Source organism: Saccopteryx bilineata, chromosome 1 (genome assembly GCF_036850765.1).
Source record: "Saccopteryx bilineata isolate mSacBil1 chromosome 1, mSacBil1_pri_phased_curated, whole genome shotgun sequence".
Taxonomy (NCBI): Eukaryota; Metazoa; Chordata; class Mammalia; order Chiroptera; family Emballonuridae; genus Saccopteryx; species Saccopteryx bilineata.
In genome coordinates this window covers 161,526,420-161,670,598 of record NC_089490.1, presented here as the reverse complement: position 1 = coordinate 161,670,598, position 144,179 = coordinate 161,526,420, and the positions used below count along the sequence as shown (strand labels likewise).

The 144,179-nt window shown below is 42.9% G+C and overlaps 1 protein-coding gene and 1 pseudogene across 3 annotated transcripts; one reads left to right on the top strand and one right to left on the bottom strand.

Annotated features, from left to right (window-relative positions):
- Positions 1-44,075: 44,075 nt before the first annotated feature.
- On the top strand, positions 44,076-132,005 carry PINX1 (PIN2 (TERF1) interacting telomerase inhibitor 1). 3 transcript variants are annotated; one of them, XM_066278811.1, is made up of 7 exons: positions 44,076-44,208; positions 53,917-54,026; positions 56,354-56,446; positions 58,757-58,835; positions 64,991-65,086; positions 71,836-71,912; positions 131,305-132,005. In XM_066278811.1, exons 1-7 carry the CDS (start codon positions 44,190-44,192, stop codon positions 131,776-131,778), a joined length of 948 nt encoding a protein of 315 aa, XP_066134908.1. In that variant the 5' UTR covers positions 44,076-44,189; the 3' UTR covers positions 131,779-132,005. The 3 variants fall into 3 exon arrangements, with proteins under 3 accessions (XP_066134908.1, XP_066134930.1, XP_066134919.1); XM_066278822.1 differs by lacking the exon at positions 44,076-44,208 and adding an exon at positions 51,841-51,928; XM_066278833.1 differs by lacking the exon at positions 64,991-65,086.
- On the bottom strand, positions 85,857-88,999 carry LOC136320229 (26S proteasome regulatory subunit 8-like; annotated as a pseudogene).
- Positions 132,006-144,179: the final 12,174 nt, after the last annotated feature.

The following is a 144,179-nucleotide window of genomic DNA, read 5'->3' as shown; positions in this document are numbered from 1 at the left end:
AGGGTTGTTGTGAGGGTGAGGTGGTGAATGCCTGGAAAAGCACTTTGAGGCTAAAAGTATTATGCTTATAGAATTTGCTTCCTATTTAAAATCCTTTTAAATATTAGCTGAGCACCTGCCGTGTGCAAGGCACCACGCCAGGTGCTGTGGAGAAAGGGAACAGCGATCTGATTTCTCTTCTCTTTTTTGATTAGTGGATATTTTTAAATGACTATAAGAGGACAGAATAACAGTTATCTTAATATGGGGTCAAGAGAGATGTCCTCAGTCTTTCTGCCCCGGAAAGATGTTCTCTGTCTTCCTTCCCAAATATGCGGGCAAGAAGGAACGACTTGCAATGCTTTGGCTTCCATCAGCGAATGTTATCCTGAGAAACAAACAATATCGGTTGCTCTTTCTCCTTTGAGGGAAAATGAAGGCAGATAGAAGTGAGAATGTTCTGTGACCAGCAGATGATGCTTCTATTATTTCTGTCATTCCTCCTGGGCTCAGTTCTGTTTGCCACAGCCTTCATCTTCTCTCTCCAGACCCAGAACGGTTTACGTACGCTGTGCTTGAATAGCAAGGGTACTTTTTGGTTGGTTTGTGTCCTTGGAGAGTCTGGTTCAGTGTTGTTTGCTGGAAAGTCTTGGCTTCCAAAGACAAGAGTCTTTACTAGAAAACAAATCGGAACATGTGACTTTTTTTTTTCATGGTGGTGGTGGTGGTGGTGGAGTTTTCAATTTCTTAGCTGCCTCACTTAAAACGAAGCCTTTTAAAATTTTTTTCTGTGCAAAGTTCTTGCCTTCCCAAACACACTCAAGGAATCAAGTCTGAATTCTAAAAGATTCTAAAAAATATAGCACATCTCAAATTATTGGTTCAATTGTTGTGCCCAAGGTTCGCTAGTTTCTACAAAGAGCCAAACCACCTACTGAGCTAAGCAGGGTAGGATCCCAGCCTCAAATCAGAGCTTCCTGGAAGCAGCCCAGAGCCTTGTGGCTTTAGCAATGCTTGTTCAGGATGAGGAGGGCTGTCTCTTTGAACCCTCGGAAATCTTTGGGCCCCAGAAAGCCATCCACAGAGCTCAGCAGGGGCTTCCTCTGAGTTTTAGAACCAGAGTGAAACCACTGGTTATTTTGAAAAACATAGGATGCCAGCCTTTAGGGAAAGAAGAGAATGACTCTTTTTTTCCTTTCAGAGGGAAGAAGGGACAGAGAGAAAGGGAAGCTTGGTTGGTGTGAAAATGACTCTTGTTGCTGAGAAAAGATGCGGGACTCCGTAGTCCCCTGTGGCCTCCTCCACGTTAGACTTGGAGGCCCCATGTGAGTTTCTTCAGGATTCCAAGGTAGTCTGTATGGAGGTTTCTGTCCTTTCCCTGGAACCCAGGCCCTGGGGCAGGGATGCCTTCAGCTGTGGTGCTGCCTGGCCCTAGGTCATGCTGTGCTTCCTGGCCACTTCGCTGCCCTTCCCTAGCCTGCGCTCATGTCAGCTCCCAGCCTGGGTGTTGATTCCAGACCTTCCTCCACAGGCCAGTCCTTATAGGCACAGTGCTTCCCATCGGGGTGGGGGTGGGGGTGTCAAACTCCACCCTCTTCGCCTTTTCATTTGCCTTGACACCGCTATGGCCGCATGCTTCCACCAAATATATACATCCTAACCAGACAGAAACTGTCACCTCAGTTTCCTCAGGCTCTCCGCAGGTGCAGCCGCTGTCAAGGGCAGGCGCTCCATTTCTTCCTTTATTAAAGACATATGCCTTTAAAAGGTGTGACACTGGGTCCTGCGGGAGACCTATGGGGGTGAAGGGCAGGAGAGAGGAGCAGATTGTGTTGAGTTAAGCAGTTAGGGACACTCACTGATGACTTAGGAGACCAACATGGGCCTCCAAGGGAAAACACCAAGTTTTCACAGCCCCTGGGCTGTGTAGGGCATTATGTCATCAACATACAGAATGTCCCCGCACAATGCGATGGCTCACAGCACAGTGGCATCCCCTCCAACCTTGCCATGGAGGCTAACCTAGGGCACCTCCCCATTACGGAGGGCTCTGTTTTAATTTGTTTGAAATTATAGCGGTTATGAAATAGGAGAGAACAGTGAAAACCACATAAGCTGTGAGGTGATCTGAGATTTTGGAAGTATCAGGAATTGTGTAGCACTAGGGAGCCCGACTGAAGTACATGACCACATAACTGCATTCTGAGAGTATTTACCACATCTAGATACATAAATGTGCCAATCTTGGGCATATACATGTGTGTGTATATAAAAAGTATATTATATACACACACATGTATATGTATAAATACACACATGTGTATATATATGTATGTGTCTTCTTAAAGGGCTTAAAAAGTTGATGGAACAGAGAATTCTGATGTTTAGGGCTCTTGCCGGACTTGAAATAACCCCAGTCTAGCTGGGCAACTCTTTCTCCCAGGCCTGGACCATGAGCAATCCCCTGGGCTGGGATCTGCCTTCCCCTCCTCTCTCTGGGATGGGGAGCCAGTGAGGATTGTGCTGAGATTTTGAGACTCTCAAGTTGCTCCCAGTTTTGCCAGCAGGTTCACAGAGCAACCTGGAGCTTTCTAAATGGCTCTCCACTTTCTGGAATACAAGTGACATGGTCTTACTGGAGCAGGAAGAGAAGGATGCACACAAAAGGAAGGCGAGAAGTGGCTTTGGCTGCCGGGATCAGTGACCAGGGACTCCTGAGCCTGATGGGGCTGGCCCTGCATCATTGTATCTGCGACGCTGGCAGGCTGGCCCCGCGAACGGGAATGTGACCCCTGCTGGTGACTCTACCAGATAGGAGACATTTCAGAGCAATCGCTTTGTAGGAAGCAGAACCAGTTTTAGAGCCGTGCGGCATACCTCCCTGTTGCAGTGACAGCCATGACAAGTCTGTCAGACAGACCTAAGAAACAAGTGCACGCTCAAATTCCCTCCCAGCGGGGGCAGCATGCACATGACCCAGTGAGCCATGCTATTTGGTTATCTGGAAAAGTCCTTCCACAGAAGAGAAAAGAGTGTTTGGGGTTAGCTGGAGGAAAAAGGTGCCAATACAACTCAGTGCTTTGAGCCACAAGCATTCTTTCTTAACCTGCATTCCATCATGAGGCTCCTTGTTTGATTGGAAGGGCAAGGGAAGCCACCTGCAGTGATGTCAGCCCCATCCTAAAATGTTTGAGATCTAGACAGGTGCTGGCGAGGTAGCCACTGTGTTAGGTGGGAGAAATCCAGAGGGTTTAGACAAAGCCCCTAGAAGCCTTTACAAACCCCATTCCACAGGAGCCACCTTTGGGGTCCCCTTTCCTAGCCTGTCTGTGTCTCTGACCCCCAGTGGTGTGTGTGGCACAGGGCCGGTTGCTGCCCACTGTCATGCCAGGAGCACGCGAGATACTGACCTCCTCCCCTATGTTTATGTCACCTTGTCCCCAGTGCCAATCCCCAGTTTATAACAGTTCCATTCTCTTCTTCCCTGCATGGCCTCCTGTGACAAGACATGTTCTCACGATATCTGTTTTCCTATGGGCATTACAGAAAACACTTCCTGGGCGCGAGGAGAGGAGTTTGGAGGTAGGACGTGGGAAGACAAGAGCACAGTCCTGGAGGAGGATAAAGGAGCGCCCCTGCCTTCCTACGGGGCTTTTTTCTTGTACTTTTAAAAACAATTCCAAATTTGTAACAAAAGAAAATATACAAGCAGGAAAGGAAGGAAGGAAGGAAGGAAAGAAAGAAAAAAAGAAAGAAAGAAAGAAAGAAAGAAAGAAAGAAAGAAAGAGAAAGGAGTGAGGTAGGGAGAGAGGGAAGAGGGGGCAAAGAGAGAGAAAAATGAAAGAAAGAGAGAGGAGAGAACCCTCTGGGGTTGCACTGTTCTCTCTCGGTGTCTGTGAGTGTTAAGCTGTGGTTTGCTGTTCAAAGCGGCAGACTTTTCTCCTGCAGCTGGGCAGGGCCCCACAGCATTTCCTGACCTGTCTGCCCCAGAAGCGGACAGGCCACAGAACCATGCCTGGCCCCACTGATTCTACCCTGCAGGGATGTCTGGGGCCCTCCCATGTGCTTACCTGGCCACTGGCTCTCCCAACCTGTCTGCCTGGTGAGGGGAGGCCTGCGGGGGTCAGAAGCCTGGAATCCAGTCTCTCGTCTCAAAATGATGGTGATTTTTTTTAAAGATGTTTTCTTACATTTGTTTAGTTTTTCTGGGATACTTTTTCTACCAGTCATCCTTCTTCCCATTTTAACCCGATAAAACGGATGACACTGCTAACTGACTTGTTATAGAGCAAAACTATTTGAAATTCTCAGGTAATTCAGTCTGGTGTGCATAAAATTTGTAATTTCCCTAAAGGGCTAACAAAATATTCTTATTGCTTCTATCTACTCTGAGCGTTGGCTGTGTCTGACAAACTGGTTAGTATGTAAATTTTAGGGTTAAAGGAAGCAGTCATAAACACCACTAGTTTTGAGATTACAGCTATTCTCCCCCCCCCCCCACACACACACACTGAACAAATGATCAGGCATGTATCCGTGAAAGGAAAGTTCTAGAACTTGGCGATTCCAAGTTGATGGGGTGTGCCCTAATATCTATCTGTTCATTTCAATGAGATGAGGAGTTTTGTAGGAGTTTTAGTCACCCACATGAGATTCACCCTGGTATCCAGCTGGGAATCTTTTCTTCCCTTTTCCTCTGTGTATCTGGTCATCACCATCAGTCCTTCTGTTCTGAGCAATGGCTGTGTGGGTAGAATATGGTTTCCAAAGCGTGCTGGTGTTAAAAAGAATTTACAGTGAACTATAGGCTAAGCATTCCTGACCGTGTAAGTTCATGGCCACTTGCTGTTGACCAAGTTCTCGACCTAAGGGAATATAACTAAGCCTATTTCTAACCCCCTCTCTGGAGCAGGTCTATGGGAAGTGGCTCAGCCAAAGAAGGTGGTAGGAAGGCTAGAAGGGACCCTTGCTCTTTGTCATACCTGACCTGCACAGGTACTGCTTATGTGTACAGGTAAGGAGAGCCCTTATGTGTTAGGCTGAGGACATTAACGACATAATTAAGGAACCTCTTTGAATGGAAAATGTTCTTATTCTTAAAACAGAGTTGCATTTAACTGAATACTTATTATATGCAGAACACCATCCTTGCCACAGGTGATGCAGTAAGGGAGGAAAGATAGCAAATGAAACTTTGGAAGGTAGAAAGGCTAAGAACGATACTGCCCCCCCCCCACCCCATCATAACAGGGTAGTATAAAGACTCCCAGTAGGAAATAAGTAAATCTGAGCTCTGGCCCATACTGTGTGACCTTGGATCAATTATTTACCCTCTATAGTTATCAATCTCTTTGTTTCCAAAATGTTCCTTTCATGCTAACACAATCTGGCCACCTTCATTCTAACAGCCTGGCCCCGGTGAGGCCAACAAAATCTTCAAGAACTCCAGTGGAACGCAGTCCATGATAAATGCCTGGAGGCACAAAGCCAGTGCTGCAGGAGTCCAGCAGAGGGAGCTCTTGACTCTGACAATAAGGGAACACCTTCCTGGAAGGCAGCCTCTGAGCTGAGCCTGTCAACGTTCCCCTACACCCGTGCTGCAAACCAACCAATGCTCCTAGTTGCCACAGAGTGCACCTTTCCCTCAGTCTCATATATGGAGCAGTAATAACGACAGATTTGGGTTTCCCTTCTCTCTGCCATTTCCCTTGGCCAGCAGCAGCAGGAGGAGCGGGAGAGGAAGGCTGGGGGAACCAGCTCTCCCTGTCCGCGCAGCCCAGAACTGCACTTTCTCATCTGGACCCCACCCACTGTAGTTGCGGGGACTGCAGCCAGGATACCTGTGACCTTAGGTCAAAAGAGAGGCAGGGGCTTAGAGGCCAGCAATACATTTCCTGTCCAGAGGAAGTTCTAGGAAGTCCTGGAAGGAACAAACGCGCAGAAACCATTCTCCTAAAACTGTGGGCAGACAGAGATTCCCAAACACCTGGGTCTGTCATGACAGCAAGCATATGGGCGGCAAATAACATTAAAGGAGACCTGGGGAAAGTGACAGAGATAGGCTGCGTATCTGTGAGGCTTTTCTCTGTCCCACGAGGGTGCCCGGGAAGGCCCTTTGCAAATGAAGGGCTCCTCTGAGATGTCTTCTGTTTTCTCCTGTTGTCCATTTCCCAGAGCACGTCTGGGTACATAAGTCAGATTGTTGGAAAGAGTTAGGAATAATTTATTTTTTCTCACACTGAAATGGGAGTATAATTTTTGGTATCGATAAGCATCAGGATTTGAGAATCAACTTAAGCTGGAAAAAAAACCTCAAGTCAAAGAATCAGAAAAAAAAGAGGTAATTCAGTTTTAAAAAGTGTGCCACAGAGACTGCTGGTTCAGAGCCCCACCCCGTGACCAGCTCCTGTGTTCGGGGCATTGACCGGAGCTGGGAAAGAGAGGTCCCTGCAGTGATCCGCTTTGATTCTGGTCTCAGACCTCCCCATCCTAACACCATGGGTTTAGACAGTACTGGGAGCCTGACAGTCACACCAGCATGGCAGGTTGACTTCTCTTCTTCCAGTGAGACCAGGAGCAAGGGCGAGGGAAGGGAGAAGTCTGCTGGGAGAACTCTGCCCCTCTCACCCCACGTTCAGACCGTTCTACAGCCAATACAGGCTCCTCGTTCCCATGTGGAGTGTGCCCCCACCCCCACCCGGAACAGGGAACGTAGGAAGGGCTATTTCAAGGCCGGCAAGTAACTAGTCAAATCGTAAATGCCATTTAACATCCACTGTGCATGCAGTCCTCATCGCTCCCCTGTCCTCTCCTTGTTTGTCAGTGGCACTCGTAATTCTTGGTGCTCTGAATGGCCAGTGACTTCCAGTTTTCTTGGCCAGACTATAAGAATGGAGTAATGTTGGTTCTCAGCCAACACTCATGGTTCTCAGCTATGTGGACAGATGTGGACATCTCTCTGTCCTCATTAATCTAGACCGGTGCTATTTGTGGCTAATGGTGCCTACAGATGTCATTCCCACATTTTCTCTCTTCTTTTCCTAATGCATTGCCTCCAAGGACTCCCACGAGAATAACAGACTTCCACGCAGAACTTGCCTTAGCACAAGACTTTTGTTCATAGTCTCACTTTTTTTTTTAAAAGGAAGGCTTGGTTTCCAAAGTCCGAGTCCCCTCCGCTTTTTATTCTTTTTAACAATGGAAACGTGTTCCTTTCCCAATAGCCAAAAGGAAATGGCAGTAACGAGAACCACTTCAGCCTCTTTCTTCCCTATCTCTTTGTTGAGTGGACATGGACAGATGTACACGGGTTGGGATCATTTTTGAGTCAGTTGCTCCCAGGTCCCTTGCTAAAGACAAAAGGCTTTTCCAGTCACCACCACCACCACCACCACCACCACCACGGTGAGGTCAGGGCGGCGGCAACACACAATTTAACTTCTCAAAACCTTGTGGTGCCTTTTCTTGTGGTGCTTCTCTCGTGTTACCCCAGTCAAGGTGGCCACTTGCAGCAAACAGCAACGCCAGTACTTTTCCTGGGTGTCGTGTGCCAGTGCAGTCGAAGACTTTAACATCAACATATATACATAGATATAGAGGTAGAGATATCGCTATAGTTATATAATTATATAATTGAGGTTCTGATGCAGCTTGAAGTGGGAGTTGAGCATTCCTCTGTGAACACAGATACTACTCACCTGGAGCTAGCCATGCTGGGGAGAGTTCTGACTTCTGGGAAGGGCGCCAACCCGTGAGACGGTCACCCCTGTGATAAGTTTTCTTTTCTGTGAAAGTTGCTGTCTCCATGGAATGTTGGATAAGGGAGCAAAAAGAGCAGCTTCTTTTGAACTTCCTTTGGTGCTGATATATATATTTTTTAATTGTTTGTTTGTTTTGCTTTCTCATCAGTAGCCAATAAACTGCTTTTCTAAAATCTCAAGTTGCCCGCCCACGGTGACAAGGGACAGTTTGGGACTAAGAGGCTAGAAGCTGGGCCTCCCTGACTCCGTCTCTTAACCCAGACTGTTTCCTCTGTGACCTGCCTTTGTCTCCTGACTCAGTTTCTCCATCTGAAATGGACGTCCTAATGTTTCCTTACCTCATGGGGCAGGTAACTCAGAAGGACTCATTGGCGGCACTGAAACACTAAAATCATTATTAATTTGGAGACAGCAACTTGATGTGTCTTGAAGATTTTGTTGGTATGTTGCTAAGGTTTTAATCTTGGGGTTCGGTTGTGTTTCCCTCTGCTCCCCACCCCCACCATGCCATGTGCCCTCCCTCCGGCAATACCTTTGAAAATTGTGGAACAGACTGAGAAGTCACCTGAGGCGTTGGATAGTGCTAATTTCTCCCAAGGGAACAACATCACTAATACTGTATAAGGTGCTAGAATCAAACCTCATTTTATAAACTTTGGTTCTTAGAGAAAAACAAAACATGCAGAATTATTTCTGTGAAGCCTTACTCTAGATTGTTATAGCCAATTGTTTATCCAAAAAAAAAAAGAGAGAGAATAGAAAATAAAGTAAGATGCCGTGATTCTGTATAAATGTAACTAAAAGACCTTTGCTATTTCCTATATTAATGTAAACTATCATATATATATTTCTACATATATATATGTGCTCGAGGCAGATGGAAAGAATGAAAAAAATGTGGAGAATGTTCATCTTTATTTTCATTTTCAGTTGGTTCACAACTTTTAGAATGTGAGCATGAGAGGGCGACGGTGGATGGGATGAGGGATGCCCAGTATGATATAGGAAATTATTCATATTTCTGTTCTGTTCTATGTTATTCAGTGGAGCTGGCTGAATGAGAGGAAAGGGAAATAAATTAAAATACAGATGCGCTATCTCAGTGTTCTGAGCATCGATGTTACAGTTGGTGTTGTTTCCTCAGTCAGAGGTTTCCCAACAGCACCTTAAGGCGTGTCTGCTGCCTAAGGTGTTAACAAATACTGTTTACCTCAAGAAAGCTAAAAAAAAAAAAAAAGCAGTTATTTTTCCCCATCTCTTCAAAACTGGTGAACCCCTAACCAAAATGTGAGGTGTGTCCACAGAAGTTTAATAAGAAAACAGAACCATTTCTGGTGCTTTCCTTGGTGCCCCCCTTCTCACCTGCCCCCCTTTCATTGCTAAAGAAGGAAATAATCTGAAATGCGAGTTTTGTTTGACAAGAGATGGGGTTAGGCTGTAGCAAATGTGTATTGGTGCATCCCAAACTTTGCCCGAAACAAGTGGTGAGGGGTCATTTTAAAGTACGGCTGTGTCATTCGGGTGTTTAGTGCTAGCGTGTTTGTGTGTGTGGACTGTATATATACGCTTCAGTGTCTGAGATGTTTGATGGACAGAGAAAAAGACCATAAACGGAAATGAACAGAAAATAATATATATATATATCAAATGCTATTTTATCAGATGACGCACTTGTTCACCTTGATGAGAAGCCACTGTTTCACAACTATGCAATCTTCCAGTTTCTCTCCCCTCCCTCCTTCACCTCCGATCTCCATCTCCCTCACAGATTTTCCTTTGTACAAGAATCACAATACCCAACCCCTGGTTCAAGGTGAGCATGCTACAGTGATTCTTTTCCTAAATTTAAGAGCTCCCGAGAAAAGCTTTTCCTTTTCTTTCTTTTAATGAAATCGATTCAATGTAACCCTGTTGGGTTCTGTTAAGTGAACTGATGTGTACTTTTTCATTTCGGTTACATGTTTACAACTTGTTTTCATCTTTTGGATTCAAACTATTATGTTGTTTATAAAGTTTACCTTTATAGGATATGTTTTGAGGATGTGTTGACTTAAGGCAAGAATAACAACAAAAAAATTTGGCTTAAGTGGAACAATGAGCATGTGACCTCTGGGGTTGGGGGTTGGGACGAAAGGTGGACCTGTTACTAAATTAGCAGATACACCTTGGTCCTGGGTAAAGACCCTGGCGGGGACCTGGCATACTCTGCGAAGGATTTGACCCAGGTGTTTATTTCCTTATTTGTGGTCAGCTATATGGAGTAACCTGTCCCCAGAGGGTGAACTAATATTTTCTACCTTAGCTTTATGCCAAGTGCATCCTTCCCACCTATTCTACCTGCTCTGCCCAGTGCCAAATCCTACTTCCTTGCCTTTGCACAATTTCTGCTAATACGCCTCCTCCTCTGCCAGTCACCGATAGCAACTCGCATGAGTGGGGTTGCTGCATCTGCTTTTACTTTGAAAGTTAGATACAAAGAGAACCTTTAGGAGCCTGACATCAAAAGCGCTCAGGAAGTCAGCCCTCCGGTTGCACTCCATTTAGAGGTATTTGAAATACATTCTTGGCTCTAGAGCAGAACAACTGGATTCTAGTGCGTTTATAACGACCCTGGAGCCAATTTGGCCGAGCTCGGCTTCACAAGGTTTTAAAAAGTAGCTGCTGGGAAGAAGAGAGATCGTGGGGTTAGACAAAGCACAAATTAGGCGCGGGAAGCCCTGCGCTCAAAAGGCAGCTTCTCGACTTCTCCGGTTGTCTGCACAAGTCTGAGTTTTGCACACAGAGTACAAATCTTGCACAAGATGGCCGAGCCATCCAAGACAGATTTTAAAAGAAATTCAGACACTGCCGAACTGCTCCAGCACAATATGCTTCCACTCCATGGCTGGTGGGAGTTTAGACGGAATCCCTTTGGGATGAAAAAGGAAGTAGTCCTTTGACCAGAATGCACTTTCTCTGTGGGTCCCATTCCTGCCTCCCCCATCCTGCACATACTCTTAGCTACTCAGGGGATCTTAATAAAGTGCTGTTCATTTGCTTTTTGTTCTATTCCATAGGTCACACCTGCTAAGACCCATCCTAGGGTCTTATCAGTCATTATTTCTTTGTCCTTTTGTAAAAGGTGTCCTCTTGCCCTTTGAGGTAGTACTTTGGAGAATTTAGGCCTCCTGGGATCTAGTCATGCCAACACAAACCCAAGAGTCCTTGCTAGAAGTCAGCTCATCTTTATAGCTCAGAAAAGACAAGGGAATCAGTTCTAAGACACCATGAGACTCCTGGCCCTACATGAAAAGTGGCTGGGAAGCTAGAGGTGTCCTCTCAGAGGTTGCCAAGGTCTGGCCCCATGACTGTACTCTTCTCTGGCCTGCTCATCAGTGCTCTGGACCTTAGACAGGCTTGGGGACCAGGGGCTCCAGGTCTCCCATGAGGTTCAGAGTTTTGGGCAAAGTGAAGAAGAGCCAATGGACAGGGCTGAATCAGTGTCCAACACTAATTTTGGGGCAGTGACACCTGCCTCTCTGGGAAGAGATATGCCCGCTTCTGGTGGCTGTGGCATTATTGAGTTCCACCACAAATCTAGACCCAGGGAAGGTACCTGTCCTGGGCCCTGACAGTCATCGGCAGCAGAAACAGAGACTTTGCCAGGGAAAGTCTTCACTACCAGAGTGCAAAAGTCTTGCTGCAGTGGCTCTGTTAGGGGGCTTCTTGCCATCAACTGGCACCTGAGATCCAGTAGGGCCTGTAGGTGTAGAGCTATGAATACCAGGTCCAGAAAGTCAAGCACAATCCAGAGCCCCACCAGGCTGACTGCTTCTGAGGAAGGAGTCCCAGCAGAGGCGTTGTGTTTCCTTCCATGGGTAGAACGGATGATTCCTTTAGAGGAAAGAAGTATTTAGGATTACCAGAGTTTCAGGAATGTCAGGTGTCAGAGTAAGTCCAGCGTGACCTAGGCAGGTAACACCAGCCATGATGAAGCAGAACCCTTTTGAGAGGACAGGAGAACTCAAATTCAGCTGACATCAATTGAGTGTCAATGATTGCTAAGGTTCTGTCCCAGCTGCCTTCATACAAATGATCTCATCTAAATTTTTAAAATAAAATCTTACAAGATGGGAAATCTGACCCTATTTTACAAGTCAGGAAACTGAGGCTCAGGGGGCCTCTGTGATTGCACAAGGTCCTGTGGTCAGTCAGGCACAGCTGGGGGCCAGACCTGGATGTTTGGTCCCACTCTTCACGTGCAGGCTTTCTCCACAGCCCCTCCCAACATCTCACAAAGACCAGGTGGTTCAGAGTGCCTAGGAGGGACTGCTTAGACTACATAAAGCCTGGCATATATGTGTCCCTGCAGATGGCCATGGAAACTAAGAGAAGAGTGGGTGATTGTAGGGGATTAAACATTTATAAAATAAGGTGTCCCCATGGAAAAGGATGCCTGTTTTCCACAGGTCACTTGGATCATGACCTCTTCGGTGTGAGTTCTTGGGGCACTCTGTGGAAACTTCCCATAAGTACTCTGAGATGTCTGTTTTGGTTGTCTTGAGAATTCTGTGTCTCCTTACTGTGAGCTTTTTTTTTTTATTGTTGTTGTGTGTGATCTTGAAAGGTGAGGTGACTTTAGATAAGTGGATATTTTCTCTAAGGATCCATTGAAAGAGTTGAAAGTTGGAGTTAGGTCAAATTCAGAAATTTATGCTTCACAGGGTAAATTTTGAATAGGACTTTGAAGATATTGGCTATGGCATGGTAGAGAGAAGGAGTAATTCCAGGTGGGGCATGGCAAGAAATCCCCCGTGTTGGGCCTGTCCCCACATTTCTGGGCCAGTCGCTTGCCTTTTGTGAGCCTCAGTTTCCCCATCTATTAAAACAGAGGTGTGAGCCTGGTAACTTCTGTGACTGACCCCAACCAGAAGGGTAATAAAATTGCCAGACAGGAAAATGCATTTGACAACTGAACTGATGAATTTGGATTTGTGATGATAAACCTTTGTGAGCCACTGAAAAGTTCCTAAGCCAGGGAATTTTTGGCCAGCATCAAAGTATTGGGCTCAAGACTGTGATATACATTGTTATATGAACTGGTTACAGTGGAGGGCAAAGGAACAATATAAATGAGAGGAGAAGAGCACAGAGTGGAAAGGGGAAAGGGCAGTTTAGAGAGAGGTGGGAGAGGAGCGTGGTGAACCCTGCATAGTCTTTCTCCACAGTCAGCCTCATACGTGACACATTTAAAGCAGTTAAACCAGCTTACTGCCTACCGGGCAGCCTCTGGTTGAGCAGACGCGCATGCGCACACTCACGCACTCCTAAACCTGCCGCAGTTCCCGTAGTTATCCACAGAGAAAAGGCCCTTAGTCCTTGAGTAGAGCTGGGGATTCCTCAGAGCACAAGGCACGATGGAAAGTCAGGATTTGAAGGAGATTCCGACACCACCTGAGTTCTTTTCATTCTCACAGAAACAGACAAAAAGATATCAAACTTATGCTCAAAGCCCCCCAAGGACAAAAACACCTGGCCCACAGTCACTATTTAATGCTTTGTAATCAGAGAGTCCTCCCAAATAATTATTCGATACCACCTGTTGCAGTCCAGACTGATTCCTTTTGCTTTGGGACTCCGAGGGCACAGAGATCTAGTGTCTGGATTAGTTGAGCTTTGGGACACTTGGAAGTGACTTTGGCCTTGCCTTGTCCAGGAACTCTTGTAAGGCAAGAGTGAGAATCACTTGAGAGTGATGGTCTCAAGCTCACCTTGTCTTTGCCTCCTGAAATCCTGTGCTCAAGACAGATCACCACCTTGCCCCTGGCCTTTTGGCAGCCAGGCTGGAGGCAGCTTCCCAGCTCTATGACCTCAGCTTTTACACATGTGCAGATGAGTTGGTTTTAGGTTCTTTCCCGCGGGGCCCTGCTTCTGTGTATTCCCTCATGGTCCATGCCCATAATTCAAATGGGAATCTTCACTGGAGGCACGTCTAGGAAGGCAGGAGGGGGCCCCTGAGGACCCTTCTGAGGAGGTGGGATGATATAGGGCCTTAAAGTGCTTACTACACTGTGGACACCTCCCCTTCTTCCACACTCACGTCGCATTTTCTAAAAAACGAAATTCACCCTCAGTGATAGCCTCCATGTGCCGGGTGCTCTGCTGGGCCTCAGGGAGACAAAGAGGAAAGGTGGTCTCTCGGGGCATTCACAACCTGCAGGGGAGGCCACGCACGCACAGCGCAGCCGGCAGTCTGGCTTCTGGGGAACAGAGCTTGGCCCTGCCCTACGCAGGCCCGCCCCTGTCGCCTTCTGGCCTGAGGATGACCTGGCCTGCGGCTGACCCCAGCTCTTTCCCAGGAGAGCAAATCCTACCAAAAGCAGGACCACGTCCAGAGTAAAAATAACTACTCAACAATCTTAGGGAGCTTGATTCAGTTCCACTTTTAGCTCCATCAATGTCTCTGAGCCTTGTTTCCTCCATGTTCTCTCTAGGGTCTCCAGGGTCTTCTAGTCACAGGTGACAAACCCAAGTTACTCCTTGGCTTTCTCACTGGAGCCCCTTAGGTCACCAGGGGCCATCTGCACTTGCTGGAGTTGACCTTTCTTTGGTTGGTCATTTTGTGTCTTTGTTCTCCCAGCTGCTGCCTTCACCAGCCAAGATGCTGTGCCAGTCCCTTCTCATCTCATTCTCCTTTCATTCAGGACATCAGACTGGGGGCGGTGGGGGTTGGTCTCTGTGGCAGCTACCATCGCCTGACACTGCATTTTACAGTGAAAGTGCATTTATAGTTAACAATGGCGCTGAAGATTGCCTCCTCGATGGCCTTGTCAGCTCTCCATTGGAAAGGCTATAAGTGGGAATGACTAGGAAAAAGGGACAATCCCAGTGTCCCAAGCCAGTAGGTGCCAGAGACTTAACAGCTTAATTGATTTCCAGCCATTTCCAGGCATGTTTCGAGGACCCCAACGGCTAGTGGTCCCTATCACAGTGGCTGCAGAGGTGAGGGTTACTACTCTAGGGAAAGTGAAGGAACCTTGCCCCTTTACTGTCTACATCTGGCCATGGACCTCCTAAGGCTGCCCAACCCCACCAGCAGGAATTCACAGACAAACCCTATGGGACAGGTTACTCCTAATTAGACAGGTAAAGATTACATTCCCTCCCACCCACCCCCAGGTACAAAAGCAAAAAAACAAAAACTTTATTTCACCAGGGTTTGCAATTGAACACATCTGATTCCCTGACTTTTCAAAGAAAACAATTTTTTTTTCTTTTTTCATTTTGAAGCAGGTATTTCTTAATGGGGCTTATTTTTGGATTTGAGATCACTGGGCTTCTTCTTGCCCCGTGAATCAATGCTTGCTGCTGTGTTGAAAATGCATCCATTGGTGACCACAGTATTAAGCCAAATTTAAAATCTTTAGACTCCTTCATCTGTAAGTGTTCTGTATCTACCTCATTATGGTTTTTTTGGTTTCCTGTGCTTTCGTGTTGTGTACAATGTCAGAGGTGAAATGTAGATAAAAAAATATATATATATAAAATATATATTTTTGCTTTGCAATAAAGTTCAAAGCTATAACACAGAATATTCATGAAATGTCATAGCCTTTTATTGTGCTCTACCTTCTTAGTTGTGAATTGTCCTGGGGAGCCTTTTTGCCTGTTCACTGGAGTCGATATTATTATGTTTGTCATTTGATGAATGATTCTAATTATTTTAACTGTACTTTTTTCAACACATTGAACAAGACACTAGGATTCTTGAACAACTCTTGGTTCCAAAGGTGCTTTATTTCTGTGGACTCAAGTGATCAGATGTAAAGGGAAGTGTCTCCACAGACTGGAATCTCCCAGATAAAATGATTGATCTCAATGCCTTTGGGCTTTGGGTTTAGTACAAAAGGTTTGTGCGTAGGGGGAAAAAGGAAACATTGGTTTGGCTTTGACTCTGGTGAAAGCTTTTGCTATTAATTTCTGTCCAGCTTTCATTCTTTTTTCAATTTCAACTTATTGGCATGGAATATGGTACTCACTGACTCCCTAGCCTTCTCGTCTGATTTGGGCTACTTTCAACTTCTCGACTTTGCCGTTTTTCTCTGGGTTGATTTTATGTGTTGTGCTATTTGGTGGTGAACTACCCTGTGCCCAGCTCCCACATCTTCTCTAAACCTTCTGGAACTCTCTATCATACCAATGTGTTAAGAGGGATGGTGATTTGGAAATATTTGTAGTCTACAAGACAGCAATGCCATAAAGACTGAAGTTTTATTTTTGTTGTTGTTGTTTTGTTTTTTCTGGAAGAACTCTGACCAATTACAGTACGGGTGAAGGGAATCTTGATTGGAAATTACAAGGTGGACTGTTGGCAATTCATTCCTTTTCTCTATGTGTTTAAACAGAATTACTTTCCTTTACCTAAGCACACCTTGGCTGTGACTTCTAGATACTTTGTATAACTCAACAACCCTTATTTTGCTGTGTCTTTTGCCAAAATATGTAAGACATTTCTCAAACTCATTAAATATGTTTTAAATGAGATGTAAAAAGGTCTGTAAGTTAAAGATCCTTAAAAATGGTACTTCAGAGCAACACTGTATGTGTGTGACTGCTTCCTAGCTCCAGAGAGCAAGGGGGAAGTCGTGATCAAAAGGGGAGAGAGTCATGTCTCTAAATGGCTAGTTTTCCCTTAAAATAACAACCATGACTACAAAAAAAAGTGCTTAAGATTCAATTTCATAATATGTCCGTTTCTTTTTTTCTTCTGATGATCATAAAGAATGGCTAGTGTGTATTAATAACAGATGTTTTAACTTATATTTGAGAAGTTTGCTTTGCTCTTTAACGATGCTGAACCGGCATTTACAACTACTCTGGCTAGGTTATACTCTGCCTGTTCTCAGCTGTTTGTCTCTTTGTATGGTGTAATGGTCTGTCTGTGAATGGAAATGAAGATAAGATATGTACCGAAGATGGAACACACTGGTGTTGATTTGAAGGTGGGGGAAATCTAATGATAAACGTATATTTATCTAGAGAGACCATCTAAGTAGTGAGTGGGAATATATGATCAAGTCACACAGGCACAATGACAACTTGCTTCCAAAATTGGTTTTGGATGCTGAGGAGTTTGCCACCTCACTGAGCTTCCCCAGACCCCAAGATTTCTTTTGAAATAATTGTATGTTTAAGAAATATTTCACTTTGTTTTTTAGGTACTAGAAAGCACAATTCTTATTCCCCGTTCTTTGATGACATAACTGTTGTAGACTCAGAAGAGCTTGTTTTTAGATGGATTTTTGTGGGGGGTTTTCTTGCACCATCACCTTCCAGCCCACCCAGAGCCAAGAGAAATTAGCTAAGAGCCATCATCACTCTTGTATCTTTGCTTCATCTTTCCATTCATCTCAGGCCCCCGATTTTCCCACAGGGGAGGCTTTGTTTACTGAAGACCCTTCTGAAGTTTAAATACCAGGCTCTCTATGCAGGTTCTGGGCCATTTCCACACTCGGCACTGCCCTTCCTGGATGGGCACACCCATTGTACCCCCAAATCACCACAGCATAGACAACTAGGACATTTCAGGGTAAACAGAAGGAACTTCTTGCTTCATCCTGGGTAGAGGTAGAGATATTTTAGGTGTGTGTTGGTAACCCCAAGCACTAGCTTTAATCTGTTTGTTATACTGGAAGGATCCAAATGGACCAATCTCTAAAGGCAACCCTAGTATAAGGCATGACACAACTTCGGACCCAGACCAGCCAGATTTGTCCATGTAGTGACCTACTGCTGACTCGTGTGCAAAGCCCTTGGTTGTGAGGGAATTGTGACATGTCAGAGCAAGCATGGGAACAGGGGAAAGGGTGCTGAGCTTCATCTCATTGTGAAAAGGTTCTATTTTTCTATCTTCTTCCTCTTCTGTCCAGAGATCATGTCTACTCAGGGCTGGTCTTTGGGCTTGTCCATTGTTGGGTTGTTGTGAGAAGCTTTTGCACTGCTGTGAGGAAGCTGTGGGATTTCTGCGTACCAGTCTGGACATTTCTGTGCCTCATTTGAAGGGTGAAGGCACTGTCCTGGGATGTGATCATTCTAGACAGAGGTGCTTGCAGTTCTGTTCATTGTTAATTGCTTTTGAACTTCTAGGGGAATCTTTAACTTGGAATCTATTTCTGACTCCCTAGCTGCCTTCTGGGTGCCCTGCTTCAAGACAAGAACAACTTTTATGCCTGAGGAACTTTGAAATTAGAGGCAGGAGATATATTTCAATAGGATGTGACAAATGATACAAGAATTTCTCTCACCCTGAATTCGAGCTGTGGTACAGCCGTTTTAGAGACTTTTGACCTTGGACCGCTCAGGTCAGGTCTGCCATGCACTGAACCTCCTTGCAAGAACAAAGTGGCAGGTAATGAATTATTTTTACCCTGAAGATTTCCCGTAAGAACAGTATTCCCACTTCAAATCCAGTCAGTCACTTGGCTATCAAATATTTATTGAACACTTAGTACGTTGAGTGCAGGGCTAGAACTGTAGGGGCTCTAAAGATGATATAAACCTCAAGGAATTCAATATGAGAGGTGAGAAATGTACATAAGGAACTACAACACAGTGAAAAATAGAGCCCTGAGAGAGGTGCCAGGTGCTCTGGGTATCCAGAACAGGAAGCAGTACTTTTAAGTGGAGGTATAAAGGAAGACTCTAAAAAGACTGGCATTCAAGTTGGGTTTTGAAGGGTCCATAGGGCTCATGAAAATGGGTGAATTGGGTTAGCCATGCCTACAGTCGTGTTACATCTTCATTCACTTGAGATGTTAACTGCTTCCTGTTGAGGAAGCAAGACAGTTTCCAGCAACACATACTTAAACCATTCTGTGTCTTTTCCTGTTTGTTAACATTCACCCCACCTTGTTGAAAGAAGAGTCTTTCCAGCTACAACCTGTTCCTCTTTGCCTGGTAAAGTGATCCAGAGAATGGCTCCCTCTTGTGGATAACCACTCTCCCTTTTGGAAGGCTCCGCAGACTCCCAGAGCTGGGCTTGTGGGCACTCCTGTGTTCATGCGCATGCCTCGGCTCAAACTTTAGTTCCCCCACTCCCATTCCCCCCGGCCCTCCCCGCAGAGTGGAAGCCAGGAGGAAGGGGGCCTTAAAGTAGTGGTGATTTGCATGTTCCCATCTGTGAAAGTCAGTCAGAGGATTGGAAGGTGTCAATTGACCGTTTCAAGTTTGATTTTGGGGACCACTGAATTTTCAAGACCAAAGGGGAGGAAGGCTTGAATAATGAAAGGAATTTTTCTTAAAGCCCAAAACTACCTATGAGGCACAAAGGAGCCCATTCTCTGTCTCTTAATAAAGTCTTAGCTCAACCCTGGTCAGACTAGCCGTCATATTTGAGAGCCCTGCAGCCTCCCAGAGCAAGTCAAGCCCCGCTGACCTGGGTCAGCTCTGGGTGCTCACTGTAGAGACCTAGAAGCCGGTCACCGTGGGCACCATCTGCTCACGGGCACTGTCTCGGGGACTTGGGGAAAGTCCTGGTTTCCCCTGTAATCAGTGCAGTGGTCCCGGGCCTTCCCAGAGACTGCAGAAAGAGTATATAGATAAGGAGGCCAAAAACTTTTTATTCTGACCCTTTCCCCAATAGTACTCCCCAATTCCCTCAGCCCTTCACACACATTGTTGCCAACTCTGTTTAACTCGGTTTCACGCAAGGCATAAAGAAGCTGGGCAAGCCTGAGAACTTACCCACAGATGGGTCTATTCCTCGAATTTGTATTTCCCATTTGAAGTGTGGGCTGGCCTTGCCTGAACTGAGGTGGCGCAGTGGATAAAATGTTGACCTGGAATGCTGAGGTTGCCGGTTTGAAACCCCAGGCTTGCCTGGTCAAGGCACATATGGGAGTTGATGCTTCCTGCTCCTCCCCCCCCCTTCTCTTTCTCTTTCTTACTCTTACTCTCCCCTCTCTAAAATGGATAAATAATAAAAAAAAATAAGTAAATAAATAAAGTACAGCCTAGTCTTTGATATGTAGATTCATATTTTCAGCATATCTAAGTGGAAATGCAGGGAGTGGAAGTTCTGAGCATTAAAACCTATTAAGGCCCTGGCCGGTTGGCTCAGCGGTAGAGCGTCGGCCTAGCGTGCGGAGGACCCGAGTTCGATTCCCGGCCAGGGCACACAGGAGAAAGCGCCCATTTGCTTCTCCACCCCCTCCGCCGCGCCTTCCTCTCTGTCTCTCTCTTCCCCTCCCGCAGCCAAGGCTCCACTGGAGCAAAGATGGCCCGGGCGCTGGGGATGGCTCTGTGGCCTCTGCCTCAGGCGCTAGAGTGGCTCTGGTCGCAACATGGCGATGCCCAGGATGGGCAGAGCATCGCCCCCTGATGGGCAAAGCGTCGCCCCATGGTGGGCGTGCCGGGTGGATCCCGGTCGGGCGCATGCGGGAGTCTGTCTGACTGTCTTTCCCTGTTTCCAGCTTCAGAAAAAAAAAAGAAACAAAAAACAAAAAATAACCTATTAATACAGCAAATAGGCTTGGCCTCCCAGTTACTGCAGTCTGTTTTATTATAGTCGTTACCTCTGACCTCTATAAACTGAGTCTATTGTTGCCAATTTATGCCATGGGATCTTTCTGGAATGGGAGGAGGGGTGGTGACCACCTGCCTCCCTGATGCCAGCCAGCTAACCATTATCTGCCAGCATCCATTCAGAAACCTAGGCTTCTGTTTTGCATAGGTCATTTTTAACTCCAAGCTTCAAGTTATTAAATTTTGAGTATTCCCTTTACCTCCCGCCAGCTGTGGCTCTACTGAGCCTGACTCCCTTGGACCCCAGGCTGAGGGTGACACCCCAACACTCACTAACACCCTCATACCTCATACTCTTGTCTGCTCAAGGATGTGTTGCCCAAATCATCATTCACCTCAGATTTCACTCACAATTTCTCAGCACTTGCTTCATACTGGGCACTTTGCTCAGTGCTTTCCTGTACATTTTCTTACCTAGATTATCTAACTTATTCTTTATAGTGACCTTATTTTCAATGGGAATTTAACATAGAGCTTTATTTCCCAGAAGAAGAAAATGAGACTTGAGGGGTTGAATGGTGTGCCCAACTTCCCTTGATTGATGGAAGACAAAACTGTGATGTGGGCCCAGGTGTCTTGACTGAAAAGTCCCCTGCTTTTGCCATAACACCTGACCAGGCATCCTCCCCTCGCTTAAATCGGTGAGGGTGTTTTACTCTTCTTTTCTTCCTGCTGCCTAACTGAGCGTTCACTCGGAATATTTATCTAGCCCTGCAGTAGTCCACATGGCTTGACCTGGGTATAAACTGCTCCCGTTGAGACGGCCTAAGAGAAGGAACCCTGAGGCCTCAGCTTGAGTCTGACAAATGGAAAAGAAACCCTTTTCCTGATTTCCACTGAAAAAATAAGCCTAAATTATATCCCATGAGAACTTAATTGTAAAGTCAATTAGTGTTTCCCCGAGTTCTCCCAGGAGGCCCTTTGGGCAGGATCCACACATGTGGAATCAGGGCAGTGATTGATACCATTTTTCTTTTTAAGCCCAAGGTGCTAAAAAAGAACCAAACAGCAAAGCTCTGCATCTAACAAGAGTTGCTGACTCCACATGGACTGACTTGAAGACCTGGGCGCATCCTAGCTCTAACTTTGCCCCAGGAAGTTAGTAAAGAGCTTGCTGGACCTCATGCCAGCTGTCCAAACCGAGGTAACCTCTCCCGATTGTAAAGGAGCTCTCCCCCTTGAGAAGTCCTGACCAGTCTATTCATTCTGTTCATTAATTTAATCTTCTTACTTACTCATCATTCACCCAGAAGACCTCCCAGGCATTGGCCTGGAGCCTGTCCTCAGGCAATTTACAGTCTGGTAGGTGAGCTAAAATCTGTACATTGAGGTCTGAAAGGTAAGACTGACAATGATGAGTTCAGATACAGGTCTTTGAGCACAAAGTAGGAGCAGGAGATGACACAGGGTGTTGTGAGCTCTCTGTCTTCACCTGTCTTTCTAAAAGACTGCTGAACATTCTTCATGGATGGTATACCCTTAGTTTAGGACCTTAATGCAATGTGTCACCTACAAGAGTGGCCCCTCTTTTTCCTAAAAGCAACCCCTGCATCTATATATTATCTCCCTTGACAACCATTTTTAGCAGATGCTTCTTGCAGGAGCAGCAAGAGCCCTTCTCAGAAACAATGGTCTCTTAGAAAAAATGGCTTAACCAAAAGAAGGGGCAGAGAGGAAGGAGAGTAATGAGAAGACTCCTCTTTCCTGTAGATAGATTGCTCTAGAAGGAAAGCATGGTGGCTTTGATCTGGAGACTTAAAGTAATACAGGTCAGGAATTTAGGAATGGACTCTATCTTAGTTCAGGCTTCTATAACAAAATACCATAGACTGGATGACTTAAATAGCAAAAATTTATTCCTCACAATTCTGAAGACTGGGAAGTCCAAGTTCAAGGTGCCACCAGATTTGGTATTTGTGAGAGGTCTCTTCCTGGTTTGCAGATGGCTGCCTTCGTGCTATATCCTTGCATGGTGAAAAGAGAGAGCTCTGGTTTCTTCTTCTCATAAGGACACTAATCCTATCATGAGGACCACATCCTCATGACCTTATCTGAACTCAGTTATCTCCCCTGGGCCACACCTCCAAATATAATCACATTGGGGATTGAGGCTTCAACTTATGGATTTGAGGGAATATAAAATGGCAGACCCCTTTACTGCCTTGCCTCCAGGAGACATGAAAGACATGGAATTCAACATCCTTACAACCTTTTTAGCTATTGTTTTTAGCAATCATATCTTTATGTCCACAGAACACATGCCTCCTTCCTAAGCTTATGGGCTTACAACATTTAGGTTAAGCAATAAGCTTTGAACATGTACATCAGTTACAGAAAGTAAGAGATGAAGATATTCTCTCTTTTTTGTTTTTTTGTTTTTGTTTTTTTTAAATAAATAAATTTTTATTTTAATGGGGTGACATCAATAAATCAGGGTACATATATTCAAAGAAAACATGTCCAGGTTATCTTGTCATTCAATTATGTTGCATACCCATCACCCAAAGTCAGATTGTCCTCCATCACCTTCTATCTAGTTTTCTTTGTGCCCCTCCCCCTCCCTCCTCCTCTCCCTCCTTCCCTTCCCCCGCCCCCTGTAACCACCACACTCTTGTCCATGTCTCTTAGTCTCGTTTTTATGTCCCACCAATGTATGGAATCCTGCAGTTCTTGTTTTTTTCTGATTTGCTTATTTCACTCTGTATAATGTTATCAAGATCCCACCATTTTGTTGTAAGTGATCTGATGTCATCATTTCTTATGGCTTGAATAGTATACCATGGTGTATATGTGCCACATCTTCTTTATCCAGTCCTCTATTTTTTGAGGATATTCTCTTAGGAACAGCCAGGAGAGAAACAGGGCACGGTAGTATGACATGAGGTCAGCACAAGCCTTGTCTCAGTCAACAAAGCTTCAATGATTCCCTAAGAAATGATCATTCCTGCACTACTCCCTACAGAACACTTTCACGATGCTCCTGTAGGCCAACAATGAAATTTTAATTCCCTTTAAGAATAATTCTTTCTTTGGCACTATTTTGTTCTTGTGGTGAATGCTGAGGTATGTCTCGAGGTGCACTGTCAAAAGAGTTGAGGAAGTCAAGACATCACGTCCATTGCTTACATCGCTTAACACAGCGGTTCTCAACCTGTGGGTCGCGACCCCGGCGGGGGTCGAATGACCAAAACACAGGGGTCGCCTAGGCTTAACAGGTGCCCATTTTCAAAATCCTACATATTAATCTGCAAGTAAGTCCATTTTAAAGCTACATATTATATCAATAAGTAGTAGTAGTTGTTGTTTTTTTTTAATTCTCACTGTTTAACAGTGATGAGAAACAGTGGTGTTTCTAACCTTTCAGAAATAGTTACTGGTAATTCCTCAGTCTCCTAGTTCAGTTCAGCAAAGTAGACCACCAAAAGTTCACCAGTCATGTATCCATCACTTTTCTCTAGGGACAGCTGGGTGAGAAAAGGTTTAGGGAGCTGTGATATTAAATCGCAGGGCCACAGAGCCATGGAGAGCTGTCCTCCAGCCCCACCTCCCCTCCAGGCAGGGACACGTCCCCCTGAAATCCAGGTGCAGCAGCAGGAACACCAGATTTATCACCAACCTATACACCAGCTCAAGCCCAGTTAACTCTTCTGTAACGTGAAGATGATACTCCCTGAAACCGCTTTCCATCCTAGAATTCTGCCATCAATACTCCCACGCACCCAACAAAATGCCTGTGAGGTTCTGAATTGTCTTTAGATGGTGCACTTTTTCTAAGAAAAAACTCCACCTAATCTCCTCTCCTTTTAACCCGTCCTAATGGTTATGAGCATAAGAACCCAGGAAGAGCTCCCTTACATTAAAGGTGAACATCTCCTAAATTTCTTGCTTTAAATGAAAAAATAAGGCCAACTTTTCAACCTCCTAAGCATACTCAAAATACATATCTTGAAGGTAAGATATGTATAATTTTTTTGTTTTTGGTTCCTCTGATCCCGTTTTGGTTGTCGATGTCACAAAGTTTATGTGTATTGGGGTAAAGACCAGAGTACCTGCTCATCATGGGGTAAGAATCAACCATATTCAATGTAAGAGATTTTTGACAAAAAATAAAAAAGGCAAGCAAAACTATTCTTTTGGTGCTCCAATTAGAGCAGGCATATAGTCACCTACCTTTGAGTCACAAGGAAGGTGTGGTCCTTTCCACAGAGGTGAATGCATTTGTCTATCAGCATCTCCTGAATGTCTGTGCTTTCACAGCTAATGTCTTATTTGATTTTCTCAACAACCTTGAGTAAAGTAGCATTGCAGACAACATACAAATGAGGAAACTAAGGCTTAGAGAGGTTAGCCTGCCTGAGATCACACAGTTCCACAGAAGTAAGGGTCTAACCTGAGAATCTGGTGCCCTAGCCAGTGATATTCCATCCCCACTCTCCTGGGCAGTCTACTTCCCACCAATGTCCCTGGATGGACAGTGTCCATTCTCCGCAACACCATTCCTGGGAATGAATCCCTTTCAGACAGAAACAGTTTTACAATTCACGGTAAACAGCACTAAATAGACCCAGGGAACAAAAGTGCGGCAGCACAGCCCAGTTTTGGGGCATTCTCACCAGAGTTTACATTGGCCTGTGGACAGCAATAAGACCTTAGCACAGAGGATGCTTGGAGCATTTCTTTAGCCTTCAAGACACTTCACATGTCAGCTCATTCCTAACTTCATTCTGTCCTTTCGCTCATGTGACTACATTTGTGATCACAAATCCTTAAATGTTATTTCAGCCATCAAGCTCCAGACCAGAAACACTTCCTCTGTAGAGATCAGATCTAGCCGGGCAGAGCTTTGGGGCTTTAGCTCAGCAAGAACATAGACGTTTGCCAAGGCCACTCAGGCAAAGCCACTTGCACCTTTTAAAAATCCTCCATTCGAGGGAAGGCCCAGTGCAAGTGGTCTCTGTGAACCTCAGCTGGTTCAGAACTAACTAACCACGTAGTGGCAGCAGAAGCAATAATGCGAGGGCTTGTCTGGTGCCCCCCACCCCCGCCACCTCTGTACTCTAGGACTCTATCTTGAGCTGGCTTTTGAGTCAGAGCTGAGTGAGGCACAGACTTTTTCACAGCAACCACTTTGCTACATAATAGGTCAGGGATGGATACTGAATTGTAGAAAACCTAGGTAGGAAATGAGATTGAGTCAGGATCTCTTACAGCCAAAGGAATGTGGAACTGTGAGCTCTTTATGCAAAAAGACACACACACACACACACACACACACACGTCCTGGCGTGCTGCCGCTGGACATGGCAGTCCGCTTCTACCCATCTGAGCAGGAACCCGAGCCATGTGCAAGCACCAAGGCCGCATGGTCTGCGCAGCTTTATTTTCTTCTTGAGGAGTGCAGCAAAATTTGTAGAGGAAGTCCACATTTCCTCCAATGGCCAAATTGTAAGCAAATAATTGAGTGCCTCCTAGGCTCACAGCACGGGACTCTATTACAAAGGTAGGGAAACTTTCTAACATGGCGGAGGACTTTGTGTTTCTGCCCTTTCCGAGGTGTAGGTGTGAATAAAGGGTTTGGTCACCTACGCGGGTCTCTCATGCAGGGCTGGTGCATCCAAGCACATGGCCACATCACAGTGGAATGGGACAGGGTGCAACCTACACTTCCGTAAGGCTGGCCAATTCCAGCCCCTAGATAACAACCTGACTGTCTCAAATAGTCCCCTTTCAATCTCAGCAAACCTGGGAAGAGTTTTCCCCATACCATTAGGAGGAACTTTGATTAAATAAAGAAGCAATCTAGTGGGTCAAAGAGTGGTTTTCGTGGGTTTGGATACCAGAAGGAGTCTAGAGAGGGGTTGTGTGAGGATGAGGGGCTCTTTGTGGTGGCCACAGGCTTCTGACCTGACGTCAAGGATGCCAACCCCCCTCCCCCCACCAACCTGCCTACCTCCCCCTTCACCCGCGCCCCATACAGGGAGAGAAGGACGACTTGAGGCTTTTCAGTGCATCTTGCCCACCTCCTAATCCATCCCACACTGGTTGGCTTTGAAGATGATCTCTCAGTCACTCTTGCTTTGTCCTCATGTCCCACAACATGAATGGGAAGACTGTCACCTGGTCACTGTTTAGCCACATTGCTCTCTTTCAGCCACTTGCTCTGTGGGGAATGATGGCTCTTTTTCTCAGATGTAATTTGGGGTTCTTGACTGTGTTCTCGCATCCTTCCCAGAACCTGAGGCTCTGAGAGACACAAGGCCTTGGCAAGGGCCATCCTTTTGCCAAAGGTGGACTCGGCAGTCCTTGCCCACTGCAGGCCTCCAGGCCTGGTTTAACAGTCCCGTTTTCCTCTCCTGGGAGTGATCTCTTGATTGCACAAGGGGCTACGACCTTCATCATGGCTTCCTTTGATCCCATGAGGCGGTGCTGCTCCCGTTCCCGACTGCCTGGGACGGGAGAGCCAAGCACAAAGCAGCATTGCCCAGAGGGGCTCGCGCTGAAGCACTCCTTTTTATTTTTAAGAACAATGGGGAAGCTCAGTGATTTGGTAACACCCTTCAGATATTCCACCCTGGACCCCAGATTTCCAGTCCTTTTCTTTTTGGAATTTTAATACCATCCAATTTTTATTATTATTATTATTATTTTAATGGAGGAACAACCTCATGCTAATGAGTTGTACAAATGTCACCATTCTTTTGGTACTATCTGAAGGGATAAAGACCGTATTGAACTGTGTTTATGTTCAGATGTCCATTTCCTGTGCTCGGTTGATTTCAGACTGGTGCATTCTCACTTATCAGGGACCTCTGATTCTCACAGAGTAAAATCAGCTACTTACTCTAGTTACTGTAAGCAGATACATAACTTTTACTGTAATTTGAAAAAACCTTGCACTGTAATGGTTAAAAAAAAAAAAGCAAATCTTATTGAAACTGATTTTGTATTTTTGATTACATTTGAATTTTCACATTTTTGTATCTAACCATGACCATGGTAGTGCTTCCATAGCTTGTGTTCAAGGTCTTGTTTCTTTCCAGGTTGAATTCTTAGGGTTGTGTTGATGCCAAATGTCTAAGGGGCAGGACTGGGCACGGCTAGCAGAGCCTGTCATGGGGTTGTTTCCTCCCTCCCCCAGATCACTGGCTGGCAACGGGAAAACCTGCCTAGACCAGAGCAAGCCGACGCCACGTTTCCTTGTGTGAATTCCCACAGACAGCTCACATCTCCAACTAATCTGAGGCCAGCAGTTTTGGCCAAACCTTTGCCAAGGACTCTCAACACTGAGCTGCCCCCACTCCCTGCACTACTCAGCTTCCTGGGTAAGGGAGGACATTTTTGAAAACAAAACTTGTGAAATTAATTTGTGATTATGATTTTTTTTTCTTCCTGCTGGAAATGTGCTGGGAACCAGACAGCATGATGTTACCGCTCTTTCTGCTTTTCCAAACCAATACACCTGTTGTGCTCTTTGGTTTCTTAGTGAAGAAAATTCTAGACACAGACCTAACTATGAACTCTTTGCCTCCTGTATTTCTGGTTAGCAGTTCTCCCTATGTATTCCTAACTTGTTGAAGTGTTTTCCTTCTTAGCATTGCTTCTCATATATATATTTTTTTACTGAACAACAACAACAAACCCACGAAGGAACAAATAATATCTCCTCTTTTTCTCTCTTTCTCTCTTTGATGTGTAATGTTGTGTTGTCCAGATTCTGTATAAAAATATGTATATGATGTATCTGATATTTGGCAGCCACTGGCTGTTATTTTAACCAATATAATTAACAAAAATGCATAATGTTGGTGTTTGATTTTTTTAACAAAACAAAACAAACAACCTAGTTAAGACGTTTGTGTATTTTTGCATGGTTAAAATGTACGTAGTGCATTGAGAAACTTCGTGGAGGTACTCAGTGAAAAGGCCAATTTCCTTTTTGATTCTAATGGTGATTGGTTGTTGACCAGACTATTCCCTATTATGTCTGTCTTTAAGTTAGCATAATTCTATTTATAACTTGTTTTACTAATCAAGGTTCAGCATAGTGTATCTATCTATCTCTATTGTATTTACTGTTCCTTAAAACCAGGTTGTGGAAGTTCACTTCGTCTGGCACAGATGTCTCCATTGCCAATTTCCGTTGAGTCATGTCCCTTTGATTTGCTATATGTCCAGATCTGAAGCACCCCCCCCCCCCCCGCTGCCGACAAAGGCTATCATCTCAGCTTCCAGAGGTCCCTCCCTTTGAGCAGCACTGTGGTTCTCCCCCCTGAGGAACATTATTTTTTCAAACATAGTTATATAAAGGAGGAGAGAAGGACAGAAAGTTAAGCAGGAATCTAAGAATTATTTATATTTTATACATAATAGTACATATATTATATTATATATAGATAGACAGGCAGACAGAGTTTAAATGTGAATGAAGCAGAAAGGCAATGGAAGATATTGAAGGACTCTGAGAGAGAGAGATCCTGAGTTTCCCTCCACGGGGTGTCATTAGATCAATAGGAGAGCTACAGAAAACATCATTTGTCCTTCCCTGGGCTTCAGGTTCACCATATGGAAGATGAGGAAGTAAACTGTTGTTTTGGGGCAACTACACTTTCTTGTCTTCAGTGCACTTAGAGCAAGAGTGGGTCTTTAACTACCTAAGAGATTCCATTGCTGTAGTTTGGGGACCGTGCCAGCAGCATGCTCCCTCCTCTCAGGACATCTGAGCTTGCTCAGGGGAAAGACATATCTGAAAAGGCATGAGCTATTCTGGTGAGTGATTACCCTGTTGTCCAAAGTATTTTCTTTGGCTCGGTAGCTTCTGCACAGCTGCAGAGGAGGTGGGCTTGGTAGGCTTTATCTCTGGCAAATGGAATTGAGCTTCTGTCCACTAGAGTCAGAATCTGTGGGCTTGGACACATGGGTTGTCCATGTTATATTTTCCCACTGAAAACTCTGATAGGTGCCCCCCAACTCCCTTGCTGGGAACCAACACATACAGTCAGTATTAGAAGCACCTGGATTCCCAGTATTTGTGGTTTTGCAGACACTAGTCTTTGGGCAGAAAAGTGCACCCGTTTCCAAATAAGACTTTGCTTCCTCCTCCAATCTGGAGACACAGGCAGTCCTTCAGGATCTTCAGGCTTCTTGGTTCTGCAGTGAAAGGCCATTCCTGACAGCCAACCAGGTGGAAACAAGGACTGACTTTCTTACTCTTCTAAGGGAAGACCCTAGGGCTCAAGCACTTCACAAGCATCTTGTCACACACACTTCATCTTACTGGGAGGTATGTGACCATCAGCATCTATTTCACTATTGACCATTACTAGTGGACATCTTTCAGAATATATTGAAATTTTCATTCGGTTGAATAGCACTTGCTACTTTTCCTCAGAGTAAAGGTTGACTGCAAAGGGGTAGGATTCCAGAGACATGGCAGGTACTGCTCCTCTCCTTCCTGGCTCTTCCAGTGCCAGAATTTATCAGATGAAGCAGCATGAACATGACCTTGTTGGGGGATGAGCCTCACCCACCCCTTTCCCACAATGACATTAGACAGGATTCCCAAGGAACTTGTTAGAAAATTTACTCACCATCCCCAGAAGCAAGATTTATTCCCTTTGGATGAAAGATCAGTAGAGACCATGGTCCTAGAATTCAACCCCTACTTCATGTCTATTCCAGACTGATAATCACTTCTGTAGAACCACAGATTATGAATGTCAGAGAGGATCTTAGGCTCATGTGGCCCAATTTCCTTTCTTTACAGATGAGGAAACCGAAGCCCAAAGAGGAATGAAGTCCTATTCCCAAAGAAACACAGCTAGTAATGAGCAGAGCCACATCACAATGCTGTTCCATCTGTCTCTAGACTTTGGACCAAGCTGCTCAGACTCCCTTTTTTAATTTGTGAAATTCAAATATTTCCCAGACTATCATGTTTTACATAAGTTTCTGGGAAAGAGAAGAGTTTATTTTCTAATCCAATGTCTGTGAGCAATGTCAGCACATACACATACACACCCCCCTCTCCAAACCCAGCTCTCTTTAAACCAAGTTAAGAGTATTAAGATTTTGAATAAAAAATTAGCTGATGATGTCTTATTTACCAATATCTTTTAGAAACAAGGGAGAACAATTAGAATCAAAAGCAGCAAAATCTAAATCTATCACCTGCCCTTAGGAAGTCTCTTGCTAAGTGATCTGAGTGGGCTGCCCATCCACCCAGCTACCCCATCTCTCAGTCCCCGTTCCGGGTTTCTTGGAGTCCTCCTTCCCCGAGGCACCTGGTCTTACCAGAACAGCATTCACGGTTCCTTTTTCACTATCTGTTTTAAGAAGCCTACAACTTTTTAATCAAAGCAAGTCTTCATAATTTTTACCATTAATTCCTCTTTCTTCTCCTCCCTTTTTTAAATGCATCTCCCTTTTTCTGCTAACATTTATTTCAACTGAGCCACCAGAGCCCAAGGTGCATTTTTCTCACACAAAATGGTGGACCGGGGAACTTCCTTGGGTGTCATTCTTCTAAATATGGGCAGGTTTCCTGACCTCACCTCCTTACAGGAACTTACAAGCACCTGGCTTAGCTGGTCTATATTTCTTTGGAAAAATGCTTTGAGGTTTGTCTCATAAGCTTATAAGGATGTATCTGAATTTTTTATGTTAATTTTCAAAATCAAGTCTGCAATTTGCTAGCAACGCCCCTTGATTCCCTCTTAGTGTCCTCACTGAGAAGGACCCAGTGATTCCTGCCTCTCTTTCCTTCAACCTCTAGTTCTTCAGTGTCTTTTTCTTATTAAAGAGAAATGTCCTGGATTCCAGTTAGATTACAATACTGTTTCTTTAAAGAGATCAAGTAACCTGAGTTAAAGATTTTTAAAGGGCTCCATTCCCTTAAATGACTACAACTCCAGCCCTTTTCACCCATACACCTGTCAGAAATGTGATTCCTCCCTGCACTAATCCATCCTTCAGGCTCTGGAGAAAACTGAACACGGCCAGGGGCCCAAGAAGGACACTGAATGCCTTTCCTGGTGGTGGTTTCCCTGAAGAAGCCCATACAGTGACTGCTTCATTCCATTTAAACTTCAGGGTGGTGGTGGTGGTGGTGGGGTCTCCCTTTGAAATGTTGAGGTTGAAGAGTGCCCTGGAAGAAAGTGCCCCCTGGTGGCTTTATGAGTGCTTGTTGCTATCATATTCTTAAGTCTCATTGGCAAAATTGAGCTCACGGCCAGTCTTATTTCATCCATACACTCACATGATGGTCGTATGTGCTTCATCATGGATTTATCATTGTACTCCTTGAATTCCTGGGTGAAATGGCGCCCACTTTTCTTAGGGCCAAAATAAGATGGCTGTTACTAGAGAAAGGTTAGGCAGGGCACTGGTCCCCAGGCGGCTGGCCATTACAACTGGTGTTTCTGCTTCAGCTCATACTGACCCCATGACTGTTCCCACTTGAGGTGGTCTTGAGTAATTAGAGCACAATCATTGCATCCTTAGACCCCAGGCAGCTCAAGGAGAGTTCTTGCATTAGACTGCAAGCTAGTCTACAGGGTGGAGGGGATGTCTGTCTTGTTCATGGAGCTTATATGTGGTTCATTTGCTGGAGTAAGTAGTTTTACCTTTTAGCAACTGTCTCAGAGCCAGTATTTTGATTCCAGGGCCTTTGCAGTCATATCACCCAGGATCTTGCCAGAAGTCTACCCGGTATAGCCGGCAACTCTCAAGGTTTATCCTTCCCACAGCATGCTAAGATCTGTCTCCTTTACTCCAGAACAAGGAGACAGGAGAAGGTCATTTCAGCTGTTCTGCTCAGTTGTCTGTATTTCCTGTGAGTAGATTCAAGTTGAAGGAGTTTATTTCACTCCCTTAAGTACCCATCTAGGGGCTCACAAGCCTCGCATGGACCTCACATTCCCATGGACTTTGCAGCTGTCATTCCATCTGATGTAAGGGGAACATTGCTGGACCCTGAAAGGCTAGTCCTGTCTCTAGCTGAGCATAGGTCTCATGGGGACATGTGAGCATGAGGCCTGGCTTTCCAGGACATGTGGTGTTCAAGGTCACTGAGACGGGCCAGGCTGTCTGTAGCAAAGGACTTGCCCTCACTCTGCACAACCTTGGTGCTTCCACTTTTCACTTGACAGCTGGGTGCCCACACCCTGCCCTCCTGGGAGGACCTCAGGATAGAGAGTCTGAAGAGTAGAAACTTCGGTCAAGCTGCCCCCACGTCCGGGACGAGCCTTCTTTTCCACGGAGCCTTCCAAAGGGCAAGCCCTCTACTACTGCATTCGGTAAACTTAGAGCTTCCAGAGGGAGGCCTCCTGCACTGGGGGTGGGGTGGGGGAGGTAGCTGAGGAGAAAGGGACTCCTTCTCACCTTTTGTTTACCTTCAATCTGGCTGAATTTAGCTGCCCTTAACTTCTAGTTTGCTAAAGTCCCTATTGCCTTAACAACCACCTAACAAGCAGTCAGAACCAGAAGAGAAAGCCCCTTCGGTGGCGCTCATTGTGAAGCCCTATACCAGTCCCAGTCTCCCCAATGCTGCTGTGCCTGAAAAGGGCCCCAGCCCTGTCTCCAAAGCGCTGGATTAGCCTCTCGCTGAAACAGAGACGTTCCCGGGCTGAGGACAAACCCAGAACTGCTCAGGTGGAGAGATCCCCACACCCCATTGGCACTCCCAGCAACCTTTTCGGTCCCCCAGACTTGCTCTGCTTCAGATCTGGACTCCTCCCGCTCCCTCCCTTCCACCTCTAGTTCCGGAGACGCTCCTCACCCCTTCACCCCCTGGCGCCGTCCCTGCGGACCATCTCGACTTTGCGACTTTTCGTTCTTCTGAGCATTCTGCCCACCTTCCACCGCAGCGTCTTTCTTCAGCCTCTCCACCAAGCTCTTTAAAACGAAAGGCAGTTGCTGTCTTCCCATGGACAATAATGAATGTATCTACTGTAAGCGCAGACCGTGTAGAGAAGTGGCTGGGTTAATCACAAAGAGGGTTTTTGTAAAGCCTGTTTATTTTTTTAAGTCGGTTTTGAGCATTTCTAGTTTACCACCCTTCACATGGTTTTGGGGAACCCAAATCATATCAAGGTCTCATGCCAAAACAAGCCAAAAGTTCTTTTCTTTACCTTTTTCCTCCATGCACCATGATTTAAACAATTGTTTCAGTGTCATTTTAAATGTTTTCTTGTGACATGTACTGATGATAAAAGTCATCTTGACAAAAAAAAATTTATACATGAATCAGAAAGTATTTATTTCAATTTTGTACCTTTCCATTTTAATACATTATAATGTATTGACTCAACTGAGATAATATAAACAGTTCATTTTAATAACATGTGTGTGTGTGCCTTTTCCTTTAATGTGGTGGGGGAGGGGCAGGTAACCCTGGAGTGGAAAATTCTGGGTGCTTCTTGGCATCAATGTGAGCATGGCCAAAGGCCTTTCAGAGGCAGCTGGTGAGCCCCGGAGAGGAAGCGATGGTACAGGGTTGATGAGGAGGTAAGTAGGCGGGCCCTCCAGGCATCAGCGGCCTCCTGATGGACTGGCACTGTAGGCAGGAAGAGCCATGCAGAGGAGGCTGCATACTCATAAAGCAGAAATGCAGACTGGCAGTCTGGTTGGGAGAGGGGCCAGGTAGAGGAGAACCCAAAGCAGAGAAGGTGAGAAACTAGAGAGAAAACTCAGTGTTACAAATGAGAAAGGGGGGAAGGAGAAACAGAATAGTCCTGGGGTGTATTTTCTAGATACCATACTTTCTTCCCCAATACCTTCAGCTAAAAATTCTGCATTTAAATTCCTGGGACAACTTGCCTTCACCGGAAGCCCACTGACAACCAGCACAGCTGTTTTTGCTGTTGTTGCTCTCTTAGGATAACATTTTATTGCTCCACCAGGATGAACACAAAGTGAAATCCAGCCCTACTCATGCAGGCTCTTTACTGGAGGGTGGGCAGGAAGGTAGGCAGGGTGGGCACAGGTGGGAGCAAGAGTAGGGGGCACCAGGAGAAGGAGCTGGAGGGTGTCACATGCAGCTGCATCGAAGGCTTTTCCTCAAAACTTTCCAGGCATGTTTGGCACACCTGGTGGTGATTCCAGAAGCCTCACAACATTCATCTCTGTTCATCTCTGCATGTTTGGGTATGATCCAATTTTACAAACTTGTTATCTGGAAGGAGAGAGAAGAACACTACTGGAAAGGAATCCATGAGCCCTTTCTTCCCAGCAGAAATTTGGCCCAAGGTGGTACTCCTCTGTGGGGAGAGAGAGATGGAGATTGTAAAGGATGGGGCTATAGCTAAGATGCTGGCAGGAGAGATGGCACAGTCTCAACAATCAGCTGTTTGATCACTCGCCTTCAACTTCTCCATTCCCCCCTCTTTTCTCCTCCCAACTTTTAAACACATAGTTTTCTACTCTGCCCTTCTCAGACACTTCCCCTCTGGCCGAGGCCCCTGCACCGCAGGCTTGTCCAAGGCAGGAAGGAGACCCCATCAAGGATGGCATCTCTGGATGGTGAGTCAAGGGGCCTTTTATCACTCCCATCCTCTCTTCAGTCTCCTTTTCTGAGGACATCTGTGTGCCCTGGACCAGAGACTAATTCATGGAGTTGTTCAACTCCCTCTCCAAGACTTTAGAAACAAATCAGTAGCCAATTACATAAAATCAATGGTTCTTGAGCCCCATGAAGGGGCAAATTTGGAGATTCATCTGCGAGGAAGGACAAAGGAAAACCCCCTTCCACCCACACCTTTCCAAATGTCTTTTCCAAAATGTCTATAAATTGGTGGATAATCCTTAGCTGGCAGAAGGGTCAGCTGTTTAAAGAGAGTTTGGGTTCTGAGGAAAGGATGTGGAGGGCTCTTTAATGTCTTAAACGACAGTCCTTCCTACATTGCGTTTATCTGCTTTGCTAAATGGTTCCCTCAAAGGCAATGAAACCACATAGAAGACACTTATATGAGGAATTTGCTCTTGGGGAATATGAGTCCAGCATTTCAGGTTCTTTCGACGTGGGTTTGTGTTTGGGGGTTTGTGATTCTGGGCCTTCTTTTCTCTAACTCACAGAGAAGTTCAGTCTGCTCTGGTCCAGTTCCCTGGCAGTTGGAGTTAGGTGAGGAGCATTTTAAAAGGAGAATGAAAAAATGGGGGGGGGGTGTGAGTGGAGGCTTAGTAGAGTCAGGAAAGTAAAAAGTTACAAAAAGCATGAACAATGGGACACCTATGTCGGCTAGCATGTCTCTCCCTTGTACCATGGGGATTTCTCCCTCAACCCTCTTCCCTACCATCCAGTCCTCTTCCCTGCATTATCTGAGTGTAAAAATATGCCCAGCTCACCATTAGATTTTTTAATGTATATTATCTCAATTAATAATCCTTCAGCCAACCCTAAAGTAAATACTATTATCCCATTTTAGAGATGAGAAAATTGACTCAGCAAAGTTAAATAACTGATGATTTAGAAACACCAAGCCCACCAATGCCACTCAACGTAGGCTTCCTGACACCTAGCAGCAGTTCCTACCCACCTGCCAGACACCTACCTTAGCCCTAATTCTTTAAAAAGCTGGAGACAGCCTGACCAGGCGGTGGCGCAGTAGATAGAGCATCGGACTGGGATGCGGAGGACCCAGGTTCAAGACCCCAAGGTTGCCAGCTTGAGCGCGGGCTCATCTGGTTTGAGCAAAAGCTCACCAGCTTGAGCCCAAGGTCACTGGCTTGAGCAAGGGGTTATTTGGTCTGCTGAAGGCCCACGGTCAAGGCACATATGAGAAAGCAGTCAATGAACAACTAAGGTGTTGCTACGAAAAACTGATGATTGATGCTTCTCATCTCTCTCTGTCCCTGTCTATCTGTCCCTATCTATCCCTCTCTCTGACTCTGTCTCTGAAAAAATAAAAATAAAAAATAGAAAGCTGGAGACAGTGCTTGGAATTATGTCAATGGCAATTCTCATCCAAATGGAAAATTCTCGCATGCCCTCTTGTTTCGAAACTCAGCATTCCCCTGTGCTTTATTGTATAGAGAAGGATCCTGTAAGGAAAGTTGAAGATGAAAAATATGTGGGTCATTGCCAACAGTGTTCTGTCATATGACTTGGTTAAAAACACTCATCATAGTATTGTGTCTACAAATATTTCTTCATCATTTATGATTCACTTACAAGCGTGTTGTCCCGTCTGGCAAGGTATTATTACCTTCTTCATTTTACAGATATGGGAACCTGCCCATAAAAGTGGCAGAACCATGCCTCATTTCTAGGACTGTTGGTCCCCAAACCTGTGCCCTGCCCACCATACCCCACATCATGATACCACCTAATAACACAAATGTTCAATCCTAACAATGCCCCCCTATCCTCCACCAACGAATGAAATAGGGACTCATTGACTGTAACAGGGGTCTAAATGGAACCCTGTTGTTGGTTCTAGTTAATGATGGATTTTCCAGGACTAGGAATAGGAAACCAGGAAGAAGGGCTCCTGGGTCAGAAAGAGCAATGAAGCATTATTAATGGTGAGGTTAACAGCCATCACAGATGGGGAAGAAGCGGTGGGCCAGGTCTAGAAGTTCAGGAGGAAAGTCCTCTTGGGAGATACCTAACAGGAAGGGTGGCTGAGATCATGAGAAAACCAAACAAGAAGCTTAGGTGATGGCTGGAGTCAGACATCTGGAAGGGGAAGAAATGATAGCAAAGGGGGAGAAGATAAAATGTAGAGAAAGCAGAACGTGACAACGAGAGCACTTAGTGACAGAGAGTGAGTGCAGTAAGAGCTGGAGAAGGCTTTAGAGTATGGAAGAAGATTAATGAAGACCTTTGGAAGGTACCCATAACATAGCATCCTCATCATGTGAAGACTATAGATGTGCTCAGGCTTACCCAGACCTGGGTGCAAATGAGAATCAGGTTTTATAAACCTTGTCCCCCATTTGGAGCCAAATCTTGGAGTCAGTAGACATCTGCTTTATTGCTGGCTTTGGCTTCCCCATCATGAATGTGACTTCAAAGAATCATTAGTTCCATGAAAGAAAGGAAGTGGCCCCAGCAAGATCCTGATATCAATGAATGAAGTGTTTTTCCTCTCTGCACTTCACTGTTCCCTGGGTATGTGGGGTTTACCCCTATGCGCAGTGTCTGGTAAACTGATTGGAGCCCATGCCTTAGGCTCATAGCCTAAGTCAGGCTTCTTCTCTGACTTAATTCTAATGCCTTCCCTAGCTGGCTGAAGATCTACAAGGTTGCCATCCACATGCATGCAGAGAGGGAGAGAGAGAAAGCAAGGTAGGCAAGTCCACTCCAAAGAGACCCTGGCTCAGCCATTCCTTCAGCTGCCAGAGAGAAAGCCACATTCAAGTGCATGACATACGACTTTCACTACACACAGTGACCTTGACCACTAGAAAATGTGGTCCAATGGGTATCTTGAAACCTGGACCCGTCAGTTCAGTAGACCTTTAATTGTTTGGTGGAACAATAAACTGGAGAGCTGGCTACACCATATATCTTCTTGACCCCCCCCAGTCCCCCAACAAGCTGCTAACATATGTAAGATGGTGCTTTCTGTGGCTTTGTGATTTGTATGGCTGAACTTTCTATAGATAGAGCTAACTTTTAAAAAATGGTTAAGTATGAACAAAAGCCCTGAACAGACATTTCTCTTAAGAGAATACTGTAACCCTTACTTATCTGAGGCAGATGAGAGGAACATGTTCTAAGCCTCCCCCCCAGGGGGTGCCTGTAAAAGAGGATAGTACTGAACCCTATAGGCACTATATCTTTTCCTATACATACATATCTATGATAACTTATAAATGATAATTTTGGAATTTCATGGTTAGAAGATCTGGTCTTACCATAGATCCTAGCAACCTCATCATATGATTCTTTCTCTTGACTTAAGTCAAAAACCTTCAACTTTTCTCTCTTTAAGCACTGTATGGCTTCCTTGGCACATCCAAATTGCTAGTGTCATACTCTTGCACGTTGGGACCATTACTAAGTAAAACAAGGGTAATGTGAACACCAGCACTGCGATACTGCCACAGTTGATCTGATAACCCTAGTGGCTACTAAGTGACTAACAGACAGGAAGCATACAAGCATGGAGACAATGGACAAAGGGACAATTCACATCCTGGGTGTAACAGAGCAGGACAATGTGAGAGTTCATCATGCTACTCAGAATGGCATGCAATTTAAAACTTATACATTTTTTCCTGGAATTTTCTGTTTAATATTTTCAGACCATGGTTGACCATGGATACCTGAAACCAGAAAAGTAAAACCACAGCTAAGAAGGGACTATTGTACACAGATGGCAAATAAACCCATGCAAAGATGTTCAACATCATTGGCCATCAGGGAAATGCAAATTAAATCACATATCACTATACAACTGAAAAATGGTACACCACCAAACGCTAGAGAGGATGCAGAGACACCAGATAACTCCTACGTTGTGGAAAGAAACTGAACAGGCACAGCCAGCCTAGAAAACATTTCTTTAATTTCTTACAGATCTAAACATGCAGTTACCTAATGACTCAGCCATTGTACTCTTGGGCATTTATCCCAAGGACATGGATATTGATGGTAACTCAAAAACCTATGCAAGAATGTGTCAAAATAGTTAAAAAAAAAAACCGGAACATCCCAGATATCCTTCAATAGGTGAAGGGTTAAACAGTGATACATCTATACTTAGGAATAGTACTCAGCAGTGAAAAAGGTACCCAACTATCGATATGTGCAATAAATTGGATGAGTCTATAAAAACCAAGGCCCTAGATGGCTGGCCTGCCTGCAGATATTGCAGTTATCATTTTATTTTATTTTATTTACAGAGACAGGAGTCAGAGAGAGGGATAGATAGGGACAGATAGACAGGAACGGAGAGAGATGAGAAGCATCAATCATCAGTTTTTCGTAGCAACACCTTAGTTGTTCATTGATTGCTTTCTCATATGTGCCTTGACCGCGGGCCTTTAACAGACCGAGTCATCCCTTGCTCGAGCCAGCGACCTTGGTCTCAAGCTGGTGAGCCTTGCTCAAACCAGATGAGCCCGCACTCAAGCTGGCGACCTCAGGGTCTCGAACCTGGGTCCTCCGCATCCCAGTCCGACGCTCTGTCCACTGCACCACTGCCTGGTCAGGCTGTCATTTTATTTTTATTTTGTATTTAAAAAGGAATGCAGCTGTCATTTTAATCAGAAGGGAATTTCCAAGCCATATTATTAAATTCTTCAGAGCTCCCCTCTTAGCTACCTAAAAATTTACATAGAACTTTGTCACATAGGCCAGTGCCAGGCAGGGCTTGTCAGAGCTAGAAAGGTGCTTGTGGTGCCAGAGAGCCTGGGGCAGGAGAGGTAATCAAGAAATCGGGGGACCAGAAAACCAAAGAAAGTGAAACAAGATCAAGAAGTGGGAGCTTGCGGGCCAAAAATCCCTAAAAGACATAAATTCAGATATAGGAGCTAGAAAGTCAGAGCGAATCAGCACTGAGGGGAGTGGGCCATAACGTGGGCTCATACCCAAGCAGAGCCACCACGAACGGGCAGTGTATTCAGGAGCAAGGGCACCTATGTGGGGCCCTCGCCACAGGCAGCTGCTTCCCCATTCAGATGTCTCTGCCTCAAGAGACACCAAGATCACTCCTGGCCAGATAGAGATGCTGGCCGTGGTGCACTTAAAAAACAAAACTGTGTGCATTCAAATACAATAGCCATTTTTAAGTTCCTTCTCCATGCCAGGCACTGTGCTAAAATATTTTAGGACTTTACTTAGAACATTCATTAATTGGTTCCATTTAACCAGCATCACAACCCTTTGAGGCGGGTTCCATTGCTATCCTTACCAGACAGATGTGGAAAGTGAGGCAGAGAATGTTCAGTAACCTGCCCGAGGTCAACAACTGTAAGTGACAGAAGAAGATGAAGGAGGGACATGAAGAGCATGAATGGGGCAGATTCAGCCCCAAGACTGCCCAGAATTCCCAGGACAAACAGGAGTGGCTAGTCACAGAGTTACAGCCTTTGTTGCTATTATACTATGTGTCCCTGTGTGTCTACTTAATCCTCACAGCAACCCCATGGGAGAGCAGGAGGGATCAGAGAGGGTGTAGCTTGCAGGTGTCTGCGCCAGAGTTGAACCCTCTAATTTTGAATCTCACTCTATTAATTACTGCCCCAGGGAAAATCACACAGGGAGGAGAGACTACCTCAACAGAGCTCCACAGACTGTGGGCTGCTTACCTAGAGAACAGCAGAGGCAGGAAAGAAGATTCTAGAAGGGGTTAGGGAGAACCAGCAGTGAAGCTTAGGAAGCCTCCATAGGTGATTGCAGAATGTCCACTTATAACCGCCAAAGTGGAGTCCCCGCCTGACATGATGGTCTCCTACTCTCCGGGCAGGGGCCCCCAGCAAGCAGCTCAGGTCCGGCACCCTCTCAAGCAGGTGATGAGGCAGCCGCCACCCACCCTCCTTTCATCACTCCAACCCCTACCTTTTTTGTTCTTTCCCTCTGCAGGCACCTCCCTGTCCCCATCCCTCTCTATCTTCCCCTCTACCACCTGCCACCCCGAAAACCTAGAAGATAGAAGAGATTAAAGTGTCACCAGCTTGCTGAAAAACTAGAGCAGTCTAATAATCTAAGACAAGAAAGAAAACAGTGATAAGGCAGTGAAAAATTCAGATTTTCCCTTTAGGCATAGCATTATATGAATTTGACCTCTAGACATGGTTCCCCATTGCTGAGCTTTACACATTTTGTGAAAGCTAACATTTGAAACCATAACATTTTCATAGGTAGTATAAACAGAGGCGAACTCTTGGGCCAGGCCTGCTGCAGGGAAGCCAGAAGGCATTTCTGGACGGGGTCAATAGAGAGCCTCCCTTCACACTGCTCTTGGCTAGATTTTTCCTATCTGAGCTTCTATAACATGAAAAGAGAGAACAAGAAAAACGATTACAGGTGGCCCGGAAGATGAGAGGAGTTGGTGTTAACCAGGCATGTCAACTTGAAAACAAAAAGTATCACTGATGCGTTCTCCTGACTCAGAGATGTAAGCGACAGAAACCGGGTCAAGTTTAAAGCAGATTGCAGAGGAAACAACTCAGTAAAATCGGACACTTTCCCCCCAGGGAATGGGTAAATGATTTTCAGCAGGACATCTTATCAAGCATCCATTTTTAGTGTATTGAATCTCAGAGCGGGCAGGTGCTTCTCGGCTTGAGTTCCTCATGGGACCAGACAAAGGCTTCCATGGGGAATGCAGGAGAAATTGTCCAGGGTGTGAGGGGTCTTCTGTTTTTTGAGTAGTAGCAACTAGATTGGCACATTTGGGGAGTTTATGATAGACACAGGTTCCTGGAGAACTGACAAAAGCAGACTCCATGGGGGTCATGTCGGTTCTCCTAGGGCCGTGATGGCAAACCTTTTTATAAAAACCGCCCACTTTTGCAGTGCTGGTCAACCTGGTCCCTCCCGCCTACTAGTGGGTGTTCCAGCTTCCATGGTTGGCTCAGCGGTAGTGCGTCAGCCTGGCATGTGAAGTCCTGGGTTTGATTCCCAGCCAGGGCACAGGGGAGAAGTGCCCATCTGCTTCTCCACCCTTCCCCCTCTCCCTCCTCTCTGTCTCTCTCTTCCCCTTCCGCAGCCAAGGCTCCACTGGAGCAAAGTTGGCCTGGGCGCTGAGGATGTCTCCATGGCCTCCACCTCAGGCACCACAATGGCTCCGGTTGCAACGGAGCAATACCCCAGATGGGCAGAGCATTGCCCTCTGGTGGGCATGCCGGATGGATCCTGGTCGGGTACATGTGGGAGTGTGTCTCTCTGCTTCTCTGCTTACTTCAGAAATATACAAAACAAAACAAACAAACAAAAAAGCCTGCATCATCCAAGGATGTAATATAGAACACCTGGCACAGCTTGAATGTTACCAGGAGTGTAAAGAAGCAGAAACATATGAACCATAATCAAGAGAAAAAAATTTAAAGCATTAGGAAGATAAAAAAAACAACCATAACCTTACCAACCAGAAATGACCTTAGTGATTCAGGTATTACCTTTTAGACTTTTACTCAATACATTTTTAAAAAATTACATGAACTATGGATGATCAAACATAGGTAAAACTCGGTATTCTTATTTTCTGTCTTTACAATCTTAAGCACTTTCCCGTGTGTTTATTCCATGTTTTTGGTTATAAGAACCAACATTCACTTAAGTTACCTCAAATAGTAGGCGGTGTATTATAAAGAGACCACCAGGTACAAGGAAATAGGAATCTCAGCTAAGGTGAAAGGGGAGACAAATAATTGGACCTTGCAGGAAGAAAAGGGTTGAGACTGCTGTCAGGATCCATTCCTTGCCATTCATTGTCACACTCAATGTCTTAGTTTAGTTCTGACCATCTATCTCCTGGACCATGGCAAGAGTGTTATAAACTTCTGCCTCAATCTTTCTGACCCTCCTAGAGACAAAATTAACTTCCTGAAATCATATACCAACATACATGGTACTTGAAAACATGTTGACTTCCTGGTCAATTCACAATTGTCCACTCTCTGCAACTACCTTTTATTTCCTCTGGTCTAATCAAACAGATCAGCTAATTATCCTACAGCTAGGGTGATTCTGCCTTCTTAATTTTGTGCAAGTCCAACTCCCTATGCTAATTCTGTTCCTTCTGTCACAATTTACCTGCTACCTGCTTTGGCTGTGAAAACTCCATTGATTTTGTGTCTCCTCAACCCCTTCAGTTCCTGGGTATTTAATGATAGCAGCAACTATTCTTTTGTGTTTCTTTTCTCTGATTTTTATGAAACCAGAGAAGTTTACCTGTTTTGTCTAGACTCCTAGTTAAAGGGCAAGTTTATCCAGAATAGGAGTCTAGTCCTTTACATCGCCCCTCTTGGCACCTGGCTACTTTCTGTGTTACGACAGGGAAGGTTTCTATCTGTATTGTCTGTCACCCAAAGTTCACTGGAGAGTCAGCTGTCCAAAAACATGTCCGTGTCTGAGATTCTCATTATCAGCATCTCATTAGAACGTCTCTGAAGACAGAGACACTTTAGTTAAAATTCACGAACATCTATGGAGGTCATTTCATACTCGGATAACTTTGCTACATGCTGGTATGGATACAGAGAGGAATGTGATGAAAGTAAAATTCCTGAATGCACAATAAATGGAGAAAAACAACTTTGTCTTGTTGAAGGCATCATGCTATTTAAAGAGAACCAACATTTCCCCCAGATTTGGTTATCTGCTTAACTTGGGATTCTCTCTCAGCGAGTAGAGAGGCAGGACACTAAGAGATGGGACACCAGGGCGCAGTCTTTCCCTCAGGAGAGCTTCTCAAACTCCATCTCCACACCGTTCTGAATAATGCTGCGGGTTCTAAGGACTGCTGTTTACGTATTTCTTTTCCGCATTACCCTGAGCTACTTGAGGGCAGAGTTCATTTCTTATTTCCAGAAGGCATCATGCTTGACATTTAGTACTTAATGATGAGAATCCTTGCTCTGCGGCAAACATTCTTACAAAGGCTTTACGTGTATCCACTCATTTAGTACAGGAACTTCCTCAAGCGAAGAAATCGCCACACCTCTCTCTACCTCCATTAGATCCGCAGACCTCTCACCTCTTCCTATCCAGCGTTCGAGCTCTCCCACCTGCCAGGTGTCCCCTGCGCAGCCCCGCCCCGCCCCTCATTGCTGCGCTGTGGAAACCGGTCGCGCCTCACTGACGTCACCAGCGCGCGCCCTCCCCGCTGCACTTCTGCCGGCGTGCGAGTCAGGCGGTTCCAACGCCTCTGTTGGCGGACAGCGTCCCGGTGGCTTCAGTTGCTCCCGTCCGGAGGCCCGCGGCGTCACAGGCTCTGCGACATGTCGATGCTGGCTGAGCGTGAGTGTTGGGCGCAGAGGCCTGGCCAGGGCGCGAGGGTGAAGATTCCGGGTGACGCGCCGGACAGGCCACCAGTCGCAAAGGGCGGTTCGCTGGCGCTCAGTGAGCTGGGGGATGCCACGAGCCCGGGCGCTGGGAAGCCCGGTTCGGTTCGCTCTGCCAGCTGCAGAGATTCCCCAGCCCATCCTTCCCCCAAAGTTAGCTACCGGTCTGCTAGTGAAAGAGGCTGCGAGTGGCACGTTTAGAGCAGGGTTTAAATGAGAATCCGGGCACCGGTCGTGGGAACCCGAACTGGTTCTTTAAACTTCCCTGGGCCTCAGCTTCCTCAGATTAGAAAGGAGTTTAGGCATTGAAATCCCATTCTCGAAGGTGTATTGAACCCAGAAATAGAAAAGCAAAGGTATTAGAAGCGTCAAAGATAGTAAGTAGCCCTTTTTTAGAGGGTGCAGGGCTAAGAAAGACGGTGGCGGTTTTGACCTTGTTGGAATTAGCACTCTTCTATGACACGAATGTTAACCGAGATGCCTCATCCTACCTCAGTTTGCCTTTGTCATTTACCGTCACTTTGTGAAGTTCATCAATTCCCTTGCTGGAGCGGCTGTGTCACTTCTGAATGGTACCTGTAGCTAAGGTTGCCTGCCACCAGAGGGCAGTCGTTCTTCGGTCATAACTTTGGAAGTCTGTAGGGAACCAGGAACAGAAACAGCTTACTTAGTAGACCAATAGCAACTACCCCGGGATTTTGTGAAATAAATGCTGTCAGCATCCTCTTATCTAAGGGGATGGAGGAATGTGAGCACAAAACGAAACGGGTTGGGCTCCATTCCAGTTTACGGGAGCAGACATTAAGGTTCAGAGGAAAATAATTCACCCCAAGGCATTGAGCTAGAAACTGACAAAATTGATCTAGTTACCTCTATATCTTTACATTCTTGCTACCAGGTTCAGCAGTTTTCTACTGTTTTTATATAGAAACTCATAGAAAGGAATATGTTTTAGATGGTGACCTTAGAGCCTAGATATCTGCAGTTTTTTTGGTTTTAATATTCTTTGATTTGTGCTTAATTCAGTGGGTATTAGAGAACATTGGCCCTGGCTCTATTTATTTATGTTTCTATCTGGGATTAGTTTCTGTAGGCCTTTTAAAAACTTCATTTAGTATCTTCACTAGGTTGGTTTAAAAAAATCAATGAGATGGTGAATGAAAATAGTTCAGAGTATGAAGTGGTTTACACGTGTAAAGTCTACTAGTAGACGTTAGTAATTCAAATTGCATGATTTCAAGGGAATATTTTCAGTTCTCTCAGCACCGTGATTCTAAATTTTCAAATCTTTGTCATGATAATATATAATATTTTGTGTAGTCTTTTTAAACATTTTGCTAAATTAATATTCATGACATTCCTTGTGATTAGATATTTTGAACTGCTGTTCTTATTTTACAGATGAGAATATGGAAGCATAAAGAAGTTCTTTTTTATTTTATTTTTAAATTTTTAATGAAGTTATTGTGGTGACATTGGTTAATAGAATTATACAGGTTTCAAGTGTACTATTCTATAATACATCATTTATGTAGTGCATTGTGTGCTCACCCACCAGAGTCAGGTCTCCTTCCATTGGCATTTACCCCCCTTTACCCTCTTCTACCTCCCCCTGCCCCCTTTCTCTCTGATAACCACCATACTGTTGTCTGTTTATGAGTTTTTTGTTACCGTTGTTTGCTAATCCATTCTCTTTTTAACCCAGCCACCCAGACACCCCCCACTGTCAGTCTGTTCTCTGTATCTATGAGTCTGTTTCTGTTTTGTTTTTGTTGTTGTTAGTTTATATTGTTCATTCAATTCCACGTCTAAGGGAAAACATATGGTACTTGTCTTTCTATGACTGGCTTATTTCACTTAGCATAATGCTTTCTGGGTCCACCTATGTTGTTGCAAAAGGTAATATTTTTTTTTCTTATTTATGGTTGAGTATATTTCATTGTGTAACTATACTACAGCTTTTTTATCAACTCATCTACTGATGGGCGCTTGGGCTGCTTCCAAATCGTAGCTATTGTAAATAACACTGCAGTGAACAGAGGGGTGCATATATTTTTTCAAATTAATGTTTCATGTTTCTTCAGATATATCCTAGAAGTGGGATTGCTGGATCATAAAGCAGTTCTATTTTAGTTTTTTGAGGACACTCCATACTATTTTCCACAGTGTCTGTACTACTATGCATTCCCACCAACAGTGCGTGAGGGGTCCCTTTTCTTCACACCCTCGCCAACACTTGTTTGCTGATTTATTGTTGACAGCCATTCTTACAGGTATCATGTGATACCTCATTTTGGTTTTAATTTGCATTTCCCCGATAATTGGTGATATTGAGCATCTTTTCATATTGCCCATCCATATATCTTCTTTGGAGAAGTGTCTATTCAGGTCTATTGACCATTTTTAAAATTAGACTTTGTTTTTTTGATATTGAGTTTTATAAGTTCTTTATATATTTTTGGATATTAACCTCTTATCAGATATATCTGTAAATATGTTCTCCCATTCAGTGAGTTGTCCTTTCATTTTGTTGCTGGTTTTCTTTGCTGTGCAAAAAACTTTTTGGTTTGATGTAGTCCCATTTCTCTATTTTTTTTCTTTTGTTTCCCTTGCCCAAGAAGATATATCAGAAAAAAATATTGCTATGAGAAATGTCTTATATTTTACTGCCTATATTGTCTTCTAGGATTCTGAGTCTTACATTTAAGTCTTCAATCCATTTTGAGTTTGTTCTTGTGTATGATGTTAAAAGGTGGTCTAGTTAATTTTTTAGCATGTCTCTGTCCAATTTTCAACACCATTAATTGAATAGACTGTCCTTACCCCATTGTATATTCTTGACTCCTTTGTCAAAACCATAAAGGTGTGGGTTTATTTCTGAGCTCTGTATTCTGTTCCTCATTTTATTAAAATTCTTTTTTCTTCTTGCTGCTCTGACTGGGTGTTTTCTGCTACCTTGTCTTCTACCTTGCTGATTCGATCCTCTGCCTTATCCAATCTACTCTTTATTCCTTGTATTGTATTCTTCATTCCTGACTGGTTTTTTTTTTCATGGTTTCTATATGTTTTTTTACATGCTGTTGAAGTTCTCACTATGTTCCTTAAGCATCCTTGTAACCATTTTCTTGAACTCTGTATCTGGTAAACTGCTTGCCTCTATTTCATTTAGTTCTTTTTCTGTAAATTCCTCCTGTTCTTTCATTTGTGGCATGTTTATTTGTCTCCCCATTTTGGCTGCCTTGTTGTGTTTGTTTCTATGTGTTAGGTAAATCTGCTGTGTCTCCCAGTCTTGGTAGGATGGCCTTATGTGGTAGGTGTTCTGTGTAACCCGGTGGCGTAGTCTCCTTGATCACTTGAGTTAGGTGTTCCAGGAGTGTCCTTTATGTGGGTTATGTGAGCCCTCCTGTTGTAATGGAGTCCTGATTGCTATTGGCCTGTTCTTGAGTGGGTTCAACTCTCAGACAGGTTGACTGTGTGGATTGATCCCGAGCACAGTGTACAAGCTGCTGTGCAGGTGCTGACCACAGGAGGCAGAATTTGCCTCTGGTCTGGTGCCTGCTAAGATCTCCCTTTGGATATGCCTCTTGGGAAGCTAACTGAATCCTGCTTAATGTTGTCTGAAGCTGGCCACTGGGTGTGTTGTTTCTCGGGCCTCTTGGGAAGGACTCTGATGCTGGCCAGTGTCAGATGCTGCCTATGACTGGCACTGAGCTACCTGTTTGGTGCTACAAAGAGATCCTCAGTTTGTGGCCGCCTCATCTGGGCCTTGGTATGTGTAGGAAGCATAAAGCTGCACACCAGGGCCTTCTTCCACCAGCACTGAGCCTGGGGGCAGGTCAGCAAAAGGCCCAAGGCACCCTGAGATCTGCTTCTGCCAGCTGCCTGCTGGACTCATTCACTGGAAGAACGTCTGCTGGTCCTTGAGTTGCATGAGGTAGTTTCTTAGTGAGTCACCAGGTAGGGGCCAGTGGTGTTCACCAGATTGATACAGGTTCAAACTCAGTGCCAGTGCTGGGTCTGAGGCCACTCAGCCAAATTCCCAGGATATACCAAGTCTAGCTGCTCCCCCACCCCCCAGGTGCCTTCAGACCTTTGTGGTGGAGTGTGGTCTCAGGGAATTGTCAGGGCAAGACCAGCAGAATTTATCAGGCCCTAGCAGACCAAGATTTGGCTGTGTGAAGGGAAGGCTCTGTACCAGTTGGACATATGAGGGAATAATGGCCCCTGTCCTGGAGTCATACAACTCAGTCTGTCCCAGATCCTACTAGGAGTCTAAGCTCAGCAGAGGAGGCCGCTGGGAGTCAGGAGGATGGGGCTAGTGGATCTCCCGTGAGAGGGAGGCACAGGTCAGGCTAGGGGGAAGGTGAGGGCCATACAACTCAGTCTGTCTCAGATTCTTCCTGGACCTCCTCAGCATGGGAGAGGAACACCAGGAGTCAGGAGGGTGGGGTTAGTGGATGTCTGGTGATGGGGAAGTGGAGGTAACCTCCCTCCCCCAAGCCACACAACTCAATCACTGATACACTCTGAGTTTGTTCAGACCTCTACACCCTGGCCCAGGCAGCTGACTTCTCTGCAGGGTGAGTCCAGGGGGTGTAGGGGTGAAGCTATTGCATTCCCCCAGGCTGATGCCATAAGGAAGAGAATGCTCCACCCAAGAAAGATGGTGTCTGCTCTGTGGGAGAGGGGCTTAGCACAGGCATTCGGGCTCCTGTTACTTTAGTTTTCTCCCGAGAGGCATAAACCTCTGTCTCTCTGCACATGACTCTGGTCTGCTCTGCCCTCTCTCCACAAGAGCTCAGGGTGAGTAGCTTTGAATGAGATTTTGTGTGTCAGCCCTTTAAGAGGGGGTGCCCAGTAGACTCCCACCTCTCCCTTGTGGACAGAAACCCTGCTGCTTTTCACAGCCTAATGTTATGTGGGCACCTCTTCCTGGCTCAGGTGCTCTGGGTTGGGGAGCTCAGCTTGTGGTTGATACCCCACACTCCTCAGGGGGAACCTTTGCAGCTGAGATGTCCCTCTGGAGTATCACCAACCTCTTGTGGGAGCGGGGACGGCTCTTTTCACATCTTCGCCCTTACCAGTCTTAATGTGGCTTCTAGAAATCCTTGGTTATAAGACTTCTGTTCAGTTAGTCTTCAGTTGGTTATTCAGGTTGATTGCTCTGTATTTTAGTTGTAATTCCACTGGCCCTGGGAGGAGATGAGTGTAGCTTCTACCTACTCTGCTACCATCTTGGATCTTCCAAAAAGCACTAGTTCCATAATTTCACCACCTAGCAATTAATTTCCCTGCTAGTTTATAATATTGGGATCATTCTGTAGGTACAGTTTTGTATCCTACTTTTATTTTTCTACCTAACATTAGATACTGAACATTTTCACTGCTGGAAATGGACTATATTTTGTTTTCTTTTACCTTCACCACAGTCGCTTATCTCAAAATCTTACAGTAATTTTCTTTATGTTTCTCAAAAATACACTTTATCCTGTGTTTTTCTATCAAATGTTATAGGTTAAAAAAAATGTTATAGGTAAGAAAATCTGCCTATGGAAGCCTCCTCTTCTGTAAGATAATTTCATTTATCACTCTCACTTCCTAGTCTTTACATAATTTGGAGTTTTAGACTTTTATCAAGGTATGACTTTTTTTCATTCTTCAAGACCAGTTTTTGACACTTGAAATCATTACATTTTATAATTAAAATAATTAATAATTAAATTACAACACTGTAGTTAATGGATTTTATAGCTCATTGCATTAAAATTTTATACTGTAGTTTCCTCAGTCTTGAATATATCTTGAATAATATTTTAATAAGAATACATGGGTGGTATATTTTGTGCTCTTGAATATCTGAAAGTGTCTTTGGAGAAAAAAGACAAAACTTCTGTTCTTGGCCCTTGAAACTCAAGACACTATCAGAGGAAGCTGAACCCTGCGCTAGCCATGTGGTAATAAGTATGGAGTGACTGAAAGGTGAAGTCCCTTGCAGCTGTCTTATGAAGGCTGTTTATTGGAGCTACCCTGAAAGTATTCTGATGGAACTATTTACAGTTAGGTTTCCAAATAAGAGGAGTCCCCACCAGAGGATGGTTAAACACATTATCCTGGATAGAAATCCTGCAGATTCAGGGTACTGTATGTACCCTGAGGCTCAGCACTGCCGCTCACACTACTGTTGTTCTACATAGAGTTGGGTGTCCTTATGACTGTCCCCAGATTCAGTGATTTGCCAACACTCAGGATTTAGTATCTACTTGTACTCACAGCTAAGATTTATTACAGCTAAAGATACAGAGCAAAGTCAGCAAAAGGAGAAGACACATGGGGCAAAGTTCAGGGGAAACCAAGCACAAGCTTCTAGAGTCCTCTCTCAGTGGAGGCCTAGGTGACACATTTAATTCCCCCAGTATAAGTTGTGACAACACTTGTCAAATGCTACCTACCAGGGAGGCTTGGTAGAGACTCAGTGCCCAGGGTTTTTACTGGGGGCACATTGGCAGCCTCTGCCAGGCATGTACCAGAATTCCAGACTCCCTGAAGGAAACCAGGTATTCAGCATAAACAATATTGTTTGTATAAACTGTTAGGTGTAGTAAGCCACCCTATCATTTCTGACAATGGTAGGAAGCCTCCTGAAACCCCAGTTCCCAGCCAAGGGTCAGCCTTGTAAGCAAGACTTTGGAAGGGTAGCCAGCAGTCAGCCTGCTAGGTTAACTCTTTTCTGCACACAGGTATTAGCAAAGCTGCCATCTAAGCACAGAACAGGCTGTGGAATAAGAATAACATAGCACGTGTCAAAGTGGATCCAATCTGAACAGACCAGAAATGGTCTCTTCCTTGCCAGGGTTTCCCAAACCTGGAACTTCTGTAGCACTAGACCTAAAATGTTCCAAGGAAGTAGAGCTCTGGTCAGATAAGTTTGAGAAACGTGGCATGCTTGCTCTGCCCTCCTCTAAGGCAGTGGTCCCCAACCCCTGGGCCATGGACCGGTACCAGTCCACGGGCCATTTGGTACCGGTCCGCAGAGAAAGAATGAATAACTTACATTATTTCCATTTTATTTATATTTAAGTCTGAATGATGTTTTATTTTTTAAAAAGTGACCAGATTCCCTCTGTTACATCTGTCTAAGACTTACTCTTGACGTTTGTCTCGGTCACGTGATACATTTATCCATTCCACCCTAAAGGCTGGTCCGTGAAAATATTTTCTGACATTAAACCGGTCCATGGCCCAAAAAAGGTTGGGGACCACTGCTCTAAAGGGATCTACACATTCGCATATTGAAAGTTGGAGAAAGTCTCTAGTATGCAACACTATTAACCTTTGTTTAACCCAACAAAGGTTGCTCTTCTTAAATTTAGTGGGACGCTCTGCCGTTATCATCCTCATTTGGGGAACACTGCCCTATCCCATTGGTTGAGGATATCTGCCATTTCCCCAGGGAAGAGGAACTGACTTCCGCTAGCCATCCAGCTAGTGAGCATTCTAGTCTGCTCTAAATGTATATGTGACATAAACTGTATGCTGTTCTTACTGTAGAATGTGGGCTCAGTCATTCTCAAAACTGTCTCCTTCACAGAAACCCTAGTCAGAGACCCTTGCCAAGCACCATGTGTAGAGATGTGAACTTTTACAGAGAGAATACTGGCAAACAAGGCTCATCTCTGGTATGTTGGTCATACCAACATGCTACACATGTTGGTCATGTGTAGCATTTTTGGGTCACGCTTTCCTGGAAAACACTATAAATTTTTGCCCAATTTGTTTTGCTTTCTAAGTAGCCTTTCTCTGCATGCTTATAAAAGGTTTACTTGTTTTTTGCTAGGCTATGTGGAGCTACAGGTCTCTGTATTGATTTTACATACATTGTAGTGAGCCTCTCTGGATGGAGGTTATATTATTATTATTATTATTAAATTATGTTATGAGACTGCCAAGGCATGAGGTTGCTGTTGGTAGTGGGATACTGGGCTTCAGTTGGTATAGTAGGTGAATGATGTTGACCCTTGACCTCTAAATTTCTCACTTGGCCACAATTTACTTTTGGATTTCATATTCTCTCTCTTTCTCTCTCTCTCTCTCTCTCTCTCTCTCTCTCTCTCTCTCTCTCTTTTAATAGGAATTATTTCCCACAATTTTCTCTCTCTTTTTAAAAAAGTTTATTTATTATTATTTAGAGAGAGGGAGAAAGATCATAGTTGGCTCACTTTAGTTGTTCATTGGTTGCTTGTCATGTGTACCTTGACTGAGCAAGCCCGTGGATTCAAATCAGCAACTCAACGTTCAAGGTTGATGCTCTATCCACTGCGCCACCACAGGTCAGGCTGGATTTCATTTTCTTGTTCTGTGAACTTTTGAAGTTCTGTTTCTCTGCCACAATTTCCCTTAAAACTACAATCATAAATTCGAGTTCCTAATGTCAGTTATTTATATGCATTTTAAAAAAGTACTTTGAAGATACTCAGAGCAGTCCCTTAATTCAGTTATCTTCTTTCCCCTTTTTTGTGTCTCCATCCTTCCTTCCCTCCTTCCTTCTTTTTTCTTATTCATGTGTACATTCATTCACATGTTTATTGGGTGCTTGCTCTGGGCAGTGTTTTTTTACTTCTTGCAATGAATCATAAGAAAGAATAAGACACAAATGTGAGCCATAGGAGAGTATGGCCTGGTAGGAAACATAAGAGATGGCATAAATAACCATAATACAGAAAACTGTTAATTAAATGCCAAGAAAGAAGCAGATAATTTATTCTGGAAATTTATAGGAGTCACACGACTTGGTAGAAGGACATTTCAGTGAGAAGGGAAGGTATTACTAGTTTCTGTAGTTCACGTGTGTGCAGGGCACAGTTGATTGCCCAGGAGCATAATGACTGTTGTAGATTGTGGACTGAAAATATAAGCTTTGACATCAGGACCTTCATTTGTATCAAGACTGTTTTTTGCTTGGGGACATTTGGCATGTTTCTGTCTCTAGGCCCAAATTTTCCCATCTGAAAAGTGGAGATAAAAATGTCTGCCTTCACTGGGTTACTGTGAAAATTGAATCAATGATGTGTGAGTAGCATTTGGTGTATGTTGTATGGCAACAAAAGCTATACTGGCTGCCGCTACTGCTATACTGCTGCTGCTACTGCTGCTGCTGGTTTTGGCAGGTGCTTTAATGAGTTGCTACCTTTTGCCTGACTTGTGGTGGCGCAGTGGATAAAGCGTCAACCTGGAACTCTGAGAATGCTGGTTTGAAATCCTGGGCTTGCCCAGTCAAGGCACATACGGGAAGCAACTACTACGAGTTGATGCTTCCCACTTCTCCTCCCTCTTTCTTTCTCTTTCTAAAAAAATAAATGAATAAGTTGCTACCTTTAGCTGACTGTGGGAGTTCCAACTGATGGTATATCTAGGTATTTCAATATTTCACCTTTGGAGGGAGTATTTTTATTTTTGTCTTATAAAGTAAGTTTGTATGTTGAGAATGTGTCATTATTGGGGAAATGAGGGGAAATGACCCAATTGAATGCTGAATCTGATACCTGTATCTAACAAAACATAATGTATGTCAAATTTTATGCAAGTGTGTATTAGATGTGTATGTATTTGTTTGCTGTATTCCAGGTTTGAAAGATAAGTTGCTAAGGAGATACTTTGTCATTTGCAGGTCGTCGGAAGCAGAAGTGGGCTCTGGATCCAAGAAATACTGCGTGGAGCAATGATGACTCCAAGTTTGGCCAGAGGATGCTGGAGAAGATGGGCTGGTCTAAAGGAAAGGTATTTCGGGAAAGAGCAAAAGAAATCGGAGCCATGCAAAGAGATTACAAGTCAGGAGAATGCACCTTTCTTAAGGAGACTGAGAAAAATTTATATTTTAGATCAATTAGTAATTTTGGAGTAATAACTAAACTGTAATGGTTTTGTGATGAAAAAGTTAGAATTGAACATAGATGTCAGCTTTCTTTATCATTGAAACTGCATGATTAACATTTTCATAGACAGTGCCTTTTAATTTCTTGGAATCATATTTAACCATTAGAGTTTTCTGTTGCTAAGAGTAATATTTTACTCCCCTTTCTAGTTAGACTCAAATGTTCTACTTTTCTTCACACTCCAGTTATTCCTGACTCAAATTGGACTTCTGATATCTCTACACTTAAATGGTTTTTATCAAGGTCTTTAACGGTCTTGTCAAATCCAGTGGACCCTTTTTTGTCCTTATGTTACTTAATCCCCACCAGCACTGGACATAATTGACTACTTCTGTCTTGAAATGCTTCTGTCTTCACTTCCATAATACTGCTTTCCCTCGATTTTTCCTTCTACCTCACCAGCTACTCCCAGTTTCTGTGCTTTGCTTGAAGTGACTCCTTTATGCCGTAGCGTGCTTTGAGATACCTAAATTCTGAGATTATCTAATTCTCTTACTTTTCTGTATCTGGTCCAGGTCTGTCCTCTGAGCTCCATATTTATAAATCAATCAGCCTACTTGACATTTCCACTTGAGTAAGCATCATTTTTGTTATAAAATTCTAGATCCCCCAGATCTTTTTCTTCTCAAGTTGTCCCATTTATGCAAATGGAACCCTGTCTACCCACTTACTCAGGACAGAAACCTGGAAGTCTCACGTCCTGCGTCCACAGTCAGTATCCCTCTCTCTCCAGGGCCTCCTCGTCCTGGCCCAGCACCGCCGTCGCCTGCTCTGATCACGGTGGCCTCTCGTGCTTCCTGCCTCTTTTCTTTCCCTTCTCTGGGCCTTTGCTGTGCAGCAGCCAGAATGAGCTTCAAAAATACAGAAATTAGATCATGTCATACCTTTGCTTAAAAGTTCACTGGTTTCTCCCTGTATTTAAAAAATTAAGGACACACATGGGAAGCAACCAATGAATGCACAGTTAAGTAGAACAACAGATGAATGCTTCACTTCTCCCTACCCCTTCCCTCTTCCTTTCTCTGTCTCTCTAAAAATCAATAAATAAAAATAGTTAAGCCCTGGCTAGATTGCTCACTTGGTTTGAGCGTCGTCCAGAAGTGCAGGGATTGCTGGTTTGATACCCGGTCAGGGCACATACAAGAACAGCTTGTGTTCCTGTCTTTCTGTCCCTGCCTATAAATAATTAAATAAGTAAATAAGTAAATAAATATGATACAAATTTCTACCATAATTCTCAAGGTCCTTTGAGGTCAAGCTCCTTTATATCATCATATTTCCCTTTAATTCCCTCTGCTGAAGCCACCCTGGTGGGTGGGTACCTTTTAGGTTCTATGGTACACCAAGCTCTCTGGGACACCTTACAAATGAGCATTAATTGATAAAGGGGACTTGGAATCCCTTTCTCCCCCTTTCTCATTGTTTTGTAAAATTATTTAATGGACAGAGCCATATACGTGTAAGACCTTCGATGGGCTCCTGATAGTTTTGTGAGAGAAGTCTGATTCAGAACATTAGAAAAAGGCATGTTCTCCACAGTGTTTATGTGGGCCTTAAATTAAATCTCAGGTTGAGTATTCATTATTGTAAATGCATTTTTCGTATTACAGACATATCTTCTAAGAATCCATTAGGCTATACAGTTGTCCCTCGCCATATCACGGTTCACTTTTTGCGGTCTCACTGTATCGCGGATTTTTAAATTGTATGTATCTAATTTTGTATCGCGGATTTTTTGCTATACCACAGGATTTTGCAATATATAGGTATTTTTATATATTTATTATTTTAATTATTTTAGCGGTAAAATAAGCATAGGAAGTGTTTATTGGAGTGTGGGAAAGGTTAATAACAGTGTGAGAAAGGCTAAAAACAGTGTGGAAAAGGTTTATAAGAGTGTGGGGAGGGTTTATAAAGCCTTAAAATATATATAAATAGTAAAATAAATACAAGGTCACTACTTTGCGGATTTTCGCCTATTGTGGAGGGGGTCTGGAATCTACCCCCCACGATATAGACGAGGGACTACTATATTCTCTTTGATGGCACAGGTAGTGCCTTGCTCCTATATGTTTAGTCACTAATTGAATGTTAATGAGGGAAGATAGAGATAGATGAGCCCCCTTTATGCCAGACAAAAACACTAACTCTCTTTGTGTTTAATCTCCACAGGGTTTAGGGGCTCAAGAACAAGGAGCCACAGAGCACATTAAAGTTCAAGTTAAAAATAACCACCTGGGACTTGGAGCGACGATCAATAATGAAGTGAGCAACAGTTGACTCTGCTGGCAGTTTTCCTTGCATAATTGAGTTTTTTGTAAATATATAAATTATAAGCCAATTGAATTGATCAAATTGATCAGGTTTTAACTCTTCCAAGAGTATGTCCTCCGTGCTTTGGTTAAGAAGCCCAGAGCTACGCTGGCTCTCCATCATGTGTCACTCCCTCACTTGGGCTTACTCTCCTCATGGGGTTCTTTACTAGCTTATGTGTGAGAGATGCAAACTAGTTTTATTGCTAAACTTTGCAAAAAGTGGTCTTTTTATAGAAATACCCATTTTAGGACAGACAAGGATTTTTATCTTTACCTGTGTTCTAATATTAGCTTATATTATTAAAGGTTGCTGACATTTAGTTTCAGAAGGAAATGAAAAGACTCTTCTGCAAGAAAGTGGTGTTCTTTTTCTATACCATTGTCTTTTTCTGATGGTTGGTGTACAGCGGTTACATTTATTCACATTTCCTCTTAAACCTTGACACTTTGAAAATATAACCCTGTAATTAAAAATCAATGGCCTATTATGCTTTTCATTTTCAGCATTATTATTTCAGTATCTAAGCTGAAAGCTTTGTTATTAAATTTTTACAACCAACAGAATCTGGTAGGAAGTCTGGAGAGTGACTTTAGGTCAGCGGTTCTCAACCTGTGGGTCGCGACCCCGGTGGGGGTTGACCGACCAAAACACAGGGGTCGCCTAAAGCCATCGGAAAATACATATTTTATTTAGGCGACCCCTGTGTTTTGGTCGTTTGATCCCCACCGGGGTCGCGACCCACAGGTTGAGAACCGCTGCTTTAGGTAATCAGAATTACTTTTTTTATTCTTTAAACATTTTCTTAAGATCTCTTTTTTAGTTTACTGATTTTTAGAGAGATGAGAGAGAGTGTGAGAAAGAGAGGAGAAGCAGGAAGCATCAACTTGTAGTAGTTGTTTCCCGTATGTGCCTTGACCAGGCAAGCCCAAGGTTTTGAACTGGTGACCTCAGTGTTCCAGGTTGACGTTTTATCCAGTGCGCCACCACAGGCCAGGCCAGAATTACTTTGATTAGCTCAGCAGCACTGAGTAGTGGACTAGATCAGCTAAAGTTTTCTGGGCTAACAACTCAACTTTTAAATCACTGAATGAATTTATACAAAGCTGGTTTGTTTTTTTTTGTTTTGTTTTTTTTGTTTGTTTTTTTCTGAAGCTAGAAACGGGGAGAGACAGTCAGACAGACTCCCGCATGCGCCCGACCGGGATCCACCCGGCACGCCTACCAGGGGCGAGACTCTGCCCCTCCGGGGCATTGCTCTGCCGCGAGGAGAGCCACTCCAGCACCTGGGGCAGAGGCCAAGGAGCCATCCCCAGTGCCCGGGCCATCCCTGCTCCAATGGAGCCTCAGCTGAGGGAGGGGAAGAGAGAGACAGAGAGGAAGGAGGGGGTGGGGGAGGAGAAGCAAATGGGCGCCTCTCCCATGTGCCCCGGCCGGGAATCGAACCCGGGTCCCCCACACGCTAGGCCGACGCTGTACCGCTGAGCCAACCGGCCAGGGCCACAAAGCTGGTTTTGAACCTAGTTGTTGAGAGATAGATATATGGATGAACTTAATTTTTTAGAAGTATTGCCCATTAAACCTGCTTAATATGCCTTAACCTTAAGCAGTTTTGAAATAGTGGTGTATGAGACAGATCCCTCCACTGATACCTTACTTCCCACTGGTCTAGGTGGTTTTGGAGATATTCATTCTCTCTTAAAACCAAATTCTCTTTGTTATAACAACCTTACTACCTTATCACCTTACAAATGGGTGCTGATTGATTCAGGGCACCTGGAGTCCTTCTTTCTCCCTTCCCCAGGCTCATTTTGTAAAACTGGGGAACATGCCAGCAAATAAAATTGGGCAAACTATTTGAAGCTCTAATGAACAAACAGAGTCCCAAGTCAACTCGTCACTGCTTTCTTCCTTTGACTTCTGTAATTTTCCCTTAGAAAAAAGTTATTTTCCTTTATTTTACTATTTTGCACACAGGTTGCCTGTTGATTATTTGACTAGAAATTCATTATTGATAAGTTATGCATGTTTGAAGTCAGGACTGACACCTCCAAGAAGTCCATTTTTAATACTAAAATAAATAAATTGCCTTTCAAATTTATAAAGTAATATTTTGATGAAACATTTAAAATTGCATGTTACCTGCCAGATTTTCTTGATTCAAAGATATATCTTATGTCAACCACTGTAGGTAAACTACAGTCTTACCTCTAATTGATGTGTGTGTGTGTGTGTGTGTGTGTGTGTGTGTGTGTGTTTCAGGACAACTGGATTGCTCATCAGGATGATTTCAACCATCTGCTGGCTGAACTGAACACTTGCCATGGACCAGAAACAACAGGTAGGGGAAATCTTTGCTTTTTTATCCATTAGATTTATAGAAGACATAATCTTTAAATTTAAAATATTTTAACTAACTATTTTTACTGTAAGCATTGCATATCTGGAAGTTAATTATTGAAGCTATTAGAAATAGTCTTTCCTGTGTATATTTTAATAGTGCTTTCATTGCATGAACCTTTTTTTGTGTATGAAAAAAGCAAACAGTTTTTTCTGATTAAATCCATTCAATTTACAACCTCAAATAGTAAAATAATCTTTCCAAGTATCCTTGAGTGTGTCTAAAAACATTTTTAAAATGCAAAGCAAGAAATGTTACTTGGGACCATAAATTAACAGCCAGCAAAGGTTTAATAGAAAAGCCCTTTTTTGTGTTGATTCTACTTCATGAAATTGTTCTACCTTTTAATATATGTAAGAGATTCAGATTTCTGGGGTTTAGTAAAATTTGTTGCAAGGGGCTCAGTACTAGACATTGTATTCCCAAGTTGTAGGAACTAGAAATGAAACAATTGAACTTTGGGCTTTCCATATTAAATTAACAGAAAGCTAGTACTCTTGGGGAAAGGGCATGGATGGGCCAAACTGTGGGCCTTTGGTGTGATTTTAGAGTTTAAGGGAAGTTTTTTTTCACATGGCTATTTGGGAGGCAAGGACCTAACTTTAATTTATTTTGCTAGGTAATCATTGAAGAAACCTACATTATCCTGCAAACATTGTTTTTAATTGTGGTCAAATATGCATGTGAAATTTACCATTATAACCATTTGAAGTGTGCAGTTCATTGACATTACATTCACACTGTTGTGCCAGTATTCTCACTGTCCATCCAAAGAAAAAAACATAAGTTCCCTCCTTCTCTCTCTCTTTCTCTCTCTCCCTCTCCATTCCTCTATAAAATGAATAAATAAAATCTAAAAGAAAAGAAATTGGGCCTGACCTGTGGTGGCGCAGTGGATAAAGTGTCAACCTGGAATGCTGAGGTCGCCTTTTTGAAACCCCAGGCTTGCCTGGTCAAGACACATATGGAGTTGATGCTTCCTGCTCCTCCCCCTTCTTTCTCTCCCTCCTCTCCTCTCTAAAATGAATAAATAAAATATAAAAAAAACAGCAACAAAGAAAAAACCAAGGAAAATGTTTTGGAAAATACTGACTGGACTAGTATTAGGAAATGTAGGATCTATGCAGTAGTAAAATTCAAGGACATTATTCCTTACGAATTATAAAATAGAAATATAGGTTTCTATTTCCATTCTATCTGGCTTCTTTTCCTCAGCACGCTTTTGAGATTTATTCCTGATGTATTACTGGAGTGCAATAGTGAAATGTTTAAAGTGACCTGGGGCAGTGGTCCTCAACCCCCGGGCCGCGGACCAGTACCCGTCCGTGGGCGATTTGGTACCGGTCTGCAGAGAAAGAATAAATAACTTACATTATTTCTGTTTTATTTATATTTAAGTCTGAACAATGTTTTATTTTTCAAAAATGACCAGATTCCCTCTGTTACATCCATCTAACACTCACTCTTGACGCTTGTCTCGTAAGTTCGACAATTATATTTAAAAATACCACAGTTTTTATGCCAGTTGCATAATTTTATTTTGTGCATTTATCCGTCCCACCCTAAAGGCCGGTCCGTGAAAATATTTTCTGACATTAAACCGGTCCGTGGCCCAAAAAAGGTTGGGGACCACTGACCTAGGGAACTCTTTTTATCAGGAATATAGTTAAGTGCACGCATGACAGATTTCAAGCAGTGGTACCTTGTGCTTAGGCAGCCTCATCCACAGGTTCATCTGTGATCTGTGCAGGCTGAGGTAACTTAAGCATTGGAAGTTGGAGTTACCCATCTAAATTCTACCTGATGACCACTAGAGGGTGCTGGTAGCCCCGCAGTTACTGGCCAGCTTCCTATTTAGCTTAGTACATTACCAAGTAGGCCTTGCTGTCTGCCAGTCCCAGTACTGAAAAGCCTTTAGAACAGGGGTCCCCAAACTTTTTACACAGGGGGCCAGTTCACTGTCCCTCAGACCGTTGGAGGGCCGGACTATAAAAAAAACTATGAACAAATCCCTATGCACACTGCACACATCTTATTTTAAAGTAAAAAAACAAAACGGGAACAAATACAATATTTAAAATAAAGAACAAGTAAATTTAAATCAACAAACCGACCAGTATTTCAATGGGAACTATGCTTCTCTCACTGACCACCAATGAAAGAGGTGCCCCTTCCGGAAGTGCGGTGGGGGCTGGATAAATGGCCTCAGGGGGCCGCATGCGGCCCGCGGGCCGTAGTTTGGGGACCCCTGCTTTAGAATATTCCTTCAAGGGAAACCTGTCCAAGGAATGGACCTGGAGAGCTATAGATGATGTTCCTTCCATGTCATCTTTGGTAAATACACTATCTTTATCCAAATGAATTTTAGGACATAATAAAGCAGAAATTACTATAAAAAAGCTGAAAAGCAGATGACGCATTATAACCCATTAACATATTTTTCTGCTATAATAATATTTTTACTTCCTTAAGATTACTTACAAAATTCACACAATTTCCCTTTTAATTAAACAGGGAGTCCATGCTGTCCTCTTCATAGAATCTTATGGTGGCACAGTGGATAAAGCATTGACCCAGAATGCTGGGTTCCCCAGTTTGAAACCTGAGGTCTGTCTCCTGGCTTGACTCCTTAGTTGCCAATTTGATCCCTGGTCAAGGCACATATGAGAAGCAATCAATGTACAACTAAGTGGAGCAATGAATTGATGCTTCTCTCTCTCCCTCCATCATTCTTTCTCTCTCTCGTCCTCTCTCGACCCTTCTTCTCTGTCTCTCTCTAAAAAATAAAATGATCTTAATTACTCTCTACCAGACTCATTTTAAGTATTTTTGGGAATAAACTGGCAAGCTGATGTGGTTTAGGACAGGGGTCTTCAATTTTTTTTTATCACAGACCCTTTAGAGGAATTTTGAAAAGCTGTATATTCTATCTTACATTTTTAGATCAACATCTATAATGTCTTTAATCATAGCTTTAAATAGTTGCAAAGTACTATAATTTCTGGCCTATTGGGAAAATTGTCATTTTAAAATAAAACCATTACATTTTAGTTCTAAATAAATTCAGTAGATAAATACCAGAGCAATTTGATTGTCTGGTAGATGACACATTGTCATCTACTTAGAAACATACAAACAAATCCTTTAGTAATTAGAAATATTATAGTTTATTGTTCTTTTTCCTCTGAAGTAGTATTTTGATTACATATACCCCCTAGTATTTTATGTTTATGCTTACACTTTTAAAAATTCATCACCCTGTCATATTTCTCTGCCACAAAATAAGTACATATACACTTTTGGTTTATTTCTAGTAACATCAAGACTTTAAGTATAAATATTTTTCCTTTGGATTAAGTTGCTATTTTAATTAGTAGATTACAATTACTAAAACCAGGAAATATATTTTAAATTTTGGTAAATAGTTATTGGAATAGTAAAATCTTTTTGGAAGTGTACTGATGATCTCTCGATGAGATAGATTGGTATGAGGAGGGGCTGCTTTCGATGCGGCTTTAAAAGATGCTTCCCTGACACCAGTATTTTGGTTTGTTCCTGTTTATCTCTGGTAAGGGGACAGTGATTCTTTCTTTTGTAAAATGAGTGGAGAAGTGGAGAAGGAGAACCAGACTGATGCATCCACTCAGCATCAGAGCAGTTTTGAGGAAAGAGTGCATATGGATAAGTAAATAAAAACATTCCCCTAAGGTCTGTTTTGCTCAGATGTGCTCAGGGAAGTCTCTATGCTGGGAAAATGCAGAAGATAGATCCCAGCTGATTCGTACGTCCTCCAAAGTGAGAGAGCAGCTCTGTTAGGGATACAGTGTGGTGGTTAACAACGTATACTCCCACTCAAATCTGCCTAGGTTTGAGTCTCATCATAGCCCCTTCCTAGTTGTCCCTTATTTAACCCATCTGTGCTTCAGTGTCCTTAATCACAGCAGCTACCTCATGCGGTGGTTGTGAAATGAAGTACAAAACTGCATGGAAAGCTCTCAGTCTAGTGCCTAGTACTTCATAAATCTTCAACTGAAAGATTTACTTTAAGCCAATAGCTTGCTAGGTGATTTGTGAGACTGTTGTGTGCATATGAAGTGCTTGGCCATAAAACGAGGAGAAAAAATTACTGGTGGGAAGTCTTTTAAGAAAATCAAAGCTAATTCTTGGAAAGTGACTGCAGAAGAGTGTTTCAGGTTGTTGATATAAGTAACCCATGTGAGGCGTTATCTGAAAGCTTGACACACATCTGCCTTCACACTGTTAGAGCCTCACTCTGTATTTTACACTTTGCTTTTGAAGTTTCCTAGTCCTGGAAGGGTTATGTTAACTAGCAAATTGTTCTATGGATGTGAGTTTCTTTTGCTCCAGTATTAAGGCAAAAATTTCCTTTTTTCCCCCATGTCTAACTTCATGTCTTTATTTCCTTTGGATCTAACTATAGGAAAATTCGGTCTCTTTTCTACCTAAGATGTTCTGTTTCTGTTCCTCTGCCCCCTGAACTTGACAGCTAGAGGAAGGCGAGGGAATATGCACAAGCAGCTTGTTACTACCCTATAATTGACTCTCACCCCAGATCTATTTGCTCTGTCAACCAAGGGACTACATTCTGGCTCACATTTTTCTGTTTGTCAAAGAAATAACCACATGAGTGTTCCTCGGGGATTTCTTTTTGGTGTTGTTTTGCCCGTACAGGTGAGCCTGCAGCAGAGCTGGCGTCGGAGGCAGCAGCTCAGGGCCCACTCTGCTCCTGCTCGCTCTGCCTGGTGCTCAGCTCGGATCTGTGGCTCGAGCATCACTAACCTGTCTTACCTCTATTCACCTTTTAAAAGAACTCTGTATTTTGAAATAATTACAGACTTATAGGAAGTTGCAAAAATAGTGCTACAAAGAACCCTGAATGCCATTCGCCCAGTTTCCCCCAATGGTAACATCTGATACAGCTGTATTATAATATCAAAACCAGGAAATTGCCACTGGTGTTGACTGTTAACTGGACCAACAGACCATACTCACTTTTCACCATCTTTTAGCTTCATCCATGTGTGTGTGGTAGATGTGTTTCTATGCAATTTTATCACATATATAGATTCATTTACCCACTGACACAATCAGAATCAGCACAGAAGAGCTGCCTCATGCTGCCTCTTTGTAATCACCCCCCCCCTTCCACCTCTCTAACCTCCAACACCCTGCTTTCTTCTCTGTGTACTGGAAGCCATTCATTAGCTCCCCCTCTGCAGTTCTGTCATTTCAAGAATGTTATATAAATTGGATCATATAGTATGCAGATTGACCTTTTTCATCAAACATATAGGCCTTGAGAGCCATCCACAACGTTGTATGTATCAGTAGTGTATTGTTCTTTATTGTAGACAAGTATTCCAAATTAAGGATGTACCAGAATTTGCTCATCCATTCACCCATTGAAGGAATTTGGGGTTATTTCTAATATTTTACTAATTACAAATAAAATATTACTATGTACATTGGTATGTTGGTTTTGGGTAAAAACAAGTTTTCATTTCTCTTTCTTGAAGATTATATAAGTTTCTAGAAAATAGCCTTGCCTGACTCATAGTACACCATTTAAAAAGAATATTTCTGCCCTGGCTGGTTGGCTCAGTGGTAGACATATAGGCCCAGCATGTGAGTGTCCCAGGTTCAATTCCTGGTCAGGGCATACAGGAGAAGTAACCATCTGTTTTTCCACCTCTCCTCTTTTCCCTTCTCTCTTATCTCTCTCTTCTCACCCTGCAGCCATGGCTCATTTGGAGCAAATTGGCCCCAGGCACTGAGAATGGCTCTGTGGCCTCCCCTCAGGTGCTAAAATAGCTCGGTTGCTGAGCACCATAGAACAAACCCAGATGGGCAGAACATCACTCCATAGGGGGCTTACTGGGTGGATCCCAGTTGGGGTGCATGCATGAGTCTATCTCTGTCTCCCCACTTAAAAAATATTTCTTATTACTTGGTTAGAGTTCAATAATAAATGATAGAGTTCCCAAAGATTTTATTTAAATAAGACCATGTCACTGTAAGAGAATAAATGAGAATGGATTACAGAGAGTTTATTGTAATGCTTTTTTTTTTTAAAGACTCCTCCTCAGACAACAAGGAAAAGAAGTCTTTTAGCCTTGAAGAAAAGTCCAAAATCTCCAAAAACCGTGTTCATTATAAGAAATTCACAAAAGGTAAAATCAGGCATTTCTTTATTTGTTTTTGATACCTGTGTTCACACTGGGTTTCCTAAAGCAATGTCAGCTCTTTGCCAGTATTGCTCCTTGTTTACGTTCAGTGGGACTTGCGGCGGCCACCGGCCTAGCTGGGTCTGTGCTCAGGTATCAGTGTCTGTTGTGGGGCTGTCGTGAAAGTGCAGGTTCAGGAGCGTCGGCCCTGAAGTGTGGCAAAGCTGAAAGCAGATGTCAACCTGCTATTCACAGCAGAAAAGGAGCTTTAATGGCTAGATCAGGAAATAATTCTAATTAATTGCTCAACATTTTTAGTTATATTTTTTTGTTTCTCAGAGCTTAATGTTGGTGTTGAATAGCTCCTAAAAATTTTCAGTTTAGAGAATTATGCTCTGTATTGAGATTGGCAGGATGAGAAATATCACTCCCCAGTTGATTCTTATATTATTGCACACCATTTCTTTATTTCATGTAGCATTAAATTAGGCATTCCATGGTCATTGAGAAGATAGGGTTAGAAAACTTATGTTTGAGAACGGGGTGGTAAATTCTCTTCTTTCTCCATCACCATCTCACCATGCCCTTCCCAATACCTGTAGTCAATTGTTAGTGCAGTTGTCTTCTTTAACCACCAAGTGGCGGTCTTGTAATGGCAAGAAACAGTTTAACTTGGACTTCAACTTCCCAAATGTTTTGCTATAGAATAAATGGTATTATGCATGAAGTGCATTTTTCAGGCACAGAAGCCTATTTATTGCATAATATACTTGAAGTATAAATATCATAATAATTTAGACTGTGATATCCCATTGGATGGTTCTTCTATGAGAGGCTGGATATACAGGCCCATCTCTTTGCTTTAGTCTTGTTGGCATAACTGAGAATTCCCTAACTCTAGAACCCGCCTGAATAGCGGTGGGAGCTGACCTTTCCACCAGTTGAAACTGTTAATGGTGGCTCTAGTGGGGGCACAGGAGCCCAGGAGGTAGGAATGAGTTTGGTTTCTGTGAGAGCCCGTGGCGGAGCTGAGTGGAGCGGGAAGCTGCAGGGCTGTTGGGATGTGTGTGAGGAAAGGCTGGGCCCCGCCTGGCCCAGCAGTGTGGTTCGTCCGGCTCTTCCTGCCGTCCCTCTCTCTCTGGGCCACAGCCTTCTCTGTTGTTATTCTGTGTGGCTTCCAGTCAGGGTTGCTTTCCACTCCGCACTGCGGCAGAGCAGAAGGCAGTCCCTGTGAGCCCTTTGTTCCTTCCAAGGAGAGGCTGAAGGGTCGCCTCAGACCCAGCCTAAAGTTCCTAGAAGTTCTCATTAGGCCTTCTAGAAAAAAAGAGATAGCAGAAGGGTACAGAGCACATTAATGACATTAAGAGTAGCCCGTGACTTTTGGGGAGGTATGGCATTCTTTTAAACTTCCACCTTTGCAAATAAAACCTTCTAATTTTCTTTTACTACCCGACTACATGCATGAGTTCACCTGAAGCATTTGCTGAAGCCAGGCTAACCCTCTTTAATCTGCTTTAATCTTGTGGGTGCCGGGAGTATCTACTTTCTATTCCTAGTTAAGCCACTCCCTTGCCGGGGGACCCTGCCAGCCTGCTTGGTGTTGCACCTTCATTTTTTCTCTTTTAAAATGAGGTGTGCAGAGGAGATTGAGTGGGAACACAGAGGAAATGCAGATGGTGAATAAGTAGAAAAGATGAGAGAAGAAGGCAGAAATCCAAGTGGTGAAAAAAATATTATTTACCGTCCATCTTAACACTCCACAGGGAAAGATTATTTTAAAGTTCTTTAATTGACTAAGAGAATTTTTTTTCTTGTAGAACCACTATTGTTGCTGGATTTGAATGATAAACTATTAAGTTTCCTCGAAGATAGACCGTCTTAGGTCGCTAGAAACCGGGGTGCTGGCCATCGCTCCCTGACTTAGGCAAATCAATTCACCACTTCCCTTCTTTCAAACTCAATTTTCTCTTTAATAAAGCAAGGAAAGATTTTTAAGATATTATTGGGTTCTAAAATAGGTTCTGTTGCATGACTTATCAGAAATGACCCCATTATATGGTACTTTTGATTGTCCAGCATTATGGATAATAAGGATTTTTAGCCTGTGAGTATGCTCATAATGAAAGTAACTAATCCACTTACTGGATAATGATTCATACTGTAACTTCATCTGTGGTCCAGAAAATTAAAACACGGGAAGATGGCATTTTATATAGCTTAGTGTGAAGAGTGAAGATAAAAATTTTATTTCAGTGAGATTACAGTAGCAAATAGCCTTGTAAAACTTGCTACTGCCTAAATATTGGCTATCATTTTAGTTCTGATATACAATTACTTCTTTCTCTAGTCCCAAATTTATAATTTTAATTTAAGATAATTTATTAGATAATTTAAAGAATCAGTTTCATCCATGTTTGTAAGCCTGCCTTCAACGTGATTTCTTTTACTTCGAAAATTCTTTGGCGGTGCCATATCTTCAGAGAGGAAACAACAGGGAGAATATCAATTTCTACAAAACCGTGTTCTAAATGCAGAGAGTAGCTGCTGAGAGCCTTGCTTTTTCCCTATCGTTATGCAATGGGTGGATAAAAAGTTGCTTAAATTATAGTTGTGCAACTTCATCATGGTCATTTACCCAGACTTCTTATCCCTGTGCAGTTTGCAGAATTTTGCTTCCTAAACAAGGAAACTGCTTGCACAACGTGTGTCCTGGTGGTTGGCTGAGCAGTCTGGGGACACAGACAGCGGTGTGTCTAGCACGGTCACCTGCTCCCTGCCGTTGGGCTCTGCTAATAACAGGTGTTTCGTTTCCTCTTCTGATTCTTTTGACATTTAAATATAAAGTCGCACCATTGCAGGCTTTAAAAAAGTTCCGGCTACCTTATTATTTCACTCTGATGTTTTCCTGCTCCCTGGTTTCTGTGACAGTACCTTTGCGGTGGAATTGCCATAGTTTTCTGTCCGAGGCTCATCTGTCCCACGTGTTTTCAGTTTTTTAAAAATCAAAATATAACATTGTTTGTTTTATCTGTCTTGATTGGGAATGCAAATGATTTTCTAAGCAAGTGACACTCCGTACAGAGCTGTAACTTTTTATTATAATAAACTTAGTTCTCAAACCTGCATTGCTTTGCCCTTGCCCCTTTCCTGAGCCTCAGTAGTGATACAATACTGTAATATAATTTTCTCCGTAGAACTTGCTGAGTGCTACGTGATTTTTGCCCTTAAACTAAAAGGTCTCTGATTCTTAAGTTCCTATGTTTTTTCATAGTTTCCTTTGCTTCGCACATGGACTTGGTGTACATGTGTCCGCCTCTCGCAGTAACATTCCTCCCTTTCAATTTCCTACTCTGCTAGGCTGGAAATCTTGGTACTCATGCTTGTTAGAAAAACAGCTAAAATGATTCTTAAAGTACTTTTTTATCTGCTCATCCTTTCATGGATCTTTGTTACATCATCTTGATTACTGGAAGCATTTTCTCCTGGTTCTTAAAATGTTATGGCCAATCAAAGATTAATAGATACATGAACCAAATCCAAACAGATAACTTATTTCCTAGTCTATTGAGTTTTTTTTTATTGCATTTTCTCTAAAATCTCAGTTTATGAGCATATTTGCTGTGATTTGACTGTCATTCACAACTGAGACCAATAAACTTTTCTTTCTTTATTTTTTCTTCTTTCCAAGTGAGAGGAGGGGAGATAGAGAGACAGACTCCTGCATGTGCCCCAACTAGGCTCTACCTAGCAACCCCTGTCTGGGGCTGATGCCCTGTCCATTTGGGACCATGCTCACAACTGAGCAATTTTTTTTTTTTAATTCAGTGAAAGGAGGGAAGGCAGAGACAGACCCTCACATGTGCCCTGATTGGGATCCACCTGGCAAGGCCACTTGGGAGTGATGCTCTGCCCATTTGGGGCATTGCTCTGTTGCTCAGCCACTGAGCTCTTCTTAGCACCTGAGGCCATAGAGCCATCCTTACCACCCAGGGCCAACTCGCTTCAGTTGAGTCATGGATGCAGGAGAAGAGAGCAAGAAAGAGAAAAGTGAGATGGGAGAAGAGTGGAGAAGCAGATAGTTGCTTCTCCTGTGAGCCCTGACTGGGAATCAATTCCGGGACTTGCACACACTGGGCAAACACTCTACCACTCAACCAGCCAGGGCCCAGTAAGCTTTTTAACTCTTTTTTTAATAAATATATTTTATTTAAAAGTGGCCATAATTTTATAACATTTATAAACAATTCAACCAGGACTGTTAACATATCTATTTCAATATTGCTTCCATCTTCCATTTTTATCTACCTTCAAGTTTTTTTCCATTGGTCTCTGACTCTTAATTCTTCTGTGTGTTTTGTTTTCCAGATCAAATCCAGAGCAAGAACTGTAACATCCTGGTTTCTACAATTACTTAAGGGATAAAAATTTCTAATACAAGAACCCACCACCAAAACTGTAGAGAGATTTGCACCTTCATTGGTATAGCTTACTATCTCTACCAGCCTGGCAGTTTCCCCTTTGATTGGTTCATTTGCTTTTGATCTTTGTGTGGTCAAATTTTAACATCCTGTTTTAAAATTGCAATCTTGAATTCACCCTCTTTTATTCAATGCCTCTATCATTCCCTTTAGTTGAATTGCTATAAAAGAGATTTTTATTTGCATTTCTTTTAGAGTTATCTATTCCATTTTAGAAGATAGTTAGGATGCCTAACTGGTGATGGCACAGTGATTAGAGCATCGACCTGGGATGCTGAGATCCCAGGTTCGAAACTCTAAGGTAGCCAGCTTTAGTATGGGCTCAATCAGCTTGAGTGCAGGCTCACCAGCTTGAGTGTGGGGTCACTGGCTTGCATGATCCCAAGGTCGCTGCTTGAGCAAGGGGTCACTGGCTCCGCTGGAGCCTGCCAGTCAAGGCACGTATGAGAAGCAATCAGTGAACAACTAAGGTACCACGACTACAAGTTGATGCTTCTCATCTCTCTCCCTTCCTGTCTTGTCTTGTCTGTCTGTTTCTCTCATTTGATTAAAAAAGAAGAAGAAGATAGTTTAGGATAGAAGAGCAGCACGTATTTTTAACTAAGTACAACTCCTTTTTCTGAAATAGAAATGGCCACCCTGAAAGTGCTCTGTGGCACAAAATGGTTATACTGATCACAGAAAGGAATAGAGCTAGACCTCCTGAGGGTGTATCCACTTCTCTCCACCACAACCAATTTTATTCCCCACTTTTCAGGTGTATTTTCTGAATTCCTGTCTAGAACATGCTTCATTTTGTTCTTAGGTCAGTTTCCTTGAGGGTGTTTTGTGTGGATTCTACTTAATGATCACTGAGAACCAGGAAGCCTTCCTTCTAGCTCAGGAAGAAAGCAGAGAGCAGCATGGAAGCACAGGGGAGCGTGTCCTTCCTGCTGGGAACAGGTCGTGCTGACTGGGCTGTTGAAACTGCTGCCTATGAAACTGGTTTTGACACCTGGCTTTGCATTAAGTCGAAGGGTGTTTAGTTTCTTAATTTCATGGAGTCACTGAGCAATATCGTATTTGAATGCCCCAGTGATCGTCAGTGAACTAGAACCTTCTGGGTCATGACTGACTTTGCCAAGTGAGTTTTGCTACAGGAAAACAAGAAGTGAGTCTGTGACAGTAGAACTCAGGCTGCAACTCAAAACCAAACTTCCTGTGTCCAGCCCAGAGCCTACTCCCCAAGACTCAGGACTGTACACGCAGTAGTTACATTTTACAAGTTGACAAATGAGAGATTTGGTTGAGTGCTCACAGAATATTTTTGGTAGAAGTGGAAATTCCAAAGAAGTGAATTTTAAATTACTTGGTTTATGGGTTTGAAATTAAGTTTAAAGAGTTGAGTGTTTTTAATAAGAATCATGGGCTTTTAGTCCACTGCTTTTGTGAGAAGCCATTTAATTTCCTGCTCTTATCATGTATCCTGTTATTTAAAGCTGATATAGTAAACTCTTTCACCCTAATCCAGTACTTAGTTGCATTTATTCTTTTAAAATTTTCATTTATTCAATTAACTGTTGATCTCATTCATGTGCCTACGTGAGGTTTTGAGACTTGTTTGGAGGTTCTAGCAGGGGAGCGCAGCTACTCGTATACCCTTGACCGAAGAACGGTCCTCTCCTCTAGCGGGGAAGGTCGTCCTCTTCGACCGAGCGCGCAGCTTCGGGAGGGACGCACATGGAGCGGTGAGGGAGGAAGGGGACAGCCGCCTAGCCAGCCAGATCAGCCGAATCAACCCTGGCGATCAATGGGGTGACAGATGTCGCAGCCAGATCGCCCTCACATCCTAGGTTTTGAATTTAAATATTTAGCAGCATTTTCTCCTTGCATTTCATAATCCTAAGTAAGTAGCTCATGTCTCCTTGGAGTAAATGAGACCTGTTTTATAAACGGGGAGCTCGGAGACACAGACGGCACGCCACGAAAGCACGCCGGCCTGGAGCTGGCGTTAGGATTTAGTGTCCTCTCAGTCTACGTGCTCTTGGTTGTTTCCAACTGAGAGAATGTCAGTGGTTCTGGTTCTCAAACACGTAACTGATTTTTAGTAATTTTAAAATTTCATTTTTGTTAATTAATTAAAGAATTTTCATCTGTGCAGGTGAGACAGAAAGTCAGTAGTTTACAAAACTGTTGTGTTTTCAGAACTCATTTGCTTTCAGGAGTGTCGTAGCTTTTATTTGTGCTCTGTGCTTTAGAAAGGTTGGTGTTACTAAAGGCATCGTGTTGCTTTTCTAGGGAAGGATCTATCCTCTCGGAGCACAACAGATCTTGACTGCATCTTTGGGAAAAGACAGAGTAAGAAGACTCCTGAGGTAATAAGTCACATAGAACTGATATGTTCTGTTTCCAGAGTTTGATTTTCAACTGCATATAGAACTGTTTATTATGAACAGTAAGTACTTTTCAGACAAAGTTACAAAAAAAAAAATCCCACAGAACTCTTAGAGGCATCTTACAAAAGCTAAGTGTGATTCTTTGCTCCTACGGCATTGAATGTGGCATGGGGTGGGAGAATGTCACGTGTCCTCTAGCTCCGGTCTATTCCATTCTTAAAACATTGTGAAATAGTGTTGGATCAGCACCAAGAGTCTGGAAGGGATTAGATGTAGCATTTCTTCCATTGCATTGAACTGTTTGTTTCAGAACTATAAGGTAAGAATAGGATGACCAAACTACACCCTAAATGAGATGAATCCATAATTATTAATCCCAATTGTTAAGCTGGGCTGTGCAATATAGCCCTGCATTTTCTGGGCCAGTTCCAGCTGTGAGAGACATCCTGAGTGTGGTTTGGATGCCAGTATTAGAATTTTTTAAATATGGATTTTTAGAGATAATGGGATCAAAATATTTAAAATTGATATTGTGGTGTCTATAAAAATCTGGGATATATGATTGCTACAGCCATTAGTCAGCTACTCTGGTAAATCATATTTGTGTTCCTGTGCTGGTTCCTAGCCAAGGCCCTTGTGACTGTAGAACAAAACAAGACTAGTTTCGTTTATTTCTCATATTTCTCCAGAGTGACAAACTTCCTGAATGATAGCTGTTTGTTACCTGACTCTATTTTCAAAGACTTTGAAATGACCAGTTGTTAGAAATTGTTTGTCAATTTCCTTTGCACGTTGGGAATAAATTTTAGCACTTTTCTGGCTCTGAACCTGAGCAGTGAGGACGGAGGAAGCAGGCCCAGAAAGAAAGCCGAGGCCCCAAGCTTGCCGGGTGGTGCCTCGGGTCTGCCAAGCCATGGCAGAGGCAGGTGGCTCCTTAGGGAGGAGGCAGTCTGCTGTCAGTTCGTTACTGGATGCTTCATTCTGAAGAGGCCATTGGAAGAGGTGAGGTCATCAGACAGCCCTGCTCTGGTCACACCTCTGCCCCTTGGTGTTGTGTGCCCTGCAGTAAGCCTCTGCCTGTTCACTAAGGACTTTGCGTTTGCCTCACCTCAGTCTGCCTCTCGGGCCCCTCCTCAGTAATGTCAGGGTCCCCAGGCAGCCGTCACCTCTCTGCCCGGACAGCCCCTCCTCTGGCCACATCCTACACCTCTGCTTCAGCCCCATCTCCCCCCCGAGCCCGACTGCCCGCTCTCTCGCCAGCACTGCTACCGCACTGGCTTGTCCGACCCTGGCATGCCTGGAGTCCTGGACCCTCCCTTTCCTCCCTGCTGCCAGCCCCAGCCACGCCCGCCCTCCTCTTCCCCAGCACTCTGAAATGAAACTGCTGTTAAATCAAGGAAGGAGATATTTATGGGCTTTTGGTAGAGCTTTAAAAGAATTTCTGTGGTAAGTACAAGAAAGTTTTTGTGACAGGAGATGGAGGGTTCTGACCCTCAGCAGACACCTGCCTGAGGATCTACCTGAGGGCTTCCTGCTGCCAACTCCGCGAGGCTCTCAGCTCTGTGTGGTGTGACTTGACTCTGCTGTAGTCATCTGTGAGCAGGTCACAGTGAGCCTGTGTTTGTGGAGCTGCAGGAACGGTTGCCCACCCCTCGCCCAGGGAAAACCTGTTTCTGTGCAGTTGGTGTGGTGAAGACGCACCCTGATGTAATAACACTGTTTGTGCAAGATGTCCATCCAGGTGCATCTCAGACTCTCATCCTAGTTTCGTGGTTTCTTCTGATGCGGCGTCGGGAACCTGACTGTCTGGCGGGGGCGGGGGGCGGGGTGTTGGGCCACGGTGCAGCTCTTGATCAGGAACAGTGGTTCTCGGGGACACTTGCACTCGAATCGCTTAAGCAGCTTTTAATAAAATGCTAATGCCAGGGTACCACCCCAACTAGTCAAATCTAATCTTGGGTTAGGATCCATGCATAAGTATTAAAAAAAGAAGAAGAATTTTTAATTAGAAAGGAAAAAGCCTACCCAGATGATTGAGGTGATGATTCTAACGTGTGACAGGGAGTAAGGGTCAAGAAGCACTGGTAGAAGCCCTGATACAAAACTGCACAGGGTGGGGCCCAGCAGTTTTACTGTTGTTCACATGGGAAATAGTACAATAATTAATAAGTAATAATACAAGACTTAACTGTTTTGCATCCTCATAGCTGTAAACCTACTTTTGCCCCACCCTGTACTTGTAGAGCTTCTGACATCAGGGACACAAATACGGCCCAGAACAGGGTTTCTTTCATCTTAATATGGACACTGATCATCTGGGGGTTTGGTTACATGCAGACTGTGGTTCAGGAAGGTGGGGTGGGGCCCTGGCTCCTGCTTCCGGGGCTCCCCGGTGATGATGGTGGCGGTGGCATTGCATGGGACTGTTGCCGGACTTGACATTTGGCACACTCCTGCATGTGTATGTAGACAGAGTGTATTAAAATCTAATGACATTCTCAGCTACCAAATAAAATGTCTTCCTGCAAAGCAGAATCACTTTTACATTTAAATTTTACATACACAAGGATTTTCAAGATAGAGTTTGCTTTTACTGAGGCACACCTGAATAAACTGTTGCTAGGAAACCTTACCTGTTAGTTACAACAGCCCTTAGAGCCAAGGGCAGGAAGCCTTTGATCAGATTTGTTGGAAAATATAACCTCTTCTGGCTCCTGTTCACAGTTGGAAAGAATATTGCTTTGTTTATACTCCCTTGACCCCCATAGCAACATTGGCCTGCATTTATGTTTGGCATTGCCAAGGCCGAGGTGCTGTGAAGGTCAAATACCTGAGGAGTCTCAGAACCCGTGGCAGCATTGACTGTAAAGGCAGGGAGGCCTGTCGGGCTGCTCTGGGGAAGGTGGTGGTTTTGGTGGTGTTGTTGCGTGGAGATTTAAAGAACATTGGACATTGATCATGTCTGACTTCATGGGCAACATCCTATCTCTCTCAACAACCCAAGCTCACTAATTTCTACAACCTCTGACTGTTATAATAATTGAAATTACAGCTTTATTAATCATCCTTATGCTAGACACCTATGATTGTATCTCATTTAATCCTTACTCTAATCCTATGAAGTAGGCATTATTAGCATTTTTTTAGCAGTGAGGATCGGTGACTCAGAGATACTTTCTGCAGAGCTCACAGTGGCCTGCGCGGGATTGCAGTCCAGGACCCTGTGGCTCCGAAGTCTGTGTCCCTCCCCTCCACCACAGTACTGCCAGTGTCACTCAACTTTTTTTTATTTGCATTAAAAATCTACGTTTAAATGATTTTAGTTATGTTTCAGAAGTTTTCTTTTAGATTTTGTCAAAGACATAAGTAGTTAATACCTTACCATAACTTTGTGGGAAAACAGTTTGCTGTTACTTTGTTGAAAATAATTATTTGACTTTTAAAACTTCTTTGCCTTCAGTGAGAGGTGGACTGTTACGGTTTAGAAGTATATTAGGAATGGCTAGGCCAGCTTTGGGAACAATTTACTTTGTCATTGGTGCTGTAGGCTGAAACCACAAAGAGCTAGCTGGAGTTTCTGGAATAAAGATACTGTGTTACTTTTGCATTTTCTGGCCTCAAATGAAATGAATGATCTGAATATATTTTTATTCAAAAAACATCAGTAGCCCTTGATTAATAACAGTCATAAGTTTTTTGTTTTTGTTTTTTTAATTTTTAGTTTTGAAATAAATATAGAGGCACAGGAAGTTGCAAAGAAAGTTGAGAGGTTCAGAGGGGTTCCATGTGCCCTTCACCCAGTTACCAGTGGTTCTGTCTTACATGACTACAGTGCAGGTGACATCCAGGACACTCCTGCTGGTACAGTCTGTGTGTGCAGTTCTGTGCCACTTTGCCACACGTGTGGCTCCTGTGCCCACTATCTCGGTTAAAATGCAGACTATTCTGCCACCACAGAGATCTCCTCCATGCCACCCCCACTTACAGCCACATCCCGCCACTGCCATCTCTAGCCCCAGCAAGCACCGCTGCCAACAAAATTGTCTACTTTGAAATAGAATATATGTGAACAATCTGATCTCTCTCAGTTTGATGCTAAGTCTGCTCATACCAGTAATCATCAATGCACAGGTATTAAGGGCCGATTATAGTTTCCATGACCTACCTTTCACTCTTATTCTTGCTAGATTTTATGTCTTCTGTCTTACAGGACTTTAGAGAAAGACTTGTAGAAATCAGATTGTTTGATGTCTTTAAAAAAGTCCAAAGCTATCGATTAAGTCATTAACTTTAATAATTTTGGAAATGTATCAAACTGTAAAGTGATATATAAATACAAACCGGTATCATTGTTATGTGACAGTTCTGTCATCCATAACGTGTCAGTATGGGGAGATCGCTGAGCAGAATCTCTGGGCACACTCACTATAGTGAGGTTTGTCAGCTCTTTTAAATTGCACGTAATTTTTGTGTGGGGCATGTGTGCATTTAGGTATATAAAGCTCAGTGCATTGATCAGATTTGCAATAGAGTTCTTGATCTAAAAAGGAGCTTTAAAATCCAGGACTATGCATAAAAATCTCTTCCTAGTAAAAAAAAAAATCACTTCAAATGAAAATTTTCTTTGTGAAGGCAATGGGAGTGAGCTTGTATTTTGCAGTGGAATAAACTATACCAAGCCAAGAATCTGATTTCTTAATTTTCCATATAATATCTAGAAATGAAAAGAAAATAACATCAGAACAATCCAAGCTAAACCAAGTTGTGTAGGATGCATTTATGAAATTTAAATTATGCTTTCTTTCCTTCTCTGACTTTTATACATCTAATGGAGAAAACCATTGCTATATTTTTGCATGTGAACTTTCTCATCTGCCACATGCACTAGACAGCTACTAAAGAGAGAGGACTTGTGCTCACTTCTGGGTCCCAGGCAAGTGATATAAATTCAGTGTCTGGTTCATCATAGGGATTCAGTAAATTGAAATCTCATTGTTCTTCACTTTTTTAAAAAAAATGGACTTGTTAATTATGGTCTGTATAGTTTCAAAGGTGATACTTGAAATATTTTTTGACATGTTTTGATCAATAAATATCTCTTCTCTGAAAGTAGAAACAATCATCAATTATTTCCAATCCCATGCTAAACATAACCCATTGTGTTCATAGTAGATTTTTGAGAGATTATTGAATGAATATGTGCTATGCCATTTTATGTTTTTAAAAAATCCCATTTGCCAGAAATGAGCTTTCTGACATTGCATTTCCCTCTGGAATAGTTTTCCATAGGCTTAACCATGTCTTGCTGCTACAGAAGTCACAGGTGTCCTGTCTCTTCTGGAACTGTGCTCCATATTATTGGCTCTTGGTGTTCCCTTAAGCCACAGAGCTGCCTGGGGCACTGCTTCCCTCGCGGAATCTGGCTGTTCAGAACCACTTGCTTAAACAACAAAAGATCATAACAGACTACTAATTACTCGGAAAACTTTTTTTTTTAATTTATTTTTATTTTATTTATTCATTTTTAGAAAGGAGAGAGAGACAGAGAGGAGAGAGAGAGACAGAGAGAGGGAGAAGAGGGGAGGAGCTGGAAGCATCAACTCCCATACGTGCCTTGACCAGGCAAGCCCAGCGTTTCGAACCGGCGACCTCAGCATTTCCAGGTCGACGCTATATCCACTGCACCACCACAGGTCAGGCACTCGGAAAACTTTTAATAAACTCTTCAGTATGAGAATGGCTGGTTATATATCTCTGTGCATTTTTAATTTTCAAGTCCTTTTCCCCACCATCTTTGTGCTATATTAATTAGAAGACAATAACTCTGGGTAGGAATACACCTAAATCAGAGATGTATGCACTTTCTGCAGAGACAAAGAAATGATCGAATATATTGACTTGAAATTACTAGGGCCCCTTGAGACCTGCAGCAAGTACTTGTGCTAACCGTGCCTGCCAGAAGTTGTAGATACGAGTGCACGTGTGGTGTGTGTGTGTGTGTGTGTGTGTGTGTGTGTGTGTGGCTTTTCTCACGTGGTTTGCAGGTTGCAGTGGGAAATATTGAAAAACAAATTCCATTAGTTCCTATCTGGTTGAACTTCCTGATGTTCCTTTTTTTCCTTCTCATTTTTTCCCTTCCCCGCTTTACCCATTTCCTTTCTCTATCCAGCTTGTTTCCTGATTCATCCTTATCCCTAAAGAAAATACTCCTGAACCATATCAAGGAATTAGAATGTATTACCAACATTTCTACTTTGTGTCTCCAAACATGTTTCTGGCACAGTCTCCTGGCAAAATAGTTGTCAATTTCTTTACCTGATCAAATTAGAAACCTTATATTTCTTAAACTCTCCCAGGAAACCCAGTTAATGATCACTTTCCTTGAGTTCTTGTGCTGGCTTTTCTTTTTTGGAACCAAAGAATGACTTCTTTATGGTTTGTGTCCGTTTCTCATCAATTATCATGAATTCCCTTTCTTTTCCATTTCTTTTTTTTTTTTACAAGGACAGAGAGAGAGTCAGAGAAGGATAGATAGGGACAGACAGACAGGAATGTAGAGTGATAAGAAGCATCAATCATCAGTTTTCGTTGCGACACCTTAGTTGTTCATTGATTGCTTTCTCATATGTGCCTTGACTGCAGGCCTTCAGCAGACCGAGTAACCCCTTGCTGGAGCCAGTGACCTTGGGTCCAAGCTGGTGAGCTTTGCTCAAACCAGATGAGCCCGTGCTCAATCTGGCAACCTCAGGGTCTCGAACCTGGGTGTTCCGCATCCCAGTCCGACGCTCTATCTACTGCGCCACTGCCTAGTCAGGTTTTTCCATTTCTTGCTGATCATCAGATTCGAAAACTAATTTTTAAGCAGATCCTTCTTTTTTTGGTTGGTTGAATTCACGGGGTATTTTGGGCCTTTTTTTTTTCTAGTTCTACAAACTGCCGAAGCAGACCATAGGGAAGATCACTGGGGAGAGAAGACATCTTTTCATTTTTACTTGAAATGGCTTTGAATCAAATGCTGTTATTTCTCCTTGCTTCTGAATTTTCATGTTAATGACATACTTATGAATTACGTTGAGTTTTGTAAATGGTTTACGGGATGTAGACTCTTAAATTTGAACCTCTGTTCCTACAATTTCTGTCATTCTGCCTTCCCCTCCTCACCCCAGATCTGGACATCAGGATTCAAACGGGAGACAGATTTCTCAGTAATCTTCTAGTGAAGAAACTTTTAGTTACAGATAAATTTAAACTAAGTTTACAACCAAGCCAAATAATACATTTCATACCTAAAGTTTATTTTTTATCAGCAATGATGACTTCTGTAATTCTTGTCATCATTATAGAATCAAGATTCAAAATAATCTCTCTAAGCTGGGACATTTAGCCAAAACTAAATAGATGAAATTTTATGATGATATGTAAAGTCTCATTTAATCCTATAAAGATCTAATTTGGCAGCAGCTAGATGAGAATTAAATTGGAGGCAAGGACATGTAACCTGGCCACAAATTCAGCCTATTCCTGAATATGCAGAATGCCAACTATCCTGAATGCAGGCTCGGGCTGCTTTAGAAGGCTTGTGCCTGTGTGCTGAAAGCAGCAGGCTCTTGTTTCTACACTGGTAACCATATTCATGACTAGGTACCATATTATAAAAGAGTGCATTCAGAGACTGATGATATCAGGGACACAGGTAATGGGAAAGAATGGTATGCATAGAGACTAGGAGACAGGCAGTTAGGAAATTGTGCCTGGACTACAGAGAGATCCTGGTTCTGAGTGTTGGATGCTTTCAGTGGTCCCCTAGAGAAGGAACAGGTTTGTTTGGTATGCTTTATAAAGAAAAACAGGTAATGGGTGAAATTCATAGAAAGATTGCTACTCAGAGAAAGAAAGCAGCATAGGTTGGTAAAGCTGGCCAGCTATAGGATGTACCTCGCAGTGAGTTTCCTGAAGGAATTCTTGTAAGAGGTAGGAGTCTGGAGTAAATGCATGGAAGTCCTTCTGAGTGTAAGGTTCCTTGACTCTGGAGTAAAGAGAACACATGAAATACTCACATTCAAAATGCTACCTGACTTGAAGTTTTACTTTATCTACTTCTGTTCTTTACTCAGGAAATGAATGAAAAATCTTTGCTGTATTCAAATAAGAAATCAAATAATCCTGAGGTAAAATAGCGATCTAAGACATAAAACGTTATTAGAAATGTTAAGTATCAAAATGAAATGAGCTATCTTGGATGTTATTTTATCTGTAAATTCAATGTTCTTAGCTATAAAATTAGAGTATTGAATTATAGGTTCTAGTAGTAGATTCTGTTTTCCAAAGATGGCCTCAGTGATATCTCCCTTTTCAGATAATCTTCTAGGTTGACCCTTGCCATTTCATCAGGAGCCCAGTCCTTTCCCCGCCATCTGGGCAATCTTGACTTGCTTGTAGCCAGTAGAATCTAGTGTGGGGTGACTCCAGGGGCCTTGATAGCGAAAATACTTGCTCCAGAAGTCTTCAGCCTTTCTGTACATGGTCCAGCTGTAAGAAAGCCCAGAGTAGTTCTGTGGAGAGACCATGACTCGGATACTACATGCCCCAAGACTATGTGAAGAGAGAGAGCTTCTGACCAGCCCCTGCTTTGCCAGCTCTAACCACTTCTTGACCACAGGCACATTAGAGAGACCCTGAGTTGGAACTGCCCAGCCAAACTCTGAATTGCTGGCCCACAGAAATAGTGAGTAATAACAAAATGATAAAGTTTTAAGCTGCTACCTTCTTGGGTGGTTTCTCACGTAAATAGATCATTGCAATGTCTCTCTAGGATCCATCACTCTGTGGTTCTCTAATTATACCTTGATGGTGAATGTGGTAGAACCATTTTAACCAGTAGAATGAAGAAATGACATAATCTAATGAGGTGTTCTTCTCTGGTTTCTTGTATGGGGAGGCTCATTCAGTGGAATATAGTACCGAGAACAGGCACTTCAGAGTTTGATGAGCCTGTATTTGAGGACATGAGTAGTTTGAAGATTATGTGATTTGAGGCAAGTTATTTGGCCTCTATTAACTTCAGCATCTTCATTCATAAAATGGGGATGATAAAATATCTACGATTAAGGAATAAGCCATGTAAATCTCGTAGCAAAGTCCCTAGCATGTAATAACTGCCCAGTGCATCTTAGTTGCTGCTAAGATCACTATCATAGTTATTAATATACTCAAACTTAAGATAGCGAATGATTTCTGCCACTGAAACATAATTTTGAAATGAGAAAAGTTTAATCCATGGGTGCATAGTCACATGCCGAACAATATGCATTATAAACGTACCGACTTGCTCATTGACATTAGGTTCTCTCTTTTCTCAGTCTTCTAGCAAAGAAGACTGTATTGCACTATAGCAATTATGGAGGGCTTCTTTGCATATCAGTGTTGTTTTACTTCATATTTAAGATAAGTTTATTAAATAAAGGTAATGGGATCCCAAAGACAGAAAGACCTTTAGGGTCTTGCCCCTAGTGTGTGCCCCCTACTAGACAGAGCAGGACTATTTCTGTCGCCATTCTGGAAACTAATCTAATTTAAATATCAATACGAAGGGAACAACAGAATTTAATGTGAGCTTCAGAGATTAAAGAATGTTCCCATTTAAAGAGGAAGTAGACAGTACAAATTATCTAGAAAGATCATACAACTTTTAACTTTTGGGGACATTTACCAGTAGAATCAAATGTCATGTGAGAGAATGGAGGGACAGTCTTGCAGGGGTCATGAGGAAACCATTATCCCACCCCTCCTTTCACTGTAATCCACCTGAACAACATAACAACCTTGGAGATAGTAAATCTAAGGCAACATTATGATTAGTTTACCAAAAATACTAAGTTTGATCCAGGATGATTCTTTGTACCTAGTACAGTCTTCACCTCTGTTAATACCTCTGAAGCCAGAGTCAAAAGATACTGTCTTATAGGTTACATTCTGTTGTTTTCTTCTCTTCCACAATAATGTGGTTTGTTGGAACTTAATAATGGAAAAGCAGGGGAAACTTCAAAGGTAGTAGAACTCGAACCATTCTGTATTTGTCGATTACCTAGTGCAGGGGTCCCCAAACTACGGCCAGCGGGCCGCATGCGGCCCCCTGAGGCCGTTTATCCAGCTCCTGCCACACTTACAGAAGGGACACCTCCTTCATTGGTGGTCAGTGAGAGGAGCACAGGATGCAGATGCAAAGTGTGGTGTCACTCACGTACAGTACTACTTCCTGTGACGGGGGATGCACGTGTCATGGCTCCGGAAGCGCATCATATCACTTGTTACGGCTAGCAGTGACAAATACGGAACCGGACATTGACCAGCTCATTAGCCAAAAGCAGGCCCATAGCTCCCATTGAAATACTGGTCAGTTTGTTGATTTAAATTTACTTGTTCTTTATTTTAAATATTGTATTTGTTCCCGTTTTGTTTTTTTTACTTTAAAATAAGATATGTGCAGTGTGCATAGGGATTTGTTCATAGTTTTTTTTTTTATAGTCTGGCCCTCCAACGGTCTGAGGGACAATGAACTGGCCCCCTGTGTAAAACGTTTGGGACCCCTGACTTAGTGTGACCGAGTTATTATACTAATTGCTGAGACTATAAAGACAATAGTACATGGCCCCCTTCATGGAATCCGTGGTCCTCTGCTAGACAGATAGAAGTATAAGCGTATTGAACATACTCTAATAAATTCTCTGAGAGCCTACAGTGTATTTTTCCTACAGTGACTTGAGTGATCTTTTGCAAATGTAATTGAGATCATGTCACAACTTTGTTCAAAACCCTCCCAAGTTTCCCTGTCATACTCAGAGTAAATGGCCTAAAGTCCTACATGATCCTCTCCTGAATCCCCCTGCATGCGCACGCACGCACACACACACACACAAACATACGCGCGCATTTGTGTACACACACACACAGTTATTGTGCTTACTCATTTTCTGTTTTTATCTTGGCTGCTCTGCTCCGGTCCCACTGGCTCCCTTGCTGCTCCTCCTGTACTTGGTAGTTCCTCTGTGAGGAACAGCTTGCCCTGCCTCCTTCACATTTCTCCTCTCAGTCTCCCTTGATTTACCCTGTTTATAATTGAAAGTGCAAGTAACAACAACCAAACCCCTGACACTCCTGTACCCTCTTCTGTGCTTTATTTTTCTCCATAGCAGTTATGGGTATGTGATGTACTGAGAAGTTGGCTTATTTACTCTCTTCTGCAGAAAGGGAACCATGTATGGGCAGGACTTTTTTACTCTTTTAGCATCTAGAACCATGCCTGCCATTGAGTTCTCAGTGAAGTCTTTGTTGAATTAAATTTATTTATTTATTTATTTATTTATATTTTTCTGAAGTTGGAAACAGGGAGATAGACTCCCGCATGTGCCCGCCCGACCAGGATCTACCCGGCATGCCCACCAGGGGGCGATGCTCTGCCAACCAGGGGGTGTTGCTCTGTTGCTACCAGAGCCACTCTAGCACCTGAGGCAGAGGCCATGGAGCCATCCTCAGCGCCCAGGCCAACTTTGCTCCAATGGAGCCTTGGCTGCGAAAGGGGAAGAGAGAGACAGAGAAGAAGGAGAGGGGGAGGGATGGAGAAGCAGATGGGCGCTTCTCCTGTGTGCCCTGGCTGGGAATCAAACCCGAGACTCCCGCATGCCAGGCTGACGCTCTACCACTGAGCCAACCGGCCAGGGCCCTAAATTTATTTGTTAAAGAATGCTTTAAACAACGGAACACAGACCATGGAGCCAGGGATTCTTACTGAGGATGTGAGGAAAAGGTACAGAGAGGAATCATCAACTGATCTAGGCCCAAAAGCAGACTGATTCTGGGTGAATCAGTCATAGAAAAGATGTAACATGAACAACAGCTTATCCTGGGTCTCAAATTCAAATGCCAGTGGGGTCCAGGTATGTGACTGTAAATGTGTAAGTAGTCTGATTTAAGACCACAGGGAATCAGGGAAACTGATATTCTGTCTGAAAGTACCCAAGATTCTGAATAATAACAATGATGATAGTGTCGATGATGATTGTGGTGGTGGTGGTGGTGGTAAATCCTTTTCAGAACAAATGAAATGTGTTTGTGATATCACCTGTCACAGACTGCTAGTTTGTAATCTTTGGCTTATTTGGAGGTGAGAGAGCTAGGTAGTTTTATGTGTGTAAGTGTAGAATTGCACAGCAAAGACTAGCTTCTCAGAGCCATCTTGTTGAGTGTGCGAGGCAGCATACTAAACGTATTTGAGATATGTTTTTTATCTCTGGATATGCAAATGTTCATACCTGTCCTCTATAGGAACTCATATTCCTCTGAGCTTTGGACTTCTACCTTTTCCTGCTTTGGTAGCTGTCAAATGCATTGGGGCAGCTAAGAAGCTCAGGAGAACTTGTGCCATTTAGGCAGCTGCCTGACTGGTGTGAGATCAGTGTGTAAACAGTGCCTGAGATCAGGTTATTGGCTGGCCCCTTCTAATTCAGGATGCAGGGGAAATCATTCCAAGTGAGTAAGAAGCATTACAGAGCTGGGTTTTCTATTGAGCACAGCTTTTGAGAAAAGGAAGAAGAGCTGGATATTGACTTTTTGGTGCCTGTCCTATCAGTGGTCTGTTAATCAACAGAGGATAAATTATTGCTCTTTGGAAACAGGAAAGGATCCCCTTGGCTTGAAGGCATTTCTGCCTTTCTTTTCTTTGTTTTTTCTTTTTATTGGTAGAGGATCTTTCCTCCAGCCATTTGCTCCTTGGGGGTTTTGTTAAGGACTGAAGGAAAACTGAAGGGAGCTCTTTTGATTTATCTTCTATCCTTTCCTTTTGGTCACTCCACGGGGCTAAAATAGCCGAGTTGGCTTTAATATGTCGCCATTAGAGACCAAACATTAGCTGGAATAAACCATCATGCCTCACAATGAAAAATGTCCCCTGATTGGCTAATTAATCAGTCAAAGGGGAATGACATGGCTCTCTGCTTGAGGGACTCTGCTAGAGAGAAACAGGCTGTTGATAAATGGTTTTCCAACAAATTCATATATCAAGGAAACTTAGTCATTTTTTAACTATAGTTTGTGTGACTGCAATTTTTTTTCCAACTTTTTCTTTTCTGCTGCTCTTGCTGTTTAGGCTGCATTTTTGTTGATAGAAAAATATAGGATTTTAGATATGAGGAAATTAATGCTTTCTATTTATTCATGTCTGTTAGTTTGATTGATTTTGATTGTCTAGGTTTATCGATAGCTGGATTCAAGTAGCTATTTCTAAAATAACTTATGAAATTATTAAATTTTCCTGGCTTCCTTTAAAGTTAAGATCTCCAGATTCTGGTACATACTGCCTGAGTTTGAATCCTGGCCCCATTAGTTTCTAGTAGTAAGATACTGGGCAAATTACATAATCTCTCTGTGCATTAATTTTCTTGTCTTTAAAAGGGGGATAATAATAGTGTCACCTAATACAATGGTTTTGAAAATTAAATGATATCTATAAAACATTTGAAACAGTCTTTAGCACATATGATATAATTACTTTTTAAACATTCATTATTACTTTTTTTATAAGATTTTATTTATTGATTTAGAGCAGCGGTTCCGACCCCTGTGTTTTGATCGTTTGACCCCCGCTGGGGTCGCGACCCACAGGTTGAGAACCGCTGATTTAGAGAGAGGAGACAGAGGTGGAGGGGGAGTGGGAAGCATCAACTTATGATAATTGCTTCTCATATGTGCCTTGACCAGGAAGCCCAGGGTTTTGAAACGGTGACCTCAGAATTTCAGGTCGATGCTTTATCCACTGCACCACCACAGGTCAGGCTCATTATTATTTTTAAATCAAAGTAATAAATGCACATAGTTTTTAAAAAATTGAGCTGCAGTGAACAGCATGAAAAATGGCTTTTTTTTTTTTTTTTTGGTCCCGAAGAGCTTTATTTGAGGAATCTACACAAGGAACATCTACTTCACTTCCATAGCTTCTTGATGGACATATTTTTCTCACTATCCTTCTGCATGACCTTGGCTACTGCCATCTCAAAGTCCTCCTGGGTGACATGGACTCGCCGTTCCCGCAGGGCATACATGCCAGCTTCAGTGCACACACCCTTCACTTCAGCCCCTGATGCTCCTGGCATGAGCTCAGCAGTTTTTCTCAGATTGATTCCCTGGGTCAGGTTCATTTTTCAAGAATGGATCTTCAGAATGTCCAGCCGAGCCTCCTCATTAGGGGGCGAGAATTCAATTTTTCTGTCAATGTGCCCTGGGCGAAGCAAAGCTGAGTCCAGGATATCAATCCTATTAGTAGCCATGATAACCTTGATATTCTTGGTAGCCTCGAAGCCATCCAGCTGGTTAAGCAGCTCCAGCATGGTGCGTTGCACTTCACTGTCCCCTCCAGAACCCCCCTCCAGCCGTGAGGAGCCAATGGAGTCGATCTCATCCATGAAGATGATAGACGGAGCATGCTCTCGTGCCGTGACAAACAGTTCCCGCACCATTCTTGCCCCTTCCCCAATGAATTTCTGTACCAATTCAGAGCCAGAGACACGAATAAAGGTACAGTCTGTGTGATGAGCCATAGCCCGGGCCAACAGTGTCTTCCCAGTGCCTGGGGGTCCGTACAGCAGCACTCCCTTAGGCTGTGCAATGCCTAGTGCTTCAAAGAGCTCAGGATGCTTAACAGGCAGCTCAATGACTTCTTTGATCTCCTTGATTTGCTTGTCCAATCCACCAATCATCTTTTTTTTTTTTTTTTTTTAATATTAATATTTTTTTATTAAATTTAATGCAGTGACATTGATAAATCAGGGTACATATGTTAAGAGAAAATATCTCTAGATTATTTTGCCATTTGATTGTGCTGTATACCCCTCCCGCAAAGTTAAATTGTCTTCTGTCACCTTCTATCTGGTTTTCTTTGTGCCCCTCCCCTCCCCTAACCCCTCTCTCCTTCTTCACCCCCTCCCCCCTCCCCCAACCCCCCCCGCCCCTGTTGCCATCACATTCTTGTTCATGTCTCTGAGTCTCATTTTTATGTCCCTTCTATGTATGGATTCATCTCAGTTTTTTTTCTGATTTACTTATTTCACTCCGTATAATGTTATCAAGGTCCATCCATGTTATTGTAAATGATCCGATGTCATCATTTCTTATGGCTGAATAGTATTCCATAGTATATATGTACCAAAGTTTTTTAATCCACTCGTCCTCTGACGGACACTTGGGCTGTTTCCAGATCTTCGCTATTGTGAACAATGCTGCCACAAACATGCGGGTGCATTTCTCCTTTTCGAGCCGTTCTATGGTGTCCTTGGGGTATATTCCTAAAAGTGGGATAGCTGGGTCAAAAGGCGGTTCGATTTTCAGATTTTTGAGGAATCTCCATACTGTTTTCCACAGTGGCTGCACCAGTCTGCATTCCCACCAGCAGTGCAGGAGGGTCCCCTTTTCTCCACATCCTCGCCAGCACTTATTCTGTGTTGTTTTGTTGATAAGCGCCATTCTGACTGGTGTAAGGTGATATCTCATTGTGGTTTTAATTTGCATTTCTCTAATGATTAGTGATGTTGAGCATTTTTTCATATGCCTATTGGCCATCTGTATGTCCTCTTTGGAGAAGTGTCTATTCATCTCTTTTGCCCATTTTTGGATTGGGTTGTTTGTCTTCCTGGTGTTGAGTTTTACAAGTTCTTTATAAATTTTGGTTATTAACCCCTTATCAGACGTATTGTCAAATATGTTCTCCCATTGTGTAGTTTGTCTTTTTATTCTGTTCTTGTTGTCTTTAGCTGTGCAAAAGCTTTTTAGTTTGATATAGTCCCATTTGTTTATCCTGTCTTTTATTTCACTTCCCCGTGGAGATAAATCAGCAAATATATTGCTCCGAGAGATGTCGGAGAGCTTACTGCCTATGTTTTCTTCTAAGATGCTTATGGTTTCACGGCCTACATTCAAGTCTTTTATCCATTTTGAGTTTATTTTTGTGAGTGGTGTAAGCTGGTGATCTAGTTTCATTTTTTTGCAGGTAGCTATCCAATTTTCCCAACACCATTTGTTAAAGAGGCTGTCTTTACTCCATTGTATTTCCTTACCTCCTTTGTCAAATATCAGTTGTCCATAGAACTGTGGGTTTATTTCTGGGTTCTCTGTTCTATTCCATTGATCTATATGCCTGTTCTTATGCCAGTACCAGGCTGTTTTGAGTACAATGGCCTTGTAGTATAACTTGATATCAGGAAGTGTGATACCTCCCACTTTATTCTTCTTTTTTAAGATTGCTGAGGCTATTCGTGTCCTTTTTTGGTTCCATATAAATTTTTGGAATATGTGTTCTATATCTTTGAAGTATGTCATTGGTATTTTAATTGGTATTGCATTGAATTTATAAATTGCTTTGGGTAATATAGACATTTTAATGATGTTTATTCTTCCTAACCATGAGCACGGTATATGCTTCCACTTGTTAGTATCTTCCTTGATTTCTTTTATCAATGTTTTGTAATTTTCCGAGTACAAGTCTTTAGTCTCCTTGGTTAAGTTTACTCCTAGGTACTTTATTTTTTTGGTTGTAATTGTGAAGGGGTCCACCAATCATCTTGTAAGTTGAATCTGGAACCTTCTCCACCATCATCAGTGATACCAGTGGGTCTACTTTGTTGGGCAAGATCTTGTGCAGAGTGTAGCTGTCATTTCATAGAGCCATCCGGCAGTTGGGTGTCACATCACTGATGTCAATATTCTTGTCCACATCTACAACAAATTTGCCCTCAGGATGTACCTTAACCAACACTTTCTTATCCATGGCCCGGACTACTTCCCCTACATAGGAGCCTTGTTCCTGCAGCAGCTGTAGCTCCTCCTGCAATAGGCGAACTTTTGCATTAAGCTCATTCCTCTATGCCTGCAGCCTCCGGAGATTTTGGCTCTTATCATTCACAATCAGCTTCACTCTTGGACAGATAATATTGGTGGAGTCCACTGCCTGCCTTCCCCTCTTCCAGCTCCATCTGCTCTGGTCTGTCAACCGCCATCTTCCCTCTATCGCAGAGACCGCCGGCATCCGACAAAAATGGCATTCTTTAACCATACCCCTCACCTCTTCACCTCCCAGACCTGCACCTTATAGCACTTCTAGTTCTTTTTCAATTATGTGATATTTATCTTTCTTTTTTCTTTTTTTTTTATTAAATTTATTGGGATGACATTGGTTAATAAGATAATATAGGCCCTGGCTGGTTGGCTCGGTGGTAGAGCATTGGCCCGGAGTGTGGAAGTCCCAGGTTCGATTCCTGGTCAGGGCACACAGGAGAAGTGACCATCTGCTTCTCTACCACTCCCCCTCTTCTTTCTTTCTCTCCCTCTCTTCTCCCACAGCCATAGTTCATTCAAGCAAGTTGACTCCAGGTACTGAGGATGGTACCATGGCCTTGCCTCAGGCACTAAAATAGCTCAGTTGTTGAGCAATAGGGCAATGGCCCCAAATGGCTAGACCATTGCCCCCATAGGGGGGATTGCTGGGTGGGTCCTGGCCGGGGTATGTGCAGGAGTCTGTCTCTCTGCCTCCCTGCCTCTCAATAATAATAATAATAATAAAGATAATATAGGTTTCAAGCGTACATTTCTATATGCAATATACAATTCCTTTGTATATTGCATTTTGTACCAACACCCAAAGTCGCATTATCTTCTGCCACCATATATTTGACCCCCTTTGACCTTTACTATCCCCCAACCCCTAGCCCTCTGGTAACCACCATATTGTTGTCTGTGTTTTGAATTTTTATTTTCTTATGTATTCATTTGATGCTTTCAGTTTTGTATCCCACATGAGTGAAGTCATATGGTTCTTAATTTTTTCTGTCTGACTTATTTTGCCATCTTATATTGACTTTGTTGATGTGTTCATTTTTAACATTGTACACTTCTATTTTAGTAGATTTGGTTTTGGGCCTTTTACCACTCAAAATACTGATGTATAGTATTATAATTATTAGTTAATGTGGTGTTTATATTTTTTTACTGTAAATACTGTTCCCTGTTAAGCCAAGTATGTAGTATACTATAATTGCATTTCCTTTTATTAGTTTGTGTTGTCTTCTGGTGGGAAACAAAAGGCCTATCCACATAATTTTCCTCACACTCTCTACTCACCTCAGTGTAAGACTTTCTGCAGTGTCAGATACATTAGATACTCTGCCACATCAGTCTTTCCCGAGGAGACTGCCCCCTAGGATGCCCTTCTTCCCACTCACTTTGGACTGGCAGTGTGGTTTGCTGCCGTCTTAGATATTTTCCTCCCCCTTGCTCCTGTCATTGCCTGTGTCCTAAATACTGAGCCACCTCACTTATCTTCAACTGCTTTCTGAAAAGGGGTACAGGTCTGAAAATCTAATGTAATGGCAGATTGTGTGGGTATGGAATTCTGGATTGGAAATTATTTTCTTTCAGAATTTTGAAGGTATTACTCTAATGTCTTCTGATAGCAATAGTTGTTATCCTTATTTTGATCCTTTACCCAACTGTTTTCTTTGTCTTTAAGAGTTTTTAGGATCTTTTTATCTTTGGATTTCTAAAATCTTGTGGAAATATGAGTTGGTTGAGTTTTTATTCACCAGATACTCGACAGGCCTTTCAATGTGAAGATTCATGTTTTTCATCAGTCTGGAAAATTGCCTTTTATTCATTGTTTGATAATTTTTCCCTTTTGTTTTCTCTGGAAGCCATTAGTTACATAGTGGACTTCTTGAATTGTTCCTCAGATTTTAAAATGTTTTATTTTCCTGTATCTTTATTCTGCTTGGGGGAGATTTCCTTGAGTTTATCTTCTAAACTTTCTATTAAAATTTTTAAAAGATTATTAATTATTTTAGAGAGAGAGGAAGAAAGAAAGAGAGAGAGAAAGACAGAAACATTGAGCTATTCCTGTATGTGCCCTGCCCAGGGATTGAACCCGCAACCTTTGCAAATTGGAACAATGCTCTACCAGCCGAACTATCTGGACAGGCTCTATTAAAATTTAAAATTTTGCTCTCATGTTTTTAATTTACAAGAGCTATTTCTCATCATGTAATTGTTCCTTTATATTTCCTTATTTCAAAAAAATAGCATCATGTTTTGTGTTGTGAATATGTTTTGTTATCTCTGAATGTATTATGAAATTTATAGGTTGTTTTCTTTTTCCTCTGAGCTCCTATTTCTTTTGGATGTAAGAGTCAATCAGTGAACCCCTGATTGAGCTCTGTTTGCATAGGTAGCATTGCTCCTCTGTGAGTTTTGCTGTAGCATGTTTATGGTGAGTAGGCCTCTTCTGGGGGAACCCCCAGATGTCAAATTTTTCAGGTCTTTTCTTCAGTGGGGTTCATTTTTGCCAGAACGGCACTCTTGCTTGGGGAGCATGACCTAGTTGCTGGTCAGGGAGGGGCAGGTGGTCATTACGTACAAACTTTGGCCTGATCTGGCCTCCCCCTTCTCGGGCCTGTCTCACCCTGCCCTCCCCACTCAGGTCTGACCCAGCAGAGCCTCCAAGTTCAGTCTTTCCAGAGATTAAACCTTTTGTCTTCTCACACATTTTTATTTTAGATGAGACACTAAGATGAAATCCTTTTACATCAAAAGAAAAATGTGTTTAAAAATTTGACAACCCTTTTACTCATCCATTGATTTCACAATGTAAACTATTTTATTTCAGAAGTCTTAAGGGTCAGGGGAGCTTTTGCTTTCAAATCCTGGCCCTAGCAGTATTCTCATTTTAAAACAAAACACAAACAAAAACTTACCCTATTTGCTACTCAGATTTACTTCCTTATAAGGTGTACTTATATGTGTAAGTAGATTGCAGAAATAGGATTTCCCTGGAAACCATCTAAATGCTAAATGATCCTGGTGGGCCTCCCCTTCTACACATGCATGTTTCCTCTTTCCCCTTCTCATCCTCATGACTGTTTCCTACTCACATAGAGTAGGCGCCTGAATGAGACCGAAAGCCTCTACTTTGAAGTGGAGGCAGTTGTGTACGATTGTTATCCTTCCTTTCCCTTAGCTCTAATGGTCACTCTTCGTGTGAATTATGTCCAAATAATTTACTAAGTGCCTCAGTTGTCTAAAATATGATGGAAATATGCAGTTCTTAATTTACGCTATATAAATGTGTAAGTAGATTGCAGAAAATTCCCTGAGTCTCCCGAATTACCTTATTATTGTTCTTACCCCATAAGGAAGCCCTTGGGTGTGATTCCTATAGCCAGCAAGCTGCAGTATTGTGGGTTTTCTCCAGGCACACTGGAGAAAATATTACCAATATCCTGATCATTACTACTCCCAATTGTTATTACCTCTGAATTACTCTCCTAACTAGTCTTCCTGACTCCAGTTTTTCCCTTTTTTAGAGTACATTCTCTGTCTTGCCCCTGGCTCCCATTTACTCTCCCAAAGAAAGAATGCAGGTGAGACAGGCCTTACTGATGCAGGTTTGCCTTTCTTAGACATTATAATTGCACTGTTGGAAAAGATCAGTGGAAACTAGTTACGACGTTGAAGGGGAAAGAATAATTTACTGAGTGACAGGAGTATCTCCATTTCAGTCTTAGGTGTTGGTAACTACCCTTTTGACCTTGAGCCAAGCTAAAACCTCTGGTCCTGAGTTTCAGATTGAAGCACTGGTGAGGTCACTTTCTTTTCTTTCTTTTTCTTTTTTTTTTTTTTAGATTTTTATTTATTCATTTTGAGAGAGAGAGAGAGAGAGAGAAAGAGGGGAGGAACAGAAAGCATCAACTTCCATATGTACCTTGACTAGGCAAGCCCAGGGTTTTGAACTGGTGACCTCAGCGTTTCAGGTTGACACTTTATCCACTGTGCCACTACAGGTCAGGGGCCATTTTCTGTGAGAATGATAATGAGTAAATTAAATATATACCAAGAGTAGTAGGGAAAAAAGAGTAAAAACCCTAAACCAGTGGTCCCCAAACTTTTTACACAGGGGGCCAGTTCACGGTCCCTCAGACCATTGGAGGGCCAGACTATAAAAAAAACTATGAACAAATCCCTATGCACACTGCACATACCTTATTTTGAAGTAAAAAAACAAAACGGGAACAAATACAATATTTAAAATAAAGAACAAGTAAATTTAAATTAACAAACTGACCAGTATTTCAATGAGAACTGTGCTCCTCTCACTGACCACCAGTGAAAGAGGTGCCCCCTTCCGGAAGTGCGGCGGGGGCCGGATAAATGGCTTCACGGGGCCTTATGTGGCCCACAGGCCGTAGTTTGGGGACCTCTGCCCTAAACAATCTTTTCCTCATTGTATATCTCACTTACCCAGTATAGTTGGATAATGAATTTGAGTATGATCTTTAATTTTTCTTTCCTTTGACCATTATATCCAGTGAGACCATCTCCAACTCCTATTGATTTTATATTTTTAATATCTATAGCATTCATCCTGCTTTTCCATTATTACCAATATCCTGATCATTACTACTCCCAATTGTTATTACCCCTGATTACTCTCCTAACTGGTCTCCCTAATTCCAGTTTTTCCCTTTTTTAGAGCACCCTATTATTATGTACTTTCTCAAACCTCTTTGTAGTATTCTGTCTTCCTTCGGCAGTCCCCTACATCTAACAAATGCACATCCTTAGCCCAGCATCCTAGACTCTCACCACCTTGCCCTGATCGCCATCTCAAATGCTCATGCCCACTGATCCATAATACAGATCTCCACCAGGACTGTCTCACCCACTTCAGACATCCTTTGTCTTCTCACATTTTTGTTTCCCCACAACATTGCCTCCACTTTTACTGCCCTCACCTTATCCACTCTGGCCATCTGAGTCCTTCCAGTGCAGCTCAAGTCCTGCCTCCTGCCATTGAAGAAGGAAGAGAAGGAATGCACAGTTGTTTAATCGAACAGCGTTACTAATTAAAGCCCTGGCTCGTTCGTGTATTCAGCATATTTTAGTAAATGCCTCTGTGCCAGGCACTGTTCTAGGCACCAGTGATGTAGCAGCGAACAGAACAGACAAGAATCTCTGCCCACGTGGGGCCTGCATTGCAGAAGCATCTTCATGAAAGTTCCCCACTGCAGTCTTTCCCTTCACCAAACTCCACATTTGTTTGAATTTGCTGTCACTGTGTGCTGTCTTTGCTTGTTACCTCTTTCATTATCCTTTTAGTAGTGTATGTCTTACTACTCTACCTATAAGACAGAGGCCATGACTTTGTGTCCCTTTATGGGCCCCTCTTGGCTCAGTATCTTTTGTAGTTGCTTACTAGGAAACTATTGAATAGATAACTGTGAGTTACTTGGTAGAATTAAATAGATAGTTAGATTGAATTTTTTAATGCTCATGGGAATCATGTATATTGTTTCAATTGCAGGTTAATATTCCTGTTTTTTCATTGATAACTATACATAAAAATTCTTAAGTTTCTGATTACTATTAGTAGTCATATACATTATCCATTTTTTAAAAAGTTATTTAAAATTATTTCCATAGTAATCAATGGAAATCTATTTCAACAAGAAAAAGTTGATTTTCACTGTTAATAAAAACCTGCAATCTCACAAACCAGACTTAGTAATGCTAAAAGTAGAACCATCTGACCTTAGGTACACCTGACACGTGCAATGTGAACCTATGAAGTATTTTTACTGTAAAAAGCTGAACCTAAATCTGATCAAGTCTCTCAAAGTAACTTCCATTTACAGAAAACTCAGGTAGATAGATACAAGTTTAATGACCTCATAGAGAAACAAGTAGAAATCCAAATGTGGAAAATTGTTTTAAGACAACAGACCCCATTTCTGTAACAAGTCAGTGGCATGAAAAAAAGGGGGTGCGATAGTGGGGGTGGAGAATTTTTAGGGGTGGGACTCTGTAGATAGAAAGACCTTAAGAGATGTAAGTAACTAGATGTAATAAGTAGGCCTAATTGAGGACCTGGTTTGAACCATAAGAAGACATACATGAGATAGTTAAAGAATCTGATTATGGATTATGCATATCAAGAAATTATTGTCAGTTTTGTTAGGTGTGCTAATGACATTGTGATTGGGTAAAAAATTTTCCTGATTTTTAAGAGATCTATACTTAAGGAAGTAGGAGTAAAATGATTTGAGGATTTGCTTTAAAATACATTCACATAGAACAAAGGAATGATGCAATGTGTTAATTATTGATAGGAATGTTGGGGGTTCAGTAATTTTTGTAAATATTTGAAAGTTTTCATAATACAAAATATGTTCAAGAGTTTACTAATTATAATATTCTCTAATTAATTATCTCTGCTCAAAGAATGGTTTAATTATTTTTTGTGGTAGGTTCAAAATGTTATGGTCATGCTTCAAGTGCAAAGTTGTTAGTTCCAGTTAATTTTTGCCCTAATCCATCCTAGTTCACTCCTTCCTTAGATTCTGTCAATAAGATTTCCTATAATTCGATTAGTATTACTAGAAATCAGGGATGGAACCCAGGGGAGAGAGAGAATAAAGGTGGACAGAAGATAATTGCTACAAGAGAATAGGTATATTGATTCTTTTACAAATGTAAGTTCCCTGTTCTTTGAGCACCCCCTCCCCCATACCTAATGGTCTACACATTCGTTACTTGTGGTTCTTCATCCCAACTGCGTGGAGAGAGACCAGGTACAGAAACAACAGAGCTTGATTCTTCCTGGCTCCACTACCCTCTGTCTACTCCTGACTGTGTGGGAAACCCAGGTCTGAGAGTAGCAAGCAGGAAGGAGGATTTAGGAATGTAGATAACTAATAGGTTTTGTCGTCATTTGGGTTCTGGCAAAGAGACTGCAGTCCCAGAGTGGCAGCAGGTTCCAAAAGTGGTTATTTTATCATGGGATGAAGGAATGGATTGCAGAGCTCTCTCAGGTCTGGTGTATCCACATTTGATTGGGATCCAGGAGTGAAAGTTGTGTGAGTGAAGTTCATCCTTGTATGTGGAGTGGGAGTTCTGAGGGAATTGTCTTTAGTGTCTGAGTATCTCCCTGTGTGTACGTCACAGAGGTTTGTCTCCCCAGCCAGTGTGACCCAGGTATTGTCAATTCCACAAGCTTCTTCCTTTTCAGTTCTGTATGTTCAGGGGGAGGGAGTTCTTTAGGGACGTATGGTGTGAGATTGCTGACTTGTTTCAAGGAGAATCTCGGTTACTGTAAATTTTGTTCCTCTGCTTCTCCATACCAAATAGAAAGCTGTGTTTCTATTTGTTCATTCCTTGAAGACTTTGGGTTCTTTTCTTTGTCTTTACTGCACATTTTTTAGTTTATTGGTAGGACAGAGTCATGACTCATTCTTTTACTTCCCTTTCACATTGGAGGAACAGTACTCCAAGTTGGCCACATTTCAGTGACTTTTGTGCACGGTAGGGTGTTTTCTTTACCACCTCCAGTCTCTTGGGGCCTGTGGTAATCTCCATGGTCAGTGATCGCAGTGCCTTTATCTTTTAGGCACACCTGTTCATTTGTAATTAGGATTTTTGAGCTACTGATCACAAGCTCAACGCATCCAGGACTTGGGCTAGAATGATAACAGGAGTGGTTGGCATAATTCAGTGAGTACTATTTCTTTCCAAAGTCAGAAAACTTAGTGCAAGTCCCAGTTCTGTCACTTAACTCTCAGTGTGACTTTGGGAAAGTTGTAGAATTTTAGAGCTGAAAGAGACCTCCCCTTGACTTTCCCTCCAGAAAAGGAGGCCAGAGGCCCACGAAGGTTGAGCTTGACCGCCACAGGGCCAGGTTGAGGGAATTCCAGCCTTCTCACTTCCGGAGGAGGCCACATACCCCTTCTCTGGCCATTACCTCCTCTGGGTTTCTGCTTCCTTGTCTGGAAATATGGATGAAATAATGTGTGTGAAAACACATTGAGATTCCTTAAAGTATAAAGCAAATGTAAAGAATGTCACTATTTTTGAAACAATAGGAAGTCAGTACAAGTAAATACCTGCATCACATTCGTTTCTCCTGCTTTAATATGTGAGAAATCAAGTTTGATGTGCAGTTGCAACCCATCAATGGAAATCCATCCCGTTCCTTTTTATTCCCGCTTTCTCTCTCTGCAGGATGAGGCATGATTCATCTGTCATACCAGGAGAAGTCACATAACTTTTTATATGCTCTAGGATTCCATACTTTAGTAGGATTGTGTATGTAAAATGTTTTTTATCTCTATCTTGCTGAGCTTATGATAATAAATGTAGATCTGAAGAGACTTACGGGAAAGATCCAGCAAGGTGACGACTGTCTTGTATGAACATAGTGTCTGCCTGTGCAGAGAGGAGAGTTGGGCCAGACCTGTCATCTGCATACTTAGTTACATGGGTTCCACTCAACATCAGCGATGGAGGGAAGGGCCTTGGTCAGGTGCTTTGGTTGAAGGCTGTGAAAAGCAAAGAGAAGAGAGAAGTAAACGGTTTTGGTTTCTTTCTTTCTCTTTCTTTCTTTCTTTCTTTCTTTCTTTCTTTCTTTCTTTCTTTCTTTCTTTCTTTCGCTATGTAACATTAAGGATTTGTACTTTATTCTCAACCAGATCATGTAGATAAACTCCATTCTATTGTTTTTAACTGTGACCAAGAGAAACCCAATTTAGTCATAATAGCACGTACAGTAAAAGAACCACAAAGTAATTATTGTTGACATTGTATAAACCCCAGCACCAATATCTGATTGCATCAGTGCATTTTAGCAACAGGGTCACCCTTGGATGAGACAGGGACAATTATACATATGCAGTGTTGAATAAACCCCAAGACCTGTACCAAATTCTGTATAACAAACTCTCATTAGGTAATGTCCCTACATCCAGTATTCCCACTTTGTGGAAGTGACATTGTAGATAAGAAAAATGAAATTTAAACCAAAACTAATAAGGACAGAAATTTTAAGGAACAGAAGTAACAGATATAAAAATGGTATAGGGTAGCGAGGAGAGTACAGGCTTCGTGCAGACTGCGTCTTAGTCTTGACTTGGTCCTTACAGGGCACGCAACCCGAGGCAGGACCTTTCTGAGCTTGGGGAGTCAGCTGCTGACAAACAGTCCAGCAAGTAGTAACCTAGAGCAGGTTCCCTGTTCAGCTTCACTGAAAATCACCCTCACTGGAAAGGGCTACTTTTCCTAATAAAATTCCTAAGATCCAAGTTCAAATCCATAATCCTTAATCCTTGTCCTCTGACCCCTGCTGTCTTACTCTTTCTTTCTTTTTTTTTTTTTTGTATTTTTCTGAAGCTGGAAACGGGGAGAGACAGTCAGACAGACTCCCGCATGTGCCCGACCGGGATCCACCCAGCACGCCCACCAGGGGCGACGCTCTGCCCACCAGGGGGCGATGCTCTGCCCCTCCGGGGCGTCGCTCTGCCTCGACCAGAGCCACTCTAGCACCTGGGGCAGAGGCCAAGGAGCCATCCCCAGCGCCCGGGCCATCTTTGCTCCAATGGAGCCTCGGCTGCGGGAGGGGAAGAGAGAGACAGAGAGGAAGGGGGGGGGGTGGAGAAGCAAATGGGCGCTTCTCCTATGTGCCCTGGCCGGGAATCGAACCCGGGTCCCCCGCACGCCAGGCCGACGCTCTACCGCTGAGCCAACCGGCCAGGGCCTGTCTTACTCTTCCTTATGGCTGCTTGCTCATATGCCTTGCCCCTCAACTCAGGCACGCACGCTCTTCATGTGTTGTCCACTGCATCCTAGCTGAGAGCGAGGCAGTGGGTGGTCTTAGGCAGCTGTTGGGCTGTTGCCCCTTGGGCTTTGGCCCGAGTGGCTCTGCTGAGCCCTGCATGCTTTCTCCAGGTTAGGCTGCTCAGCATCAGTGATGGGGGGAATGGACTGGACCCTGTGGCCTAGTGCAGTGAACGAGAGCCAGGCTGGAGACAATGAAACGGGAGCAGATGTGACTGTTCATCTCTGTCAGGCCCCTGTGGCTGGAGGGGACCGTTCATCTTGTGACGTAAAATCAGCCACACAGATACACTTCAGGCATGGACGCCTATTCTAGTGCTGTTAGTTTTACTAAGACTACCATACATTGATATCATATTCAAATAGAGTTAATAGCATAAAACGTAAGTACAAGTTTACCATACATTTAAGGGAGCCTGCCACTGTCTATACTTTTTTCTTCTGTCCAAATATATTAGAATAGATTTCAAATGCACTGAAATGAAAATGTTTACAAATTAAAGACTTTTCTCTATTGTATTTTATTGTAATTCTTATTTTTTTAATTGTAATTTTCAAATATCATGCTGCATTTTTCAGTTTTGTAAAAAAGTCAGAAAGGTACTCACCCCTAATTTTTTTTTGTGCAAGTATGCTTGAGTATAAACTCTCACCTTATTACAATGCATGTCAGAGAAGGGGCTTTTCTTACTGAAAGAGAGCAGAAAATCTGTAGGCAAAATATGTAATTCCAACATCATAAATAACTCCTACCCACATAGCTAAAAAAAGAGGAAGGGATTTTCCCCTGTAGAGCAAACCAATAGCCATTTTTCTGTGACCACTGTACTGAAGATTTGGGTGATGAGGATTGTTCTATTTAGTTAACTGTCCAGTTTGGGAAAACTGGGTACATATTTTCTGAAAAGCTGACACTAGGAGGAGCTACTGAGCAGGACTTTATTTACTGCCTCCCACTCTCAGCCCCAGTTCTAATCAGGGAGTCACCTAGTGAGCTTGTTAAAAATGCAGTTAGTAGGCTGAACTCTAGGAATAGGTGTTTTTAACAAGCCTCCAGGTAACTGTGATATGCAGTTTAGAAACAACTGACTAGGCCATTATCCTCTCTTGAGAGAGTTATGAAAACACTTGAAAAGGATATGAGAGAGTGTGGGTTTAACCAAATTATTGCGCGAAAGCTTTGCCTATAGACCCACCATTACAGCTTTTGACTTGTCTGATTGACTTATTGATCAGAAGTCCTAGCTGCAAGCTTGACCAATAACAAGAAATTATGTTTTTTCTCTTCTTTAATAAATCCCATTTTAGGGTTTCTTTTATATATGGTGTATACGTGTGTGTGTGTGTGTGTGTGTGTGTGTGTGTGTATACGTACATATATATATATCAATCATGGTCCTTTGTCTATTGCAGAAGTTAGGTTCCAGAACCGCCCGCAATAGGCGAAAATCTGCAAAGTAGAGACCTTATATTTATTTTATTATTTATATATATTTTAAGGCTTTATAAACCCTCCCCACACTCTTATAAACCTTTTCCACACTGTTATTAACCTTTCCCACACTTATTTTGCTTATTTTACCACAAAAATAATTAAAATAATAAATATATAAAAATACCTATATATTGCAAAATCCTGTGATATAGTGAAAAATCCACATACAAAATTAGATGTATATACAATTTAAAAATCTGCGATACAGTGAGACCACAAAATGTGAACCGCATATGGCGAGTGACGACTGTATATATAAAGTGTCTGTATGCCTTTGTATTGACTTTTTTTTAACCATGTGTGTTAAAAACTGGTGAAGTAATATATAGCCACAATACCTCATTCTGAGTTCCCAGTTCTGTGTCAGGCGGATGGATTTGGGCGGGTGTAGAAGGCAACTAAATTGCTCCTTGAGGCTGAGGATTGTGCTTTCTCAGTACTTCAAAAAATGCACACATGCACACTGTAGTGGGCATTTAACAGACTTTACCCAGAGCAGATGAACTCTAGGAGGAGTTCTGTTAAGTTTTCCAAAAGTTTGGCTAACCAGTTTATTCAGAGAAAGCCTGCCGTGTCATATGGTCATCTCAGAAGCATGTCTGTTAATCAGAGGAATGCAGAAGGGACTCTCTCATCATCTGTTCTCTATTTCTAGTGTAGCTCTCACTCCCTGCAACATCAAGATGGATACATTTCTTCTACTTAAAAATGCTTGCTTTTATTTCTGATTAAGTGAAGTAGTTAATGTTTTGCCTTAATCATCATGTAGATTTTTATACTTTAATGCAGTAGTAGGATGACTGAGATTTTTATTACATTGAGGTATTAATGCAAATCTCTTCTCTCCCTCAGAAAGTGAAAGGACATTTGTTGCTGTTGTACCATTGCCTCATTACCAAATGTCTAAAGAAATTATGGCATTTTTTTCTGCAACAAAGTATGCTGTAAGGTTTTTTTTCTTCAAACTATTAGAGAATACCAAAAGATGGTTTGGAAGCTTTTTGTCATAATGATGAAGCACTAGAAATAAAAGTGAATTTCAGTTGTCCTTGGTCCCAGGCATCTATGCTTAGATTTTTTTCTAAATCTTTGATTTAGGGGTTCTCTTTTTATTTTGAATAAAATAATGGTTTACTAATCCTGCCCAAACTATAGTAATAGACAAAATTTGGACCCTGTTTGTCTTTAGAAAGTTTTGTGGGGTTTTTTGTAACAACTATATTGCCTTCTATAATTGAGATTAGTAAAGCCCCACTATTACCAGGTCTAAGCCCAACCTGGCAGATTTGAGCTAAATATAGAAGGTCCATACTACTGTTAAACTGGAGCCATTTTATTATATACAGGGAGTGGTTTAACAATAATAATAATGCCTTATTTTTTCTGGAGCTTTTAGAAAGTATAGTCTCAACATTGTTTCATCCTAGGTCATTAGACACTCCAAACCTGAGAGGTAGGCATGGCAAGTATTCAAAGAGGAAGATTTAAAGAGGTTGAAGATTCAAATTACTAAAAGTCACCACCTATGTTCGAAACCAGGTCATTTGACTTCAGTTCAGCAGTGTTCTTGCTGTCATCCTGCTTCATTGTGCCGCAGATTGACATGGGGAGCTTGCTGGTCAGGGAGACAGGCACTGGGTCAGGTTTAGTTCAAACTGGGGCACTGTTTCTTCTGGTTGGTCTTAATTATCAGCACCACTGTAGGACAAGGTTTTCCAAACGGTGTTTTCTGGAACAATGGATAGTGTTAATAGATGTTGGGGGAAAAGGGAGGGGAGGGGGCTGATGGTTGTCATATCACATGTTTATGTTCAAATACGTTTGGGAAACACCAGATTAAACATAATAATATGACTCAAGTTTTTTGTTTTACTTACTGCATCTTTCTTAGAGCCTTTTGTGTGCTAATGAGCATGGTATATTTGGAAAGCTTATTATTTACTTGACTGTGGATCTCTCTTAAGTTAGCAAGCTAATTTTCTAGGACTCCCTATGTTCTAAAATTTTTATGTTTTAAGAAATATATTACCGGGATAAAACTAAACAAAGAGAACAGTGATATGGAAGGCATGCCTAGCTAGCTGGGTCATCAATATAATAGAGGATTATTGTCATTCCTTTTTCCATTCTACTCTCTGAAATGTGATCTGATACTCAAGTGGGTATTAGAATAGGGGCTGAAATACAATGTAAAAAAGATATAACTCAGCAGATTCTTACAGATGATCTCCATTTTGGTTCAAGTTAAACAAATGAAAATTCCTTTAAGCTCCATTTGGCCCAGCAGACACCTGTGCCTTCCACCTTCCAGGTCTTTGACTTCAAGTGGGAGGTCTCCACCCCAGGTTGCCCTGCCACCTGGTTTGTGCCCACAGTTCCTTAGAGGCTGTTCTTATCTGAGCTAACAAGCCCAGCAGTTACTGTGTGTGCTTTTCTCCCCATTATTGTCTGCAGCCCAAGAAATCTTCTGTCTCATTGTCATTGGAGCCCGCTAGTTCTCCAAATCTTTAAGCTCTTTCACCACTTAGCATCCAAAGTCATCAGCCTATTCCCTTTATGAAATACCTTTATCGTTCTTCTGTGAAGGTGATAGTTCTTCTCAAACCATCTCTGGCACTTAAAGCCGTCATTCCATTTTATTGTATCCAATTGAAAGAGAAGGACGATTAGGCAGCATGAGAAAGAGTCAAATGATATTTGTGAATAAGGTCCTTGTTGTTTTGGGTGATTATCATAATATTTGGAATTACCTACCACAGAGTAGATTTTAATTTTAAAATGTGAGATCACTTTAATTTTAGTTTACCTATTTAGGTAATATAGTATGTTTGAGAGTCTTGAATTTTTTTCTTATAAGTAGTGACTATAAAGTAAGTCACGAAGTTACAGGCAAAGACTTTCTTAATTTAAGATGACATTGTTGGAAATTTTGTTGGCACCTTTAGAAAGGACCCTTTCTGCTTCATTGGTTATAGCAGCTAAGAAAGCCAGCATGGGTCTGCATCCAGGTCAGAAAAGTTCTGTGAACTTACTTGGCCAAAGTGGAGGTTTGATCACCCTTAGCAGTGTAGGTTTGGTGAATTTCCTTACTTTGATATTAGCACTTTGATTCAGCCCAAATGATTGTTATTGTTGTTGAATAAATTAATCTTAGAATTATGCACTTACAAAGTCAAGAAGCTTTTGAATTTTATTTTCTGATTTTCTAAATGAATAGCCACTTTCCAGCTGGGCATAACATTTACTCTCTTTTTAAATATTTGTAAATGTGTGATGTGTTCATCTCTAACTTCCACCTCCTTTATCACTGTTTCTCCTTTCAGTAATGTTAAATGTGCCAATCTGACATAGACAAGGAAGTATGCCCTGAATAAATACAGTAGATAAATGGTCTTTCTGTTCTTGGGAAGAATTCAGAGCACTTTTTGTATGTGATATCACTAAAAACAAAATACCATCTTAAAAATATTTATGTACTCAGATTTTAGTTTCCAGTCCTAAAAGTCTAAGTGGAAGACAGAGGTTTTCTCCCACTCGTTTAGGAGAATGACCGTGTCACTCTGCAGCGTCCTTTCATAACCATAACCAGATAGCCACATATATAATAAAGCTGCTTGTTGTGAGAAAACAAAAGTTGCTTTTCTTTTCTTTTTTTTTTTTATTAATTTTGATGGGATGACATTAATAAATCAGGGTACAAATGTTCAGCGAAAACATCTCCAAGTTATTTTGACATTTGATTATGTTGCATACCCATCACCCAAAGTCAAATGGTCTTCCGTCACCTTCTATCTGGTTTTCTTTGTGCCCCTCTCCTCCCCCCTCCCCTCCCGCTCCTTCCTCCCCCCCTCCCCCATAACCACCACACTCTTGTTCATGTCTCTTAGACTCATTTTTATGTGCCACCTATGTATGGAATCATATAGTTCTTAGTTTTTTCTGATTTACTTACTTCACTCAATATAATGTTATCAAGGTCCATCCATATTGTAAATGATCCGATGTCATCATTTCTTATGGCTGAGTAGTATTCCATAGTGTATATGTGCCGCATCTTCTTTATCCAGTCATCTACTGAAGGGTTTTTTGGTTGTTTCCATGTCTTGGCCACTGTGAACAATGCTGCAATGAACATGGGGCTGCATGTGTCTTTACGTACCAATGTCAAAAGTTGCTTTTCTTTGTAGGTTAAACCAGGTGTTTATGTGAATGTTTATAGGATTTATATATTTTAAGATATATTTGTAGTGACGAACTTTAATTGGTGATAAATTACCAATGAGTGAACATGAATACTTTGGTTCTTACTAGCCCATTCCTAGAAATACCCAGTCATTGCGTTTCCTTAACATTTTCATTTTATGAAGAGAAAAATCAATGAAGAGTTATGTTAATGGCAAACAACTGCTAAGGAATTAGCAAATTCATTTTTTAACATTAAAAAAAATCCTTTCTAACCCTTTGAATGTAGTTGTCCTCTTATGTGAAAGCTGTGTTGGTAGCATAGCTTTCACACACCCCAACTGACTTATTTTGCCTCTGTTTGAATCTGTTAATAGATATGCAGTGCAATAATATTTGTTTTAAGTTTATCTGAAGTTAAATCTGTACAGATAATAAGGAATATGCTAAAGTGCTTGTAAGTGACTCATACAATCATGATTTGTTAGAACAACATTCATTAGCTGTATTCATGTCGCTGCTTTGACAGAGATCCCTGAGGCTAAATGACTTGTAAACTCACTCTACTTTATTTTTGAAAATAGAGTTCTTTTTGTTTGGTTATTGAAAATAATGACCTTTCATAGTAAAACTCAAAACAAATGCCCATGTTCCACTGGCCAAGTGGAATGAATGACCTTTAGCATTAGCCCATTTGAAGCTTTTTGGTGGGAAAATAATTGTTTAGGTCAAAATGTTTGAACAAATGAGCCCAGGAACACACCTCTTTGCTCAGAGAACTCTTGTGCCATAAATAATAATCTGATTTGGACTCTTGTGCCATAAATAATAATCTGATTTGGAAAAAATCAGGTTTTTTGCAGACCCACTGCCAGAGAATTATATAGGTAGTGCGACCATTCATATCGTCTAGGAAATACAAACACTAGTGGAGATGGATCGAAGGGCAGCACTTCCCAGGCTTATGCTCCTAGAAGTTCCTCAAGGGCAAGGTCTCCACCCCCAGCAAAGCATTGGCACATAATGGGCATGCCACAGATGTGGACAGAAGTTAGAGTACTGAACTAAGAAACACACTTGGGGAGCTGATTTGGCAAAAACACAAAAGTGGGAAGAAGTCTGCGTGGAACATGCGTGGGAGCGTAGTGTGGAGGGTCAGCTTCCACGCGGGAATGAGATGTCTAAGGGGGAAGCAGTAACCTACAATAGGCAATAAAGTGGGAGTCTCAAACTATAAAATGGTTTATTTTGTTTAATCAGACATATTATATAGTATAACTGTATGTAGTGCACCTTATGGTATAACTCATTAACACAAGTTGTAGCACTGTCATGTACATACATATACAGGGTATGGCAAAAGAAGGTTTACAGTGTGAATATATAAAACAAAAGTTTATTCTTGTATTATTTATTAATTATTGTATTATTTTCCATGCAAACTACTGTAAACCTACTTTTGCCCCACCCTGAGATGTGTGTGTATATACACACACACGTGCACACACACTACATAGAATACTTTCTGTTACTAATTCAGAGTCATGTACACTGTGGGCCATATATCCCAACATTAAGTCATCCTGTTCTTTTATTATTTGTTTCTCTTACATTCACTTGTCAATACAACCATTAGTCTGAAAATCATAAAAGTATAATTAAACCTTGAGTCACTGTGGTCTGCATATGGCATGTCATTTGGAAATCTCTCATGAATCCAAACATTAAGATTGTTTCTTTTTATCTTAAATTTGCTTTCATTCATTAATCCATAAACAGTTCTTGAGCATCTGTTGTGTGTGTGCCGGGCACTCTACAAAGCAGTGGGCTAGGAAGACAAGGCATGGTCCATCCCCCCAGGGGGCTTATAGTGCCTTGGAGAGAGAGCTGGCCCATCAGTTCAGTGCAGTTTGGTAACTGTTGTACTGGAGGTGGGCACCTGGCCCTGTGGGAACCCTCATAGGACACCTGCCCATCACATAGCCTCTCATCTTCCTGAGGGAGGTATCCTTCCAAAAAGGATAAACAGGTCAGTAAGGAAAGAGACAGGGAGAATTTTTCAAACGGAAGTAACATCACATGCAAACATAAAATTGAACGAGCACGGAGAGGTCCAGCGTGTGGGGAGGCTTTTAGGAGATGAGGTATGAGCAGGGCCTGCAGTACTCTGACTAGAGCCCAATTGTCTAGGTCTCTAAGTAACTGGACCTTTGTCCAGTGACTCAGTCTCAGAGAATGGTGCAAGTATAGACGAGCTTCTATGTATATATAGAAAGGAAGAGGGGAAGCCTGGCCAGACAGGCAGTTGAGAATTTCACCACACCAGGCATGGTGTTAGGGGCACCTCTGTGCAGAGGCTGAGATTGAAGGATGCCTCCAAAAGCTAGATTCTTCCTGGCCAGGCTAGCTGAGAATTTCCACCAGGATCCCCAGCAAGCATGACAGCAGCACCACAGGCCAGTGCTAAGTCCTTTTGTCTTGGATGGGACAGGAGAGAGGCCATCACCACTATTGCCTTTTTCTAACTGAGAACTCAGACTCTTACCAGATAATCATATGCAGCCAGGAGATTCCCTAGCACAGCGTGGGCTGCTATAGAGGCAGAGGCGGGGACTCCCCAAACAAAAATACCCTGCCAGTCCTTTTAAAGAAATATTGTATATATTTCCAATTTTGCATTGAAGCCTAAATTCAAATGGTAGTTTGACAAGTAAGTTTCACCAGCCAGCTTCATTTCTAAGGCTGAGTTTAGCACAGTGTGCCATGAACAGATTGCAGGTGTGCTGAGATATTGATCCTCTCAGCCCTTGGAGTGTCCAGGTGGGGCCTGGAGCAACTGATGTTTCTGAGCTGGTCACCTACAGCTGCCACCAGCAATGCATTTACCTCTGGGTGCTGTATACCTATTATTTGCTGTGCGTGTGTCACTGAAAAGGGTTGGAAATCACTATAGGTTTCGCATACTTTAGGTGCAGCTTGCTATCAAAAGAAAAGAAAGTCTTGTTACAAATTAGTTTTGACTTTTGGGGTGGGTGTTAGAGATGGGCCCAACACCCACCTACATACTCCCAGAAGGGAGGGGCTTCCCTAGAGAGCCCTATTAAGATACATTAGAGTGCTCGCTGCAGCAGCACATATACAGATGCTCAGACACATGAGAAGCTTATACTATAATCTCTGCATTTGGGAGCAGCTGAGGAATTTGAAGCCTAGGAGAAGGGGCATGATTATTTTTGCAATTTAGAAAGGTCCTTTGGCTGTAGGAGATAAGAAAAGTAAGAGTGAGGGTGGGAGGGGGCTGGACTAACTGGGCAGTCCAGTTAAGAGGCTGTTATTCCAGAGAATTACCCAGAGAGTCAAGGAAAGCCTGAGCCATTGTTGAGGCAGAGAGCTGGAGAGAAAGGAACAGATTTGAGTGATGCTGTCGATGCCTCAGGCCTTGGGGTCCAACTGACTGTGGAAGCACTGAGACTCCAACTTGGCTTCAGCAGCTCTAGGTCTCTGGGATGAGGAATGCCTAGGGAGGGAGAGCCTGTGGCTACTGATCAGTTTGGTAATGAAACATTGGCTAGTAAAGTGCATCATCCGAGGCCTTCAATGCAGTCATAGCTTTACTTTCCTCTCACTGTACATTCACTGGCCTATCATTTTATTGCCACTTCTATTAACCCCCCCACACACACACACACATTTCACCTGATGCTGGTAAGTCCTTATCTGTTTTTGCAAAGCCCCGTTTCCCCTTGAGCCTTGTCTTTCTGATGAGCCTCCTTCTTTCTAATCAGGCTGCTTTGTCCTGACACTCCCACGAGACAGAAGGCTTTCTCAGTCTGCCTGTTAGGGTCCCTGTAGACTCGAGCTGGTGGGGTCTCATGGGAAGATGGACCTTGAGAGAGATAGGGGGACCATCTGGGAGTTAAAAAGATGAGGGAAAGAGCATGGAGTGAGTGGTAGAGAGAACTGAGAAATGCCACCTCCTATGATTAGCTCAGCGCCAAAGGCCAGCACCTGCAGCTCAGGCACAACAGCAGTCTGAGGGAAATAGATTGTCCTGGAAGAAGAGCGCTCTGCCTTCAACTTGCATGTTTTTTTCTGTGTGTGTTTTAATTTCTAATGATTTTTTATTATAAAAACAGTAACTATTCACCACAGAACATTATTGTCTATAGATGTAAATGAAGAAAAATCCGTGATTTAAATACCTAGAAATAACCATAATTCAAACCTTGGCATGTGGAGGCCTGTGGGTGTGGTAGAAATGGTGCCTCCTGTTTCCTGGCAGTCTCAAAAGCAGGATCATAATGGACATACTGTGTTGTAACTTTTGAAAAATTCACGTATCTTGTCTCTTTAGGAGCTAGGATTTTTAGCTCTGTCACTAAGCCTGTGAAGTATGTTGCGGTAGTGTTTTTCAATAGCTGGTCCGCGAACCAGCCACCAGAAATTTCGTGCTGATCCCTGATGTTGTATAAAGATTATAGACCCAATGATCTTAGCTGAACTCGCTTATATTCAGATGATTTCTGCCTTAGAGGTCCCCGAAATAATTCTATTTTCACTAGTCCCCAAGTGTAAAAAGGCTGAAACCCACTGGCTTATGGGCCTTGTGCTGATTGACAGTATTTCCTCGCTTGACCGCTGCTCTTCCCAGTGAAAGGAAGCTCGTCCAGTATGCCTCCCTCTCTCGTTGGCTCCTTTTCTTCTCCTTACCTAGGATCCACTCAGTTCTTGATTATTATGGAGAGATGAGCTTTTTTATTCTCTTGTCATGTTCTAACGTCCTAGAAGTTGCCTGGTAATCCGAGGGAGAGGAGGAACTGGTGGGAAGGGGTGAGACTAGCAGATAATTGTCCTGGGCTTGGTCCCTTTAAGGGCCTGTGAGTGGCTTTTCCATTCCCCGCCTCCACCTTCATCCTGACATCCTGTGGCTCTTCTTACCCCTCATCCTGCTTTTCCCAATCTCCTCTGTTCCCTGGGATTACATAATACTCCTGTTAGGATCAGTTCCTGTTTTGCTAGCAGAGGAATTGTGACCCTTTCAGGGAAAAACCCTGTTCTAACATTAGTAGCAGCTGCTGGTGGCCAATCCATGATCTCATATGGGAAACACACTGCTCTGCTGGCTTCTCTGAGTCAGCGCACAGATGGGATTACCTTTCTGCCTTGCTTGGGTTCCCCTCTGCCTGGTTCCTTTTGTGGGAGTCCAATATGATTTTTCTTACCATAATGGAACTGTCAGCTTCTGTTGGGCCAGTTCATGGTCACTTTCACTTATGTGCAGATGCCTTGGGTTACTTATTGCACTCCAGGAAAAATTATACACTTCATTCTCTTTTTAAAACATTTTATTATGGAAAGCTTAAAACATAATAAAAGTAGAGAGAATGATACGAGTACCTCCCTGCCCATTCCCAGCTTAACAATGATCAATTCTTGGCCAATCTGTGTCGGCTGTGCCCCACCCACACTCTCCCCAACTATTACAGAAGTTCCTAGATAGCATACCACTTTATCTCATCTTACTTAGCATTTCATTATACATCTCTAAAAGATAAGGACTCTTCAATACACAATCACAGCACTATTAACACACCTAAAAAAAAAGGAACCACAGTTTCCTAATATCATCAGGTCCAATCAGTGTTCACATTGCCCCAGTTGTCTCCTATTTATTTAGTCTCTGTGCGTTTAAATCAGGATCTAATAAGATCTGTATATTGCAGTTAATTGTCAATGTGTTTCTCTTAACCCATAGGTTCCAGTTCCTTCTCCTTTCCCTTGCATGTTATTGTTGAAGAAACCTTGAATTTTTTATATTCTGAATTTGGATTTTATCTTCATAGTGTCCTTTAAGAAACCCTACACTGAATCTTTTTGTAACATAAATTACCACCCCTGCTGGACTTCGCTTACATGGCTTTTTACCATATAAATACATACGTAGTTCCTGCCTTCGTGTCACTTACAACATGATCCGAAAGGCAGTAGTTAATATTGTAAGCTCTTCTGAAGTACTAATGTAAAATATAAAATATCAATATAATAAAATATAATGTCAAATATAGGCATTACTGCAATAACACAATATATGTGTTCATGAAAAATATTACATTTTGCAAAATTTCTATTAAAAATAATAGAGCTTATGGGGAAAATCAAGTAAGAATTATATTGCTAGAATCTGTGCATTTTTATAACCAAGAACATAGGTTGTCTGCCTCCCCACCACCACCTCTTTCTCTCTTACACACACACACACACACACACACACACACACACACACACACACGTACGTTACCTCATGAGATAACTCACATAGACCAGAGAAACTACTTAGGAGATCTTAAAAATGCTCAAAAACAATAGAGTGAACACATTGGCTTGTAGACAGTGAGTGACTAAGGAACAGAGTGGACCTCTGAGCTAGGGGGCAACCTGAGGTGAGCACAGGGACATGCGGTCGCTGCCCACTGAGCTGTGGGTAGGGAGCCCCATGCAAGTGTTGTTGCTGGTGGCTTCTTTGGCAAGCAGACTCTAACAGGAACATAGGTAGCATAGGAAGTGTATTGGGAGGTGCTCTCACGGTTCCTGGCAGGGAGGGGGGCCGTCAAGGGAGGAAGCAGGAGTGGGCAGAAGTTGAGCTGCCCTATGTAGTCTCGTGTCCTCAGTTGACTCTGCAGGGACTTCTTCAAACTGCCCCAGGTCTTTAGAGGAGGCTGGGCCTTTATGGATCTGTATTGACCAGTCACTGATCCAGCCTTTGACTCCCAGGAATGAGATTGTGACCTTAGGCCAGATGGCGCTGTCAGTCCCTGAGGGAGCAACCCCTCTAGTTTTGAAGGGGCGGATCTGGGTGCCAGCACAGCATCACTTTGGCACGAGACTAAGTAAAAGGGCTTTGGCAGATGAGGGCGGGTCCGTGAAAAAGGCTAAGTAAGGACTCCACAGCATCAGGTGAACTGTTAGAAAAAGTAGTTAACAGTAATGGCGGTGAAGTGCTAGGCAAGTGAACGGACTGTGAGTGGGAACGAAGCACTCCCAGTGCTCATTTTAATTTCCTGAAAATGGAGCCAAAGGGTCCTGCCTGAGCAGGAGCCCAGCTGAGTGGCTTCGGGTGCTTTTTCTTTCCTTCTGGTAGTGGTATACTTAAACTGCCCTGGCTCCCATTGGCCTCAGAAAAACCACACAACCTTCACATTTTATCATCACTGTTCCCGTGTTTGCCTGTGACAGATGAGCTTTTACAGAAACAGATGTCGTGGAGTAATTCTGTGAGAGAGGAGCAGGAACGCCATCCGGGCCCCTTGAAGCATTCTCAGACCTGGCCTTGGCGGCTAATTCTCAGGTTTAATTGACCCCAAGAAATTCACCTAAAACTGAAGGCTCTTTATGTGATGGCACATAATAAATTGTACCTAATTTATTCATCCTCTCTCACCAGACTACCACAGATTTGCAGTTATTTACTACAAAACAACAGAGAAACAGAAAATAATAGATTTCTTTAGTCATCAGGAAACTCAACTGGCTAACTGCTTTTATTTATTTATTTTATTTATTTTGGCTAATTGCTTTTAATGACTTTAAATATATATATTGACACGGAAACAAACAAATGATGAAGGGTAATTTACAAGGCATTTTGATTAATGGAAATGGGGGGGTGACTAAAATCATGAACTCCAAATAGCTTTTTAACAGGTACTTGAACTCATTGTGTCTTGACTTCAGTAACCTAGATTTGGTGCCGTTTCTGTTTCCACAAACAGAAAAGCTTATCTGGAGAAGCTACTTTACCTAGTAAAGTTTTAACATTTCATGTCACTTGGAATCTGTGCACACCTTCAGTGATAAAATGGATAGCCTCATCTTGCTACTCACCATGTCCTAGATTTGCCATGACAGCCATATAAAGTCCTTTAAACTCCCCGTGATCTACCCAGCCGAGAATCTTTAGGTAACCATCTTTAATTTGATTTGCCTGGCAACAAATCTAAACATTTATCTAGCTAAGGAGGAAAGAACTAGTCACAGTACATTGTTTGTGTTCCTTTATATATAGTATGCATTACTTCATCCTTACACAGGGAGTGTGTGCCCATAGATAGATAGATAGATAGATAGATAGATAGATGAATGTAGATGTATATACAAACAGTATATATTCATAAATTGGACACTTAAGAATTGATCTTTCAACACTTGGTTTGTTCAGTGCTGTGAAAAGGATTTGCATTCAGGACTTTTTTTCATTTCTTATTTCAGATTGGGGTTTAGGAACCTTTGTTCCACAGGAAAAAACAGCTTCAACCCAGCTTATTTTTTAAACGGTCACAGTGGGATTGCCTTGATAAGAACGAATTGTAATTAGTACAGCAAATGTTTGTGTATAAATGAGCATTACTAAATTGCTTGAAGCTACCTGAAATCATTTCTCTTAAGTAATTTAAATAAGTGGTTCCCTTAGCCTTGGCAGTTCTTTGTTATTCAAACTATTTTATAATTAAGTGATTTGTATAATTTATCACCACAACACTTTTGGATGGAGTTGAAGAAGCTTGTCTTTTGTAGACTTTGGTTCTAAAGTATTGAAGATTCTGATTTGTTAATTTGCTAGGTTAATCCTTCTATGGAAATTATGTGAGAAGTCTTTTTTTTTATTTGATAAGTAGTTTAAACCCAGCCCTAACTTAATAGCATTTCACTAATAGCTCTCTAAGTGTAGTTTAATATATTTTTGATACTTATCAGTCATTAAATTGTAATTTTATGTAATTCATTGAATTACCTTATAACAACCAAAACATTTTTTAAAATCTTAGCTTTTAACCTAAAACTTTACAGGAATTTTCCAAATATTTTTTTCTTCCATAGATTTAAAATATAAGTTTCCTGTTTATTAGGTATCAGAATGCTGGTAGGTCTTTCTGTTTCTCAAGGGTCTGTTAATCCTTATCTGAAACCAACTGAGCCTCTAGGAAGTTCACTCAGAGTTTTATTTCTTCAAACAGCACAAGGCTAAAATGGTTGGGTTTTGATTTGTCCTCTGTTTTGTTGACAAGTTTAATCTTTTCTGCATCAGGAAGAATTATTTCAGCAAAGTAGTTACAGTTCTAACAACCAGCCTCCAGTCACTTTTGTCCCCTGACCTTTGTCTAGAACTCATTCTGAGTCTTTTTGTAATTCTCATTCTGACTCTTAAAATCATATGAAGGTTCTGAGTTTTACTTGATAGTTTTGGAGCATTTTGTGAGCCTAAATTCTGTAATTCTCATTCTGACTCTTGTAATTCTCATTCTGACTCTTAAAATCATATGGAGAGTCTAAGTTTTACTTGACTGGTTTTGGAGTATTTTGTGAGTCTGAACTACAAATAACATTTTAACAAGTGCTTAAACTTATTTTATGTCTTGACTTCAGTACCCTAGATTTGTTGAGGCTTCTATTTCTTCCACAAGAAATGCTGACCTGAGGAAGCTACTTAATTTACCTCAGTGAAATCTGAACATTCATGTCAGCTTTTATAGGAAATTGTTGAGTAGACTCTGGAAATCAGTAAACTAGTTTTATTACTATGTATCATTGATATTTGTAAGTCAAGTAGCAGCTTTAGATATTTATCTCCTTCTCATTCCAAAGTTGTTAAAGCTTCAGATTGGAAATTGTATGCCTGCTTACGTTATCATCCTATGAAAACCGTTTTTAAATTTATTATATACTATATAAACAGTGACATTATACATTTATTTTTATTTTTTTAACTTTTTTTTTTTTTTTGTATTTTTCTGAAGCTGGAAACGGGGAGGCAGTCAGACAGACTCCCGCATGCGCCCGACCGGGATCCACCCGGCACGCCCACCAGGGGTGACGCTCTGCCCACCAGGGGGCGATGCTCTGCTGCGACCAGAGCCACTCTAGCGCCTGGGGCAGAGGCCAAGGAGCCATCCCCAGCGCCCGGGCCATCTTTGCTGCAATGGAGCCCCGGCTGCGGGAGGGGAAGAGAGAGACAGAGAGGAAGGAGGGGGTGGGGTGGGGTGGAGAAGCAAATAGGCGCTTCTCCTATGTGCCCTGGCCGGGAATCGAACCCGGGTCCCCCACACGCCAGGCCGACGCTCTACCGCTGAGCCAACCGGCCAGGGCCTATACATTTAGTTAAATTAATCATTTAATTTTAGATTATCATCCTCATTCTTACCCTATCTCTTCCTCCCTGTTAAGATGAAAAATACATTATAGGGAAACAAAAGCATGGCATTCATATTGTTTTTTTAATGGAACCCAGTTACTCAGAATTGGATTAATCATGATGCATGACACATTATCATTATTGGTCACAGCTTATTTTTGACTCTTTTGTCCTTATAAGGATCTAGAACTATAGGCTGATACCTTGGGATACTTTCTTAAAATTAATGGATAAAAATTAACTGTCTATGAATTGAACTTATAAGTGAGCCTGCTTTCTAGTCATCTACAGGATGACTTAAAGCTATATAGGACCAGGCTCAGCAGACTCAGTGTCTTCACAAGGCTAGAGTCTTGGTCATGACTCCTTTCATTGTAATCTCTTATTTCATCATTCTTCTTCTAAGTAATATAATTTTAATCATTTTCTTCCTGATATCATAGTTCCCCTGATCCAGACCCTTCCAATTTCTTTTTCTACTTAACTTTAGTGTTTGTCCTTATTATCCAATAGCATTGTCGCATGACAAATGATTAAACAAGTGAGACACAATCCTACTGACAGTCCAGTTTGGACATCAGGGATGCACACAGTCAACTGAAGCAGAGGCCTGCAGGGCTGTGCCGGAGGTCTGGGACACATGTGCTGTGGTGACCAATTCAACCGGCAGAGATTAAAGGTGACATAAGTTTGGTGCCTTAAAAGAGTAGCAGGCAGAGGGTTGAAAGGCCTTACAGGAGAAGAATACTATGACCACGAAGACACAGGTCCGGGAGGAACCTGGGGCCTCTTGGGGAATGAGCCTGTGCTGTGGCAGGACCACAAAGGCAGGCCGAGTGGGGCAGACACCGCACACTTTTCCCCTCTTCTACTTTGAGATGATCCCAGAAATCTGAACAGTTTATCCCTAAGTATTTCAGCACATCACTATGTGTCCTGCACAGTTAAGGGACTGTTTTAAAATGTATAATACTCTAAGACCATTATTATATAAAAATTTGTAATTGCAGCCTGACCAGGTGGTGGCGTAGTGGATAGAGCGTTGGACTGGGATGCGGAGGACCCAGGTTCGAGACCCTGAGGTCGCCAGCTTGAGCGCAGGCTCATCTGGTTTGAGCAAAGCTCACCAGCTTGGACCCAAGGTCACTGGCTTGAGCAAGGGGTTACTCGGTCTGCTGAAGGCCCACGATCAAGGCACATATGAGAAAGCAATCAATGAATAACTAAGGTGTTGCTACGAAAAACTGATGATTGATGCTTCTCATCTCTCTCCATTCCTGTCTGTCTGTCTCTATCTATCCCTCTCTCTGACTCTGTCTCTGTAAAAAACAAAACAAAATTTGTAATTGCATAATATCATCAGTAAGTGTTAAAGAGTTTTAGTTTTCATAAATGTCCTAAACTTTGGTTTTCTTTACAGTTTCTTCGTTTGAATGAGGGTCCAGATAAGGATCACATATAACAATTAGTTGCTATACCTTTTAAGTTTTTTTAATCTATGGATTTCCTTTTCATATCTTTTCCTTTTTCATTTTTAAAATGATTTTTAGAATACAAATGTTCACACATCTACTATCTTATTACCCTGAGGTAATAGAGAAATAATATTTTGTTTCTCTACTTACTAGTTTTCAAATGGTGGAGATTCTCTAGCATTCTCAGAAAGAGACCAATGAGTTTTCTTTTCTTTCTTTTTTTTTTTTAGTCACTCATACATTTGCTTTATTTCAATGTGTTGTATTTATTGTCTTTATTGATGATCAGATTTTTCATCTTCACCCAATAGAAGCCTCTTAAAGTTGGCTCCTGAATTCTTCTGACATGACCCTAAATGGCATTTGATCATTTCTTCCTACCTGGTGTAAGGTTTTCCAGGCCCACCTTTTAACTTGGCTGCCGCCCCAAGTCTTCCGTTTCTCCCTGGTTCCATTGGTCAGATTTCTCAGATGATAATATGCATTATAAACCAAAGGGAAGAATAGCTCAAGTTCATTTCCCAAGCTTATGTAACCATGGCTCCATCCCTATTTTTCATAAGGTGACATGCTGCATTGGAAAAGTGCTGCATTAGAAAATAAGGCCACCTCTAGGCCCTGGCCGGTTGGCTCAGTGGTAGAGCATTGGCCTGGCGTGCAGAAGTCCCGGGTTCGATTCCCGGCCAGGGCACACAGGAGAGGCGCCCATCTGCTTCTCTACCCCTCCCCCTCTCCTTCCTCTCTGTCTCTCTCTTCCCCTCCCGCAGCGAGGCTCCATTGGAGCAAGGATGGCCCGGGCACTAGGGATGGCTCCTTGGCCTCTGCCCCAGGCGCTAGAGTGGCTCTGGTCACAACAGAGCGACGCCCCAGAGGGGCAGAGCATCGCTCCCTGGTGGGCGTGCCGGGTGGATCCCGGTCGGGCGCATGCGGGAGTCTGTCTGACTGTCTCTCCCCGTTTCCAGCTTCAGAAAAATACAAAAAAAAAAAAAGAAAATAAGGCCACCTCTAGACTGAACTGCATGATGTACACGGTCAGAGGGACATGTTCACTGAAATGACAAGGACCCGTCCAGGCAGTCAGATTCAGATCCTGAGAGAACCCGAGGGACTGATGGCTTGGTTTCATCCATAGGACATTGAAAGAAGAGAGATGGAAACCTGTTGCCCAAAAGAAATGAGAGACATGTCATTTCTTCACAGTATTTGGACCTGATTCAAATAAATCCTAATAAGAAATAACTTAAAAGACAATATAGGCAATGTGAACAGACTAGATATTTAGTAATGTTAAGAAATTTTTGTTAATATTTTCATGTGATAATGTTATAGTTATGGATTTTTCTTAGAGCTGTTATCTTTGTAGAGATACAGACTGAACTACATATTTATAGGTGAAAGTATATGGTGTCTTTGATTTGCTTTGAATGAATGGGAATAGAGTTAGTAATGGTTATATGTTGATAATTGCTGAAGCTGGGTAATGGGTACATTGTACTCATTATTACTATATATTTTCTCTGATTTTTTTTATGTTTGAAAGTTTCATGATATAAAAGTTTTTAAGAGAAGACTGCCAAATTTGTATTGCTTTCACATGAGTTCAAATTTTCCTGCTTAAGCTAAATTCTTCAGCAGCTTTGTTCCCTACTCTCAAAAGACCAGGATTTCTACAGTGTATAATTCTTCCTTGATTCACAGGTTGATTTATAGCAAAATGGAAGAGGTCACCAGTGACATCGTCTGTATTTGGAGGAGTGTCTCAGGCTTGCTCATTCCTTTGCAATATGGAAATGGAAGTATGAGAGCCCTGGCCCCAGCCAACACTGGTTGTCTAAATGGAGGCACTTCTACCCATAGAGAGCATTCCCTCTGCCACCTATGGTGTATAACCCTCCCACCGGAGCATCCACAGCCGACTGGGCTTGTGCTACGTGCCCAAGAGCCAGTAGTGCGTGGCACTTAGGGGCAGGGCTCCAGGCAAGGAAAGTGGTAGTGCATTCCAACCAGAAAGGAAGTTCTTGTAAAAACTTCTCTCCCTGTTGCAGCAGCTATAACAAAAAGAGATATAAAACTTGTGTTTTCTTTGTAAAGGCAGTTTTATTTGGGCCAGACAATTTTAAGATATATTAAAACCTCATCTCTTTTCCTCATTCTATACCCCTTCCTACCTCGTATCCTCCAGTCCCCAAGCTGCTCCACACCCAGCCCCCCTCCGGCTAGCTTAGTTTATTGCCAGTCATGGTGCTGTCTGCTTTGGAAAGTAGCAGGAAAAGCTGATAAGGCACAGAGGGCAGAAATCTCTGGTCTTATCTCTCCCAAGCACACGGTGCCGAGAGTGCATCCTTTTCCTGCCCTAGGACAAGAGACATAAACCGACCACCTCCCGGCAGCAAGGACTTCAAACAAGGTTCGGGGCCAGCCTCCACTTGCTGTGAAAGCCAAACAGGAGAAAGTGGACCATTGCCTTTCTGTCTTAGTACCAGTAAAAATCCCGTGTCTTCTAGATCAATGAGCATGGCTTCATAATAAGACACTCATTAAGAAAGAGGGAAGAGAAAAAGAAGGGGTCAGGGGAACTACCAAAAACAATCCAAGAGTTCTAAGTCACTGGGCTGTTCTGTTTGGCTGGACTTTTGCCAAGACATAGGTTTGGCCTGAAAGTATTAGATTTGGCCTTTTGTTTCTTGACAGATCAAGCAAATGGTTTTATTAGCTTATATGATAATAAAAAATCGATGCATACATATCCCAGTGTTGGAGGAGAGGAGTGAGATAGCTGCTTATTTTTCCTTATATCCCCCCCCCCCCCCCATCCTGCAGGGAAAGCAAAATTAACGTTCTGTCCCAGGTCTTCCTCCTGTGACATAATGAAACTTGTATGAAGAGGACCTTCCTTTAGATTAGAGTGTGGCCACGGTTGGAGAGAAGGCAGTGTTTTGTCCCTCAGGCTGTAGTCTGAAGGGACTGTGGTGGGGACAGTTGTGACGTGGGTTTGGGTGTTGCCATGTCCTGGCTTCTTGGTCTTCTTCAGAACCTCAGCAGGTAAAGCAGAAGAGTCAGCCAACTTGCTATCATCCTCAGTCATCTGGATCGGAGAGGACCCAGTTTGCGACCTCAGTCTTTATAGTGCTGAAGAGACCAATAGACAGCCACTTGTCGGAATTCCAAAAGTTAGCGACAACTTTGAGAATCATGGGTATTATGTAATAGCAAAGGTCCAGCTTTATTCTTGAAGGCTCCTTAGTCTCCTGTTGATGAGCACTGTGAAATTACCTTGGCTACAGTGACTGCTAGAATTTGCAGTGGACCATTATCACATGGCTGTTGTGTTTCAGCCTGTATTCCACAGAGCCCGAGGAGGTCCTCAGAAATGCCTCAAGGGTCTTACAGGAGTCATGAGGCCTTGAGCTTTGGGTTCCCCAGCCTCACCTCAGCCACAGTTCCTTGTGTTCTATACCGGCCTTCTGGTTAAGCCTTCCTTCTAAGGAAAGGTGTGCAGTGCCAAAACTTCAGTATGTTGTAAAAAAACCACTGTGTGATCCTACCTCCTTGTTTTGCAAATGATTCACTCTGAGGCCCAGAAAGGCCAGCAGCTTGTCCAAGCTCACACTTTCTGTCAGAAGTTTTGACACCCAGGTCATTGTCACTTCTACCGCACTGAATTTAGCACCGTTCTTTCCTTTAGCAGCTAATATTTTATACCAGTACCACTCAAGATATATGGGCCACATACCAGGACAGAAACTGATGGTAGGCAATTAGAACCTCTTATAGTAGTTCGATTTAACTTTTATAAATTGGAACCTGTGTTTTATAGTCTTTTAAAGTGTGTGTGTGTGAAAGAGATAGACAGAAGGCTAGATGGGGACAGACAGACAGTAAGGGAGAGAGATGAGAAGCATCAATTCTTAGTTGCAGCTCCTTAGTTGTTCATTGATTGCTTTCTCATATGTGCCTTGACCAGGGGACTACAGCAGACTGAATGACCCCTTGCTCAAACCAGATGAGCCCTCACTCAAGCTGATGACCTCGGGGTTTCAAACCTGGGTCCTCCATGTCCCAATCTGATGCGATATCCACTGCACCACCACCTGGTCAGATTCTTAGTAATTTTTAAAAATTTCTTTTGTCCCACTAGAGCCCAAGCTCTACCTTGATCAGGCATCCCTGATTCGACTCCCTGCACAGTGGGACACTCCTGCTTATCAGCAGGGCTGACGGCCTCTTCTAGACTACTCCTAAGGCGGCTATGACGACTCTACTTCTCAGTGCCAAGACCAACTGCCACCGGAGTAAAGACACAACCAACACACGTTAGTTGCAAGAATCACACAATCACAATTGTATGGGAGTTTGTTACTCACAAATCCTTTTGGCGTGCTTGGGTACAGCTTACAGGGGCCCCGTCAGCATGCTCCTTTTGGCTGTCCTTGGTCAGAATGGCATGGAGACAGACCACGTTCAACATTGGAGTCTGAGCAACTACTGCAGCAGGGGGGTCCATTAGCTTTGAGTACCTTTTCTGGCCAATGCCTGCTAACAGGTGTCAATCTACAGGATTATCACATCAAACCACCTTTTGAGGAGTTCTTAGCAAGAAGCCCTCTTTATGTTAATCTACTGAAATCAAGCCACCTTTAAGGTGTTCCTAGGGAAGCTTCTTGTTTATGTTAACCTACAGATTTATGCCATCAAGCCACTTTTTATCTATATATAACTTCACACACGCACTAACTGAGCCCTGTGCGAAAGGCAGAGTCTGCCTACATATCTGTACACACTAGATGAATTCCTATCAAGACTGCATAGCCTTATTCACTTGCCTTAATGGCTTTTAATATTATATCCTAATTTATTTCTATACATCTTCCATATTTTTCTATATTTCTATATATTTAATTACTATAACATTATATTACTCTAACAGTATTTTGTAAAAATATTGTCCCCAGTGGATTGTAGATTTTCAAGAGAAAATCTAATGGCACTTCATTCCTGGTAGTTGGAGAAGCACTGTGATACCCGGCATTGAATTTCCACAGAGGCAAGCCCGGCAGGCACTGCACACAAGAGGCAGGTCTTGCTTTCAGGAAACATTTTGGATTTTGAGCAGGTAGCGAGGCAGTATTACTTGTTCTTTTTTGTTTAAACTTTTAATATCCTTCTTGCTTATAAAATTTAAAAAAATATTGCTGTGTAAAACTAAGATTATATACTTAATATGCATAATAATATAGAAGAAGGATTATATATTTAACAAATGTTTATTTTTTTATGAGCTTTTTGGAATTGTAGTCTTAATTTAATTGGTTAGGGTTTGTTGAATGGGTTGAATGGGGTTGTTTTGTAGTTGATTTTCTTCTTTTGTTTTTGTCTGTTCAAAAAACAAATTCTCCCAATATGCTTTTTAAAAAATGTTTTATTGTGATAAGAGTAGTTACATGAGATCCTCCCAGATCTAATTTTTTATTTTATTTTTTATAGTCTGTCTCCCCCAAGATGGGAGCTCCTGCCTGGATCCCTGCCCCGGTCAGGTCAACGGTAGCTGCTCTATGTTACTGAAGGGCTGGGTGGCCAGATCTTGACGGACCTCAGCATCTCAAGATCTTTTTGTTGCATATTTACTTTTATTACATGACTCGATAAGTTCTGAATTTAATTTACTCTTACTAACTTAAATATTAAACACAGAAATATTTTGCTCTGTCAAATTTATTTCTAAAAATATTTTTAAAACATTTATTTGCTATTTGATTTCTACTCAATTAAAAAGAGTCTTTGTAAAGATTAATCTTAAATAGTATACAAGAATTGAGAGAGGGGACTTTTTTGTTTGTAACCTTTATTTGCCTAAATGAATATGCCTTCCTCTTAAAAATAATCCTGACTATTCCAGATTCATACTCTATCCCTAGTTTCAGATATGAGGTTCTCTAAAATCTTTCCAAAGTGCTATACTTTCTATAATAAGAAACTTAAATTTGAGTTGTCAGGATTTTTGAGCAATTTTCCAGTTTTCCTGTAGAGTAAAACTGAAAGAGACAGGCCCTGTGTGAGCCTTTGTTGCTGTGTTCTGAGATTTGGATACTAGCTTTCAACCACTTATAAAAGCCGTTTGTCCTGCCGCCAGAGAGCAGGGGAGGGAACCAGTTGACCTAGAATTATAAAACGTAGTCAATTTGGATTATTTTTAGACTTCATTCAGAGGAGTTGGTCAATTGATCATTTCTAGCTTTGGAAGAGCCTCGTTTATCTTATAATGGCTACTGTGTTGTGAAATGTTGTCACACGAGTTGCTGCAACTTCCCAAGTCTTTGGAACTTTCCGGGTGGAAGGAAACCTCCTTTTTTCTTTCTCTCTTTTTCCCCAGAGGCTGTGTCACTCTTGTCAGTAGTTCTGATGTCAGTTACTTGAGAAGTTGTTGCCATAGAGAACCATCCTCTTACAACATGTTTATGCTGGCTTTTCTTAATGAGTAGTAATTTGAGCAGCTGACTAGGCAAGTGGAAAAAAATGAACAGTTTTGTTAGCATTGGCCCTCATTTGAGGAATTTGGCATTATTTGTATTTCCCTACTAGTGTCCAGTGAAAAGCAAGATATTCTGTCCCTTCCCCATTATCATCTCTGAGACATCCAGTTCATTAGTCTGAGTTTTTAAATTCCAAGCAAGGTTCTGATGCCAAATTGTTAGAAAGGTACCTGTGTATTCTTCCAGTTTGTTAAGAGGTTTCTTTGAAGCCAGCTCACCCCACAGCCAAACTCTGTACTTGTCTAGCATCTTTTGCTCCTTGAAATCAGACAGCAGTTACCAGCCTCTCCATCATTTACTAGCAAAATCATTAAGATATCGAGATACTGAGATAGGAAACTTCATCAAAACCCGAAGTCCTCTGATTTTGTGTGTATGTATATATCTAACATTTCCATAAAGGAGATCATGTTTCATAGTAAATTTATTTACTCCTTTATTCATCCAGCAAATATTTACTTAACACCTTTTATGTTTACTTATATACTAGAGAAAAAACAAATTACCACTGATGAAATTCAAAACTATTTATAGACACTGATATTTGCAATTCACATGTCACCAAATACTCTTTTGATTTTTCCCCCCCTCCAACCAATTAAAGTGTAAAAACCATTCTTAGCTTGAAAGGGGTTACAAAGGTAAGCAGTAGGCTGAACCTGGCCTGTGGGCCATAGTTAACCAGTGCTGTTTTGGAGAGAACCCTCGGGAACTCCTGCCGAGTGGGCTTCTGCACCTGCCATGAGTTCCTAGGACCTGTTTGCACAGGCATACACACACCACACACACAGCCACACATCATTTTGTAGGTACTTTCTAATTGAGCTGCTGCATGACTCTAGTTCTATTAATAAATTTTTGGTTTTGACCCCCACTTCAAATCAAAAGGTCCCTGCACTCAGTGGAGTTTTTTATTTGTTTTTAGCTCTTGTGATACTGACTAGTACTAACGATGATTAGGTTTCCTGGGGAGATTCTCCAAGCCTGGTTATTACTGAGACTGTATGTGTTTAGTCTAACTCCAGGTGTGAATGATAGATAGATTGGGGGAAAAAAAACAACTCACAAGATTTTACACTTGGATAAACTTTTTGTGAATGCAAAAATAGCTCCTGTCAGTAAAACACCAAATGTTTTCAATCATATGAAACCCAAAATGGTGCCATAGAAAGCAAGGGAAGAAATGTCCATAGAGTGGCACTGTTCCTGCTTCCTAACTAGCAGTGTTGATCACTGCTCTAGCTCAGTCTTGGGAGGCAAACCCAGCTAATGACTCCCTAGATTCTGAAGCTTTCTCATGTTGTATTTTCAGCTCAAGATACAGTGTACACTGCACCATGACAACTTGCTAACAGGGGCTTCTGGCGGAGCTTTTATCCAACTGGGTATTGTGTCAGAATGAGCTCCTACCTTTGCCTCTGCTGTGCCTTAGAGCTCTCTTGCTCTTCAGCCTTTCCTCTGATGGCAAGAAGAGTCCAGCCCAGGCAGGCAGTTCTACTGCTGTGTTCAGCCAGCCCCACAGAATGAACATGGCAGTTCCCGTACATCTCAGCCCCTCACTTGTTTCAGATTTGCTTATCACCCGAATGATGGCTGTGGCAACATGGAAAACAGACCAGAGGAGAAATGTATGGGTCGTTGGACTGGGTCCCTCTGCATCACTAAGGCCACAGGGACTGATGGGCTGATCATACTAAAAGGCACTCACATGTACTGGCAGTAGTTAGAGAAGCAGTTTGTACCATACGACAAGGTGGCGTGTGATTAGCAGGGAATGGTTTTATCTGGATGGGAGGAGTATACACTGCAGAGTGCTGACTCTCTTTCCTTCCTACCCTTCCAAACCCCTTCTAGTCACAGCCCTGCCTGGCGTGCAGATGACTGCCAACAAATACAAGGCTTATGGTTCAGTGGGAGCACTTCCCAGCCTTGATCTGCTTGGGCTTGGTGTCTTCTGTGCTTTCCTTGAGCACTCTCCGTACGTTTGTTCCTTTTGGACAGGATGTACTCAGTACAAGTGAGATAGAAATGGCCTCTGTCCTCAGGGAACTTAACATTTCCCTGGGAATGCACTAAGGAGCAAGTTAAACAAAACCGGAAATAAAAGTAACTAATTGCTAATCACGAGGTTGTTCCACAGGGGATCAGGTTTGTTGAAGGAGACAGTATTATACTTGATCTTCAAGAAGGTGATTGCACGTGACTAACAAAGGATCTGGAAGGACACTGTAGCCCAGCATAGTGAGTGACTACCTCAGCCCGTTCTGCCCACTCTGTTGGCAAAGGGCTTAGTGCCCACACATTCCAGCACCCCCTTCATCTTGATGAGGCATGAAATCCCTTTGTACCTGAATTTATCTCTGTCCAAAGTGGATGGGTATAAATTCCACCTCCCAGGAATATGTCAAGACATAATTTTTGTTTGTCAGAACTGTCCTGCTATAAAGTTTGGAAAATACACAAAATGTTCTTTTAAACTACCCACTTGCCAAGCTTTCTTCACTCCTCACAGACTAATCCAAGACAAGCAGACGGCCAACGGGCGGGGTGGAGGTGTGTGCGTGCTCATCCCCGGCCAGCTGTCAGAGCTAGCACCCCCATTGCTACATCCATGGCCCTTGAGCCCATGGTGTCTGCTGCTTCTTTGGATGAGAAAAGTTCATTGAAGGAGTACTGTTGCAACACGATCTCCGTCTTAACATGGAAATCAAAAGGCTTCAATCATCTTGTCACTTAAGATCAGCAATGACATATGACAAAGGCTTTGAGATGAAAGGTTTTGCCTTTGAAACCTCATCCCTGGACTGGTATGCATATCATAAGTAGTAAGATTTAATATTTATGGTACATAAGCCCCACACACCTCACTAAATTCTCTATCCAAAAGATACTAACAGCATTCTGATGAGAATAACAAAAAAAGCCTCTTTATTTGGGCATCGTACTGGTAATGCATCCCAGTATGCATGTTTAAGTGACACAGAGGAACCAGAAGAGCCAGAGCAGATAATGCACTGGGCTGAAAAGCCTCTGTAGAGAATGCTGAGAAGAAACAGAGCAAGCTCATCGTCTGTAGATATTTGAGAAAAGTTGGCATGCATAGTTTGGGGCATCTTTCAGGCATCTGAGATGACTGTGATCTTATAATTAAGATCCTAAGGATCTCTCTCTGTAAGGCCCTGTGTCCTTTGCATCCACTCTTCCCATACCCCCAACCCTACCCATGATCCCAGTGGTAATTTGGAGTTGCCAGAGATAAGTTTAGGTTTTAAGGTTCTCCAGCTCGAATCATGGCCTACAGTACACAGTCCTAAACCACCTGAATCTGCCTATTACTGAGGAAGAACAGACAAAGCAACTTCACGGTGGAACGAACTCCCTGCCATACCAAGTGGTCAGTCTGTATCAGAAGTGTCCAGGTGGCAGCTGTCCAACTTCTGTCCAGCAGAGTCCTACATTAGGTGGGAAGTTGGACTTGAGTTATATTTCCTGTTTTATAACACACACACTTTGCCAGGTGAATTTATATACTAATTTGACAAATTATCATATTCTTAAAACCTGGCTTTTGGCTACTTTTTATTTATATGAATTACAAACTAGGTAATAGAGGTTTTTCTGTTTGGAAAGTAGTATCCATCTATTGTGGCATTTTTTCCCCTATATGAAGCCTTTACATCAGTTCCCTCATAAAGTTGGTCATGGACCTTAGCCCCTGGATTATGTGACCAATTATATAGAGAAAGAGGGACAGACCTCTGAAAGATGGAGAGGATCCCCCCCCCCCCAGATCACTACTGTGAGAGTCCAGTGGGGCGACATGTGATAAATATGACTGGCATGTTGAAGGCTTCACCTGTGCCTTTGTGTCTTTCTTACTAATTAAGGGGAAGGTAGAACAGTGGATATATCACAAATCTAGGGGGAGATTTTAAAGACTGCTTTGCTCTTTACCTAATAATTTCCCCTCCTTGTCCATTGAGCTTTTTCTTTGAAAAGAGTCTTCTGCTTGGTCCTGGATATGCACTGTTGCATGTGACCTGTCCCTGCCCAGCTGAGTGCAAACAATGCCTCTGAAATGACAGGACACCATGGTCAGCAAAATGACTGGGGACTTGCCCAGGCAGAGCCCTTGTCCCCACTAGTGCAGACTCCTCCTTTAGCCCTCACTGGACCCAAGTCACAGCCTTGACCTGCCATCAGTCGACGGCGATGGAAACTCTTGGCATCCAAGCAGGGTTCAGAGACTCTTAGTCTGTGGAGGCATAGAAGTCAGGAGAGACATTACCGGTTATCATTCCAGAAGCCTACCGCATTTTCACTTCTAGCCGGAGAGGAAAGTATTGGGATGATTTCCAGGCCTTAGGTTTAAAATAAATTTATATTCCAGTTAATAGTCACTCCAGTTTTTTGTTTTTATTGATTTTAGCTTCTATATAGTGTTGTTCTTTTAAACAGATTTTTAAAAACGATTCAGTACTTCAGCTCTTTGAAGTGGTATTCCTGGAGCTGCGCTTTGGCTGGGTGCTTTCTTACAGGTGGTAGAAGACTACTCTTTTCAGATAGGTAGACTGCACGGGGACTGGTGTTATTACTTCTGTATCTTGACTGGACCGTTGGGGTGATAGTTGTCTGTGAGCCACGCTCCTCTCTGCTGCCTGTTTCTCCCGCCTCACTGTCCCTTCTCTGCCCCCCTGTGCACAGAGGAATGGCTGACCCACGTGTCTTTCCAGAGAAGAGTTCATATTCGACCTTCACAAGACCTACTGATTTGACTTGATTTGATAACTGAGGCCCAGAGAGGTTATGGGTTCTACCTGAGGACCTCCTTTAGGTCACAGCAGGGATTGGAATTGTTTTTTGTTTGTTTGTTTTACTGAGATTTCCTGAATCCCTAAGTTTACATAAAAATTTAGGTAAGATGATTCATGCATTAACCACACCTCCCTTGGTAGTATTTTGTATGGAACTGGAAGTTTTAAAGTTATTTATTTACTTGTTTTTAGAATACTATTAGCAAATTGTAACATTTTCAAAGTTTACAAAGTAGTGAAAGTCATATTTGGTGTTAACAAGATTTTTTTTTTTTTTTTTTTTTTTGTATTTTTCTGAAGCTGGAAACGGGGAGAGACAGTCAGACAGACTCCTGCATGCGCCCGACCGGGATCCACCCAGCACGCCCACCAGGGGCGACGCTCTGCCCACCAGGGGGCGATGCTCTGCCCCTCCGGGGCGTCGCTCTGCCTCGACCAGAGCCATTCTAGCGCCTGGGGCAGAGGCCAAGGAGCCATCCCCAGCACCCAGGCCATCTTTGCTCCAATGGAGCCTTGGCTGCGGGAGGGGAAGAGAGAGACAGAGAGGAAGGAGAGGGGGAGGGGTGGAGAAGCAGATGGGTGCTTCTCCTGTGTGCCCTGGCCGGGAATCGAACCCGGGACTTCTGCACACCAGGCCGACGCTTTACCACTGAGCCAACTGGCCAGGGCCTAACAAGATTTTTTTTTTAAGGTTGAACGGAAATGTGGCAAGATCAAGCTGTCTCTATTTCAAAATACTAAAGAGTCATTGATTTTCTCAGGGCTTGTTCACTTTGAAGTTGAGACCAGATATGAAAAGTATTAGTTTTCTTGAAAAGGTGTACATTTTTTTATATTCATGGCCAAGAATATGGAAACAGGGATTAGAATCGCTGTAGTAAAGCTGGGTTTATGATTTATAAAATTATAAATTATGAGCTTGTAAAATTGGAGTCCTGGGCATTGCTCCTAGTGGAATCAGATTTGCGGCCCGCTTTGTTTCTATGGCTTTTAAAGCAGATGCATTGCTGCTGTGTGGGCGGGTGGCCGCCTCTGGCATTAAAAGGCTCTTCCCAGCAAGTCGTTGTTCTGCCCGCACTTTCCTGGGATAAACAGGATTCGGGTGCTGGCACCTCTCTTGCTGTCTCCGTGCCCTGCTAAGCCTATTGCGCAGTAGCCCGTGGTTGTTAAAATCTTTACCACCGGAGGAGTTGATTATGAGCACAGTTATTTTCTGGGATTAGAAAGGCCCTCTGAATTTAACAAGTGACTCAAAAATGGTCTTCTATTCCTTAATAATTAAAAATATGATTAATACCAGCAGTTGGTTCCCATGATTTAACTGAAAAGCAGGAATTCAGAAGGTAATGACAGGTGGGCAGGGTAAGGAGCCTAGGATATTACTTGAATTGGAGTTCCTGGGACACAGCTAGTCTCTAGAAGAGCTGAGTCATGTGAGACAGGCTCAATTTAATGCCATGAAACTCAATGAGACCTACTTGACATGAGCAGGCCCCCTTCACGGAGACTGTGTGGCTCCTTATCTGTCGCACTGGGGGGCTCACAGCAAGGGAGCCTCGAGAGGGCACGGGGGGGGGCTCACAGCAAAGGGGCCTCGAGAGGGCACGGGGGGGGGGCTCACAGCAAGGGGGCCTCGAGAGGGCACGGGGGGGGCTCACAGCAAGGGGGCCTCGAGAGGGCACGGAGGGGGGCTCACAGCAAGGGAGCCTTGAGAGGGCAGGGGGGGTGGCTCACAGCAAGGGAGCCTCGAGAGGGCACGGGGGGGGGCTCACAGCAAGGGGGCCTCGAGAGGGCACGGGGGGGGGCTCACAGCAAGGGAGCCTTGAGAGGGCACGGGGGGGGGGAGGGGGCTCACAGCAAGGGAGCCTTGAGAGGGCACGGGGGGGGGCTCACAGCAAGGGAGCCTTGAGAGGGCACGGGGGGGGGGGGGGCTCACAGCAAGGGAGCCTTGAGAGGACTCCGTTCTGCTGCTCCAGATTTCCACTCTTTTTCAGCATTTGAGGAGCAAAAAGACAGAGTGACCTTGTTTTTAAATCTATTGATCTATTTTTTAAATTTTTTTCAAAATTAACTGATGGAATTCCAGCCAAAATTAAATGCTGATAGGTAACATTTAAACTTCTTCCCAAAGTTCAGTTGGTTTATTCCACATGTTCTGCATTTTACATTTTGAAGTTTTAATTTTTTTTTTTTTTTTTGTATTTTTCTGAAGCTAGAAACCGGGAGAGACAGACAGACTCCCACATGCGCCCGACCGGGATCCACCCGGCATGGCCACCAGGGGGCGATGCTCTGCCCATTCGGGGCGTCGCTTTGTCGCGACCAGAGCCACTCTAGCGCCTGGGGCAGAGGCCAAGGAGCCATCCCCAGCGCCCGGGCCATCTTTGCTCCAATGGAGCCTTGGCTGCGGGAGGGGAAGAGGGAGACCGAGAGGAAGGAGAGGGGGAGGGGTGGAGAAGCAGATGGGCGCCTTTCCTGTGTGCCCTGGCCGGGAATCGAACCCGGGACTTCTGCACGCCAGGCCGACGCTCTACCACTGAGCCAACCGGTCAGGGCCTGAAGTTTTAAATTTTGACTGTAGATTTTGGATTTTTTTTTAGGCTGGGTAAAATAAGATTTGTGTTGATTGGATGAGGTGTGATGTTATTGGTAAGGTACTGGTGCCCTTTGGTGAGAGCGCTCTGTGCAGGCAGAACAATTATTTGAGGGGCAATGGCCACTCAGAACCCAATTGCCCTCTTATACACTGTAATGCCAGAATTTCAGATGTGGTGCTACTCTGATTCCCTGGAGCTAAGATTTACCTGCTGCTCCATCAAAAAATGCATGGCCCATTTATATGTGTTGGTTTGTAATAAAGTTAGAGCTTTTCCTGCCAAGTTGAAATTATTTGTAGCATCCTAATTTAGAAACTGAGTCAGTCATTCAGAAAACTCTTTTCCCGCCTCCCAACATGAGAGGGTCGAACAACCAGTCTCTTCCTGTGCAAGTAAGTGAATATGAAGGAAAGAGCCAGGTAATTATAAAAACCTAAGTTGAGCCTTATTGTTTAGTGGCTTGGTTATTTTAAAAGTGGGCAGAGTGATTCTAGGCATTGACTTTCCTGAAAGTATCGTCCTTATATTCTCCAGCGTGAAGGACCTCCCTTTGTACACACGCCTTTCATCTCCTCACTGCCACTTGCCGCAACCCAGATAGACCAACATTTCACTTTTTTATCCCAGCCTACTAGGTAGGAATTTTCTCTTGCTTCTCAAGCCTTCCAGTGGAATGTATTTATTTAAATTAAAATGTAACACAGCTATGAGTATCTAGTCCATGTCAGAGTAGGGATGGGGGCACCTCCCTGCTCTCCATCCGCAGCCGAGGTAAAGGGCTCCCAAGCTAACCTGTTCTTTATGGGAGGGTGGTGGGACACATGCATTTCCAAACCCTGGTGCCTTCTCCCCCCGCACAGCTTCCTAGGGACCACACTTTGCCTTTGGAGGAGAAAGAAGGTGTTTCCAACATGCCAGGCTCCAGGTTGGCATTTGGCTCCTGTTATGGAAGGGTTAACATATGCGTGTGGCATCTAAGTTTCTACATCAGTGAACAAAGCCCTGTAACCCATAAGGGAGCCGAACTGGGTGTCTAACAAAATCACAAAGCTCAAGGACTTCCATGACCCTCCTCTTCACCGGAAACTCTGGGAACTTACCAGTAATTGTCATATATAATATTGTTGCTTAGGTGCTATTTACCCAGAATTTCATTTAGATTTACGTGTCTTGCCAGCTAACTTCTGAAGGTAGCTTCAGTCTTTGTTCAACCTACCACCCTATGTAATGTTCAACCACCTTGTTCTCTCCTTTGCAGGTCAGCAGGGAGGGGCGGGGCGAGGTTGATGAGCCTGGTCTCTAACTGCTGAGTGCTGATGGCTCCAGCTGGAGGCCTCCTGGCTGCCCTGAGAGCTAAACAGCTGATGCTTAACCAGTTGTAACTCTTTCCCCACACCTTAGGACAATTCCAGTCCCACCACTCCAGATGGGAATGAAACTTCCACTACGACCACCAGTGCCTTCACCATCCAGGAGTACTTTGCCAAGCGGATGGCAGAGCTGAAGAACAAGCCACAGGTCATGGCTGCAAGGCCTGACCTTCCAGAGACCCAGATAGAAACGAAAAGGGGAAAGAAAAGAAAGAAAGAGGCAAAGGATAAATCTGTGGAGAATTACACCGAACCCAAGACCAAGAGAAAAAGAGACCAGGTGGGACAGCAGCTCAGAGGCCCGCACTGTGGCGAGAGCTCCGATGTTTCTGCAGGGGGTGGAGAGAGCTGTGTGTGGCCACTTGATGACCAAGACTTGCCACCAAAGCTCAAAAAAAAAAGGGAAAAGAAAAAGCTACAGAAGCAAGTTGAGGCAGCAGTGGATGCTACACTAGATGAAACACCAGTGAAAAAGAAGAAGAAAAAGAAGAAAGGTTCCAGATAAATTTTCTGGAGCTGGGGCCTTCCAACCACTCAGGGCACGCCAGGCAAACACCCTGGCCTGGAGTCAGAGCAGAGTTCACCCGGGAGAGTGTGTGCACATCTTTTAACATGCCCGTGGATTGCCGAGTCTCGCCCTCTCACCACGTTTTTCCCTAATCATATTCCCAGAAGAACTTTTTAATGTTCCAAATCATGGCTCTCATAAACAAATTTCTTTGTAGACTCTGAGACTTTCACCACGAGTGTTCATTCATATTTGTAGCAACACATCAAGTTATGTATGTGTACACATGTGTGTAGATATATCACAGTCTATATTTGCTTTTGATTCCCTTCAATAACAATGAATTGTGCTTCCTGCTGAAGGGCTTAGTCTAATTAAAGGATTAAGAGGCAATAGTTTAGAGTCAGTTCTTTTTGTTCTATAGCCAACCATACATTTTTGCCAAGTAGGTATTATATGATTACATTCTCAAATCAGAGAGTTGTTTTGGTTCGGTTTGGTTTAGTTTGGTTTGGTGCAGTTTTGATGGGGAAATTGCTTTAATGCGTATCTTCCGCTAAGCAATGGCAGCCATGTGTTCTGAGGGCCTCTCTCCAAGACTACAAAGTTTAAGTTAACTGACTAGGGACAGTTTAACCTTCCAGCTCTCAGGGACAGTAGGCAGTCTGTTTGGTTGTGCTTGAGGACAAATCCCGTATAGTGGGTTCTGCCATCAGGAGGTCCTCAGAAGGTTAAAAAAAAAATGGGAGTGTAAGGTCAGGAAATGAATTCTATCTGGAAATCAGTCACTGTCTAGATTGGAACTACCTTGTGAAAGTTCTTAAAAGTATTAACAGTATATAAATGTAGAAGCTACTTTTCAGTCCAAATGGTGTCACCTCGTTGCCTTTATACTGACTTCTGCCACACCCTGGCATCTCCCTGTGTGCTGCTTACCCAGATAGCTTCACACCCTTTTTGGGACACAATGAAAAAGAAATGCATGCTAACAGCTTAGAGGTCCAGCCCTATTGTTCTCTGCCTGTTTCTCCTCCCTTCCTTTGTTCTCTTTATCTCTTCCTTCTTTTCTGCTCCATCCTTTTACATTTACTCCCTCATCCTTGCACCCCCCTTATTTTCAATCCCAGCTTTCTTCTAACCCCTTTCTAGCTGCCTGTTCCCTGTCCTGCTCTTGCAGTCTTGGTGGTTGGACCGCCTCTGAGAAACCTGTCAGAGTGGCTGTGGGTGTGGCGGGCGGTGCAGGCTGGGTGCGCTGCCACTTGATTGATAGATTGCTACTGGATAACACAATCTGATGACCTTTTGCCCTGATTTTAACTCAGGATGTGTGTGTGTGTGTGTGTGTGTGTGTGTGTGTGTGTGTGTGTCATACATTAGATATGAAATGGCCCCAACATTCTTCAAATTGAGAAAATATGATATATTAAGAATGTTCGGTTTTAGTCTCTTAAGAATTCAACAGTGAATTGTTTTTAAAAAATCACACACACAACCCACAGAGAAAATTATTATGAATCCAGAGCCTGAGATGTAGTTCCTGAGTTTATCCTGAAGCACACTGTTCAGAATCCCAGGCTATGGTCCTTCAATAAAGCACCAAAAGACTTTTAAAGTCACTTTTTTTCGCAGAGGGCACATGCCCAAATTATCTCTGCTTGTCCAGTCTTGTATATTAACTGAGTTCCAGAAGGGAGTGGGCATATGTGAGTCCTAAAGGGAACTGTTTTTAAAATATATAGAGACTGGGATTGTTTTTTTTGTTTGCCTTTTGTTAACTTAAACTTTTTTAAAAACCAATAAAAATGAGAGCCAGGCGAATATACTGCGTTGTGTGCAGGAAGAGGGAGCAGGTGGGTGTTTAGGAAGCAGGTGAGAAGCATCTAAGTCGGGTGGGGCCATGGGGCCGGTGGGGGGACCAGAGCAGGAGGTGCTGCAGGGAAGTCCTTGGAGCCGGGACTTCCAAGGCAAAAGTGAAACACTGCAAGATTGTTTAGATGCAATTGGACCCTGTAGGCTGTGGGTTTTATTATTTTAATGGGCTGCAGAAAGAGTGCCTGGATGATTTTAGGAATTCCGGGTAGCCTGAGAAGAAAGGACAGTGCTCAGCCAAGAGCAGGCAGGGCGGCCATTGGCTTTGAGGGGCACCAGAAGGCTGTGGCTCTCCTTTTCCCAGCATCTCTTCTTCAGACCACTTGGTTTTCGGGATCTAAGTGGAAGTTAGAACAATGAAATAAAGATGCATGCGAGTTGCATTTCTTTAGACATGATATTTCTTATATTGCTAGCGTGACCCCTATTTTTTTGCCTTTAATTATTCCACTTGGTAAAAAATATATATATTTGCATTCTTCAGGGTTTTTCTTTGCATCATTCAGTTTTAAGAGGGAAGGTAGGTATCCAGGAAAAGATTTATCCACTGAAGAGGTTCTTAAATATCACCCTTCTTTTAATTTATTTTACTAGGTAATGATTATTACCTAGTAAATAAGGTCCTATATACCTGGCCCTATTCTAAGCACTTTAATTAGATCAGCTCATGGAGCCCTCAACCCAGTAAGTAAGTGTTATTGTTGTTCTCCCCCTTTACAGATAAACTCTGTTTTTATGAAAGGGCCTCTTTTAATTCATATAATCAGATTTCTGCTGCTCCCAGAGGCCAGGGAAGGGGCCCACAATCTGGAAAAGTTCACAGCGAGCGGGAGTCAGTGTCATTGATACACGCTGTAGGAAATACCTTCGGGGAGGCTGCACATTTGAAATTCTCAATGGATTTTCCTTCCCACCTTGGTCAAGAGGTTGGTGGGAACTTAGGTAACAATTTCTTAAATACTGTTTGTCAGTCTGAAAACAGAATTTCTTCTAATTTGCAGAAAATATTGATACTTCTGAGAGACAAAACCACAACGAGTATTGGTTTTAGACCACAGTGCGTATGTCTGCCTCTTTCCTCCCTCACCTGTTGGCTGACTCCCGCAGGAGCAAGCTGGGACCTGCCTTTCTTTCTTTCTTCTTATTTTTAAGAAACAGCATCAGAGAAATGTTTCGGCATAACCCGCCTGAGTGATCTCAGCTTGGACCAGCAGGCAGCAGCTGTATTTAGATGTGAGTAAGAAATTCCTTACCGTCACCCTGTTTATCTCATGGGTTCTGCAGCCACTGCAGTCTGGAGCCTGCTGTGTGGGCGCTGGGGCTGGGAGGTCAGATCCGTGCTACGGTGTGCGATTTCATATCTCTTGGTTATTAGCAAATTAGTAGCATGTCCTAATAAAACGGATTACTAGACTCCTTGCATATAAGTAGACTATCTTGTTAGGAAATACTGCCTACACTAAAGTGGCATGCACAAAGCCTTATGGGATGAGTGGGGGGGGGGGGACAAAGGCAGAGAGGGACAGCAAGTGGAGCAGGTGGGACCAGGGTGGCCCTGGGGCCACCGTACTGGGTGCAGGTGTAGCACGGGCTCACACGGTCATGCTTGAGGGCTGTTTTTTCTCACCTGAAATTTTGTACAGCATTAGCAGTGAACTTTTAAGGAAAACTGCCGTGAACTATTCAACCAGAGGAAAAACTTTGTAATTAGTTGCATCTTTAATTTTCTACTTGTAATTCCTATATTGGTTTTCCTTTTAAAGGAACATGGATGCTGAGAAGGCATTTATTTGTTCTAAAAAACATTTGCTGAGCCCTAAGTCCAGTCACCTACTTCAGGACTGAATAACTAGTTCGTTACAGGGTCTCCCCACGTTCAAGACCTACCAACCTGTGTCATTTCAAATGGGTCTCCATATCCTAGAACACTCACCGGACGCACTTGGGGCAGGCCTCCCTGCACTGGCTAGATGGTGTTTCATCCCTCTCAACAGTCACGTGAATGTCAATCAAGTTGGGTAGTAAGCTGTGAGCAATTTTTTCTAACTTGTTATTTGAGTTGAACCTGAGAAGTGACTTTCTACTAAAAAATCTCCCTTATTAACATTTCTAACTGTGATAAATAAGCAGAATTATATGCACATTCTGCCACATAGAGTGGATTAAAAATGTGTTTTGCTTAAGTAGAGAGTGTGAGATAGACCACTGCTTCTCTCTGTTAACTTCACCTCCACCACCACCCGTTCCTCCTGTCACCAGCATATCTGCTGAGGAGGCCGGTATAGAAGGAAGGACCAGGAGAGGTAGCCTAGCAAACAGGGACACCCTTTGATCCAGGATGGAACAAAAGACAGACATTAGCAAATGTTTGTTAAAGAAATGGAAGCCTGCTGAAGGCAAGCTCCAACTCCAGCCTGTAGAACTTGGGAGCTGAGGTGGTAGGAGATCAGGGGAGTGCCACGGAGCCTAAAGTGGCGGGAGTGGCCCGTTTCTCTTCATCACACACTACGGGCTTCCCCAGGTGAGGGCTTTATTCTGGACTGTTCCAGCTTTCTTCCTTTGACTCTCTTGGACTCCCTGAAACTCCCTTCCTGAGAGTCCTTTCCTGAGTACTCCCTGGCTGCTCCCGCCGTCGAGTCAGTGTTCTCTGAGGAGACAGGAAGTCCTTGGATGTTTTGGTCAGAGGTTCTGCTCTCTCTCCACCCTGCATACGCACCCATGGCAGTGCTCCTGCTGCTGTCTGGACAGCTCTCAGGTCTACATCTCGGTCCCCCACTAGTCACTCTCAAGCTTCCATCCTGCATCTGCTGCCAGCCATCCCGAGGGCCCCTCCGAATCAAACTGTCTGAAAGGAACTCTTGCTCACCCTTTCCAGGCCATCTCTGTCCCTGTTTGTCTGGGTGCCACTGTGCTTTCTCTCCGGCTTTACCATCCAAGGTCGTTGACAATAGTTCAGCCTAATTAAGTGACTGCCATCAGTTCCTAGGTTAAGTCCTTGCTCTTACTCCTTCCCCCTTGGTCACTCTGCCAGTGAGTCATGCCCCTACATCTCCTGGGTCTAGCCGACTCTCCCATTCGTCCAGTTCATTCCATTATAATTCTTCCTGGACCATTGCACCTGCTCCCTGGAGGGTCCCCCGCCCTCTGTCTGCACTCTCTGACCCTAGTGCATGACTATGCTTCTTCTGTATCACCGCCCCCCCCCCCCCCCCCGCTGGCCTTGAAGGCCAGCCTCTAATGTCATCCACAATGTCTTCATCTCCAGCCTTTCCTAATCCAGTCCCCTTTTCTGAATCTTCATAGCACCTTTCTGGCTCATCAGAATCTACCTGGTATTAGAGCTTCTAGACGTCCACTTTCCCCATTCAAGCCTAGGGTGAAGGTAATGTCTGTATCCCTATAGCAGCCAGGACCGTGCCTCGTACATAGCAGGTAGAGAAGTGTCCCCTACAAAAAGGGACCCCAGTCAGGGCAGAGGCCACCCGCAGTGCTCCCACAGTGTTCCACAGAGCTACACACGCCCAGGCTCCCAAACCACTCTGATGAGCTGCAGCACTCTTCCTCCTGACTGACGAGCTCCAGTGAAACAGGAAGGTGTGGTCAGGTCATCCTGAAGACAGCAGAGTCCCAGGAGGGCTTAGGGCTCCCCACTGAAGGAGGTAACCTGTGAACAGGCCCAGGGCAGGGTGGGGTGTGGTCACATTGACTCAGACTTCTCTGGTGACAAGCTTCAGGACCTTGTCCTTGCCTGGGACTCCGAGGCAGCCCTAGTCAAGCAAGTTGTTGCAGATTAGTCTGGAGGGATTACAAAATCCTGCTGAGATGGGGCAGGGCATTGCCAAGTTGAGATGAACAAGGGATGGTAACTGTGCTGGAGGAGGGAGAACAGGTGTACTCTGGCCCCATAAGCCAGTGAGTCCTCCAAGTCAGAGGAGCCTTCTGAACGTGTGACCCTGAGACAAGCAATCCTGCTCACCTCAGCCCTGTAAGAGCTATTACATTCCTCGTTTTAGAGTTGAAGAAATAGGCTCAGAGTTGCTCAGTGCTGAGAGCAAGGTCACCAGTTCATAATATGGCAGATGGAAGGGCTGTCTCCCCGAGCTCCAACCCCTTCTTGACCCTGGAAGGGTTATGGATGCTATGTTAGATTTTTGTTTTTAGTGATTGGATTTATTCAACTCAATGTGAGATTAATCTATTTGGGGGTTTAAAATGCCTTCATAGCAACGTTGGTGTAATTCACATGTAAGAGGAAAGCTGTACAACATGATGTGGGAGAGCACTATCATGTGCTCATGGTCATTCCACAAACCTGGAGTAGCTAAGGCTGTACGCTAGGGGCTAGGAATGCAGATAGGACAGACATGGATCCGGCCGTAAGAAGCTCACCATTGAGTCAACTGTGTGATGGAAGTCGGAAGAATGAAGCCATGCGCTTCCTTTGGATAGTCACAGTTGTATGTATCCACATCCAGAAGGGAGTTGTCCACTAAAAAGGTTTTGCAAGCCTAGGACTGTTTGTTTGGTATCTGTGGGCAGCCAGCCCCCTGTGTATGGAGGCATGGGTGTGACAATTTGGAGTTCAAAGGAGCCAGTGCCAGAATACTCTATGCCCTTCAGAGAGCAGCCAGGAGTGATGACCTTGAAATCCCTTTGCTGAAACTAGACTCCAGTGTTTTGAGGTTTGCTTCGTAGATCTTGGAGTTTTAGAACTTGGAAGGAACCTTAGAAATTTCACTAGAAAGATAAAAGTCAGAGCAGCAGTTTGGTGCAGAACCACCCTGGAAAGGCACTCGATGACTTGCTGTGTCCTGTCACTGGGCCAGGGCCTTCTCTACTGGCTGGCTCCTAACAGGTGCTCAGGCTACAAAGACCACTCCATCCCAAGTCCACTGGATGTGATGCTATGTGAGTTTTGAGTGTCACGGGTCCCAGTCCTTTTTTTTCTCATTACTAGTTTTTGACTAGGGATGTAGAAAGAAGTTTATACCAGAGAGATCTAAGGCACAGTATAATAAATATATTGTATTATAATTAAATGTAATGTGATACTGCCATATCATCAATCATATTACAATATATTAATATTTCAAAGTAATACATTGTATACCTTAAACTTACACTTACTTAAATGTTACATAACAAATTTATTCAATTAAAAAAAAAGAGGCTTATGGTAAGTAACCAGGGAGGATAGCTGATATGTATATCTCATTATCACTGATTAATGTTAAGCTGGATGCTTTGTAATTATTTTCTCATTCTCAGAACAACCCATAGGTAATTGTGATTGCCCTAATTTGGAGTATGAAAAAAATGCGATTCTGCTTGATTGATTTCTCAAGTTTGCATATCTGCTAAGTAGCTAAACCAGTCCTGGAGTCTACATCTGCCTGACTCCAAAGCACCCACTATTTCCTCTGTGCTCCAGAGCCTCCCAGCTCTCCCTGGGGATCACCATGTGAACACCATCAAGAAGAAACAGTCTGTGTATGATCCAAGGTTTCACTCAGCAGACACCTGCTTCCCTGGCCGCTCTTGGTGCAGATTACGTGTCTCTCCTGTGCTCCTCTGAAGATGATTTTGTGCTTTTTCCCCAAATTTATCACTGGAGAACCTTTTTCCCACTGAATCACCAACACCTAACACTGTGCCTATCCTCTAAGTCTAATATATGTTTAAGAATTATTTTTTGAATAAATAAATAATGGAATTAATGAGTGAGTAAATGAGATGATTTCCTATTATTCCACATCTCTGTATTTTGGGGCATTGGGCACTTGTAGACCAAAGAAATCTATGCCTCACACTCAATGTTGTATTTTTAAAGTCGGACTGATGAAAGTATGATTTATAAACAATAAAGTCACTAATTTTAAGTATGCAATTTAGTGAGTTTTGAGAAATGGATACATTTATTCAACCACCACAACTATTGTAATACATAACATTTATATCAGTCAGTAAGTTACCTGGTACTCTGTATCAGTTCCCTCCCCCCATGCCCTGGCCCCTTGGCAGCTACTGATCTGCTTTCTGTCCTTATAGCTTCACTGGTTCTGAAATTTCATATAAATGGGATCACTTTAACTTAGAATAATGCGTTTGAGATTCAACAATGTTACCGTTTTTGCCAGTAGCTTATTTTTATTGCTATGTAAATTACATTGTATAGAGGTCATAATTTCTCCGTTCATCAGATGAACATTTGGAATTTTTGTAGTTATGCACTCTTGTGCATAAAGCTTTAACTTTCAAATACAAGGATATGCAAATGAACATTTAAATAAAAGCTCTTATTTGAATATATACTTTCTCATTTCTCATGGAGAAATACCTAGGAGTGGTATGGCCAGGTCATATGATAAATATTTGTGTAACTGAAATACTGCCTAACAGTTTTCCACAGGCTACCAGTTTATATTCTCACAGCAGGTTATGAGAGTTCTGTGTGTTCCACATCCTCACCAATACTTGGTACTCTCAATATTTTTAATTTTAGCTATTCTAATAGATCAGGGGTCCCCAAACTTTTTACAGAGGGGGCCAGTTCACTGTCCCTCAGACCGTTGGAAGGCCAGACTATAAAAAAAAACCCTGGTCAGTTGGTTCAGTGGTAGAGTGTCGGCCTGGCGTGCGGGAGTCCCGGGTTCGATTCCCGGCCAGGGCACACAGGAGAAGCGCCCATCTGCTTCCCACTCCCCCCCTCCTTCCTCTCTGTCTCTCTCTTCCCCTCCCGCAGCCAAGGCTCCATTGGAGCAAAGTTGGCCCGGGCGCTGAGGATGGCTCTGTGGCCTCTGCCTCAGGCGCTAGAGTGGCTCTGGTTGCAGCAGAGCGACACCCCCTGGTGGGCATGCCGGGTGGATCCCGGTAAGGCGCATGCGGGAGTCTGACTGCCTCTCCATTTCCAACTCAGAAAAATATAAAAACAAACAAACAAACAAAAAACAAAAAAAACTATGAACAAATCCCTATGCACACTGCACATATCTTAATTTTAAAGTAAAAAACAAAATGGGAACAAATACAATATTTAAAATAAAGAACAAGTAAATTTAAATCAACAAACTGACCAGTATTTCAATGGGAACTATGGGCCTGCTTTTGGCTAATGAGATGGTCAATGTCCGGTTCCATATTTGTCACTGCTAACCATAACAAGTGATATGACGCGCTTCCGGAGCCATGACGCACGCGTCCCATGTCACTGGAAGTAGTACTGTACGTGAGCGATGCCGCGCTTTGCAGCACTGCCATATACAGTGCTCCGCATCCTGTGCTGCTCTCACTGACCACCAATGAAAGAGGTGCCCCTTCCAGAAGTGCGGCAGGGGCAGGATAAATGGCCTCAGGGGGGCGCAGTTTGCGGACCCCTGTAATAGATGTATAATAGTATTTCATTATGTCTTTAATTTGAATTTTCCCCTGATTGCTAGTAATGCTGAGCATTTTTTTCATGTGCAAATTGGCCATTTTTATAGCTTTTCTGTAGCATCCAAATCCTTTGCCCATGCTTTCATTGCATTTTCCTCCTAACATTGAGTTTCAAGATGATGACCTAGAGAGAAAATCCCTAGGAATCTATCCCCAAAATGCCCTTGAACTGATAAGTGAATTTAAATAACTCACAGGATACAAGGGCCACACAGAACTATATGTTTTTATATTTTAATGAACTATTGGTTTACTATATAAAGACCTTAAAACAACTATCTTTTATGTGCTCAAAGGAAAACACAAAGAACAAAAGGAAATTAGGAAAACTACATATGAACAAAATGACAACATAAAGAGAGAGAAATTATAAAAATGAATCAAACTAAAAATTCTGGGCTGAAAAATAACAATAACTGAATTTACTAGAAAGGTCCAACAGTAGATTCAAATAGGCAGAAGAAAGACTCAGTGAACTTTAAGACTATAATTTGAAATGATCAAGTCTGAGAAGCAAAAAGAAAAAAACAAGAATGAAGAAAAATGAAGAGTGCTTAAAAGACTTCTAAGACAAAAAGAAGACCAATATAAACATTATGGGAATCCCAAAAGGAGAAAAAAGGAGCAGAGAGAATATTTGAAGAAATAATGACTGAAAACTTATAAGATTTAATGAAATATATGGATATGAGTCCAAGAAGCTTAACAGACCTCAAGTGTGATAAACCCAAGGAAACTCACACCAAAACATAAAGTATTGAAAGAATAGAGAAAATAAGAATTTTGAAAGCAGCAAGAGCAAAGTGACTCATCACATATAAAAGATCTCCAATAAGACCATCAGTAGATTTCTAAGCAGAAATCTTGTGGGCAGAAGGCAATGAGATTATATTCAATATATTTAAAATTGTAAAACTGTCAACGAAGAATTCTGAATCTGGTGAAACTGTTCTTCAAAAATGAGGAAAAAAATGTAAGATATTCCCAGACAAAGAAAAGCTGAGGGAGTTCATTACCACTAGACCTGTCCTACAAGAAATTCTAAAGGGAGCCCTTCAAATTGAAATATAAGAACTTGAGAGTAACTTGAATCCACATGAAAACAAGGTTCTTTGTAAGGGTAAATATGTAGACAAATATTTTTTTAAATAGTATGGTAACTTTGGTTTATACCTCCAATTTTTATTTACTGCAGTATTTAAAAGACATAAATAAAATATATTAATCTGTTAATTAATTTACAGCATATAAGGATGTAAGTTATAACATCTTTAACATAGAGTGAGGGAAGCAGAGATGTAAAGTAGTTTTTGTATGTTGTTGAAATTAAGTTGGTATCAATCCAAGGTAGAGTGTCATGACTTTAGAATGGTATATCTAATCCCCATGGTAATCACAAAGAAAATATGAGAAGACTATACACAAAGGAAGTGAGAGGAAGAAAATCAAACTGTGTAACTATACAAAGTAACTGAATACAGGGAAAGTAGTAATGGAGGAAATGAGAGGCAAAAAAGATATAAGCCCTCAGAAAACAAAATGGCAAAAGTAAGTACTTCCATATCAGTAATTACTTTAAATATAAGTGGATTAAACTCCTTGATCAAAAGACATACAATGGTGGAATGGACAAAAACAAAACAAAAATCAGGATCCAATTATATATACTGTCTCAAGAGATGCTCTTTAGATCTAAGACTCATAGGTTGAAAGTGAAAGAATGGATCTGGTCAGAGTAATGGCGGGGTAGGAAGCGATACCGATAAATCTCCCCCAAAACTCAACAAGATCTTCAACCAGAAACAGAAAAACCTATACTTGGAGCTTCCAGATGCTTCGCAATACACCCAAAGGTATGATTGAGTGAAAAATTGGCTAAATATATAACCAAACCCCGAAGGAAATAGGGAGTAAGAAATGCTCCGCCTTCCTCACTAACCTAAACAGGGCGGCTTTCTCTGGTAACTGTGAATATAGAAACTGCAGCGGGCAAAGGGGGTGAATAGATCCAGGCCGCCACAAACGGCCGAACCAGGCTGTGGCACGAAGATCCAAGCCGAGGACAATCTGATCCTGTGGCAACCCGGGCAATACAAGCTAACACTCGCGCCAAACCCAAACAAAGAAAGACAAGCGGAGTGGCCATTTTACCCGGTCTCCTGGTCGGTACGCAGTTAGTGGGCGAGAATTTCTTCCTAGGCCCCGAGAGTGAGTGCCCGTGTTGCCCCACAGAGAGGCAGGATCAGAGGCCTTTCTGTGGGCCGAGGGCAGAGTCTCTGGGCAGCCCCAGCGCCCTGGGAAAGCCACGCACGGGAGGGAGTGAGAACTAATTCCAACGGTGGAGATTTTCCGTGCTGGAGGGTGTTTCACTCAGAGGGAAACGCGGCCGGCCTCATACCCTGGTTTGCGCGCGCAGATAAGGAGTGAGCGATTCCTCCGAGTGCCTCGGCAGTGCACGCCCGTGTTATCGCACAGAGGGGCAGAGTCAGGGGCCTTTGTGTGGGCCAAAGCGGAATCTCGGGCCGCCCCAGCGCCTTGCAAAAGCCGCGCACGGGGACGGAGCGAGACTCAATTCGAATGCTGCAACTTTTCCCTGCGGTTGGGGGTTTCACTCAGAGCGTGAGACTGCTGGCCGGATATCCTGGTCGCAGACAGTGAGTGAGAGTTTCCTCCAAGCGCCCCGGAAGTGGGCGCCTGCTTGTGTTACCGGACAGAGTGGCAGAGCCAGAGGTCTTTGAGTGGGCGGAAACCCCGCCTGATTATGCTAGCAGCTCTGACGGACTGAGCCTTACCCAGAGCCCTGTGCTGAGTGGAAATAGAGTGGGGAGTTGCCAGCTCTTTGAGCCTCTTACTATCCAGGCAGAGGCAGCAGCAACCCCATAGCTGGATTATCAGACTACTAGTTGAGGAAGGAAAGACTAGGAGAAAGGCTCCAGGAACATGGACTCTCTCACTGTCGGAGCCTATAAATGCTAATGAGCTTCGACTGCCAACGAGACTAAAACACAATACATGACATTGCCATAGAGACTTATCAACTGCAAACCTCTACCTGAGCGTGCCAAAGGGGCAGAACCCAGGGTACAGAGTCACCG

Excerpts from the sequence above, each read along its gene's own strand:
- PINX1 (XM_066278811.1), top strand. Across the intron at positions 58,836-64,990 it reads CCATGGACCAGAAACAACAG|ACTCCTCCTCAGACAACAAG; the intron begins GTAGGGGAAATC and ends TTTTTTTTAAAG. Across the intron at positions 65,087-71,835 it reads TTATAAGAAATTCACAAAAG|GGAAGGATCTATCCTCTCGG; the intron begins GTAAAATCAGGC and ends TTGCTTTTCTAG.